General features: G+C 37.5%; 4 protein-coding genes across 6 annotated transcripts; 1 reads left to right on the top strand and 3 right to left on the bottom strand.

Annotated features, from left to right (window-relative positions):
- Window positions 1-5,705, bottom strand: LOC129574468 (uncharacterized). Of its 2 annotated transcripts, XM_055456533.1 has the most exons (8): window positions 4,404-5,703; window positions 4,179-4,246; window positions 3,524-4,099; window positions 3,000-3,088; window positions 2,558-2,696; window positions 2,084-2,451; window positions 1,431-1,644; window positions 1-1,304 (listed from the first exon to the last, which is right to left on the bottom strand). In XM_055456533.1, exons 1-8 carry the CDS (start codon window positions 4,972-4,974, stop codon window positions 144-146), a joined length of 3,186 nt encoding a protein of 1,061 aa, XP_055312508.1. In that variant the 5' UTR covers window positions 4,975-5,703; the 3' UTR covers window positions 1-143. The 2 variants fall into 2 exon arrangements, with proteins under 2 accessions (XP_055312508.1, XP_055312516.1); XM_055456541.1 differs by lacking the exons at window positions 2,084-2,451; window positions 2,558-2,696 and having other exon boundaries at window positions 4,404-5,705.
- Window positions 5,706-5,759: 54 nt separating this feature from the next.
- On the top strand, window positions 5,760-9,947 carry LOC129574479 (conserved oligomeric Golgi complex subunit 1). The gene is made up of 7 exons (XM_055456552.1): window positions 5,760-6,512; window positions 6,577-7,425; window positions 7,503-7,669; window positions 7,765-7,959; window positions 8,064-8,361; window positions 8,484-9,501; window positions 9,710-9,947. The coding sequence occupies exons 1-7, from the start codon at window positions 6,376-6,378 to the stop codon at window positions 9,839-9,841; spliced, it is 2,796 nt and encodes a 931-aa protein (XP_055312527.1). The 5' UTR covers window positions 5,760-6,375; the 3' UTR covers window positions 9,842-9,947.
- On the bottom strand, window positions 9,546-11,894 carry LOC129574485 (uncharacterized). Its single transcript, XM_055456566.1, has 5 exons — window positions 11,752-11,894; window positions 11,550-11,631; window positions 11,246-11,488; window positions 10,704-11,178; window positions 9,546-10,564 (listed from the first exon to the last, which is right to left on the bottom strand). The coding sequence occupies exons 1-5, from the start codon at window positions 11,760-11,762 to the stop codon at window positions 10,110-10,112; spliced, it is 1,266 nt and encodes a 421-aa protein (XP_055312541.1). The 5' UTR covers window positions 11,763-11,894; the 3' UTR covers window positions 9,546-10,109.
- Window positions 11,895-17,672: 5,778 nt separating this feature from the next.
- On the bottom strand, window positions 17,673-82,292 carry LOC129574455 (steroid receptor seven-up, isoforms B/C). 2 transcript variants are annotated; one of them, XM_055456519.1, is made up of 5 exons: window positions 80,135-82,292; window positions 70,484-70,633; window positions 54,029-54,586; window positions 20,459-20,616; window positions 17,673-20,304 (listed from the first exon to the last, which is right to left on the bottom strand). In XM_055456519.1, the coding sequence occupies exons 1-5, from the start codon at window positions 80,520-80,522 to the stop codon at window positions 20,188-20,190; spliced, it is 1,371 nt and encodes a 456-aa protein (XP_055312494.1). In that variant the 5' UTR covers window positions 80,523-82,292; the 3' UTR covers window positions 17,673-20,187. The 2 variants fall into 2 exon arrangements, with proteins under 2 accessions (XP_055312494.1, XP_055312485.1); XM_055456510.1 differs by lacking the exons at window positions 17,673-20,304; window positions 20,459-20,616 and having other exon boundaries at window positions 48,704-54,586; window positions 80,135-82,273.
- Between the last annotated feature and the right edge of the window lie 45,508 nt (window positions 82,293-127,800).

Below are 127,800 nucleotides of genomic sequence, written 5' to 3'. Positions count from 1 at the left end.
CTCAAAAATATGTCCGATTTTACTTCGTGTGATTACATATGAATTATTTATGTACATTTTCCAATGAGCAGAATCGCGATCGCCGAATTCATCTTGGCGTATCGTGTAGTAGGGCGCCTGATTGTACACCGTAACCTCGCAATCTATGAAGTTTCGCTTATTGTTTGTCGCCATGTGGCCGTAAACGGTACCTTTTGAATCTTCAGATTGAGTTTCGGAATGTTGGTGCGAATGATTTTGTCCACTTGGCTCAGCGGCAGAATTTCAACGAGCTGTGTACTTGCTTCGCCGGATGTGTTGATCTTTGGTGATTCCCGCATCATTGGCACCGGCTTGATGATTGGTATTTTGTCTTCGTTCGGTTTACGCGGCTGTCCTTCGTGACACTCGTCCGTGTATAAATCAGTGACACGAATCAATTCCTGTGTTACGACCCATGTGACTGACTGTAGCGTATCACCAAGATGAGCAATGCTCGACAGTACAAGATTGTTTGTGGTTGCCGACTGTGAAATGTATGTCGGAATAATTAATAGGCGTTTCAAGCGCCTGCATTGAGCGATGCGTGTGTCGAAGCCGGGTTTTATGTCAAAGTTAACTAGTTCCAATTGAACCAGTTTGGGAAGCTTTTCAATCGCTTCAAGAATATCAAATGTGGCACATCCTTTGCCATCCTCCAGACGTAAACGCTCCAAATTCCGTAGTTTTATTAGAATATTCTTTGCAAAACCACCGGCCAAATTATTACATTTGCCTAGCTCAAGGGACTCAAGTGCGGTCAACGATGCCAATGGCTCCAATTGATTAGCGTCCAGTGACTCGAATGATGTTAGCGAAAGGTGACGCAAACTGTCTAACTGAAGCAATGCTCGCAAATTCTCAATACTCATCGATGAACCTGATGATTTTGTACCTGACGATAAGCGTAGCTCTCTCAAAGCAGGCATATTACACGATGTCGGAAAAGAAAATGAATTTCCGGTTATGGATAGAGCGTTCAAGGCTTGTAGATTTGTATTTGTCTCAAGCAAAGCGGTTACAACTTCAGATGGGCATCGACACAAGTGCAATGTTTCAAGATCCGGCACTCGGCTTATGTGCGTTATGAAATCATTCCAGTCCAAAGATGATGAAATCAAAATTTTCCGCAAGTCCAAGTGACGCGTTCCATGTCGTCGGAGTGCTGCCATCAAACCAGTCCAATCGTTTGCTTGTGAGTTCTTCATTCGTACCGTTTGCCATAAGATACTGTTGTTTGCAACATGATTCCACATACGGCACACACTTGATGCGCGAAGAAGTTCCTATGGTCGAAACAAAATATATTTGATAAACGGTTGAAAATCGTGTGATTCACTTAGAATGAGCTGATGAATGATATGGATAATAATCATCGTGAATAATTGACGCGATTAAAGCCTTTGACATACCTGAACTTTCAAGTATTGGAAAATATTGAACAGTATATCATAGCCCCTTGATACGTTGTTGAAAAATTCGGAAGCAAAAACCGAATGAACTGATGCTGGTGCTGAAGCATAAACGTTGTTTGCCGCCGGAAGTGACGGCGATGTTCGGTTAGCAGTTGAACTGCTACGTGACGAAGTTGACTTTGAACCAGCAACTGGAGTGTGCGGCCTCGATCTGAAACACAAACAAAGAGTTCTCCATTTATACATCGACCAAAACTGTGTAGAAGAACAAATTTGTGTAACGAAAGAGTCTTAAACCAGAAGGGGAAAATTAGAGAAAGGGTGTGATGCCAAGCAATTTTAACGAAGAATACACGCGTACTAAACGTACAAATGTTCAAACAACAAATCGGTAAACACAAGTGCATCTACAGCCAATGAGGCATGCCACTGTGCAACTAACTATAACTACAGAAAAAAAACATTGCACAAGTGCATGGTCATACAAAAACCTGAAATGGGGATAAGAAAAGAAAACAAAAATTGTATATATAACACGGAAGCAAATAAAAAAAAATTGTCAAAAAAATTGAATTGAGGTTAAGCTACAGGTGCAAAATCTACGAATTTGAAAAAGTGAAGTGAAAAAAATGCAAATGCAATTCACTTACGAACTCTTAGTGGTTTGATTTCCGTTGACTGAATCGGGTGTAGTGGCGATCTTAGCTGTTTTCGGAACCATAATATACTTTCGGCCAGCAACGATGGCAATCGATTGTGGTGCCGATAAATCGTGTTCGGTTGGTGCAGCTGTGTCATCTTTTGCTGATTTTGCATTTGTCGGTGTGGATGTTGCTGATTTAGTCAATGAATTTGGCAATGGAGCTTTCTTCATCGGTCGGATCGGTGTCGTTAATTGTTCCGTTGAATTTGCATTTACCATCTTATTCTCGATTTGTTGATCCTTATTAGCTGCTGCTGCTGCCGCCGCTGCTGCTTGTGCACTCTGAGCGGCTTCGCTCTTCTCACGTTTGCAATGCTATACACATCAATAACAAACAATATCAAAAGAGTATTAGATTAAAATGGTTCGACTCACACGCAATAAATGAGCAGCGAATAAGAATCAAGTGGTTTTTTTATACTTCACAAACAAAGGTGGTGATATGACGTGATCCATCCTTGCCAACGCATTCATGATGATACATAAACTGACACTTCTTGCACTGCAGCTGCGGTATGATTCCCATGGCCAAGACGCAATTTATTGTGCACGGTTCCCTACTGTGTGTGATTTACGCAGAAAAACCAACCATGTATTTTACGATAGAAGTGATAGAGATAGAGAGAGATACAGATAGAAAGAGAGAGAGAGAGAGAGACAGATTGTAATGATCGAGCAGAAGCGACAAAATGAACGGACATGGTTTTTCCCAGTTTTTTTTTCTATAGAGATAGGCATCACTTGATGTGTTTAAGGGGACTAAATAGAACAATTCTAGCTTTTGAGGCTCAGAAAATCGAACACAGATTTAACAGCTCCTACTTAAGACTTAGAATTCAACTGCTAAACAGCACGGTACTTACTTTGATTTTGAATTTATTTTAGCTGCTTTCGGTTGAATCACTTCGATTATTTCACGCTCGGGCTGTCGTTTATTGCTTGTGGCTGGGGTCTGAAATTGCAATGAAAAAACCACAAAATTAATCGTTAAATAAAATTGAAACCAACTGATTTGTGTAAAATGAGAGAAATAACAATATTTTTGATTTTTTTCGTACAAAATTCGCATTTTCACGACAGATGTTTCGGTTAGCCATGTTTTATTTTTACCATCAATCATGAATGTGTCAAAATATTCAGTGGCTGCTTGTTTGGAACCGGTCTAAACCGCTAACACTTAGTGTAATCAAATAATCTCAAGTCTGATACAAATTTCGAATGGAATTAATTATTAAAGTCTATTGAATTAGTGATACGAGAATAGTTTGCGAAGATGTTTTCAACAACGATATGTTGGTAGGTAATGTGTTGAATTATTCATTGTTAATGTAATTAAAATGATACCGTATCATTGATACGTTCCAAGAGATTTCAATTTGTGTCTTACCCGTGATTTATTGCCTATTGAAGATGGTGGTGGTGGGCTAGCACCTTTTGGCATTTTCGGCTTTGGAATACGCTTGCCAAGTACTTCTGGTGTTGGTATTGCTTCGGGTAGTGAGGCTTGCGGTCGTTTCTGTGACGGTGTTTGAACCTTGGCACTGCGTACAATTTCTTGTTCGACTGGCATTCCAATGCTTTCTTTAGCAAACGAAAAATCGCCAATATCTAAACTTTGATCCTTGAGTGCACGCAATTCGGTCGATATTTCATTTTTGGTTCGCAATTTTCTGCCACTCGGCGAATGATAATACACTTCACCTCTGTTGTCACTTTTTGTTGTGCTCGATAAATTGGCACGGAACACGACTTCACGTCGCCATCCAAATTTGAAGGGATTGCGATATCGTGGATCGGTTTTGATGATGTGAGCCGGTGAGTCGGTGGCCGTTGTCACTGTCGGTGGCTTTGGTGGTGTGGTTGACTGTGGTGGCGGCGGCACCGGCACTGGCACCGGCGTTGGTTCAACGGTTGGTTTTATGTCATTCATTTTCACTTTCGGTGTTTTTTGTTCAACTTTGTCCTGCAGGCGAAAAAAAATCAATCAAATGTAGTCAACTCAGTGTCAAACGGGTCAGATCCCAGAGAAGAACAAAACTTACTTCGATTAAATTGGTTGCTGTTGAGTTTGGAGAATCGGTTTTTATTCGCTTTAGCAATACTGACGGTGCTGCAAGAAATGAAAAGAAAACAAACAATCAAACACAACGTTACCATTACCATATCCATTCACTTCACTGAACTGGTGCAATTATGCACCGTACACAAGCAACGCAGAAAAGAGAAAAAAAAACAACAACAGTGTGAAAAACAAATAACAAATTTACCCCAACTTGTGCATTTACTAATATCTTCAACGGTGAAACCCATAAATTTTTCATCGTCATCACTAAATTCGCTGGCATCGCCGAAATTCACATCGTCGTTAATGTCGTTTTTGTTGTGCTGTTGTTTATTATTTATCTTTGCGGTTGATTTACGTTTTGCCGACTTTTTTAGCGAAGCTGTGCCACCATTTTCTTTTATTGTTGTTGTTGCGAGTGTAGACGCCGCCGTATCGTTGTCCGTTGTTTCATTTTCACTTTGTATAACTAAACGTGACTCGGATTCGGATTCCGATTCACTTTTTACACCAGCTCCACTACCACCGCCATCCGATTCCGGTTCGATAGCAGCATTTGTCTCGACGTTTCGGCCAGACGTGTGCAATTGATTTTTAACACAAATGCTATTCGCACCATTCGACGATGGAGCACAGTCTACAGGCGATTGTTTGTGTTCTGTGATTGTGGTTGTTAATTCATTGTCGCTGATTGACGTTTCAGATGATGGCACCACTTCATTTTGTTGTTCGTCGTCACCATACTCTATGCTTGAATCAGGGTCATTGAAATCCATTTTTTTTCCTCTTGAATTTTAGCCTTTTTTCAGTTGATTTATGCAAAATGTATGGATTTATGCGGAAAAACACGCACAATTTTCTCTTTTTCTACACTTGAATCTAGCCTGTATATCAGACCACTCGATATGATTCACTTGACTTGCAGGAACAAAATTGTATATCAAATCACATTGGAAGAGTGTTCAGAAGAACTCATACAAATTTAATTGCGGTAAAACAAAATGTATATCAGTGTATTCAGCCAATCCACATAATATAGTTTCCACGATGGAACACAGATAACAATTCCGTTTTTAACAATTTGTTTGCACAAATACTTTCGAGGTTATCCCGGTTTTCTCAATCTATTCTCACACACAATTCACTGTACGAATATGTTCCGAATCTCTCGTTTGTTCGTTTCTTCTGTTTTTTTTGTTCTCTCTCTCGTCAATTGAATGCCATCATTGATTTCGCCCGTTCAGGTTTGGTTACGCGATCACACAAAGGTCTTGGTGGCTCACAAAATGTCTCATTTATTTTTCTGCCTTTATTTTTATATGTATATCGGATCTTCTGGTGTGAGTGTTTTGATTGTAGGAATAATATTGGCTGCCGCGCGGAAGGAATATACGTTCGTGTGATAAAATGCGAGTATCTCAGTATAAAAACATCAAGCGACTCTTTTCAACAAGAGAGCGAAACGCGCTTCGGTTTTTCGGCACTCACATTTATATATACATACACAAATAAACACTAACACCAGCAAAATGCATTACATTTTTTTCTAACTCACAACTTCGGCACAGCATTTTGTTGGCGCTAGCATTCACTCAGGGCATTTGCTGCATGTGACAGATCGAATGGAGGACTTTTGTTTATATTTGATGAATGTTTGCTTTGACGCGATCAAAATACATGTCGTTTTGGGTTTAATACTTCTTATTTCTTCACTTAATATCTCATTCCACATAGGAGAAAAAAAATGAAATTTATAATAACAAAAGTTCAAACCTTTTAGTTTTTGAAAAACATTTGACATTTGCCCGACTTGAAATACACCAATGAATCGATAAACAATCTGTCAAATCCCTCCCGTTCTTGTTATTGTTTTGATTTTTGGAAAAGAATCCTTGTTTATTCTTCACTTTTCATCGCCAAAATATTTCTCTTCACGCTGCCTTCAATCCCACTTTCCATTGAATCCATAATCATAAACACACACTGCCCAATCAGCCAATAGCCACTTGACGCTATTTTGTTTTGAAAATTCTTCTGCGAACGATGACGTTGACATTTCAGTCGGTGTTGACAACTCATTTTAAATAGAACAAATTTTTTCTGTCTACGACCAAGATTTTTAATAAACAAAACATCAAACCATTCCCATAGAAAATTCCATAAATAGGAAGAACAAGATGACAACATCGAGTTTATTGGATATCGATGTTGACTCATTGTTCGAGCAATGTAACATCAGTGAAATTGACCTCGTTCACAAAAAGCTCCAGCAGAGCATAGAGGCAAAGAAGGAAGAGTTGCGAATAATGGTTGGGTAAGTTTTGCTCAACTTGTCTGCTTCTGCCGTTCATTTTAGCACATTTTTCGATTATTCGTAGTGAGCGTTATCGTGATCTCTTACAAGCGGCCGATACGATTGGTGAGATGCGTAAAACATCATCAAATGTCATTGAGCATATACAAGGAATCATCGGAAGTTGCCGGAATCTCAATGAGCATCAATTGATTGGTTTCAAAATCGAAACGAATGCCGAACGTGGTTTGTTGCCATCGGATGGAGTGCAAAGAAATTACTATGGCTGCATGACACAGATTCACCTCTTGACCAAATTGCCTGAATTAATATGGAGTCGTCTAGATGAATCGGACTATTTCATTGCAACGCAGATGTTTATCTTCGCAAGACACATCATCACCGGATTGCAGTTGGATGCAAATATCGATATCATGCGGAAGTTCCCAGTGGCCAAACGACAGTGGAATCATTTGAATCAATTCTTTTTCATGATCAAGCAAATGTGCCTCGAGCAATTGGAACGGCCGGAACTTTCAACAGAAACGGCTGTCAAGTGCCTCACTAGTTTGGTTTTACTGGAAAATTGCCAACTTGATAAATTGCTTGCGATGTTCATTCAACTGAGAGCTCGTGCATTCCGTAGAATGTTGACGACAATCAACGATGAGCACAATATTGCGGGAAAACCGCATCAATCGGTTAAAAATCGAATTATCGACAGCTTGCAATTGCTGAACGAAACAATTCTGCAGGTTTTCAAATGCTTTATCGATAATAATGATTCTAGTGAATCGACTGCAGGGAAAAAATGCCTATTGGCTCGAGAACTGGAGTTGATCACTGGACCAAATGCCAAACCTGTCATTCAAATGATTAAGTTGGACGAGTCGCTGATGAACGACACTTTGCCATCGCTTATATCGAAATTCAAGTAAATTCACTCCATTTGGATCTTCCAACTTGGATGAAGATTGTTTCTAATGTTTGACTTTTAAATTTTTCTCCCAGGCCACAGATCCAAATCCAACCAATTGATTCGGATGCAGTGCGGCGAGCTCTTGATACATGGCTACAAACTACGGAAAGCGACTCGAAACAACTGCTTAAAGTTGTCATTAATAATATCAGCTCGGTTCGAACTATTCACAATGTGAACAAAGCGGTTTCGGAATTGGGTAATTTTCAACAATTGAGATGGATTAGAATTGTTTATGATTTTATCAAAGATACATTTGTTAAAATATTCAAATTCATCCTTTCGTTCCTGTAGAAACACCAGCAAATTGGAAGCAAATCTTGCAAAGTTTGCATCTGAGCAGCAACATTGACTTTTATCACAAGTTCTATCAGCCATTAATGCAAGACCGCATTAAAACCATCATCACAACATCGTGGCAAACGGCCATCGAGCAAACTGAGAAGAATATTTCAGAAGTATTCGAATCAAATGTCCTGTCCATGAATGGTAATATTCTTTCTCTGCCTTCTTTCTTTGCATCTAGCTCTTGAGTTAAAAATGCTCTTTTTCCCCATGAAACACTTTTATTGAAAATTTCAATCTATTTTCAGATGAAAAACCATTTTGGGACGAGGAACCTGAGGATAGTCCAAAGAGTTTGAAGCAAGCATTGGATCAAAATCGCCAAAATCATCGTCTTCTAATGAAAATCAAAGGCTATTCGACGGAGCTGTGCACAATTTGCAATGAATTAGATAAAAGTGTTGAGTCGATTTACAATGATTTGAGTTTATACGTTAGTTCATCGTCTACGGAAAGAATTGAATTGAGAGACGATCCAAATGTTCGTAAGGAACAAACGCATCTGGTCGAGTTTTTGCGAAGTTGTAGTCAAAATGGAATTTCTGAGTAAGCAAAATTCACATTTTTCTTCTCTTTTTCCTTTTTCCGTATTTAATTCTAACCTAAAAATTCTCCTTTTTTATGAAATAAAATCAAATAAAATGAATATTTCGTTCAACACATTTCAGTTTGATATCAAAGGCTAAATCATTGGGAGCTGCAAACAATGATCGAGCCCATTCGATAGCATTTCTAGCTAAATTGCTGAAGGCTGTGACGGAGATTTGTCCGAATGTGAAGCAATGTTTAATGCCAACATCTTTGCTCCTATCGAACACATGGAATGAATCCTCAAACGTGTCACATATTGAACACTGGGAACGGATATGCCGCTTGTTAAACGAAGAATCGGTGAATCTTTGGAAGCAATGGATTGACTTATTTATTGGTGAACTTTTGCGGAATCAGAATGGTCTGTGCTTTAGCATTAAAATCGATTTAATGACATTGCTCAATGTGTTTCTAAACTGGGAAACTTATGTAATCGAAGAGAAAGACGAAACAAATGCATCGATTCAGTCAACCATTCGTGTTCCGGCCCATCCAAGTATTCCACTACAAAAGTGTCTCTTCGACTCGTGTACCAAATTGAATGAGAAAATAGCCGAAACATTACCGAAATCCGTAACTACACTGTTGACCGACCGTTTATTGGATCGGATTGTAAACACTTACACGGAGCTCAGCGATAAGAATGAGTTTATTTTCACCAATCAAAATGCGTGCTTGCAACTCTATTTCGATTTAAAGTTTTTGACACTTTTATTTTTGAATGGAAAACGAAATGATCAACTTCAAGCGCTGGCCAATAAATTCAAAGCCGGCATCGATCCATTTGACTTTGAACTACTTCACAAGTATATAAATGTCAATGTAAAGTTGGCCGCACAGCGTAAGCAACATCAATACGGTTTGCTCATATCCAGCACAACAGCAAATCAATCGCTATTGGCTGCAATGTCCAAAACTGGTGCCACAAATTTAGCCCAAGAAAAAGATCCAAACTTATTGCCGCTGGCAAACAATGGTGTTGCACACAGCAATTGGTTCACATTGCTACCAATTGTCGTTTCAACAAAGACAGCCGTTGCGTTGAGTGAACCGGTTGAAAACAAAGTGCCGGTTGTCTTAGCAAAATCCGATAAGGTAAACAAATTGCACATCATCAACAATAAACACATTCATCGAACTCATATATTAACGAAATTTATTGAATTCTTTGATTTGTTTAACAATCTCTTATGTGTGGCTTAACCGTTTTTGTTTATTTCGATTGTTGTTTTTCTTGACATGATAATATTTGGTTAACGCTTATAAATAACTTTGATATTTTTGCCATTTCATATTTTTACAGAGAAAATCGCCATCGAAAACTAGCGGAACGTCGTCGTCGTCCACACAATCGATTACGCAGCAAAATTTAGCCAATGTCAAATCGAATGCAGCTGCGTTCTTTGGCGCTATGTCACAGGACTGGTTCCGATAGGTTTTCAACTAACATTATTCTCGGCGAAGATTCACAGCCACTGCTTTGTTATGTCTCTTTGTGTTTAACATAAAAAAAAAATACATAAATATATTTGAACGAAAAACAGTGTGTATGAATGTGCGATTGGAAAATGACAAAATTAACGAGCTTAACCTAACATTTTTTTTTGCAATTAACTAATGTAAGTATATGCGATTTCACCGTTGTATACGTTGAATACGCGATGAATAATACTGAATTTTCGAGGTCATGCGATTAGGCAATTTTATAGAATTTCACCAAAACCCTTGTCGTCAGTTGTTCTGGCGATGAGTGGTCTTTGAACGATACCCATTTGAAATAAATTATCTGACTGTATTTCGGGTGGCATTATTGCTTTCGGCTGTGGCGTCATCATTAACGACAATCGCTTTCCTTTGTCAGCTCGGACATTGCGCACCACCGATGGACATTTTTCAGCACTGTTTGGCATCGTTTCATTCAATTTGTACTGTATCTCTTTTCTGGTGACAATATTTTTGGAGCCCGATGGTGTGAGAATCACCTCAATGCATGAACCTTGAGCGGTGAATGAACTCGATGTTGATGGTGTATTGGGAGCTCGAGTTTTCCGACGGCCTGGTGTATTGAATCCGTCATAGTCATTTTCATCATAATCTGGCATCGGTTCATCAGATGTTCGCTTCTTTTTCGTTGATTTTGGCTGTTTGGCCAAATTTGCTGTCGGACAAAAGTGACGTGTAGAGTAAATATGGGTTAGAGAATTGTATGGATTGAAAAATATTGTGATTTTCATGAATTATTGGGGATGTCAAAAGGCGTCAATTTCTAATACACAAAATATAACGCATGTTTTTACCTTTCTTTGGCGTACCAATATCGCCTTGTTCACCTGCATTCTGCTGTACGATGGTAGTTATTTCTTCTTTCGTGGTTGTGATCGTAGTTGTGGTTAAGATGGTCGTTTTTCTAAGAAATTGAACGTTCCCCTTTTTGAACACCTCACATGCCGTTGCTTCATCCACTGCCGAAACCGCATTGGAAGATGGTTCATCACCACCCACGCGCGACATCGTTGGCTTCACTAACTCCATACTATTTGCATTGGTATTCATGCTTGAATTGGTCGAATTATTCATACTTTTTATTGCGTTTGACAGTGCCATTGGCGAGTCAATTGCCATTGTGACCATATTACCCGTTGTGGCCTCTGCCGTTTTTTCGGTGGTATATTTTGAATGACGATGGCTTTCGATCCTGCCCTTTGTCTTGATATCATTTCTGGTGTGCTCTTCGTATGTCTTTTCCATAATCTTGATCTTGTTTTGTGCCAGCTAATAAAACAAAAATAGACCATAATGAATGTCAGTCTAAATTGCATTTAACCAGTGTGAAGTATACCTCTTTATACGTCTTTACAAAAGTAGAAATGGCGTCATCATCGTCGCTAACTTCGATGCAGCTATTCGCATCTGATACATTACCTTCGTCTGGTACATTATTCGATTCGGACAGACGGTCATCATCTTCAAAATCATTAACTTCGACTTCATCTCCTGAATTACTCTCACCGGACGTTAACTCACTTTCCGAATATTCTGACAATGCTTCATCCTCAATGACTTTGTCCATACCCTTATATTTCTATAATTGAATTTTCAACGAATTAGAAACTACAACTATTTGAGCGTTTAGCTTGACTTACATCAAAGAATTTGTCCCATTTCTCTTCACGTTGTACAACCAAGTCCTGTTTGACTTGTTGCCAATCGACTTCTTTGTCTTGTCTGTAAAAATGTTGAAAATGTGATTTAATTTTGAAAACATGACCAAATTTATTATAAATTTTCTATTTTTTCAAGTCGCTCCAATGATGTTTTGTTTGTAAATTTATGCACTTTACTCACCCTTTACTCATTTTCAACGAAATGTCTTTCTGAACGCAGTAACTTTAATACATTGCAGTCAGTTCTAACCGAATAGCGCTTGTTGTTCTGTCATTCGAATTGAAAAAAATATTCGCATAATCTCTTCTGTGCATTATAGTGCCCTCTGTGTTTCTGTCCAATGCAAACCAAAAGAATATGAAGTCCCTATTGAAGAAAAACGAGTGTTAACAGTTGACTTTGCAAACAAATTATAAGAAATTGCACTATTTTTGGAAACACGCGATTATTTTCAATATTTGAAGTAATGATTTATTGATGAAATTGAATTTTTTTTACCTATATTCATGAGAAATATGAATATTTTTGCAGTTAATTTACTTCATTTGCCACAACTCACAATTTTTTTCTTCATTCTTTCATTGCTTTACTCAACAGTGATGTCGATTTCTGCAGAAATTCATAAAGATTGATGTGTGAATCATAAATGCCCGTTTTTCTAATGAATATTCACAAACTGTTCTGTTGAATGTTTGTTTTTTTCTACATCAAAATGCTCAGTGCGACGAAAACAAGTCTAAAAAATCTCGCTAAAAAAACATTACAGTTCGAAGTAGTAAAGCGTATACGTTGATAACAATAACAAGGACAACACATATACTTTGGTTTGTGTTGTTCGACTTTTTGTTCAATCGCTGGCAGAATAAAGAATTTATTCGATCTGAATGATTTGTGTGCTAGTGGTTTGTTCTCTCTGGATAATGTTGTCAATACATGTAAAACAGACTGCGGCTTGTGATAACCTCAAACATTCAATTTGTGACCTCTCCTCAGAAATAATTATAGGACGCACAGCGAACACAAGATAACATTCACAACAGATTTATGCAATACGAATATGGCTTGAGAAATATCTTCAATGAAACAAACAGTTGGAAATTATACGATCGTCATCAACTGAACAATTTTAAATCATTTCATCAACTTTTCTTATATGCCTTTTTTGCTTCAGCTTACGATTAAGAAATATAATTGACTTTTTTTCGTATAGATTAAATCGAGAGAAAAAATGCTTGGAAAAAAATGCTAGACGAGATTTCTTGAATGTTTCCTTAGAAGATCTGAATGTTCCGACGATTCACAGTTTGGATGGAAATTGGATTTGTAACTTTAAACATACATTTATAGGAAAAAAATACACAAAATAGCTCGATTTTGAAAATTACGCAGTTATTATTTTGAGAATAGATAGCTATCTTTTCGTTATAGATTAATAGTGTCTATAGACACTATAGTGTCTTTCCATTGATATTAGTACAATTGAGTACGAGTCAGAATGCATATAGAAATTTATGATCATCGGTTTTCCATTAATAGAAAACAATTTACTTCAAAATTTCCATATCATGCAGTATTCTTGTGACAAGCGCTTCATGTGATGTGATACCATGTCATAATCCATGTGTAAATAAAAGACATAATTATGTCAGTAATTAGCGAATATTTGATGCGATTGCAAATTGCGTGAATGTTTTTTCCCGGCGGCGGCGTTACAGATGTCAGTAATCAGCATCCTTTGATTTGTTATCTTTATATGCATGTTTTCAATATGCCACTATATTTCTAAATTTGCACAATTCAATTTTTATTGAGGATTTCATGAATCGCACAAATGTGCAACGCTGATCGTCTACATTTGATATGGGCCACTCAGATCAGTATCATAACATGATGATTCAGTCGTTGATTTTTTTCTTCTTGAATCAGAGTGAAAAAAATTCTTGTGTGTGTAATAGGAGAAGAATCGTTTTGCATCTACTGTGTAGATTCTACGCACAGAATTGGTTGGACTGAACAAATTTTTTTTATGAAATTCACTTTAACTGTTTTGTCGATCATTTCTCCCGAATTGCGATTACGCATCGAAGCGGATACGGTAAAATTTGAATATGTTTGCATTTCTACAATATCATTTGTCTTGATGTCCATTTGTCAAACTGGAAACTAAACGAAACGAAGCTATTATTGATGAATAACCGAAAACAAACCATTTAAACCCGGTCCCTCGAACACTTTCAATACGCATGGCTCGAACATTTCATTTTGAATGCAACAACAATGCATTTATTTACACGTTTATCCAATACAATAGAGACAAATTTCTCGTAGATCACCTTCAAACATTAGGCAATGCATTCTTGCCACATCAGAGACCAAGAAACGAGTGTCGAAGAAGAAAGAAAAAAGCCTGCAGGAAAAATGGTTACGTGTTATTATCTTAATTCATTTCATAAGCAATGATCATTAATCTTGTACTAATCAAATAAACAAACAACGAGATGCATACACTTTCTATTGGTGAAAAAGATCGAATTGTTGCATCAGAGTCAATGAAGAGCGTTATTTCAATGGCAAAACGGCGTAGAAAGCGCAGATTTCAAACATTTTCGAACATTCAGTAAGAACGATGAATTGCGCGTGGAAAGAATAATTGTGCATCGTCCCCTTACTTTACAAAAATGAGGGCTGAAATTGGAATTGTTTGAATCAAACTGGAAATACTTAAAAATAGAATCATTTTTTAAGCTAGTTATTAGTTTGTTTTTGACGAAGAATAAAAAACTCATCTGATGTCATGTGCGAAATGGGTTCAAGGAGTGTGTGTCTATCAAATAAATGGGTCGGTCGAATGATTAATAAAAAATGACATAAGAATTAAAGAGAAAAAAAGTTGGCCCACAAGAATGGTCAAAATAAAACCGAAAAGAAGTGGAGAAAAAAATTGAAAAACTATCTCGAAGACCATTTCTCTTCCATTATTGACCTTTTTCATGCACCTCATCAATAATCATCTCGGTGTGTGTCGTGTTCGATTTTTTTATTTCAATCCTCTCCACTACGGGCGTAAAAATAGAAAAAGAACCATTTGCCTCGTATTTTTAGCTGGACCAGGTCTATCGAGTATATGCGATCATCAAACACCGATTCATCATAAAGTGACTGTGGAGAAATTTATGAACATTCATATCGAAATTCTACTGAACGGGAGTGTGTGCGCAATGCGACTGCTTTTTTTTATGAATGTCGATAAAGACACTTGCTTCTTTTTCTAGTGTGAACGTGTAAATAGCTCATCTAAATCGATAAAGTTTGAGCATTTTTTTTTCCACTACTCTCTAGTGAGTTTGTCCTGATTCTCATCCTCACTTCTTATTTGCTCCGGTACAATTTGGTGTGACTCATGCGCCAAATGAATATACCACACTTTAATAGTCGAGGAGGATAAAAGACGTCAATTGCCATTTTGACTTTTTTATCGGCCCATACTGACTTTTTATGAACGGTCAAACATCACACTTTGATTATATGTTCGGACACAATAGTTTGCCATCAAAATTGTTATGATTAATGTTTGTGCCAAAAAAAATACGTCATGTGATTAATATCTTTGCACATTGTTTTATCGGGGAACACACGTTTTGTCTCAGTGGGAAAATAAAATCGAAGGATATTCAGCTTTGCTTCCTTCAGTGAAACGTGTTTTTCTTTGACTGCTGATAAAAGTAACCATATTTTCATCATACGATGAGTTAATCGCTTTTTACTGGGTATCATTGTGTTTTTCTTCTTCGGAAAATCGGGTTTTGTTGGAAATTCATGAAAAAAATAGAAATCAAAGTCAATGAATAATCCAATTGGTTCCAAAATTAAATATGAATATTTTATGCTCAAATTCTCAGGCCTGAGATTTCTTCTCAAGACTCACAAAATTCCAAACCGATTTAATCGATAATTTGACGCCTTTAAATGGCCATTAAATCTTTACTCAAACAAAAATCGAACCCATCACATGAAAAATACATCATTTATCACAGCAAACATACTGACAAATTCAAATCTATTTTCAGATCTAGCTTGAACCGAATGAAAGGAAAATGTCTGGTGGACATCTATTCGAAGGGTTCGTTGTGTTTTGTTCTTTGAAACATAATCGTTCGATGGAGAAATTGCATGAAACAACAAAGAAGTGAAAGCATTTTCAATGGTTATTCTTTGAATAAAATCGAGACAATTGCTTTCAGTCGACGATAAATGATGAACGCTTCTCCTTTGGCGGAATCGGAGTCATGGCATAACAAAACGATGCATTATCATTGGTGGAATTGGTCAATGTGAACACGATTCGATTAATCAAAATCGACATGGACAATTAATTAATTAAAATTGGTGTCTGTGAAATATATTCGCATTTGTGTACGAAATGTTACACATTGTCGACAAACAGGAAAACAGACAGTCAAATATTGTATTTTGTAACCGAATTTGAATTTCGTCTATGCTACAATTGTTAATCGTTATCCTAATGATAGTTTTTCCCGAGACAAATGGCAAAATGACCCAAATTATCTAATTGTATCTGCCGTCCAAAGCTGACAAATGATGTTTTCGCTCGCCAATCCGATGAATTCGCTTTTGTTTGCAATTATTATTATTCGAATAGTTCTGCCCCGGTCGGAAAATTTAGGATTTGCATAGATGAGGAAGCTGCTTTTTGTCAATGGCCACATAATTTCGGATGTGTTTTTGTTTTATCCAGCAGTTTAACTAAACTACTGACGACAATATTTATATTTATTGCCATGTGCAACGTGACCTCACCTCGAATAAATAACTGAATATTGGTTAGACATACGCTTTGTACCGTTATACCGAATTTCTACATGGAAATTGGCTATCGGAAACGTGTTTTACCTATCATTTGTAGCTGATTGTCACATGGAATTCAATGCACTGATTTATGCAGTTGACACCCGTTGAAACTTGGGCAATGCGACAGCAGTCAAGGGAATGCATTCGTGGGATACAATAAAAATGATTTATGTGTTGCGAATTCAATAAGAAAATTGCATTGGGCTAAGATATGAATTCCATCGATTTTACCGGGCAAATTTTTCATCAATTTTATTTTACTCGGTCGAATGACATGATCGAAGAAATTGGAGCTGATTTGCATAGGTCGTCGAATGTTTGCATATTTAGTGGTTGACCTTTAACTCCACTGCAAAAGCCGTCCCATTTATTCTCCAAACCAAATTGATTGTGCGTTTTCGCTAGTCGTCACACATAAATTTCGATTATTTCCACAGTATAATTATTTTGTCAACTGTTTTATTTATGCACTCATTGTTTGGATCACGATTACCCAGAGCGCATCGCCACCACACATTGCAGTTATGATGATGATGATGATGCAGTCGGGGAGGCACTGTGAATGGGGATTTTATTCGGTGAACGTACTATGTAAACGGCATTCGAAATCGATGCAATAAATAAAATGCACGGCAGAAAGAAGGCAGAAAAAAACCCGCAAAGTATGCAGACCAATTCATCATCGTTTACACTCGAACACCGTTTCGATTTCAATTTGCAGTTGCAACATTTTATTGCAAAACGGTGCTATTTTTAAAGAGCACAATTGTTTTTTTTTCTGCTGCAACCCTACAAAAACCATTTAAACGGCAATCGGAATCGGTGTCTTCGGCATTTTCATGATAATTATTCAGCGATTTAAGACGCGAGCACATGTTGGAACAGAGCAATTAAGAGTGATTTAGTGGTGACGAAGAAAATTTATGAGTTGTGAAGAAAATCAAGAGGCGCACCAAATTGGCAGAAGATGTTCTTGATGGCTTTCGCTGCTTGGTGCTTGCAATTTCATACGAAATTAATTGGGCCGAAAACGTGAATTATTATTTGATTACTAAAATTCGCACTGCTGCACACCGCACACTGCACATTAATGACATTTTTTTCGGTCTCTACTCCGACTTACCTTCATAAATTCATGCTCCTAATAATCACTCACCGAACGACGTACGACCGCCTCATTCATCACGCCTAGAACAATTAAATGTGCAATCAAAACCACAGTCACAGCTCTCTTTTTTTCAAATCCATTAATCGTTTTATTTGTTTATTTTTAGTGAAATTTGTCGACAGAAAATCGGGTTGCAATTAATTTTTTGCTTTGTTTTAAATATATCGTAATCTTTTATCATCATCATTAAATAGCAATTTAAATTGTTTTTATCAATAATAATAATTCTCTACAGTGTAATCCATGTATAATTTATTGCTGCATAAAATTGTGTGGGTGTCTGTCTGTTTGTGTCAGTTCATAGATCGTACATTCGTTGAACGTGTGTCTTCTTCTTCTTTTTTCTAACGAACACTTATCGAATTTGGTTGGGTTTTGGCATGAGATTCTGCGCATTTGTGCAAAATCGCATTCTTTGAGGCAAGAAAAAAAAAACGCCGACAATCTATTACAATAAGTAAACTGTGCCAATCGGAATTTTTCGCCACTCGTTTCCTCATTTCCTTTAGCTTATACAATTTCGTCTCTCACTTAACCATGCGAACACAATCAATATTTGTGTTCTTTTTCTTCTGGTTTCACCTTAAATACGCCAAAAATGTTCATATAGAGTATAATAGTTAAAACGCTCATTTTGCGCATGATATACAATGAATTTTATTCCATATTGCAATTGTTTTTTTTTTTACATTTTATTCACTAACAATATTGGATACTTCCAAACTGGGCTTGCTATTACTTGAAATTGTTGGGTTTTTCTTCTTCGTTTTGCTCATTTGGCGATATATGACAAATCAGCGATATCAATTTAAATAAGTTTCTTATCATTTATAGTTAATTTAGTCAGAGAGAGAGAGAGATAGTGATATTGGGTCTATTTTGTACAAAAACAAGGAAATGGAGACATTGAAATGAGGCTAACCGAATTATTTCTCGGTTTGTATGTGTGCTTTTTTCGCTGCTTTGTTCAACAAATTTGTGATCCTCGCTACAGTTTCACATTTACGTTACATAAATATTGCCATCGGTCAAAATTGGGTCCAAGCAAATAAATATCTTCAAAATTTCTCCTCTCCTTAATCGCTACATCTTTGAACAATACTAAACTTGTCTACGCACACTGCTCTCCCACTTTTGCTTCCTTTTCTGCTGCGGGTGCTGCGCTGCATTTGCAGCTGCTACATGATCATTTTTTTTGTGTCGATATTCCTAACATTCTCTTATTTGTAGCTAAAACTTTATGCTAATGTGTTTGATTTAATCATGTCTAGATTTTTTGTTTAACGTATAGAATTTCGTTTGATTTTTTTTCTCTTTTTACTTTGATTAAATTACTATTTGGTATAACAAACATTTAAAATTACACAATTTTTTTGTTGATTTTCTTTTTTCATTTTCTAGGTTTAGGAATAGTTGATAGTTTTTGAGCGAGCATGGGATTTTCTTCGGAGTGTGTTTGAATCCAACTCAAATTCGGCAATGGAAGTGCATTATGATGTAATGTCGGTTGCTTAACTCAAATTAAAATTGGTTCAGTCCAAATTTTCAACTTGGATCAAACGTCAACCAAGATGAATGGTCAAAATGATAGAAATTTGAGAATTACATTTGCATATAATCAGAAAATGTGATTTCTTCAATACCAAATGAATTGAAATTTTACGTCAACTTTTGAAATGAATTTCTCGAGTTGTGGAAAATCGTATATGAAATTGTCGATGTGTATCGATTTGAGTGCCCCACCTCATTGAACAAAGCAATGTTACACCCTCCTCACAATCCGGAAAAAAGTCACACGCCCGCTCAAAACCTCAACTGATTTCATTTCTTTTCATTTTTTTTAAGACTGATAATGTTAAACTTTAAATATGTAATGCATAGAATATATTAAAAGTTCCTATAATATGAATCAATATTCTGCGTATATATATAATAGATGTGTGTGTTTTTTTCTTTCTTGTAGGTGAACCCTTAATTTATCTAAATTTAATGGATTAAATTACAATCAAATAGAAAAATTCGACGAGCAGAGCAAAAGAAAAATATAAAAAAGAAAACAATTTTGATTTGAAAGGAGAAAATATTGCAAATGACCAGCGTGATAAAGTCGCTGGAGCGCAATCACATCGGTTTTCGTGTGTGTTCAACACATACATATTTGCCGATCGAATGGCTCCAGACGAAATAAGATTCTACTTTATTTAGACACCAGAAGCCATTGTGTGATTTTATGTTTGCATCGAAACAAAAAAATATTATTTACAAAAGAAAAAAATAACGAATAATCGTGCAAATCGAAGTGAATCACCTCATCGAGTTTAGATGATTGTGTGCGCCGCTGTGGTTGATGTTTCAGTGCTTACGCTGCTGCTGTTGCTCTCGTGCGTTCTGTCGTGTGCGAGTGGAATATGATCTTGAGTTGTATAATTCGGTGTAGAGATGTGATGCGATGCAGATGACATAGAGAATGTTGACGATTGATCCAATGAATTAGCCGCGGTTGAGTAGTATGTCGGGAATGGAGCCAACGATGGCCCCATTGATGATCAAGTTGTAGTCAATGATCGCCACATCGTATGTCACATCGATGATAAATATGGCCATGAAAAACTGTTTCCAGATAACAACATGTCACGGATCAGCGTTTCAATCGGCGTTTTACCCACCAAACGAACAAAGAATAGCTGCTCGATAACCTAAACCGAGAATCGAATGATAGAATGAATGCAAATGATTTAATGCGTTTGAATTGTAACCAAAAATTGACATTGAAAATACTTGTGGAACGAACAACAATCAACTGTTTTACATTGGAAAAAAGGAAAGGAAAAGAAACGAAGCGAGACTTACTTGTGATGAGACGGTTCGCAGTGACGGCAACCGCAACAAGAGCTTCCCAAAGCGGGTCGGCTGATTTGGATATTGAGTACGGCAGTATTCTTCCAGAGCGCACTGTGATTTCTCTTGCAGTGATTCGATATGTGCAATATCCGACAGACCACACGCATCTAAGGGTGAAACAAAGCAACAAAAAACACTCTCCTTTAGATTTTATTGAAAATTGTGATGATTTTATAATCAATAAAAAATTCGGTTATGTCAATGATGTTAGTTTATGATTTTTCCAGAGAAAAGTAACTCTTTTTTATCCGTTTTTCCATCTCCATCCCAAAGTATGTTAATCAAATATATGAATTTATGAGTGGTTGAAATGATTTTAATGCATTTGTCGCGACATTCATTGAAAGCATTCACGATGTGACTTGATAAAAAAAAGTGCCTAATGTAATTGGGTAACATTTTTCACGGTCCACATTAATTGTTCGTTCGGATTGCATCGTTGGCATTTATGTGCGCGTTATTTTTGTTATGACGACGCGGAACATGAGTGAATTAAAACGCAACTGTTGTTTTATTGGTCATTTCCGTTTTGCGCGTGCGATTGAAGTGGATTTTCATCAGACTGCGGAATTAATTGATGCTACGGCATTATGTGGAATTATGGAAAGCAATGTAAATTACATTGCGTAGTTATTAGATTGTGTTTCCTTTTTTTGTGTGCTCGTCGTTGCGACGGGAATTAATGACATGAGATTAACGACTCGTGGCTGAGATTTTCCATATTCTCTCTCTATCATTTCTGGTGTTGTCAATGTTTGACTCACACTGATTACCTTAAGCTAGGTTTTTTTTCGTTTTGTACAGTCTTTTTTTTCTGTCATTTTAAAACGGAAATGAGCCAACGCAACCGTCTGAATAGGACACAGAGTCGTACACAGATATGATGTGAGTGACAATGAATGCAAACAGTCAAACACACGTCATTTTTGTACAATCATTCAAAAACGTAACAAAAATGTCTGATGTAATCTCCATCCATGGGCTGTACAGTGTACACAAAAGTGTGCTATCTCCTCTTTCTTCCCTTGACACTATTGTTTTCTTCGACATTCAGTTATATTTTAATTTTCGAAAAATGTCAATCGAATGAGCCGGAGAGAGAGAGAGAGAATGAGGAGAAAAAATGTGTCATCTGTTTCGTTGGGAACGTGTGTACGGTGACAATTTTGAGTGATGTGTTGACGGAATACAAACGAGAAAAGCCAGATGTAATACTTTTACACTTTCCCTCTCTCGCTCAGAAGTTCATGGCCAAAAAATGCGCGGAGAAGTTTTTCCATGCGACGAATAGATTTTGCACTTTGAATTTTGGCATATCTTGAAGGCTCGAACCGAACATACACTGTGTATTTGTAACCCTTGACGCGTAGCAAATGTATATTCAAATGAATAAAAAAAATACAATAGCAACAGCACCCTTTGTATATTCAGGCCATAGCATTCGACCACAATTGGAGCAACTTAGAATGCCACATTCGACTGAACTACATAGTTTCCATTTCGGCCAGCCGAGCCACAATTGAAATTCAATATTTGTTTAACATGTGTTATCTCTTCCGATAAAATTTAAATTCACTTATTTTAAAAGTGAATCTACTGTGAAGTGCCTCTCAATAATAAATTTGATTTTATTCATATTTCTTTTGTCAACCCGTAAGAAGTCAAGATAGCACACTCGAAAAAGTGTCAATCATATCAGAAAATGTGGCTCGACTTATTCATCGAGTCACACGATCGACTTTGGCAAAAGGATTTCCTGTTTATTATCGAATTTATTGTATTTCCATTTTGACAGGCTTATTGATTGAATATAGAATATTTTCGCAAAAATGTTATCGTACATATACTTCGGCATAATTTTTGGATGTACTCATTTCAGGCGCTGTGAGCTGAGATGATTGAGAAGGAGATAGATATGTGGGAACTACATACAAAGGGTTGTGAATATTCTAACTAAATTTTAGTATAAAATTTATTTTGATAGAAGTTTGATGGACACTTTTCGAATCAAAACCACTCCGCGCTGCAAATGTTAACCGCTTTTAGCTGCTTTTCGGTGAATATGTTGCCAAATATGGGTGGAAAAATTTCCGTATTTTAGACATGGGTCGAAAAACTTGTGACCAGACAAGCAAGTGTCGATTTCCATATTTAAATGTCACCAAATTAAATGGAAGTGATATCCGTCGAATATGGTTTGGCCGGAGGATGGAAAATTAAATTATAAACAATTGTGATGAACATGGAAAGGGAGACAAGTTCTTTAAATTGATGTCAATACATATGTAAATTTTAATTTCCGTCCTGTTTGCAACGTTGTACGGTCGACTTTCTGCCAGTTTAATATTGCAGCAGAGTCAGTATTTGGACAATATACAAGAAGAGTCAAAATGGTTTTCAAGTCTCGATTTGAGTGAACCGAGACGAAATTCCAAATGCATGATGCTGGGGATTGCTTGAAATTCGCCAATTTGTTAAATGAGCTATTTCCAGTCGATGCACTTCGTTTGCAAAACGATAGTCGCTGTAAATCCAGCCAATTTATGTGAAAGGGCGTAAGAAGCCACATTCAAATTCTCCGATCTGATTACAAGAAATTTTATAGCTTGGTTTGTGTGTTTTTTCTTTCGTTCTTTCTTCTATGCTGCAGCTTGGTGTGTTTCATTTCGGTGATGTGATTTCGAAAATGTTAACCCCTTTTTCCATTCGTTGCCACAAAAATTTACCGCCGGTATTAGGTGTCGGCACTTTGTGTATCCAAAATGACTTCGATATGTCATTCTTAAGTTCTTTTCGCGTTATCTTGAAGTCATTATCATTAGACGGATGCATAAAATGTTCGGTGACGCGCGCTCGCTCGCTCGCTCACAACCCAGAACGAAGATGCGACCGAGAGAAGGAACAAAAAAAAACAAACGACAGCAATTGAACCGAAGAACTGATTTGTGTACACAAAAGGATTTGCAATTGAATGGAGAGTAAAGTGAAGTATAAGCACAATCGTAAATGACTTATTTTTCCTCTAAACCGAATTCAAGCTCTTTATTATGACTATCGCATGGCACAATCATCACTACAAATCTATCTCTTGTCTTTTTGGGGAGTGTGTGCTCGTTTTTTCCTCTCGCTCTCTCTTTCTCTCTCCTTGTCGACGTCACCATCGCTGCCGCCTCAACATCGTCGACGTTCGACTTATTTGTGGCGTGTGCGATTGTAAAAATTTAAGAGTTTTTTGTCGGTGGCGAAAAATACGCTTTTTCGCATATATTTACCAAATCGACGATGTTATTATTCTTATTATTATCAGTGTTTTAGCACAAAATTTACGTACTCAATGTTATCGCTGGAGCCAAGTCTCATGTAAATTTTATTTCATTTGTTTTCCGTTTGCTTTTTACGCTTTTATTTTTCTCTCACACTCCCTGGCTCCGCTTATTTTATTTTCACAGCCATTTTTGGGCGATGGTGACAAAAAAAAAACAACAAACAGCTCAACACATCGGAGCGTCGAGAGACAACAATAAAACCAAAGCCGAGCACACGACCAAAATGATAGTCGAAGATTCGCTCGCTGCCTGTGTACACACAAACACACAATTTATTCTTCGGGGATGAAATGAGCAACGAACCAACCGTATTTTTCGGTCTTGATCTCTTTCGACTGGATGCGAAATAAATTCAAAGAATGAATCCACACTGATAAAGAATTCGGGGAATGCGTTGAAAAGTTTATAAGAACCGTAATATTTTTACTCTGGAGTCGGGGCAATTTTGCATGTTACAAATTGTAACTTAAAATTTATTTGCTTTAATTTCACTTGTCATATCATTGGCCCATTTTGATGTGGAATTTTCAATCATTTGTTGGAATTAATAATTTAATTAAAGGGAAGAATCCACCATCCATGGTCAAATATCAGTCGAAACAAAAGAGGTGACCATCCGAAACGATGTTTCTGGTCTAATTGCCGTGCACAAAATGCGGATTTGTGTCCGTTTTAATGTCACCCTTTTTACAACTGTGAAGCCTGATAATTTATCCAAAGTCGGTTCGAGCACAAATCTATGGTCAACCACAAATACACACCGCAAGCCATTCGCTCATTTATTCGCCCCCTTCGATGTTGATGTGAATGAAGAGAGTCGCACCCTCGTTTTTTCGAAATGGCAGCCGAAGTGGTGGCTTATGCGATGAATAAACAAGCAACGATATGCAAGAGATCTCGTTAACGGGATAAGCGCAAAAGTCATCGCACCACAAATATAGGGTTTGATTTGTGCAAATTTGACACGATACTTTTCCAACATGATGTGGATATGGTTTGTGTTTTTGTTCCCCGTCTCTTTTCCAAACAACATGCTTCTTTATCAGTTTGGCATTTCGAGAGATTGGAAAACATCGAATGCAAATCAAGCGGCTACACAAAATGCAAATGCCAAAGTTTTCGATTTTTTTCCCTTCGTCTTTTGCGTCTGTCGGTGTTTTTTTTCCTTCTTCCAACGAAATGTATTTCATTTGTGTGACACTTGTCAAGTCATCACTTGCATTTGTTATTGCGTAATGTGTGTACTACAGACACACAGATGAAATGCAATGCAAACCGTTGTTGCTGTTTTGTACTCAATGAATGTACCGCAGCAACAACAACCAAACGGTAGCATCTGTTTGGTTAATATACATGATGGGCGAAAATATTCAATAAACATGCACCATTCATGCTGTTTGACTTTGTCTCGTGCGCATTGTACATGGTTTTTTTTTTACAAATTCATACAGTTTTTGTGTGTGTTTTTTGTTGTCATCATCGAAGATTGCATTCTTCATCGCTTTTTTGTCTGTCTTACTCGTTGAGGTCTTAAACAATTGGTACACACACAATCAATAGCGACTTTGAACAGTGACACAGAAAATAATTGCTGACACACAAACAGAACAAGTCACAATTTTTCTGTTTCTCCTTCAAAAGCAACCACAAGCAACAAGAAGAGGGAATAAAACAAAGCGAAAACTGAATTGAAAAAAAAGGGGATTTTAAATGGCAGGCATTTTTTTATGAATTTCTAAGTGCACAAAAAATATGTCTTAATATTCGTGATTGCTTTGGTTTCCCCTGGCATTGGGCTGTTGTGTTCGCATTGATGCTGATATATTCGGTCGATGAATATGCACGATTCAACAAAATTATTATGAGATCAAAAGGTTGAGCACGGTTAATGTCGAATTAGTAATCACTTTGTAGGTTCATCAAAGCTCGATAACAATCAATTCGACTCTTTACCCAAAATATAACACACAATTTTTTTTCGTACTCTGAAAAGAACAGACATTATAACAAAATTTTCGAAAAAAAAATGTGCACAAATAATTCTTCCGAACCAGACAAACGAAAAAGATGAAGAAAGAACACAACACTCCAAAGGGGAGCCCTCCATTGTAATAAAAGTTAATTGTCTTTATTTAAAGGAATTATTTCTCGTTTTTTTTCCTTCGTTCATCGTTCAAAAGTTAATTGTGTTTGAACACATTTGTATTTATTCAAACCAGAGCAATTTCGAATGAGGGTCGTGACCGATAATCTGCTGTGACTTTGTTTTTATTCAACAATGAAGTGAGGCTGGATGAAGCGAAAAAAAAACGAATATTATTTATACAAAACAATGACAAGCGAGAGAGAGAGAGAGAGAACGAAAAAAATATCTCAGTCTCAATTGTTATTATATAAACAAGTGAAAAGTGACAATGCATTAAATCGATGCGAAGAATCAAAACAAAGGCGAGTATCGTAGAAGAAGTGGTCGCGCGCAATGCATCAAGAATACAACGTGGAGATAGAGAGAGAAAGAGTCATCAGTGTTATCTACGATTTTGATCACCCCAATTTTTCGTCGCACAAAATGTATATATATATGGGCTGAGAAGTAGTTAATTGTCTCCATTTTGGTTGTGTTATCGTGTGTCGAAAGCATATCACTGAATTTATACCAGCAATTCGATGAAATGTGTTTCAGTTGACAGTTTTCCGTTCCGCTTTGTTCGCGAAAATAACGAGACGACGTGTTTTTTCTCACTCTCTTTCGCGTTTTTTGCGCTTCGAAGTGGCTTTTTTCACACTAAAAAGCGGCACAAATGTGAAATTGGCATTTCAGCACATTATCCTCCGTTTCAATCTTCATTGTTTCAACTTAATTAGATAGCATTCAGTAGGCAGGATTGCGATTCGCTTTGGCAACTCAAGGAAAGTCCGGGTAGGCAATTTGTGTGCGGTTCATTTTTGAAATGCCACTGATTTCTCTCTCGTCATTTCGCAAAATCCGATTTGCGTTTTTCAAACGACAAAGTTTTCCGCAGAATTTCACAGAGATTTGCTTGCCACCGCCGTCGGTGGTGGCACATTACATTTCTTCGCTGTTTTTTTTCGCCCAATCCGGCGTTTCATTGCTAAAGTTTCGATTTATAGTAGGAAAAGAGCTAATTGCTGGAAATCCAGAAAATCCATTTTCTGAACGTTGTTAATGCACAAAAGAAGTGATTGTGTCATCAGTTTTATTGATTTCCTCAAACGGATTTGCGGTGATTTTTGTCAAAGCGAACATCACACACAAAAAAAAACTTTCTCAAACGACACAGCACATTTTGATCCAAAAAAACTTCTGAATCGAGATAATGCGATGTGAAGAGCCTTTCTATCGCTAAGTCGATTTAAATGTTGGTTGTTTGATTGTCGCATAGCGCACGTTGTCGAAATGAACGAAATTATATCAGTGAACGCAACAGTGAATTTGTCAATTGAAGCGCCCGGATCATCACAAAAATATTTTTATATTTCATTATTAATTTATTGGCCGCCGGGAAAATTGATGTATGCTCCAAAATTCCAACTCTAGCTAAGTTGTCACTCTTCTATTTGAAATCGATCAAATGCTCTTACGAATGTTAGAATGTCAACAAATGATACTTATATTACACTCTATCTCTATCTCGCTGGAACAAATTAGAACAACATGAACCGACCGCTATTTGATTTAATCAAAAAAAAATGCGAAGAAGAAAAAGGGTTCGTTGCTCGCTCGGTCCCCATAAAATAAAACTTTGCTCATCGCTTTGCTCGGCAGCGCATTCCCATTTAATAAATAATAATACATTAATTAAAGCGGCCTGGAATTGAGTTTCGAGCCATATTCTATTGTTGCTCAGTCGCTCTATTCGACACAGAATTTTTAATTTCGCTCTATTTGGTCCAGCATTTCAGCGGGCTCTATGCTTTCTCAGGCGCTCGCTCTTTCGTTCGGGTTTCATGCGTCTTTTTTTCTCTCGTTGGACTACCAAAGTCACTTGGTGTAAAGTGATAAAGTGAAAAATGTGTAATGCACACGCATTCGAAATGAAAACAAACATGAAATTAAAACCAGCCCGGCCAAGAGAAAGAGAGCCGCATTCTTTCGACAATTAAATTTTCTATTATTTTCATCTTTCTTTTCCTCTCCTTCTCTCTCTCTTCATCTCTCTCCGTGCATCGGTTGTGATCGTGGCGTTTTTAAATGATTTATGACTTTCGGGAATTATTTACTGGCCAAACGCGATAGCTGCTCGCTCCGTCGATTTGTTACAAGTCGACGCATGAATTGATTACATAATCATTTGGTTGCTGGTTGAAAATTGATGTGCACTTTTCTTATGTAACGCCGTTGGATGGACGAAAGCAGAAGATTCATCAACGCACTTGAAATTCGCTTAATTTTCTTCCATTGTACCAAAGTTGTACTACAACTTGCTAAATCAATTACAAACTTGTCTATTTTTATTTCTCTATTTTTACGTTTGTTTGTTTTTTCTGTGGAGATCGAATTTCAATAAGGCGGAAAATTTCACGTGGATAAAAAAACGAAAAGGAAAAGGAAAACGAAGACTCATTGTTCCATCAAAATCGACACTGTCTTCCAAAAAACTGTCAACTCATCAAAATGTGCGCCCATGAGTTTCTCCCGATTCTTTGAATTCAATTTACGGCATACATTGCGTTTGATACCAGATTGATGGAGTCTAGGTCAAACTATCGATTCAATGGCTTGGACCAATGAATAAGTATCAGTGTTTGCCCTATGGTGCACTGTGTGCTGTGCCCGATGCCCTAATGAACTGTTTTGTAGCCACATTATTCAATCAACCAATAACTCACGGACGCACACTCCTCGAACATTCAAACAACACAGAGCACCACAGGCAGATTCGTAATTAAAAGACAAACATATCAATAAACAAATAATTGAGCGGCGATTTTTATTCTCTTTCATTCGGCGAACTTATGTATGCACACAATGCGAAAGCAAAATAAAAGGCTTTACATGACAATAAATTGGCCGTTCGTTCGGTAATTAAATAACAACAGTGAATTCAAAACAACGATGGATTAATACGACTTTGATTCCGTGTGTAGCGCTTACACATCATATGAACGGTTCTAGAAAGATACAATCACGAGGTGATTTTTTCTCTTCTTCTTTTTCTGCTCTTCACTTCATTTGAAATGATTTTATGATTGAAAAAAAAATGGAATTTTGATGTTTGTTGAATGATTAAGTGATCGTAAAAAGATGTGAATAGATGGACGTCAGTCATAAAAAATCGATAATGCGCCGCAATAGTCCAACCGAATTCTGGCCGAATGGCATTTTGTCACTTCATTCATATGATTTTTGTTTTGCGTATTTCGAAACGAAATACAATTGCCAGTAATCAAATGCATTGAAAATGGCGAGGCTAATTTTTTTCGAAGCACGACTACTTTGCGAAGTTGCTACGTTGTGTTGTTTCATCACACAACCGTACGATTTCCAGTGTGCGATTGAAGTAATTGTTTTGTGATACTTGGGCATCGTGTTGATGCGCTTAATCAAGGCTTGCCAGTAGAGAAAATGACGAACGCCTCGACAACCATTATTTCTCAAATTGTCGACTATTTAAAAGGCCCGAACAACAGAATGAATGAAAAGAAGAAGAAAAACGCAATACAAGCAACGAACAACGACGGTTTCTTCGAACAGCTAAATGCAAAGCAGCCACACACAAATGTGTATGGATGGCTACATATAAGAAACGGCAACTTTTATTATTAGATTGTTTTTATTAAAATATTTACGACTGTTGTTATAAATTGGTTTCAATTATTAATTATTTTATTTATCATTCTCAATTACTTCAATTATTTTTTTTTCTTGAGGTTTTGCCATTCGCCGATTGTGTGTGTGTGTGTGCGTGCTTTAAAATGACTTTGTTGTATATGAACGTGAATGAGTTTCTTTTCGTTTCATTCTTTTCAACTGTGTGCGCGTTTGTTCACTTAATAAATCGAACAGCATTCTTTTGCTACGTTCCTTGAGCATCGCGTACGGCTATAAAAAAAATACACATACACTCAGATTGTGTGACATGAGTGAGCTTGAGTTTATTTGTTGCTGTTCGTCTTTAATCAAATCAAAAATACATTTATAGCGTTCCTTTGTCTCAGTTGTGACGTCAAATCACTCAAAGTTGTCTCATAATTCGTCCGAAAATGAGATTTCAGTATTTTTCCATCTACGAAGGGAAGATTACCCTTTTTTGTTATCTTTACGCAAATTTCACCATTTGTGTCACAAGAAATAATATAAAATTGTTTTCAATTTGCGATGGCTTTTCACCTTAGCATTCTATTGCCGGCGCAACAAATGTTCAAACCATTTCGCCACGGTTGGCATATAATCAAATGACATGCGTGCCAAAGAACAACGCGCATAATTTCCTTTCGTTCACCTTCACAAAGAAAGTCTTTACCCTTTTCGATGAAATTCGCCATCATTTTGGAATTCAATAAATTATGGAAATTTTCAACAGCGGTCTCATTTCGCTACGAAAAAGGGGTGAAAACACAGATTTTTCGTCAATTTCCCGCATAAAATTATCTTTGATTCAATTATCATCAAGACGCGCCTTGATGGGGACAAGGTGAAGGTTGGATTTTCCTTTCGAAACAAACACAAACCACCGTATCGATTGCATCACAACGGTAAATGTCATTAACCACGAGCCAAGCATGCAAATCATATTGTGTAATAATCGCGTGCGGTTTTTTCTTTCTACTAGAAATGATCTCTTGATTCGCGGCACATTCAGAAGGAATTTGTTCAAGATAATGATATGTACACGGTGTATTTCAACGGTATTTTGAAGTGTGAACTACCCGAAACGTGTCACAAACCCATATTGTCCATCCAATAGAAAATTGTTGAAGCAACGCGGTCGAGTGTGTGTGTGTGTATGAGCGCCACAACAAACGAACAAGCCACAATTTTGCCACTGAGTGTGACTGTTAAAACCAACTAATTAGCTACGACTAATGCAATTAGTGTCAACGCTAAGAATATGACCAAGTCATTGTGCGATTGCAAAATACACAGGCACCGCATATTGTACGTATATTTGTCTAGTTGACGGGGCGCACTAATTAGCGACACAAAATGCAATTTATTGTTTACAGATTAATTCAATTGAAAATTAAGTCAATTTGAAAATGTTTGGATAAGAAATTTTAACGCGCACGGAATGAAAGATGGGTAAGTGCGGTGAGTGTTTTCTTGGTTATGAATGAATTTAAATGGAAAATTCTATCAAAATGAATTTTGTTCACGATGACGAGGTTACTTAGTGTATTTTATTGAATCATCAGAACGTTCGAATTTCTACTCAGTCAGGGAACGATCGAGTGGTTTTTTCTTCTAGCAATAAATCACATTAGCTATTGATTGATTTTATTTGGCCGGTATTTTATACAACCATTAATCGACACATTGAACTATTTATGGCAGTGAAGGAGGTATTCACCCGAAAATCCAATGCGGACTAAATGCCAGTCGAAACAATATTCAGTGGTGTGGTGGGTCTGCCCAAATAAATCACCATCAACAATAAACAACGTTAATACACATTTTGACACAATTTCCGCTAAAAGCAGCTAGCAAAAGAGCAAGAAAAAGGCCAAAATGCGGGGAGAGAGAGTTATGAACTTCGAACTAAAACAACGACCAATTTTCTAACAGGCCATTGACTTTTAGCGCATTTCTGTGTAAATGCCAAGAATCTTTTCCCCGTTTTTTTTTTCTTTGCTTATATGAGTCATTTTAAGGCCACTAAGAAAAATCACGATTCGTTTCAATTTCATTTTCCTTCGACCGTGTCCACTTCATCATTTTGAGGTTTTTTCTTCCTTCGTCTCTCCTCCACGCAAGTCGTGACATTCAATAATATCGACCCAACAGAAAAAAAGTGCCGAATCTAATAAAAAAACGTATTAAATGAAAAAAATCCCACTGAAAAAAAACAATGCAATACATCACCAACGTCGTTTGCTCTTATCAAATATGCACCCTATATATTGGGTGCGAAAAGTGCACAACCAAAGTAATATCCAAAGCGTCTAACATTCGACTTTTCTCCGTAAATTATTGCTCAATGTTTAGTAATTTAGATGATTTGGTCATGGTTTCGGCCATTTTCTCCCTCCATTTGCACGGAAATGTGCATTTGGCACACGATACACCATGATTTCAGTGCGTTTTTTACTCATTGATTTATGTTCAACCATAAAATTGAATCCAACAACGAGGATAGCAAGAGAGATGTGAATGACTTTCGTTTGCGGTTTTTAATGTGTTCCAATTGGATTCTTGGGTAGATTCAATTTCTAATCACACTGTAACAGGAACAAAAATAAAACAGTAGTGAAGATTTAATTTCAAAGTGATGACCGGAAAAATCGTCGCCGTATTCGGGATAAAATCGATAGGATTGCTAAGCAATCATTGATTCGATCGAAATGAAAACCATTCAAAGAATTGAATAAAAGATTTTTTTCCACCGTCGCCGCATAAAAAGTGAGTGGTCCTTCAGAAAAAAAAGGCGATGAGAATGTGTTTTTTACGGCTGTGTTCACATTAACTGTGGATGGCTCCAAACAGTCAAAGAGCTGTACATATGTAAAAGTAAATCTTTGTCATTGTTTTATGTAGCAACAGAAAAAAAATCCGACTAACAGTATTCCATGTCGTTTTTTCTTCACTCTCTTCGCCTCTCCGCGCTCATGTTCGGTTCGGTTTCAATGCAAACAGTGTTCATCTCCATTAGGTCGTAGTGCGTTTGCGTTTTGTGGCGCTTTGTATTGTCTCCCGCTCTCTCGCTCTGTGTATATGTGAATATATATGGATGGGTTGGCAACCGCCTTCTCTATGTTCTGACAACGTCTATTAAATCCACCCATTTGATGTTTCGAATGAATTCCAATGGTTTATTTCGTGCGCCGCACCAAATGCTTTCGTTACATGGCTCGTGTGTTGCTCTCATGTCAAACGCAATTTACGGATGCGAAAACCGTTTCGAATGCGAACCAAATTAATAAAATGAATTGCAAAAGCCCGTAGTCAACGCATCGAGAGAAGAAAAAAATGAACAACTCTGGCTGAAATCGATAGATTGGATGGAATGCGGTTCAAAGTCGGAACTAATATCGAAAAATGTGACAATGGAAAATGTCGAGTGATTCTCGATTTTCGGGGTTAATGTTTGTAACAGCATTTAAGTGCATCAAAATGAAACAAATCGCATGACCTAATGATCAAACAAATTTTCAAACGAATGAAAACATGGTGTTTTTAAAACGCAGCACGCATCCACATTGCAAAACGACTCTCTCTCTCCCTCGCTGCTCTTTGTGTCTCTTGCTCACCACCCGCTGTTCCAATGTTGTGACCACTCAAAACAGTCCACTTTAAGTGAACGCTGTTTTTCAGGTAAATTCGTTACCATTCCGTTTGTTTTGCGCATTGCTTTTGTTCGTGGTCTCCTTTTTGATCGGAGCGTCTGCACTCACTTCTTCAATGTGCATAAACACATTTTTATCATCTGTTTTTGTGTTGTCGCATTCTCTGTTGGTCTTCGATGACCATGCAAGAGAGAGGTAGAGAATACGCGCACACGCCGTCACCATCACCACCACCACCGCTGCCGACGTCGCTGTTGTGTTGTCATCGAGTTTTTTTGTACACAAGAGATCGTTGTTCTTGGTTTCTCAGTGCGCCTTTTATTTTGATTTGTTGTACACGCAACATGAAACAATCACAATGGCCCCGGCTAAACAGGCCGCAATCACAACAATGCACAACAAATGAGAACGAACAATGTCCAAATCAATAATTTATTATGTGAACTCATTCGACAGACACAGAAGAAAAAAACTCGCTCGGCTTATAGCGCATTGAACTGCACTAGTCCAAGTGACAATCGATAACATCTATAGAATGTAGACAATTTTGTTTGTTTGTTTATTTCATTGTTGTCGTTGTTGAACGGAAAACTCGTGATCTTTTCGCAAATATTTCAGCTAATGCACGCGCGCTGACCATGAGTTCCTTTGGCTTACAACACATTTAATCGTGCCCATTTTCAATCGATATGGCTCAAGAATTATGGAGAAAAACAAATATGATGAAATTATTATACGTATATGAAGCCACCATATGGCTTTTGAAGCAATGGAAACAATCCGTATTTTAGTCATTGTTGTGTGCATTCGTTTCGTTTTATGGTTTAATTAACGAATTCAATTTGGTTGGTTTAATTGCTTGCGAAATATGTTGATTTCTCCTAGTTGCCTCCTAGTCGAATTGACACGTTTATGATCAAAAAACTCACGCATTTAATTGTTATTTAACTGAAATTTGCGGTTTATTTGATAGATTTGTTGAGTAGTTTGAGTTGGCTCCTTCTACTTCGGCTTCAATTGAACTTGCGCGCTTCGAAGGCGGTCAACATAATTACATTCAATTGAACAACTCAACATGATTTTTCCACGCTGCATGCGCCACAAACCATTTTTGTCATCAAGCAGGCACTCATTGGCGCTCCATGCATTGGTGCATTTGAATTGACGTTAACTAAATCGAAATGAAAGTACTTTTCAGTTTGAATCATGGGAATTATCAAAAACGCCGGCGTTTAATTGAAGAAACATTTGAGTTGATCGGTTAAATTGGCCGGCCTGCGAAAAACCGAAAGATTCTAAATTAGGTTAAATAGATGTGATTCATCGATTTATCGCATTCAATTCAATCAGGAAGTTCGCATCAAAGTCAATCCGAGTGATTCATTCCATAAATTCAGTGGCAATATATTCAAATGTTCCGAATTCCAGTGAATTTGATGAGATTTATTGACTAAACACAGTGTGACTTTAATTGCACGAAGACAAACACACACACACACACACAACCATTCATTAAACGATCGCATTCGTTAAATGGTTGTTTCTTTTTTCTGCGTTCAAGTCAGCCGTTCAGTGATAAACGTTAATTATTCACATTTAAAAGTTGGAAGCGAAGATGTCGAACATCGTGTAACATATGCTAATTGCTTACGAGTATGCTCAATAACTCGACAGTTTTGGTTTCCCCCTCTCAACGAGATAGGATGACAATTGAATTTTCAAGACTCCAAAAATGCTTCCAAAAATACTCAACCGAAAAAGAGACATAATTTACAGACAGACACACACAGAGAGGAACATTACAAATGGAACGAATGCAAAGTTAAAAGGCAAATAAAAGTGCAATGAATCTGAAATGGGAAAAGGCAACACCCAAAAATGCTATCTACAGCAACAACAACGTATAAAAAAACGTAATTATTAGAAAATCAGACGAGGCTGTAGCTAACGCACGACAAGCAAGAGCAAAAGCAAATACAAAGCGAAGCGAGGGAACAGAGAGAGATGAGAGCAAGAAATGATTTTGTGAGTGTGTGACAGGTGGATTTAATGCATTTAAAAGCATTTTAAGCGCATCAATGGCTCATTTGGAACTCCAGATTAAGTGTTTTGCATTGGAATTGTGTTGAATGAATCGGAATACGGTTTTCGTTTCGTTTTTTTCCTTTTGGAACAATTTATGTCAAGTCTATTTTATGCTAATGAAATTGCGTTGAACGCTGTGTGCTGTGTGTCGGCACGAGAAAGTCATCAAATGTGCACGACCATACCGCCTTTTTTCTCTCTTTCGGAATCATCTGCAAGAAAGTCTTGACATTGGAACATGCATTGGCAAGTACATGAACATTCCGGTTCATTCTTCAGCCGCGTGATTTATTTGCTTGTTATTTTCCCCGATTTGAGGCACTTCTAACTGTTTGTTATCTTGTTATGACTGTGTCTCCCTTACATGACAATATACGCGATTTGGCGTCTATCAGCGTCACATGAACTTCGTCTGGCTCGTACGGTCGAGCTCTCTTTTTCAATGACAATTGCCAAAAATGGAAAATTTGATTATAAGCCACCACGTTTTGACAATCGCGATGTCTTGAATAAACCGACAGTAAATAGCCACCGAATGTCTAAGGGGATTTCGTTTGAATCGATGGACGCAATGACAGAAGTGGCTATTTTACTAGAAATTAACTGAAATCGTATTCGATGCAAATAGGCCATAAATTACATATTGCTTGTTCAATTGTTCATTACTGGCATTCAGCGGCAAAAATCTCGCGTGTTGCCCCAACCAACAAACCGAACAAATCTATTTTTATTATTCTAATAAGTGCCATGTGCATCGCAATCGTGTTTGGCCTTTTCTTCTTTCTCGTCTTCTTTTTTTTCATTTCGTTCATCATTGCATCGTTCAGCGTGTGTTTTTTTCCTGTTTATTCGTTCATCGACAAGAAAAGATGAAAAAAATCCATTTGAATACGATATTTATTGCATTGAGTCGAAGCATCGGCGTTAATCTTTTTTTGGTGGTTGGGTCGCGTGTGTTGGTTTCCCATATGCAGGCGCTATTGGCATTGCATTTTCGACTAAACGATTTTATATCACTCTTTTTATCTTCGGCTACAAAATGCAGTTTGCTGTGTGCGCTCGCGCGCGCAAATGACAAGAAACAGAGAAAAAAATTAAGTAAATGTTGTCGTTTGCATTGCTACCGTCAAACGGCAGCCAATCAACCAGCCTCTATACCCAGAAAAGTGAACATGATTATGATGCCTCGATAATTTGTAGCGACTTTCTACGTCATTTCGTCGATCGTAAATAAGCACGCGACAGTTTGTGTGTGCGTTGTTTTTTCTTCTTCTGTTTTGTGTATCTCTTTGCAATTGTCGATGCACACTGTGTCGTCTTTTTCGTCAACGAACACATTTGACGTTTAGCTTCTTTTTTATTCGCCGCTATTCGTCTTTGTCGCGCTTGCATTTGCTCCCGTTTAATTTATGAACGATTTTGTGAAATTGGAATTTGTGTACGCACACACTGCAACACGCACTCGATTACGAATATCAAATCGACGATGAATTCAAATCGAATAAAAAGAGCCAACACACTCGCCACCGATTATAAAACTCAAATTTATGATAAATAATAAAACAAAAACACGAGTGCATAGCTCTAGCATAGAAAAATTGTTGGGAAAAAATTGTTTAATAGTAATATTTCTTAATTGATCATAATTACAGTTGATGATGATGGCACAATGAACGACTGGTGAAATTTCCATTTTCTTCAATTCATCAACACCGATTAAGGCTTTTAAAATTGTTTTATTAAACTGAATAAATGCACTGCTTCTTTCCTTGGCGTTGGTTTCAAATTTTTGTTACTCAATCGATGGGACAAAATTCGACAAGTTTAGGAGCCTTTGAATTGTTTCCATCGTTTAATTGCTTTGCTTTTAAAACCTTTCGAATTGGTTTGTCATGTGAAGACTATGACTAAGAATCGAGTTGATTCATCATTTATTAGCCGAGAGTAAAAAGAGAAACAATCATAAACGTCACTTGCACAACATTCAATTAAATATAGTATATCAAGCGATGCTCATTGCACCCAATTATGTGGCATTTGCGTGTCGTGTATGTGGTCGATCTTCGAACAACGACTAATTGACGTGTAGCTCACGCAGTAAATTGCGAAATTAAAAAAGTAACTTAACTAACGAGAGCTCACAATTGGAAAGAAAGCAGCATGACCATAGAAAGTTCAAATTATGTGCGCATATGTGACGCACAGGCCAAAATAAATCAAATAAATCGTGCGGTGGAATTGACAAAAAAACGCACAAACCACGACAAAAAAACGCACATAGTCAATTTTTTCGCTCATTTCGAAGGGTCTATGCGACATGGTGGAAGCAGAAAAAAAAACGACCGAACGAGAAAAAAAATAAATCGCTCAAAAGAAACGGAATAAATTTACGTTATGAATTCATTCACATATTGAATTGTTATTGCTTCGATCACACTTTGAAAGATAAATGACTGGAATGCCTGCTTGTGAATGATTTCCTTTGCGTTCGTTCGTTTAGAACTCTCGGCTAAATATCGCACAACGAAAAGGCTGCAATATTCCGTTTTGATCAAATATCATAACGCCGAATGAATGAATGAACGAAACAATTACATTCACACAATGAGAATAATAAAAAAAAATATTGTGTCCATTTGTAATAATGTGCCCGAGTATAGAGCCCAGATACACACCGGTGGCTGAACGAGACGGAAAGAGAGAAAAAAGCGCTTCAAATGCGAATTTATTATTTGAGTGTGCTGTGTGTATGCTACGCCAGTGTGAGTGTATTAAATATATGCGCGCTGACTTCTGACCTTTTTATGGCACAATTTCGACATGGCTTTGCGTCTCGTTTTCACACTCGCTCCGCGCCAATCGGACCATTGAACAGAGAAACAAGAGAAAAAAAAACATCCGACGACCGAGAGAAGAGAAACTTAATTGAATTCCGTCGATTTTTACCGATACGTCGTGCATACACATACACACACAGCACAGTCCTGAAGCCCAAAGCGTGTAAAATATGCTACAAATGGTACATTTCATCAACCGAACGTGGATTCGTATCGGTGTTCGATGTGGGCACCGTTTTTTTTGCTTCTTCTTCTCTTTTTGCTCGGTGTGATCGTTTGGGTTTTTGCGTTCGAATGAGTCTCTCTCTCGCACTCCCGGTGTGTGTAAATTTACTCACGTTGTCTCTCCGTTCTTTTTGAGCAGCAAATGAGCCAGAGCCGTACGTAATTTATTTATTATTTATTATCAAACATTTAATAATACGTATTCGCAACAATACGTTTCACGTCGATCGTCATCGTCGTCGTGGTCGAGAACAATAAATCGCCGTTGCTTGTCGGTGATGTCCCTATTTTTTTTTCTTGTTTCATGTTCGATTTCCATTCCCGTAATGGGCACATCATTTGCTAATGTGCATTTATAATTTTTAACACCATTTTTATATACAATCCAGATTGCGCATTTTTCTGCGAATCAAAAATAGGACAAATGATTCAATCAACACGTCACCGAGTTTTTGCTGATTCGATACACCGAGAAAAAGCGTTAGATTTGCAATATGTGTTTGTTTTAGGGAAGAAAGTTGCCATTCAATTCTTGCTCAGTTGCATCAAATGGATTCTTTGATTTGAAGCAAAAAATGTCCATTCGGTAAATCTCAATGGAATCGTTGTATTTGCAACCGTCAATTCTAGATTCAACACGAGCACTGTTGACCATAACGGTAAATTTGAAGGATTTTCTTTGTACTGGAGCGACAACTATGGCCGCATGATAGAAATCTCGATGAACAGAGTTCTTCTAATTGAAATTCGATTCTTGAAACGTGTGTCAAAAACAATTACCAACCACACAGAGAACCGTGTTGTGCGCAAATGCCGCTACTCATTTCGTGATATTCATATGAAGTTAGCTTATTCGGTGAAGATGAAGATGGAAAGAATGGAAAAATTCACTCGAAAATTTCGTATGCAACGAAAGTATAACAAACAGCGCACGTTGTTTTCGTTGCTGGAATGGTGAATTGATATTTGCGCCGAGTGGAAGAGCGGCCGAATTTGTGTTAGTGCAATCGATAGAAGTGCGGTGATCGTAAGCGAGTCAGAGCACGATTCATCCATTTCAACCGCATTTTGTGGATGGAGGAAGTGAAGCGGTTGTTTTGGTTGCACAAGCACGAGTCTTGGTGTTGCAGCCGCTGCTTCTTTTTATTCTTGCATTTTGTCAGATTTTAAACTCAAGAGATAGAGGAAAAAACGCGCTGCTGCTGCAATGGATGATTTGGATAAGTGCTGAAACACTGAGCACATGGAGAATACGATGCGAATAAGGTTGTGTGACAGAGATGCGGAAAACCATGTGAATTATAGTATTTGACCTGGATAAACAGCTCGACGCGCGAGCAGGACAGCCACTATTGCCGTTGTGGATTGCGCAAAAGGGATACCAACTCCGATCAACGAAAAATTCACATAGCACAAACACTCTCGAACATCGAATCGAGATTTTCAACTTTTTCTTACTTTCGAATGCACAACAGGAACACCGAAACCATCTCATACACGACAAAAGACACAAGCTGAAGAGAAGACGAGAGAAAACCAGCCGAATAACGCTGACACTGCATATTTCGTGTGTCTCTGTGGCTGGTTGGTTGGTGAGTAGTGGCTGTTTTGAAAGCCCGTTGTTCATCAGGCTGAACGCGCTCATTGTAGTATCACTTTTCGATTGCAGCGCGCTTTCAGGTCGTCATGAGTACATGATTAAATGGTTATCTTGGCTGTTGTTGTACATTGTAATGTATTTCATTTATCGTTTATCGTGGCTGTTCCATGTTCCGTCTCTCCGATCTGTATGGGATTTTTTTTTCTTCATACGTCCGTTGAGTCGAGTCTTGAGCGAGATGTGCGGCTCGTTGTTTTTCTCTCTTTCAAACCGTAATTTAAACCGATTAATATAGTCGAAGATTATACATTTTTGCATTGTCTGCTTGCATTATCCGCATTACGTGTATATGTTCCACTGACTATACGGCTCTTATGACTGCGGCCGCAGCACTTGAGGTGAATACGAAAAATATTTTTTGACATGGATTATGGAATTTCATTCGGATAGACGATAGACGTTTCCGATATATGTGCCACACAACATGTCTCGTTTCGATTGAAAAGCTCTTGTATTGCAAATAATTAACGCCGAACATTCTAATTCCGAAGCAATTATTCTAATTTTACAATATCTTATGGCGAAAAAAACGGAAAGTGAACAAAGTCTCGGATTTCATGTGAAAATTTTGCAACATGATTTTCACTCATTTGACCTATTGCAAAGCGCATTTGAATATCTCTCGGCACGTATCAAATGTTGCAACCGCTCTGTACGATGTGTATCTATTTGATAGCACGACCCTAATTTTATAATAACAAACGCAATTATGGCCCCAACAAAACTTTTCTAATGAATGTGTAACGATTATTTGTATCACATAATATGCACACCACAGTCCCGCATAAAGTACTATTTAAAGCGTTTATGGTTTATGTGTGAGTGAGTGTGTGTGCGTGATGTTCATATCTCTGTTTGCAACACTCGAATTATTATTATAACACATCAACCATATTCAGCCTAATGACCGCTATTCAATGCGATATTACTCGCTTTATTGCCATAAAAATTAAAGTTATTTAATTAGTACATTTTTAGGGTTTTTATTGCTGAGCAACGAGAGCATGTGAAATGATAAGGAATGAATTCAATGCCGCTCTTGTGTGGTTTTCCCCATCATTCGGTGTCAATCACAATTTTCGACATTTGGTCATAACGGAATTTGCGTCGCAAATCTTTGCCGATTTTTTTGAATAGCCTTCAAATTTCGAACAAAAATTTAAATGCTCGTCAAAGTTTGAATGACACAGACGCGCGTCTTGTCAATCGAAAACATCTTGAATGCGCACTTTCTTTTTACCTTTTTACTTCAATTCATTTGCAGATGTTTCTTCGTTGCTGTTTGTCTTCAATTTCAATGTCTTTTGTTTGCCGTTTTGTATTTATGTAAAAATGAAAACAGTTTCATACGTTTATTATCGCATTGATCATGATCGATAGACAAGAATTCGCCACTGTCTCTTTCTATGTCTGTGTTTCTGCTTATGCTTCTGTTTCTGTCTCTATGCCTCTGTTTGTATGTATGTTTCAGTGAGCTGCCGAAATTCAATCTCAAGCGAAAGCCGATAAGTATATTGAGAAAACAATGACCACTCAAAGATCACCTTTGAACGCAATCCATATAATATACATAGGAAGACAAGCAAATTGACGACATTGTATCGGGATAATCGAAAACGCCACCGATTCAATGGAATGGTACATCTCAAACAGATGAAGGCTGCGCACAGATGCTTTAGATGACTGACTGACGACGAAGATGACGACACGAAAAGAAATGGATTTTCAATAAACTCGACCAATAATAATTGAAATCGGTTGTCATATTTTGCCTTTTCTGATGAGATTTACGTCTTTCAATAACTTCAAGGAAGAAAATTGAAGGAAAAAAAACTGGATGTTTTGAAAAAGGAGGCGAAAGCAAAGGAAAAACCAAAAATTTAATCATATTACGATGGGCCAAAGCCTAAACATACACAAAAATAGAATTATCTCGAGACAAAACCATATAAGCATCGTCTTTTGCATCACGTGTACCGTTGTTGTCGTTTCGATCATGCACTCTAAGCCGTAAGATTCTTGAATGGTCAAAAGAACGTTACCGGGCTCGATAAACGAATGAAAAAAAAAACTCGAAAAATAGAGAATGGGACGAACAAAATGTGAAGAATAGAAAATGAATTATTCAACTGTTTAGGAAAATAACAATCGGGTCGTTGCAAAAGGAAACACAAAATAGACAGAATTACCGAATTGTGCCAGATGTTGCATGTTACATAATCAACTGGTTGGGTGCGAAGAGAGAAGGAGAAAAAATAAGGAAGAAAACTAAAAGCGAAACGACACAATTGGAATTTCAGATATTTTGTCAACGAAAATGAGATTTCTTAAATTCACTGCTGAATTTATGATATGCACAAAAACTTTCAAATGACATAAGAAACCGTTGAAAATCAACAGAAGCTGATGTTATCAGAATGAAACAGTGTAGCTGTATATATATTTCGCACCAACGCAATAATTTTGCATCAGTTGTTGTTGTTTTTGTGTGCCGACAACCGTAATTGGGCTCATGCAGCGTTGTGTGTGTCTTTTCATTTGGCAGCCACTTACATCAAAATAAATGAGCCACAAATTGGCACAAACATCAAACACCAAATTGGAAGAAAAAAGAGCGCAATATTTCTCGTTTCTGCTATCGAACAATTCCTGTTACACATGGAGCGTGTGTGTGTCTTTTTACTTTTTGTCCATTTATTAGGCGCAAACAGCCCAGTTGCCTAGTGTATCAATGTCTTTTGATCTGTTTACACACGTTCGCATTGTTTTTTTTTTCATTGTGCCGTAGTACTCAAACAAAAGTGTGAGTCCTAAGAATTTCATTTACGATGATTTGATTGCCGATTTAGATAAATTATGAACTCTCTTAGCCATTATGGAGCGTGTTTGTTGTTGTTTGGGCCACTGAAAAGGTGCGAGACTTATAACGTCCATTTTCTAGTATGTGTTGTCGTTCGCTCTTTTCGGATACAGTGTTTGTTGCGCCAACATATTGAACAAGCCATTGTTTATGTTATCGATTCTTTAAGCCGTTGTTGCTTATTGAGCCCAGAGACAGAGAGTGAGCGAGCGAGAAAAAACGACGAATAAGATTTAATAAACCGATACAAATTTTCTATATGAAATTGACACAAAAACACTGTGAAAATAAGTGATTTTGTTGTTTTTGTTGGATTTTTTACTGGCAACGCGATAAACATTATTTTAAACCGAAATTTTTCGAAAGATAATATTGAAAATGTATCAATTGCATAAAAAACTGCAAAAAAAGAAGAAAAAAAGAAGTATTCTTTGTGTGTGAAAAAGCGGTGCGCACAAGGAAGGTGAACAAGGAAACACATTTAGTTGAATTTCGAAATGTATCGCACTCGCACATACTCGATTGAAATCAGTAATCGAGACTTTGTTGGTCTGCTCGGCTCGGCTCGGCTGTGCTCTACTCTCTTGAATAATAACAATCATTTTCCATTTTTCCATTCCACTTCGATGCTTTCCTAAGGTTTTCATATCTCTGTGAATATGAAATATTTGGTCCGTTTTCAAAACAACAAAAAATATTCCATTGTTGCCTGTTTGTTCGTTTCTTTTTTGCCCACTACCAGCTATCCAGTATCGGGTTTTCGTCGTTGTCGTCGGTGTGTTGTTGTTACTGTTGAAAAGTTGCTTTCATTTCGACTACACTCGCACACACCAATTGACACTCGATATTAACAATTGTACTTCATTCGTACGGAATGCCGTTTATGTGATTTACTGATGCCGATAATAAACTGCTTCACACATGAATTCGTATTCAGCAACTGCTATCTTAATGCTAGAACAAAACAAAAAAGCATTGAACGGCGCGAGAAATACGAACAAACTGGGAGAAAAAAAGAGTAAGTGTGAACGACGAAGGAAAAAAAAGAACGTGTGCTTGACACGTCGCGATTTCACATAATTCACAGCGAAATTATGAGCTTTTGAAAATAAAATTTATACCGTAGGGCCAATCAGATAATTCGGCATCAGCATCTTTCACTGGCACATTTGATTGTTGGCTGTGTATGTGTGTGTGTGTGTGTGTTCGTTGGTGTAAATGAAAGCCAAATTCACACGATCAGCTTCAGAAATTGATGCCGTTAACTTTTCAATGACCGAATCGTCATGCAAAACGAATTTTAACGTTATTTATTTCAATAAAGTCCATCTCCGCATCGATTGATTGATTTCCAGTTCGAAATGAAGAAGAGAAAAAATAGTTTTAAATCAATTTTCCGCTTTTCAATTCACAAAATCATTGCCGATTCTGCTGATGAATACAAATATTTTACACGCTTCATCAATGCTCCGATTTTCGACTTTCAAAGTCATGGGTTATTTGTTGATTTTTCATTTGATGCCAATACGAGATCATCGACATAATTGAAATCCTATGTTTGAAAAAAAAAAAACAAATTGATGCGGTCGCCAAAATGAATATTCCACTGAAGTATGTATGTGCCTATGTATGAGCCTATGTATGACGATGTGTGTCTAACCAATGGAAAAAAGAGATAAAAACCACCAAAGCCCAAGTGTGAGCAATGTCGCCCGGAAATATTTTTAATTTAGTGAGAATGAGTGTTTAGCTCTCTTTCGATGGCGGCAGACGATGATTGTCGGTGTGACGCAAGATAACGATACATTCGTCGTATGTGAGTCCCCCACATACACACACACACATTCATTGAATCCAATTTCCACTCTCAATCTGCATATATGAAATTGTTTCATTTGATTGTTTGGCGATGCGGCAACCCTCTTCGTCATCACCCAACTCCACATTCGTAAATTGAATCGAATTAAAATCAACCGCAAAAATAAACAGCAACCCAACCGAATTCGAATCAAAATAGAAAGAGTGAATGAAAGAAAAGCGGTGGTACGTAATTTGCACTTGAACCTCGTCGTGCACACAAAACAGTGAAAGAATTTTTAAATGGAAACTAAAATAAACAACGCGAATATATGGAATACAATAAAAAGTTTGTTGTTGATTTTTTTGGCGGTTTATTTTTGGGATGGGTTGTTTGTCGCGACACTTCGATCGACCGACTGGCTAAGGGCATGTGGTTGCGTCACATACAAACACTCACACTTTAGTGACATTTGTTTATTATGAATCACACATCGGTCGCATCGCTTCGGTTGGTTTGTTAAAGCAATGTGCGTAGCGTGTTGTTTTCATTCTGGTATTTTATCGAGGGTAAAAAGGGCAGCCACTTATTCGACTCATATGTGTGCCACACTCACTCACTCATTTGATTTAATCCGCAACCTTTTGCTCGGCTGCAGATAAGGTTTCAATTTCGTAAATTATGATAACGAATTTCACACCCGACCATTTTCACTCTTCATTCGGCCAATTTATGGAAATTGTTCACAGTCGAAGCAAAAACATTGATATGACCGTTTCTCATTTACAATCGAAGTAGATCGCTGCTCTTTTGGAAGATTTCAATTTGGGATTTTTTCGGTGAGGCAAGATGAAAAGTGAAAAGTCAGTGTGAAATCAATGTGGTTCGGACAAGTCATAATAATTAAAAAGCCACCTTGAAATAATAAAGCTTATGAACCAATTTAAAGAGCTCGAGTGATGGTTGTTCGTGGTTGATTTTCGGTTGTATTTCGGATAAGCTGGCAATCCGCAAAGAAGACATAAGCCCTTGTGATAATCATGTAATTTTGAGTGCGGTTTTCCGTTTTATCTTTTAGTTTGGGTGTACGTTTTGTTTTAAATGGGCATTTAATCTTTCGTTGTGTTTGTTGAAAGTTCCAAACACAATGGCTCTGTTCTTATTACCGCATTATTTGGTCCTGTTGCCATTTGCATAATACCAGTTATTGTCTGTAGCTAAAATCAACACATATAAAATCAACGCTTTGAAACATTCGCACACCGCAAAATACAAAAGTAAACAACAGAAAATACGTTTGGCATTTTCAAGAGGAGCAACGACTCATCCAATGTGTACGGTGTGCGGTGTGTATGTGTATTTCTGCATGTCAACAGCGTGTGCAGCCGGTTAGTAAAATGTACGAGTTTCGGAACATAAACACACGCTTGAACACTCACTCGCGCGCTGCACATCAACACACTAATTTCGAAAGTGGAAACTAGCATTGTAAATGTGTTCAAGTGAAAAGGTTATCTTTATCTCGGAGTCGAGTTGACTTGTCTCGTACTCTGCGTTTGTTGCCGCAGATCCATTGGCCGCATTATTGCTCTACAAATTTACTTTATTCATTAGATGTGATTATTATTATTTTACATGGGCTTTGTCAAAATCCAAAATGGATGGATAATAGTTGAGGCTTTATGCGAACCAACACACAAACATACAGGATACATGCAATATTTTCACCTTTGCCTCTTTGCTTTCAATGGCTTTTGGGATAATTTCTCGCTCTCTCTCTCCCGTATCTCTCTACCCATTTAAGCGAATAAATAATTTACTATTGCTAAATTAGCGTTAGCGTGGAAAATATACGGAAAAAGTAGCTCCAAACGGTTCATGGAACGAGTAAGGCAGAGCGAAAGAGATGGCAAATGTTTTTGTTTAATCAAAAATCTTGTTATGGAATACTTGTTTGCTTTTTTATAGTATATCTCGCTTGATAATTCCTGATTTTATTATTATTTAAAAGTAATTCCCACAGAAAATTTTGCGAACCTTTTAATTGACACACATCGTTGAGAATTTTAAATTGCTTCTCGTGTGTGTTTATTGCCAATCGAATTCTCATTTCCCTTTTTTTCTGCGCTTTGCGAATGTGTTTGTGTATGTTTGGTTAACAGAAATGAACTCTGACATCAAGATATGCGCTTCGCTCTCTCGCTCACACCAAACGAATGTGTTTACAATGCGAAACCGAAAGGCCTCAATTTTAAACGACCGCTCATTAAGCACACTACAAAATTTTATGAGTGACGCGCACAAACTATCTGCCACAATATCAATACCGAAACCCATTTTACCCGGGCACGTTATCTTAACGCACACAGAGCAAATGCAACGATCGAAACGACCGAACGGAAAAATCACATATCACCGCCTCTCCCGCTTTACGGAAATGTACGGTAATGATTGTGTGCAATGTGCATTTATGTGTATAAATGTCACTCGACTGTTATATGAAATATTTTTCAGACACCTGAACATAAAATTTTATTTCACCGATAAATTTGCATAAATGCTTTTTGTTGCAGTTGTTGTTGTGGTGCTTGTCCGCTTGGTTTGCGCGTAATTCGATTGCGACCATTCGACTGAACAGTTTTCGAAGAGTGAATGCATTTTTGCACTTGGCTCAAAAAGATAGCAGAGCATTTAAGCAAAACAACCGAAAAAAACAAGGAAAACACAAAAAAAACTAAAAAAAACTCGCTATTGGCAAATAGTTTTTTCCGTTTACGCACGAAACATCATTCAACACATTGCGTTTCGTTCTTTTTTTTCTCTCTTCCTTGCGAATGGCAATGAACTTGTGTGCACTATCAGAAAATTGTTCGTATTTCAATGTGACGCACCGATTTTTTATGGGAACGCTAATGGCAAATTCGATACTAATTCTATACGGATTTATTTTTGCCGCATTTGAACAGTCGAGAGACGTGCAACACATAAAAATTCTTTGGTGGAAGAAAAAAATTCGAATCGTCTAATTAATTGGCATCGAAGTGACTTGGGTATCGCAATGCAATTGCAAATTAATACTAAAAATAATGCGTCGAAAGAGCAGTGGAATGCATTTCCGATGGACAAGAATTCGCGCCATATCAGATCCATTAGTGACAAACTGAACAGATTAGACAACCGATGCACGAAACATCATAAACATTCGACTCAAGACCATTCAATGATTAAATATGAACACTTGGCCATCCGGTGGTGGTGGTGGTCAATTTTTTTCTTCTGTCGACGGCGATAAGTCCAAATGGCTGAAATCAGATACAACAGCACCGAGTCAATTTTTATTGAATGTGTGTCTGTGCATCTTCGGGGCCAAACGAACGAAACGGTACTCCAAGTGCATGAAAAATATTGTGTCATTTTCAAACCAAAAAAATAATAAGATAAAACGAGTTCTACAATTTCTTGACTTGTTTCTTCTGGTTTGTGTTTAATCTAAGCCGGCCTTTGGGCGCGCGACATCTGATGAATGTAGCATTTGAAACGATCACGATGCACTATTCCGTGCATGGTGTGTGGCCAAAAAGGCATCGTTTAACACTTAAATTTCGATACTTAAGTATTAAATTAGCGTTTGTCTTCGCCACCTGATCCGCAGCGTGTGCTGCTTAAATGAATCAGTTTCAGCGGCGGTGACAAACGACAAAAGCATCGTGTGATGCCACACAAACATTTGTGAGTGTCTTTTTTTATTCATGTCAACCACACCATTTTATCGAATTATTAATTGTTACATCGTTTTAAGTAATAAAAAATCGTTGGTTTTGAATAGTTGATGACAAAAGAAAAATTTGTTGCCGTTTCATAGAGTCTTAATTCGATTATTCTATCTCTCATAATAGATTACTTCAGCCCTTCCATGCTAAGAGAACGATATGCTTATATTTTTTTTTGAATGGTCAAAGACATTTCAACATTCGATTTAGGCTGCATTCATCCGGACGACACTGAGAAATGAGCGAGAAAAAAACCCATTCGATCGGATCGGAGTCGCGAAAGAGGAAAAAAATGTGTACAACGAACCGAGTAACGCGATAGAACTCAAGTATTTACACATTCCAATCGAATGTAATGTACTGGCTAATAGAGACGATAAAGAAGTCTTGCTTTTTCCTTTTCCTTTCTCGTATTTCGCGGCCATTGTTCATAAATGGAATGGGCATTTGATGCGATTAGTTTGAAAATGGATAAGGAAAAAACTTTATGTTTGTGTCCGAGCTCAGAGCTATGGGTATGAAGTGCATTTGGCATTAATTTCCTTGTAGCCATAAAAAATAAGCGATTTGATTTCGCAGAGAGAGAGAGAGAGAGACAGAGAGGCAAGTCGCACGGTGTGGCAAGGGCAGTCTACTGAAATTGAATGGAATCAGCTAGATGTTCATTGTGTGTCAAATGGTTGAAAATTGTCGCATCGTGTCGCGATTTGGTTGCGCTCGCTGTGTCCAAATCGTGAGATACACTTTTTGCGCTTCGAAGGCACTCTCTGCTGTGCAGTACTACACGGGGCCACGTTCCCGAAACGGTTATGTTCGCGCTGAACCTTTTGACTTTGACCGAAACCACATATCAGCCAGCATCGATGAGAATCAAACGCGATTCGCGCAACCGAAAAACAAAAAACCAAAACGGTTTCCCATTTCCAAACGGATCGAATATGAATCGGGCGAGAGTATTTCTGGGTCAAAAATTAAAGCGATTTTCATAAATACATCAGGTAAATTCTCTAATAAACTCGTTTACGGTAATTCTATTTCTTCTCGGGCGAACGGTCAATGAATCTCATTAAAATGTCGTTTCGATGCATCTTACAAGCAATCCAAATTTGGTCGAGCCGATCGATTCAGTAATTTTTTTTCCATTGCTGCAACTTGAAGAGAAGAAGAAGAAGAAGAAAAAACAGCATCACAAATGGGAAGCATTTAACGTGCACGATGACAGTCAAAAGAAGCCCAAACGGCCGCACGTTCTCATCACAAATCGCAGAGGCGCGGGCGCGCACATACTATAAAACATCGAAACGGTAAAATATTGACTGTGACTTCATGCAAACTCAATTGTCACGACCTTTTCTCTCTCTCTCTCCTCGCCTTTTAATTTCGATTTGCCTCCATTCGACGCTGTGCTCTCTCTCGCAATGCAGCCTAGCCATTTTTATGGGCATTTTCATCTCCCTACAGCTATTATAGTGTGTTGTGTTGTTTTTTTTCGCGTTCATTTTCGACTTTTTCGCATCGATTATGTTTCGTGTGTCTATTTCATTTCATTGCTCGATTCGACTTCTATTACAATCTTTGTCTCGTCATCGCTTGGTGCTCTCTTGTGCATTTCTTCACTTATTTACACGCCGCCGTGGCCACGCTGCAATTACATATCTTGTGGACGAATTAAGCGCGACGATCGGTTTCTGTGCGATGCATTGCGCTTGTTATGATAAACAACATAAGCTTACAAGAGAAAATCACAAATAATTACAACAATCGATGAGCGACGACGAGATGTTCGGTGCTCTATGGCAGCCAAAACATGAAGAAACAATGAATCGCGCTTTTTTCTGCTTCCTCCTCCTCCTCCTCCTCTTCTTCTTCTTCGTGGTTTTCGGGTCGGTTCTTTGTAATTTGCATCGATTTTATCTAATTAAATAAAATAAATCGCGGAATTGGGATCGTTGCGCCACGACTCCTGAGCCACTTCTCAGTAAAACGATCAGTCAATGTTCATTACGCTAATTAATCATTTGAATCTGAAATGCACGAAAGAGCGCACCAACCACCAAACATCAACTACATTATTAAATCGATATCGTTTTGCTAATAGTTTTCCAGTTGTAGACTACGCGACGTGATCTGATACATTTCGTGAATCTCTGGCAGAGAACAGTGTAATTTTGGCAAAGTTTATCGAGGCTTTCCATTTTTTTTTCTGTTTCGTCGTGTCGTAGTTTGTCTCATGTGAAAAATGGAAATTTGTTCGCCCAAAACCACAATAAAATTCGAGTTTTGAGAGAGAGAGAGAGAGAGAGAGAGAGGTGGAGGAGAAAAACGTTCACTACATCGTAAATATCTTCGAAGCGTATAAATAAATTGTCGATTGACAATAATATGGCAAATTTAATCAAATGAACTGACACATTCATTTTACGCTACATTCATTAGGTGTGAACGCATGCGCGTTAAAGCCGAACACTGCATAAGCCACTGAAGCGATTCGAGAGTAATCGGGCTATAAATAAGCCTGCATTCCATTGAAAATCAATTCGAACATTTATTTATTTATTGAACAATCGCCGTGCGCGCGCGATCGCAAGTACAGAGCCGAATGGACAGGCGAATACCGAAACACAAGAAGAGAAGAAGATGTATAAGCGTCTAAATGATCATTAATATCTTTCATCTGTGCGAAGACGATTTACCGCAATGCAACAGAGAGTAAAACCAAGTGCCGAAGAAATATGCGCTCGCGTTCAATGGAAGTGTGAAAATGGATGTATCGTGTGTGTACAAATGCAATCTGAACGAACAAGCAAATCGATGTTTTCATTCTTGTTGTTGGCTTTAACTGTTTTTTTTTACTTCTTTGTATTAATCCACTCAATTCAACTCGAACTCGACTCACAGACATAAACCTTGTCATGTCAAAATGGTACTTTATCAATGTCTAATTGGATAATTTCATGTTATTTGAGAGTGTTTGTTCGTCGGTTAGTTTTCTTCGTGCACCACCGGGCCAATTTATGTTCAATTCATTGGATTCAAAATGACTATGCACTATTCGGCCCGATGTGCATCATCGAGATATGGTGTCAATATCTAGACATTTCCACCAAACTCTGAGAAAGAATGGGAAAAACACCGTTAGCTGGGTTATTTGTGTGTGTGAAAAATTTCGTCGGTGAAATCCATTAATGAAACAACATTTCATTGAATCGACAGTTTATCAAACAGGCATTTGAAAAGTGTACAATACGATTTGCATTGAATAGCCCTTACCTTTTACACATTATTATTATTCTACAGTGTGTGGGCAACCTATGTCACCATGCACTGTGTCTCACCGCGTGTGTATCAAGATCGAAACTGATTTCGATTGACGAAATTCGGATCACATTGATTTTATCGATTCTTCGAACCTTGTCACACATTCTTTTAAGGCACTTAATAGCCACCGTTTCCATTATTTATACAGACAATAGATTTAAAAAAACCTCACAGCAAAATAAAAGTTCTTACTCAGGGATTAAGGTGTGAATTTTGATGGAAAAAATAACTAAAGTGAAAAATAAAAATTAGTTAAAGGAAATTGTTGTGCAAAAAGAAATGAAAAATAAAAATAAAAGGTGCAGGTTAGTAGCGGGTGAATGAGAAAATGAAAATCACACATTTTCTGACTGCGAACACATCAACTGATTCAAGTTGTGTCAGACAAAAAACGATAATATTCATTTCCTGGAAAGAGAAAAATAAAAGCGAATAAAATGGAAAGAAACTGAAACGAAAAATGGGTAAAAATTGGTTAATCTTGAAAAAATGAAATGAAAATTTGTGAAATTGATTGGATGAGAAGGAAAAAGAAATAAAGCAACTAAAAAACTAAAAAGCCAAACCAAAGAGCGCCCTTACAAAGCTTAATAAATGCACACTACAACACAATTTTAAAGAAAAGCGAATAAAAAATAAAAGGCAAACAAAAATAAAACGTTTTGAGCAAATAAAAATGATTGTTGAAAAGCAAAGCCAAAATTCTACAAAAAGCAAAGCAAAATAAAATTATAAAAAGCATTGTTTTCAAAATGATAAAAAGCATCAAAATAAAAATCAGCAAAATAAAATTAAAAAGCGTAAAAAGTATTAGCAAAAAAAGCAGCAAATTATAAAACAAAAGTAATAAAACCTCAAAGAAGCCCCAAAAAGCGATTTTTCGATAGACAGAAGCGATATAGATAAAAAAGAAAGCAAGAAGACTAAAGAATTTGTTGATTTCATAAAAAAAAGTATCCCTTTATTTCGATTCTTTTCGATAAACTTTTTGAAAGTGTTGCCTAACACCTTTAACAGTTTGAAGCCTAAACCTAATCCTAAATGTCTTTCAGCTAAAAAAAAATCTTAAATGAAAAATAAATTACTACAACTGATTGTCTATGGTCTAGAAAACATATGAGCTATGCGTAACAGAAATTAGACTAAAATTTAACTAAGACTTGATTACAAGTAACTAGAGAAAATTCAACGTGAGTCATTGAACGTAACGATATCGTTTGATTTGAGTGTGATTGAATTTGAAGTAACGGTAAAGAGAGCAATTTCGGCGAAAATGGGATTGAAAATGGAAAGGAATTGTTCTGGTTTACCGTTACATCAGATCAAATGAGTGGAAATGATTCAATGTCATCATTATCATCATAAGATGCAGTGATAAGAGCAAATTGAAAGTTCCAAAGGCAAAAGGGCGTGTTTGATGGTACCAAATAGCAGCGCGCAATCTTGTTTCTTTCTCATTTCAGAAAGTCAGGTAACATGGTCCATTTCGAATGAGAGAAATATCAGCACAAAATTTACAGAATAAAGCAACTGAACAGAGAACACAATCAAAACTAGACTACCGTCTACCAAAGCTATACGGTGAAAAGCGAAAATCTGGACTAGTAAATGCACTACTATGACCTGGTCCCACGCTACTGAATGCGGAACAGGTCGGCGAATACCCATCCAATGACGTGTATAGACGTGATGTTTGTGGCGTTTGATGATAGAACAGACTGCTGCTTGCGGCACTAACAGTTGGTGTTACTAGACTTGCAGCCGATACACTTGGCATAAACGGGGTGGGCGAATTGACCGTTCCAATGCTGCCAGTGCTGTTGTTACTTTTCGGCGATGCAAACGATTTGTTTGTGAGATTCGAAGTGTTCAGGCTATTATTATTCGTATGGTAGCCGGACGATGAAAATGAGGTGTTATTTTGATCGCAAATGCTACTGTTATTATTATTATTATGATTGTTCAGTATGGAACTGGCGCTGGTGTTGAATAAATGCGATGCCGTCGATGTGATAACATTTGCGCTCGATGTACTAACCGAATCAACATACATATTGCTTAAATGGTCTTTGACCGCGTGTACCATATCCGTTTCGGTGGTTAATTGCTTATGAATGCTTGTGATTTTGGTTAGTAGTGCCGTCACATCTGTAAAGAGAATATCCAACAGCTTACCTGTTGTGAACAATACGATTGCCTTGAGACATGAGTATTCGGCGGTGTCGACATGCAATGCCTTCAATTTTTCCACTTGTTCCTGGAATATTCGGATGTGATCCATGAACGCAACAACACGATCCGCTGCCAATGGGGATGCATGCAAACCGGCTGCCGCCAACAATGGTGCCACATGCAATGGCATCGAACACTGTGACGCATTCAGCACAAATAATTCAGACCACACGAGACGCAATAGCGCCACTTGATCGGTAACTTGTAGATCGGGAAACAGTGGTATATTTTTAGCCCATTCAACGGCCGAAAAGAGGAGGCGGGCGGCCAATTCGCAGATATTATCGATGCCCATCATATTGTTTGGTTGCATCGTTTGACCATAACGTGACACCGGGTAGGGTTCGGCGCGCAACAACAACGATATATAGGAACTGAGATATTGATGACTACTGTTGTATCCAACGACGGACATTGGATCGCCATTCGCTAAAGAATACTGGCCGTGCATTCCGGGCAAACCAGTTGGCTGTGACGGTGGTACTCGACCTCTTTGAACAGCTAAAACGAGAGAGAGACAGACGAAAAAAAAACAGAACAAATGAGATACAAATTAGGTATTAAAAAATCATTTACGGTTATTTACATATTAATATGGAAATTTGCTTACAATGATTTGGAATAAAGTGATTAATGGACCTGGCTTTTGATTGGAATTCATCAAACATAAGAGGGAAACAACGAGAGAAAAACAGTCGCTTTAAAACAATTTGTATGGCCTTGTAAAATGGCAGTCATCATTATTATTATGGAATCGTAGAAAAAGTTCGATTTTAAAGAGCATTAAAAATATTGACCTTCCGTTCACTTTTCCACTCATTCACTTCGAATCATTTTAATTTATTTGAAGAATGAATAAAAAACCGAATTACCAACACACACACACAGTGTACCGGTGTATCACGGTGCATATATGCGAATGCGCGCGCGATGCAAGTGGATTAAATTGCAGCGTTGCCCGGTCTATTTGTAATTCTATATTATTACAACCGACCGTACGATAATGATGATGACACATATCACGCTACAACTGTGAGAGATCTGAGAAAAGACCTTAACCGGTTAGCATCGGCGGTAATCTCATAGCCTGCACCGCGTACATTTTTATTGATTATTATACTTATGGATAATGAAGATTTCTCAAAGGTGTTTTTGCATGTGTACGTTACTTTAACATGGGCAAAAAATATCCATAATTATCTTTTGATTCGGAGTGCACACATATGCAGTTAGCTGCTGGGTGTTTTTTTTTGCTGTTGTTGCTATTGTTGCGGTGAGAATCCAGGAATCAGACGAAGAATTACTCGTTTTCTTCAAAGTATTGAACAAAGTTCCGATAACTAATCAATCTTTAGAAATATACAATTCCAGAAATGAAAACATTAAACTGGCCAGAGAGTGAGAACTGAAAAAACAGACATTTGCGATGAATATTACTTATTCCATTAAGAAAAATATTTAACTGATTACATCAAAGAGTCATTTGTGTGTCTGTTTTGTGTAAATCAGTTTTTTTTTTGCAATAATCATTTGCATTTAATCAAAGTTCAACATGACGCTACAGAAAAAAATTACAACAGCAACATCAATCGCCTCGAGAACAAAATCCAATCAGAGGGAGACGGAAAAAAATGCTGCAACAATAACAACAACAATCAATTGCTGTTGTCTCTGCGAATTGAGTCGCATAAGCAACAGCCACATAGGCTATATTTGTTTATGAATAATTCATGACGTGTTAAAATCCAGATATAGAAAGACGATTAGATTAATAAAACCAATCATAATGCACACAATACGTTATGAGGCTGAAATAAGGTGTTACTATTCATTTCACAGCTTTTCGTAATGAAAACTGCCCATTTATTTGTTGCAAAATTGAATTTGATTATCTCGACTCGTTCGCTGGTTTTAATAGCTTTGATGACCACGATGTTTTTTTTTACTCGTATCGCTCGCAAGCTGAGAGAACACAACCACAGAGTCTGTGGCACAGACATTGTGATTTATGCCATATCTCAAATTTCTAAGCTGAACGAATCAAATCAAGAAAAAAAACTCTCGTCAATTATACTTTAAAGTCGACATTTCATTATTATTGCCTCAAGTCGACTGTGTGTGTGTGTGTGTATGTGAGTTGCCATTTTCCCCCCTTGCTCAATGCTTATTTACAGGCGAGGCAACCGATCGCAATCGCACGAAATAAAATTCGAGTGCAGAAATTTTAACAGCGAAAAATTATCGCACAAAATAATAATAATTGTTGAGGCAGCCTCAATTAGCTGCTTGTTGTCGATGTAGTGCTAATAATGAACGAACAACAACCAAACAAAGTCCCAACCAAAACGACTCCGGTCGAGAGAGAGAGAGAGAGAGAGAGATATCGTGACAAGGCGTTTTATTCCCGTTCTCGGTGTGTCCGCATGTGCGCAGGCGATCTTTTCTCGTCGTCTTCTTCGTTTTCAGCAACAAAGCCTTTTATACCCATAATTCACGAATTTACTGAGGCATCGCTATGCCGTGCACAGTTCGCGTTCCTTTTTGCATCTCGAGCATTGTCTTTGCGATAACGAAAGCGTCGGTCGTGTTTTTATTGGCTTTTTACATATCATTGCAATAAATTAACATTAACAACGACACTCGAAGGAAAAGTGCTTCGTTTTCATAATGAAAATTGGTGCATGCGAAATCAAGTGAGCGTTTGATTCGACGCGACCGAAGCACCATTATCTGAACTCGATTTCTGGTCGTTTTGTTTTCTCTTCTGATTTCGGGGCAAATCGACACGAAATTAATTGCGCTCCAATTTCTGTAACGATATTTCTTAACCGTGTTCTTTGTTGTTGTGGTTTCAATTTCCTCATCCGTTAGCTTGCTGTTGGCATGGTTCTGAAGATGCAGGCGATCGATTAAAGTCGTGAGCATCTGTTACCAAGTCCAACTCCCAGGAAGGAGAAATTATATTTATTCTTATTGGACTTTATTTTCATCAAGAGGTTTGCGTCACTCAAACTCCCAAGCTTCGATTGACTTGCATTTCTATGAAAATCACACAACTTATAAATTTAATCAAACAATTGTGAATGAATTATTGCATAGCGATAAAACAAAACTGATTGTCACATTGGCTAGCGCTCAAACGCTTGGTGCACGTACGTTTTTTTTGCCGATTTGACATGGAATTTGTAATTCTTGAATTTTTACGTAATTTTCTTCGTCTTTTTATTAGGCTAACTTAAGTTTTCTATTGTTTGAATATTTGGCGTGTGCAGTATCATTTCTCGGTCGATATGCCGGAGATTTCTTTAATTAAAATGGCATATTTTGTCATTTTGCCAGGGAAAAGAAAAAAAAATTTGAAGCCAACGAGGAAAAAAAACGCAAAAAATTGCGACGAAAATGCCAAAACAAAGGTGCTAAAACATGTAAATAAATCATATATATTCACCATAAATTTTCAGTATTGTCATCGTCACATTTGTATGTTAATTACGATCAAATACAATAATCCGTTGCCTGAAGTTAATTTGTTTATGTTGTTGAATGTGGCACGCATCGGAATGCATTTGATTGAAACATTCATTTCAACATTACTAGCTTTTTACGTCGCTGTTGCTGTTGTTGTTGTTTGCCGCTCATTTCGTTGAATAATTGTTCCGTGAATCGATTACGATGGAAATGAATTTGTGGCGGTGATTAAGTAATTAACTTGGCAATTGTTGGGTCGGTTGAGAGGTCAACGATTTTACAATATTTAAACTAATTTTCAAATTTGCTTCATTGCACAAACAAAAAATCGAAATGCAAGACTTCGTTTTTTTCTCACTGTATGCAGTGTAATACAGAGAAAAAGTGCTCGCAATTAATTTGCAATGTCTGTTGCATTCAACGTCCAATAAAAATTGACACAATTTCTTCGGATAAAATAAGCGGAAAACTGAGCGAACAATTCGACGACGTGGAATTTGCATTTTTGCGCTTTATTGCTTTATTATACACACACACACACACACACCTACCGAACGAAACGGCTTGCATAACGAAAACCAGCAAAATTGTTGCGCCTGTGTCGCTTAGGTGTTGTTAGACCCCTGTCGTATAACCCATAATTCACTCAATTGAATTTGATTTCCTTGTCCATTTGCTCTCTGTTCGACAACCTGAACAATTTCTTTTATACGCCACAGCGCTATAGATGGAAAAATGAGCCATAACTGTATACACAGCATGGCAAATGCTGACCGACATCTTTTCGTACACGCGTTCGCAAACATAAGAAATGTGTGCGAATTGTCGTTGTTGTCGCGCGCATCTCGTAACTCTGTGTCAACTCATTAAACAAACCCGCCGCTGAACGGCCCAGACAATTTGTCTCGCGCGCTCACACATTTAAATATGAGGTGGTTTTTTCTTCTTGCCTGAGTGAAAAAATAGCCAGCCAATACACAATTTTTCATGCTATTCTGTATCGATTACATTCGCACACGTAAAAGCCATGCGCACACAAGAAATTCTCATCAAATGCGAGTAACCGAGAGAAAGAGGAGGAAAAAATGCATCGGAATCTTTCGTACGTGTTATCAACGCATTTGGCCAACGATGGCCATGGTGAAAAAAATGCACACTGGAAGACAGAGCGAGACAAAGAACACGAATGTTGTTGAATATCGTCATCGGAATGCTGTGCCAAATATCGTATACGTTGCAGCGTACATAACGTGTACAACAACAGCACATAATTCACTTCAAATATCGAAGTGTTAACCGAACAGCGCGAGACAGAGAGAGCCGGTTCCGATAAATTCTCTTGTTTCTTTCTGCTGCAAAATTGTGCATTTTTTTGTCTACATCTTTTGAAGTGTTTGGATGTAAAATGGTTTTATTTGCGCCAAAAACATGCGGATTCAATGTCCGCGCGCTCGCGCGAAAAGGAGACGGGCGAAAAAAGTGTTGAAGGAATTTGCCACGCTGTGGTTCATTTAAAAATTTACGTTAAACAAAAAGAGTACTAACATACAGTGAAATAATTCTATTTTATGTTGTAGGTGCGAGAACCCAGATGGAGAGAGAGAGAGAGAGAAAGAGAAAGAGTGGAAGAGCCAATGGCAACAGCTTACGGGAAACGAGCTCATATAAATCAGAAAAACCAAGGCATCCGACAATCATAAATGTGAACGAGAAAATGCGGTGTTTGTTAAACATGAATTTACTAGTGCCTTTTTTCTCTCATTTCGTTTGGAGATTTTTCGTGCTGCTTTGTCGTTTCAACTCTATCCGTACACGTGATACGATGTGCCTTGCAGCATTGAACAGCAAATTGAAATCGAATCCTCGCGAAAGCATGTCAAAACACCAAAACAGCAACAACAACAAGAGAAGAGAGCGAATGAGAAGGGAAAATAGCGGAGAAACGATTGTAAATTGAATAATTTGTTCACAGTTCGAAGTGACAGAAACAAATTAATTGGAATTAGGTGAGGAAAATGGTCGGTGCGAATGGCAAGAGGTGTAAGCAAGAAAGAGCCAACAATGTGTTCAACTCTTCCTCTGTTATTTTTTTTTATCGTCTTCAAATTAATGCCGTACATAATGAGGCACACGCTGATAACGTTTCAACCCATTTGAAAATCCATCGACCACACACCGACAACAATAATCGATTGTATTTTTTCATGTTCTTCTTTGGGCTGCTCGTGGATCAAATGAAAAATGGCCTCAATTTGTCACCTTGCGTTCGTATTCAATTTATCGATAAGATAAAGTCGCATAACAAATAACCATGCTAATATTTGGTATTGATGCTTTTATGGATTTTTATGAAAAAATAACCTACGGCTAATGATGTTTTGGGCATTAGGTAAAATATTACAATATTTGGACAGTGCGGTCAGATTGACCGTGAGAATATCCGATCGATTCAAAAAAAATTGAATGTTTCACTACCTTAAACTGCCGGCTAAATAAATTAAGCCTTTCCCATTCAACAGTCAACTAAATATGGTAAATACACAAAATATCATTGAATAATAGGCCTACGTTTTTCTCTCAAAAATTTTTCCCCAGCCTTTATTCCATTCAAACTGACAAAAAACAGCACCTTTTGTGTGTACACGTGAGAATGTCGCATGGAAAGTGTTTTTTTGACAAAGAAAAAAGCAACCGATGTAACAGAGCTACAAATCGTGGTGTAACACACAATGGTTACGCACCGTTGGCTGTCAATGCGGTGCGATATCATTGCACTTGACTATTTATTTAATGGATTTCCCGCAAACCGTATTATTTTCGGTCGTTTCCATTGAAAAAGGTTAAGAGGACGCGTGCCGTTACGCACCATTTCATTCATTTACCACAAATTGTCGTGTCTCCACACACTCTTTTGAAGAATGAGAGACGGAAAAATGCGGAATGGGACTGAGCCGAAAATCGAATTTAAAATCAATTCCATCGAAATTGGTTGGATTCCTTGGGTGTGTGTGTGTGTGTGTGAAAGGAGCTATTAATCAGATTTTCGATGGTATTTTTTTCACTTTGCTCAAAAATGTGTGGTTTTCGATTCAATTTCGATTGTGCGAAAGGCTTTATCATTGGAAAAATGTTAAATACATTGACCGTTTGACCATTGAGCATTAAAATCAGCGGCAATTGCAAACCTTTTAACACATTCGCCGCATCAAGGTATTGCCATCTCTTTTGCTCGACCAACCAATTCACAGACGAAGGCCTAATGCATTTATGATGTAGTATTTGTGGCCGATAACATCGGTACTCATACGAGATGAAATGTGCGATAATTTTCTTGTGTTTATTGTTTTTGCGAGCAAGAGACGCATCAAACGAATAAAATCGCAATTCTATTAGCGCGCAAGCAGAGAGAAACAGCGCCGGTATACCACGAGCAACGTGATGCTTGTATCAAACAGCAAAACTTGACTATTGCACCAAAACGAGAAAACTTCTTCATCTCAACACACACCAAATGCAATTCTATTCAAAAATGCTACACGAATGAAATAAAATTGCGATTTATTTTCGTTGTGCGCGCAAGTGAATGCAATAAGTTTTGGATTTTTGCTATTGAGTATCAGGTGTATCAACAGAAAAAGAAACCAAACCAGAAAACTTTTTGAGTGTTTGGCGAATTTCGCGCAATTTTGATTTTGGTGTGGAGCAGAAAAAAAAGCAACCGAATCGAATTTTCTGGTTTTGAACGTGGAACACCTGACGCTTTTAGCGCTGATGCTTAGCATAGCAAAGCAGATAGAGAGAGCGAGAGAGCACAAGGATAGAGTGTGGTCACACCATGAGCAAAACCGTACCTCGGTTCATGTAAAACCATTAAAGACGAACGTATCTCGCTTGAATCATAAAATGTGCGCGCTATTCACTCCATCGAAACGAAAAAAATGAAGACGGACGAATGAAAGAAAAAAAAACGAGTACAATATCGAGTTAACAACAATGAACTAAAGCTTAAGCATATATTGTTGAGTGTGTGCGCATAGAAAGTATCCCATCGCGGTAGATCGACGTTCAAAATGAAATTCGTGATCTGCAGAATATTTCGCTGCTCGTTGCTGCTATCTATTTTTTTCTCCTCTTCTGCTCTTCTTGTTTCCCCTGTCTTTGTGCACAATACACACTCTTTCTCTATCCGTACGGCTAGAGAAATATTTTGCAGAACGTTACCGTTGCAAAAACAATTCACATCGTATATACATACTCTATCGATGTATAGACAAGCATTTTTTGTCATGGCCCGAACCGAACCGACACCGGTGTGTATGCGAGAATCGCAATCTCCAAAAGACCAACAAAAGAACGTTCGCCAAAATGTGTGTAGAACATTTTTTCCGTTTCGTGTACACTATTTGAGCATAGCCAGTTGTCGTTGAGCTGTTTTTCTTTCATTTCGATTCAAGTTTCATTGGGTTTCGTGGTCTCATCCATTTGCGTGTGCATTATGTGTTTCGAGGATTATTTGGCATGGCGCATTTCAGCCGGAGTGGTGTGTATGTGTATCGCTGCCCGTTTCTTTTCTCTTTTTCATTCTCTTCATCATATTCACATTCATTTGGTTCACATATATATATTCAATGGGTCGAGCGAGAACAATGCGCCGAAGATGGATTGCGCAATATGTTTCTTGTCTTCTTGTTCGGTTGTGTGTTTTTTTTGTAGGTTATTACATTCGAAAGGTAGAGAGCGAGAAAAAAACTTGTTCAATGCAGCCCAGTTCGACAGTGTGTGTGTGTGTGTGTGAGTGCAGGAAAAAAAGAGAACAACACAGTGCAAGAAATATCGCGATGAATTTTATTTTTCTGTTAGTTTACGCAGCAAATTCACGTATTGAAAACTTGAATTGAAACCAGCAGAAATGAACCAAAAGTTGAAGTAAAAACAAACTATTGCAAAAAAAAATTACGAATTTGTCAAGAATGCGCAAATTCCCACCGAGTCTCAATTCAATCGTATATCAAACGAGAGAGAAAAAAACAACTCGGTACATAACTTTTGTCATACGGTAATGAGCATTGTTTGTATCATGTCTCATCTTGGCACCGCGTGTCGATCTTTCTCGCGAGATCATGTTGTCAAAGTGATCGCAAACGATCAACAACTATAAAAACATGTGTTCATAAATTATGTGCATGTGCAGGCGAACGCGCAGCACTGCGACTGTCTACCATGTGTCTGTCGGCCCATTGAGCAAATAAATGCATGGAAGCAAGAGGTACACACGGTGACGAAGAACAATGATGACATGTGAATCGATGATGAAGCTGTCGCATCATGTTGTTTTTTTCCTTCTTCTTCTCTTGCATCTAGGCATACCACACCGTTGACGTTGAACATGATTCACCGCACACACATAACAGCAACAACAACAACAATTCTCGTTGTTTTATTACCATTTCAATTTATTACTTTATTTTCTGTTCGATTTGTTGGTGTGTTTTCGTTTTTTTTTCTCTTCTGTTTTGCCGACTCTGCATCGAAATGCGATAACAACATTTTGCTTGTTCTCCACTCTATCGGACTTTTGTTCTGCGTAAAATAAGCAATTTATTCTGTAATCAGTATCGTTGTGCTGCTTTTTTCTCTTCGTGTTCGTCTTCAGCGAGAGATAAAACAGTTTTGAATTGCTGCAGAAAACGGGACGAAATATGAGTGCAATCCACCAAAATGAAGATACGCTGTCGCTTTCTCGGTACATGGAACATTTTACTCCTTTTATTGAAATCGAGTTTTATGTAAACGCACGAATGGCATAAACAATGAAGCGCAGCCGTCGCAAGATTTCGATCTTCTGATACGAGAGAGCCTCTACTTTTTTGTTTCAACGTAAAATGCAACAAACATTTTTATAGTGAGATGATAAAACACTGATAAAGTAAATGCAAATCCAAGAAAAACAACACAACCGATACGGAATACAAACGAAGATCGGCGCAATATTCTGTTTGAATTAATTCGTTTAAGCATTTAATTCGTCGGGCTTTTTTTTCTTCTTCTTCTTCTCGATCTGTAGCGAGATGCAATTCGAGTGCAGATGTGTTTATGATTTTTCGGAATTTATTTTCATAGGGTCGAAATCTGTTTGGGTTCCAATTTTTGATAGACGCCGTTTGTGTTCTTGAAAGTGGTTTTATCACTCTGAGCGACAAAAAACGGTTCTCTTGACCGTTAGAAAAATGCAACCCAAAGGACCGTGGCTAAAGGATGCATCAGAGAGGATGCAGTTCATCTCATTAGTGACTTTAATTGATTTTCGGTTTAACGTTGGCATTTTTCATCACATTCTGAACGCTTGATGCCTGCGGTCATGTTCGTCCGATTATCAAATTCGGATGCGTCAAATCATTTAATATGCTTAGTGTTTATCGTAATTTGTATGAAACAAACAATTGTTGGTCGAACGGCAGATCTAGCTTGACCCTTTTAATTCGCGTTTCATATAAATTTTGGGTTTCAAAGAAAATATTGTGTTATGTTTATGTGTTCTCAAGACTAGACAATGCTATCAAAAATCTAGTTTGACCACTGGTCATTTGTTTGTGTAAGTGAAAAAGGAACAAAGCGAAGGAAACCCAAAAGATGTTGAAGAAATATGTCAGCGTTTGTGTATGGCAGGGTGCTTCAATCACGATGAGAAAAGGTAGATTTTAATTCCGGTTTGCTGTGGTCAGTATGTGAATTCAATTTGTTTCGTTTGATTTCGGTGCAAAGTTCCACAGTGAAATCATTAATTTAATGCCTAGGCTTCCTAATTTTTCTTCTCTACTGTTGCATCGACCGTCAATGTGCTGCCAAACTCTTGATCCCTTCTTCAATTATGCCTCCGTTTTTTTCCCTTCATTGTCTGCACCGTGGCTTCTTCACTTAAATACAACGACGTCGATGGAAAACCTATTACGTCATCGTCTATCGAACGATTACCCAAAACAATCAAACCAACAGGAGGTATATAGGTAAAAAGCCATAAATCGCTGATCGGATTCGAATCGAATGCCTGTATGCGAAGACAATGCGAATAGTTTGACAATGAAAAATCTCTGCCATAAAATGGGAATGTACAGTTCGCTAATCTTTTGGGATAATAAATGATTTGCATCTTTATTGTATTACATGCCAAAATACCTAGTTCATCATTGTGCTCGGTTGTTGCTTGCAATTTTTCGTTTCATTCTTTCAATTAGATTTTCTCCGTTTTCTTGGTGAGCCGAGCGCGCTTAGATTTAACGTTTGGTGTGCAGCAGAAAAACGACGTGCCGAATAAGTCGAAAGCCGACATAATTGTTGCCGTGTAGAAAAACGATGTGATGGATAAAAAGAGAGAGAGAGAGAGAGAGAGAGAGAGAGAGAGAGAGAGACAGAGAAAGGGAAAAAAGAAGGTGCCACGTTGATTTAATGCATTTTAGCGAACGAGAACTATGCAGACGTCTTTGATTTTGAAGTGTACATATGTTTTCTGTTGTTGTTGTTGTCTGCGCTCTCACTCTTACTCCTTCGGCCACAGAATGTTGTACGTTTGCTGCTTATCGGATCGCTGTTGTTTTCGCATGGATGTATACTCTTTTTTCATCTTTCGTACATAATTTTTACCTCAACGTTCATCATAATTTAATTTTTGTGCCGTCGCACAGAAAAGAACCGAAAACGAAAATTTCTCATGCTCAATTTGAATGGAATCTACAAGCGGAATGTGAACCGTGCAAACTCAAATGCCGTGTGCTGTGCTGTGTGCATGTGTACGTACGCGCGAGCGCGATTGGTGATGATTCGTAATTATATGTGATATGTGTCTGGTACCAGATTCAAACATATCGATCGAATGATTAACGATTCGAATCGGTGTTGCCACGATGTCGATAATATTTACAGCGACCAATTTACCTTTTTAACATAATACATATTCATTTTCTAATGAAGCGTAATTTGTGCATGCAATAAAATTAGAAATCACTCGCTTGGATTTTGATTTGAAATCAGCGATTTTATTCTCTCGTTCCGTTCGTCTCGAGTGTAGTACTGCGTTTAGGACGTTTCTTTTATTCAATTGGGTCGCGCACACTCTGTGTCATATACATTGCGAATCGATTCGAAATAGGAAATTTGTCTTTAGGCACATGATTCGCCTCATAAAAACGAATTGTGCACGATTCAAGATCATCATGTTTTATTGGAGAGCCTAAGCGGTTCCGATTAGAGAGACATAGTCATATTAATATTTTCGGCCGTAACCTCCACTATCTAGGAAGAAAAACACATGAACGAAATGCAAAAAAAAATCTCATTGTTAAAACCAGCAATGGCTAATGCAGTGATTAAAAGGCATTTCACCTTTTTCGTAGATGCGAAAAAAACCGAGAGCCAGACTGCGTTGTTCGTTCTTCGATTCTAATTAGAAATTCGTTTCTGCTGCACGTTTGGCAGCATCGTGGCACACACAAAGCAAATAAATATCAAGTTGAAAAATTAATTATATGGATTGAAAATAAGATTTTACTCTCTTTCCATCCCGTTCGTCCTCATGCACGTCCGCATATGTTAGGCGTGTTAGTTGCTTTTTTTCATTTTCCTGTACATGATACGCGCGGGCGCGTTCGCGCACTTTGTGCATTATTTGATTTTTATAACGTTTAAAGTTAAATGGCTTTCTGAACACAAAACATTTCATGTGCGCGCCAGAGCTGAATCTGTGCGCGCTCGCGGAGCGCGAAACTGAGATTTCCGTTGATTTCTCATATGGTTGAACTAATAAAGCGAAGTGCAACACCGGCGCGAGTAAATTGAGCCACAAAGAAATGCGGAAAAATCCCACGATGGTCGCGATCTTTTGTGCTTGAAAATGTGCACGGGCTGGTTTGGCAGTGTGTGTGTGTATTTGTGCGCGCATTTGTACTAGGAGCTGATGTAACATACGTTGCTCGACGTGTCTATATTTGGGGAATATATGTGCGCTTACGACGAAAAGGCAGCAGGGAACTGTAACATCGACACGAAGATACGAGAAAAAACACAATGTTTAGTTCGCTGCAGCGACTTCAATAGATTATCATAATCTTATGAAATTTCATGTTTCGCTACATTTACTTTTTTTTTTCGCTTGACTTTTTCTCACCGAAATTCGGATTGGGTTTTGGTTTTTCTTTTGGTGTGCAAAAAAGAAACAATTTTCAAATGTGTTTTATTGCGGAGAATTTCGAGTGTTTACGGAAGAGAGCAAAGCGTTTGTCAAGCTGCGCAAGCCTTTGAATATTCATGCGATTGGAAGCGTGCAACATTGTTACGCAAATGTGCATTACTTTTATTTGCAACGAATAATCTCGATTTCTCATTGTCAGTACATAAATTTCTCGAAAAAGGAAGAGAGCGAGCGAAACGAAACGAAAAAAAATATGCAAGAACTAGGCCTGTGAGATAGGAAAAGAAATCTACCTCATCATCATCGTTGAGATAGCCTTTGTTTGGTTTTTTATTATTGAATGAGCAGCAGCAGAAGAAAAAAACAACTCAACAACAACAACATGAATGTTCACGATAGTTCCGAAAACAATACCGCTGCGGGTAGTCGATATATGCGTTTCTGCATTTAAAATTCATGTATTCATCGGCCGAGGCCCCGTTCAGCATGTGTGTTCGCGCAACTAACCGAATAGCCACGCTGCTTTTCCTTTCCTTTTTTTTATTATTATTGTTGCTGTTTTTTATTCATTCGTTTTTAAGACGGCAGTAATGCTCACGTTCTCTAGGATCATTTTTTCCCTTTTTTTCTCTATCTATTTTTTTTCTCTTCATTTTTCATTCAATTCACTTAATTTTAATGGCCATTGAAAACATTTTATTATTGAGTATGAACTCAAGACGCCAAAATTGTACTAGCATCCAATTTTGTGATGTGTGTGTGTGTGCTGTTGTGTGCATTCTCAGGCACAAAATCTACATTTGGACTTGGCTAACTTTGAGAAATCGAATTTGTGCAGCGTATGCGCGGCGATGCAGCGGTGCTGAAGAAGAGCGCCAAGCGCAAATCAAACTGTCTTTACTGTTTTTGCCCCGGTAATGCATAGTGAATTGTGCTTTTATGTGAGAAAACGACAGAGAAAACTGTAAACATAGCACAATTTGCGTTACAGGTTTACATTTTATATTGCTCATCATCCGTTACACGCCGATTGCCGGGCAGCCAGAGTGCGCGCAGCACTGCACACACATTCACTTAACGTTATTGCAAGTTAAACATGAAACGCAATCACCATAGAACGGGCACATATAACCATATCATAATCAACATTAATCGTTTATCGAAACGATAAACGCTCTTTCTCTCTGCCTGCAAAATCACATGCATCAGTATGAAAATATTTGCTCGGCACACCGAGAGCGAGCGAGCGAAAGCAAGATGGACACATGCAAACAACGGCTACAAAGTTTTATAAACACATGTCGCTCCAAAAGACAATGTGTGTAATTTTGGATTTTATCCTTCTTGTGTCGACCAAAACACAATGCAACTTTTAAAGAAGACATCATGCAGCATGCAGCATACAACGTTGCTAAAGCAATAAAGCCCATGATAACATAAATTCCATTTTAATATCATTTTGCATGACAAAGAACATGAATCAAGATGCGATTATTTTGTTTGACATCCACGAAATTTTATGGCACAGAAAGAAAAAGAACCGAAAGAGATTTTGATTAATAATTTTCATTCATATTACAATCGTACGCTCTTGATCTGATGTTCTTGCATAGTGGAAGCGAAATTTATTAAACGGTTCAAAGCATTTTGCATTCAAACACATTGTGGACTCATGGAATTTTTCATTTAAAATTCGTCTACGGGTTTAAGCCTTTGCCAAGTCAAAGGATTCGCTTTCATAGAAGAAAAAGTAGTTGAAAAATGGTACCATCATCGTTGTTCAGTGTCATAGAGTTTAATTGGCATATCACGAAAGTTAATCGAATTGAAATGAAATTGATTAATTACGGAAAAATGCATACGGCTCAAAATTGGGATGCATAATGACAAGGATATCGGATGAATGCAGTCTTGGGCAAATAAATGCAGTCTTGAGCCATTTTTCATCCAGCGACCAAGCCACTTTCTCAGCAAAATAAGATGCGTCAAACGATTTTTTCTTCATTTTGGGTTCTAGAAAAATTACCTCTATAAAGGTGCTCGAACATGGATTTTGGTATACCAAAGTCATGTTCATGCGTTTAATGCCATCACGAGACAGTGAGAGTTAAAAAAACGGATCTCATTGACATTCAACCCTATTCAGAGAATGATCATTAGCATTACGCGCTCATCATTATAGTACACCCTTAGCCAAGCGTCAATCGCGACTATTTTATACCTATCAATTCGTGTCCTTTATTCAAAGACGAAGACAGAAAATAACGAACATCAACGACGTTCAAATATTGCACGCAGAAGATTGAGTAACTGATCATTTCGTTTCCAAGGACTGGAAACATAAAAAAATTCCCAAACTGAAATTGCAATTAATTCGAAGCTTTTTAAAATGACCGCCGCCTTTTTTCTATTAATTTCTTCGTTCCAAAAATTGGTCAAGCGCAAAAAATGTTATAGAAATGATTTGTTCGGTTTAATCACAGCGTGCAAAGGTCGCGGGTAAATTACATTTACATGTTATTTGATTTTTCTTTGTTAGCCACAGTCGAAAATTATTAATAGAGGTGATGTTTGGTCAAGCGATTAAAATTTCGGAACGCAAAGCGAAAATTCACATGATCTGTTTTCGGATTGACCAACGGTCAGAGCGCGAACCCAAGAGTTCAACCGGCGCACAACAATGGAAATTGTTTTGACCGAAAGTGTTAGACGATTTTATTATTTTCAACGAGCGAAATGGTTCCAATGATGATCCTAATGATGACGAGGCAATAACAATGAATCCATGTCATTAATGAATGGATGGCATTTGCATAATTTTGTTGTGATTTTTCCGTTGTTCATTGTTGACACGGCGCATCAAACGTTTGTTGGTGAAGGGAAATGGGGTGCCGATGTGCCGACGGAATTCCGAAGAAAGGGATATTAGGTATGTTTGAAAACAATGGCATTTGGTTTTAAGTCTCAAGAGGAAGACCGAAGAACAAAAAAAAATGTGAGCTACGACAATGCCAAAAGGATATGGCCATCGAAAGGGTCTTCACTCAGCTGGACATTGGTCATTGAGTATCTTAGGTATGCAAAAAATGATTTCAAGGTGGTTTTCCGTTTTCCCTTTTCGTTACGTGTAGAACACAAAAAGCGTGTGATTTCCAATCCTTTTCCTCGCTGTCTTTTCATTCGATCGGCTCTCTTCGTCGCATCTGCAGTGCGATTTGTTTTGAGTACATTTAGAACAGCGCATAGGGATAGAAATGCTTGACCATTTGATCAAATTAAAATAAATAAAACCGAATCCTTGCTGCTCCTTATGATGGACAAAATAATTAAAATGAGAAAATTGAATAGGGACTGTTTTTCGCTTCACTTCTTTTATCATAAATTTGATTTTAGTAGAAATAATATTTCTCTTGGTTTTCGATGACCGAAATCGGTTCTCGTCGAGAACTTCTCGGTAGAAAAAGTGCTCGCATAGAAAGACGCGATGATATTTCGAACCGGTTTAAGGACTTTACGACTCGATAGACACGCTACATAAAGCGATGTGATTGAAAGGAGGCGCCGTTACCAAAAACTGTAATTATTAAAGTCGTAAATAATATTTCTTTCTGAAAAACCGTAATAAAATTTAAAACCGATGCGACGTTTTTCTTCGATGAATTCATTTAAGATCAAGATTCGTTTTTTCACATGTCCATTTAAAATCTCTTATGATGAAATAGTAGAAATAGAAACGGATTTCAACTTACCCTCTCGTCGCATTCCCATTTTTAGGCACTTTCTTAGACGACAGTATTGACATTGGTTCCTATGATGTTGATCGATCGGACAGTTGCGATTCCCTCGGCATGTGTACGAGAGATTCCTTCGAACTGATCGCTTGAAAAAGGATTTGCAACCTGGATAGAAAACGAGAGAAAAAAATTGGAAGTTGAAAAAAAATTGAAAAAGTCATGAAAAAATAATAATTCTGGTTTCACCAAAAGCAGACAGCAAACGATATTTTACTGTAAATAAAAAAAAACATTTGTAAATGCAATCTTTTAGCGGTCAAGTGTGAAAAATTGCAGACAATGCATCAAACACACGTCACACAGCATCAATGCTACGTTTGGACGATGGGAGAATGGAGAATCCAATTAGAATCAGTTGGTGAATGATTTGTTTCATTTCGACCCCGTCAATTTGCCAATTTACTAACAACAAAAATTGCCTACATTTATTTGGCTAGTTTGAAGGCATCTCACTTCTCCTCGATTTGCCGCTGGAATAAATCAATGTCATTGCATTGAGTTTGAGTGCTGGTTCCGAATTAACAGTACACCATACACACACACACACCAAATGGTTAACGGAGAAATTTCATTGAATGGAATTGAAAAAGATAATTAGTTTTTCTTCGTGATTTTTTTCTTTCATTTGTTTTTTCCGTTGTTCTGGACTGAAGAAGTCCAGTCGTTTTCGCACCGTAGTGTGAATCATCATCGTTCGCATATTGCACTGTGTTGCCCTTTTCGTTCGTTTTGTACAATGCATTTATCCGTTGTTGGCTGGGCTTTCACATTAAGAATTGCTAATGCCGATTAATATTACTTAAAGCGTATCGAGGGAAACCATATATATATTCTTCCACCTCAGCCTCAGTTATAGTCGTATTCCACACTGATTGGAGTCGATGCAATCGGCTCTTTTATTTGATTTGTGTGAACAGTCGGAGTCTTCTCATGCATTCACGGCGATTCAAGTGCGCGCCTCGCCGCTGTGTGGTTACGGTAAAAAGTAAAAACAAAGAGAAGAACACTACACAAATATACATTCGAATTGTATTCATTGTGCGGTGCGATGGATAGGCCGTTAGTTGGGCTTTGTGCACTGAGAATCGGTTATATTTTGATTGATTTGCAGTGAGATTTATCGCTTGATGTGCAAAATAGAAAGAAATTTTTTGCTTGCTCGAAGTATTTGAAATTAAAATGAGAACGACAAGCACTCGGTATATTAAATAAAATTCAAAGAATAAACAAAAGTTGGCATCGGGGATATAAAGTCAAAAACAGGTTAGAGGTGACAATCGTTGTAAAGGATTGTTCTATATTGAGGCTGCATTTAATTCGGTCTCTCATGAAGCTGCCTCGAGTTCCCTTTGCTTGCGGTCCCGCAGCAGCAGCAGCAGCATCGTTTATACTTTAAACTTTTAACCCCTTAATAACCGATTATGATTCACTTCTCTTCTTGTTGCAACAATTGTTATTATTATATTCCTTTTGCCATTCGTCTCATTTCATAAAAATTGAGATAATCTGTTTTGTTGCATTCTGTGTTTACCCTAATGTTTTTTTTTACTCTTCTCTTCTCTTCGTGTTCTGTGCTGTGTGTCTGACATTGTGGTACATCAGTTATTTTGCTCCGGTTGTAACATTACGTTTGGCGTGCGTGTTTCTTTTTTCATCGTCTTTGGTTGATGCCATTGTTTGGGCACACGTGATAAATTGAAATATTTGTTGATACGAAAATTCATCGTAATAATGTGCTTTCGTTTGGCCGTTGCCCCGTTGGCCGACCTCGATTAGTCTACCTGCATCCACCGAATTTCGATGGCTCGAAACCAGTACCCGAAATCGGTTAGAAGAGTTTTATAGGCTATTAAAAGTTCGGTTAAATACAATATAGCAGCGGTTTATATGATTTTTTCTTCCCCATCTCATGTGCAATACCAAATTTTTTTCGCTTCTTCTCTTGGTCGCGCCATGATCTTAGACGCCCGGGAAGAGAATTCCAAACGATGTAACGCAAGGATGAGATGGAAATAAACAAACAGATAAATGAGGCAAATTAATTATGCATCGAAGAAAATTATGATCACGGCACGGCGCGAGGATTGCTTGCATTGAGTTTTTTTTGGAGCCATTGTTCGATGAGAGCCATTACACTGTTAATGGCTTAATTGACTTGGAAAAATTTGCTGCATTGACGTTGCGGAAAAGATGTAATGAAAATTAATTTCGTGTGACGAAACTAGTCGTTCCCATCCGAATGGACATGAGAAAATCGCCTCGATTTCCCATTTACGGCTTTGAGAATATATCGGTAACATACGCGGAAGAAAAAGCGCATTTCAAAAGATGCGATTCAAACGGAGTAAAAAAATGCACACGGGAAAAAGAAGAAGAAGAAGGAGAAACAAAATCAAAGTTATGCAATGTTCAAGTACCGATTTTCATATTGCATGGTGCTATACCTAGTGTTCACCTCAGTGACCATAATCAGGTATGCTGGCGGTATGGTTTCGTGGAACATTTATTACAATAATTTACACCGTCGGTCAAGTGCAAAAACAAGCCGCAACACTCATTCACTCACTCACTCACTCACACGAAAGATCGCAAGCGTGCGCGGTCGCGCGAGCGCAAAGTTGCAGAAAGAAACGAACGCAGAAGGAATGAACAAATTCCCGCAGTAAAATTATGATGAGTGTGCAACGAGCTGAAATGCGCATTTCTGACTTATTTAATATAGTTCCGTTTGTAGACGAACGGCACCCATCATTTGTGTTTTGTTGTGCTTGTTGCAACTATAGCCACTACAAATAGAACCAAAACAGCTAAACAGCACTCTTTCTGCCATTCTCTCGCTCTTGCTCGCTTACAATGCGAGATTCACGTCATCTTAATGTGAAGTTCACGTTCACTTCGAATGGAACTTGTTGCATCAGTCAATTGAACAAAATGCATGAAGCCGCGTGCGCTTCGCGGCTACACACATCACAAATACACTTAATAGCTGCATCGGCGTCAGTACAATTTAACATCACGATTTGCACGATGCGAAATATGATTTAGATCATTTTCGATTGAAAGAGCGGCGCGCGAATGAGTGCTGTCGAATTGACGTACATGTGTGTGTTCGTGTGTAGATGCGATGGCATACGAAAGTGTCTTGCAATGTTGACCACACTCTACTTCTTCGACCATTTCGATACATTTGCAACTGCACACCGATGTCGATTCTCCCATTCTTACGCTCGGTTCATCATCGTTTGCCACTTTATGTTCACAATTAATTATTTATTAAATCGAATAACAAGCATCGAGAGCACAACCGTCCGCACATCATGTTTCAAATGGTTAACTGCTTTAATTGTAAATTAGTTAATTAGAAATGAAATGAGAAAAAAGAAGCAGCAGCAGCAACACCGCTGCAAAAATTACTAAGAATCATCAACGGACGTGTGCACACTCATAAATACCTTAAGTTATTTTTTTCGCATTTTTTTTCTTCTTCTTCTAAGCGTGTTCTTTAGCTGGTGGTGACTAGCAAGTTCGAAATGTGCGGTATTTTAACACGGTCGGATATGCACTTTGGACCGCAGCGCAATGCAAATAAAATTACATTTGATCACCATAAATAGCACGGATCGAAGCCTCAAGCTTCAAAATCCATAACAAACTCTCTAGGCGTTCTTGGGCTAGGCCTCAAATGAAATTATGTTGAGTGTTGTTTACTTTATTTTCTTTATGTTGATTGCGGAACTTATTTCCGCTACTTGAGCTCGCTCAATTTATGATTCGTATTTAATTCGTCAGTTTTTCCATTGAAATCGTATTGGCTCACCATGATTATCGGTGATAAAATCACACGTTTCAAGATGAGAGGCTTATGAAAACTTGTTTGAATCCATAGGAAAAATCAATAGGAATATTGGCTGTTATGTGGTACTTTTGATCATCTAATTATCGAATTTATTGCAATCACACAAAGCCAATCGATTTGGTGTTTATTTGGTGTCGTCGAGCGTATTTAAACTCTGGCCCGACTTCCAAAAAAGGGGTTCGACGGTTCGGCTCCTTTCCGTTTCATTTTTTATCTGTATTTGTTTTTGTCTCGCGGAAAAAAAGAAGGTAACCGAAGAAAATCGGGGCAAAAGGCGAGATGCATGCACCACAGCGTACAAAGATGATGAATGAAGGGAAGAAATGTTTGAGAGCGAGACAGCGGAGAAAAAAAGAGTTTCATTGTTCGATATGCTGGCAAGCGAGTGTTGTCAACATCTTGTGTGTGCATCAGTTCCATGTTTGTAATTCGCTTTGTTGTAAAAAAAATCAAACTTAAACGCAATAATAACAATGATTGCGTGACAAATGGAATCAAAACTTGGCCTTTTTGTCTTTGTTGCCCATTGTTGTCTGTCTATTCTATTTGAACATCATTTGAACGCAGAATGAAGAAGGATTCGGTTTTGTGTTCCGGTGTCTAATGTTTTCGCCTTGGTTTTGTTGACAGTTCCAGACAAATTTATCGCAATCTAACAATTCGAAAATCTTGTGCCGAAAACCATGTCGTCGAAAAGAAGCGATACTCGTTCTCAGTGTCGAAGCAAAAGAAAGAATTGATAACATATATTTTCTGTGTGTGTGTATATTGGCAACCGGGTTTACCATTGATGCTCAAGTCAAAGTAATTAGTAAAAAAAGAATTTCGAGTGCGCCGCTGTTTCAGTGTACACGTTTATTCTTTCAAGTGTTTGCGGCACGCAAGCATTTTAATCAAGTGACACTCTCTCAACATCTAAACACCGATGTCTTTCTCGGTTATTGCTTTTGCTATTCAGTTCGCAGTTTTATCTGATCGTGCTCGAGCCCAGCTCAGGAACATACACAGAGAGAAAATCGAAAAAAAAAAGTGGTAAAGTGATATTGTGTGTTGTGGGCTTGAGCACGTTGTGGCTTGGCTGTTCTTTTTTCGCCATTCATTCAGTTCCTTTGCACCGTTTATTCTCTCTCTCTTTCCCGGTCTCTCGCAGTATATGTCGATGGCAAGCAGCCGCCGTGCTTCGGGTAATTGAAATAATGACAGACTTTATGGAGTTGATGCAATTGTTTTCATGAATATGAGCCTCAACATTAACTCAACCATTCGCCGTTTGCAATTGCGGAACAAGAAAGCGACGAGAGAAAAAAACGCACACCGAGAGAGAGACGGACAATGATATGTGGAAAAAAGGTGTCGGAGTAATAATTTGTAAACGTATCAGTGTGTCGTTATTTTTATGTTTTTTTCTTTCCACGTTCGATGCAGGTTTGGATTTTGATACTTTGTCGCGCGAGCACATTGTCATTTGCCTCCCTGCTAAGAAAATTACGATAATTATTAGATTCACGTACTGAATACGCAGCGAAAGACAGCAAAAAAAACGGCTGAATGAAGAAACGCATATCGAAATCACAATAAAGAGCAATTTCTATCCGCCGAGTGTGAATGAGAACAAACAGAAATGTCACATTTGTGTTGCCATCGATGGCGTGTGAGTTTTTGCTTGGTGTTGGAATGTTTCGAATTTCATTTTTATTTTCTGTTCAAAGATTTTATTTTGTCATTCGCACTAAATAAATTGGCCGTAAATGATTGAAGGCAAGCAGGGACAGAGAGAAAGAGAGTAAGTCGATTGCTCCACGTTGCACTGTTATTAAATACAATTAAATTCTCACATTTGAAAAAAAAAATGTATTGTCGCATGAGCTTATGATTTCATTTACCACTTTGCAGGCAAAACACCGTTAGACTAGCGCCGATCTTATCTATTTGATACGCTTTCTAGTATGATTGTCCCTTTTGAATAACAATCAATTGCGCGCCAGCTTTAATTCGTCTGACATAATTTTAACGAATGAAACGCAATTCATGCACCATTTCGAATGCAAAATTGATGAGACGCTTTGTTTTTCTACGAAACAAAATTGATTCCGAAGGTTTCGATGAAGCGTCATATTTAGCTCAATCGACAAAAAATTACAAGACGAAAAAAAAACGGAATCAATTTCAACATGACAGTCAGATTGACATTGAGTGTGTTGTGCACGACTTCAAAAAGCTATTTCTGTCGTAATTTTATGCAATGGATGTTTCTAGTGGACTAACTGACTTGATTCGCACTGATAAGTGTTGTCAACAAAACACTTGAAACAAATCGTTTCTCTTTTTTATTTGCTAATTAACTTATAAAATAATAGAGGAATCCATTGGGCGACCAAGGGGTGGGAGAGAGAGAGGAGGGAAGAAAAAGCTGCCAATAATGTCAATATTTACTCGATGATAGCAATGCAAATGGAATCAAAACATGCAATATTGAAATTAGTGTGGCTCTTGAAAATCAACTGGAAAAAAAACAAGATTGTTTTCAACGATTTGAAGTGGAAAAAAAGCGGGCGGTTTTCCGTCAACAAATTGTAAAATTACGTTTCGAAATCTAAAAAGTGCAGAAAAGCACTTTCAATTGGTTAACGCTTCGCTGGTCAAATTGGTTTTTCTCTCTCTCTTCCTCTCGGTAAGGAAATACGAACGGGTCACATAAAAAATGCCTTCATTGATCCAGTGGCAGGAGTTAAAGGAAAAAGTGTTGAAAATGACTTTTTCAAATGGCTCAACAAAGCAGGTCGATATCACCTTTAATCTTTCAGTTTGAATTTTACTCACGGATTATAGTGATTCAGTGAATTGAAAACCGTGGACAACAAAGAAAAGGAGCAAAAAATAGAAATGCGAGAAATGTCTCAATCGGAACTTAAAAGTATTCTTTGTTCCTATATATTCTCATCGATTTCATGTTTGGTCAAACCAAGCAGCTTGTTGTAAACTGACAACCGACATTTTTTTTACACACGCGGTAATTTAATTACGTTCAGCCTATTCGAATAAGCATGATGTAATATCCAATCTAATTCCGTGGCTTTTCGTGTTTTAACACAAAATGGGTTTTCGGCCTCTCGCCCGCCTTTCTCTCTCTCTCTCTCTCTTTCTCTCTCTCTCTCTCTCTCTCTCTCTCTCTCTCTCTCTTTCTCTCTGGCCCGGTGTTCGTGTGCAAAAGTGACAAACGAAACGAAAGGAAAAACATGCGAAACAAATCCAATCGACACAGCAAAATGTTATGACACATGAGGTGAAATACGACGCTAAACTAATATCCTACATACACCCATATCACTTCTGACCGCAATGGCGACACCGACTTATATATTCATACCATCACTTTTTTCCGCGTTCAGTTTGCTTCTCGTCTCATCTCCAACGCGAAAATTTATACGTTTGCTACTTAGCACTGCTTGAACTATTTGATTTTTGGTTCGCAAATAATCGTATATTTTCTGTGTTCAAAATATTAGGGGCAGTGGATTTGCGTTTGTTCATTTTTTTTCCTTCTTCGCTAAAAGTTTACGTGTGATTCCGTTTTTTTCGCACTTATTTATCAAAAAAAATTAATCTCATCATTTGGTTCATATTTTTTAGAAAGAAAAAAAATTGAAAAAAGAATCGCCCAAAGACACATTTTCTAATCAGTGCATTCTCTTCTGTAGCCACGGAAGCATTTTTTTTGTTTGTCGTCATTCACTTTTGAACTGTCTCCACAGATGAACGAAATCATAACGAGAATAAGCGTAAAAAACAATTTCCGTATAAAAAATCGTTTTCATTTAGGAAGTAAGGGTCGACTTAACATGATTATCGTGACTCGAACGAGACTGGTTTGCATTACCACTGATAAATAAAAAACCGTCTCAATCCACTAGATTTACTAGAGCAGACGTATGGAAAATGTTGAAGAACGAAAAAAAAAATATTATAAAGAGATGCAGAGAAAGACGGAGAACGACAACATTTCGATGTATGCCCAATTTTATTCGTTTAAATATTGTCTTAAATCATATTTTATGGGCTCGATTACATAGTTGAGACAATGCACAAGCTCATACACCAGAAGTAATCTTTCAAACCGCACAGATGACGAAACATTTTTTTTTTGGCCTGTTTGTTGTTGCTGCTGTTACAAATGTACGGCGACATACAAAGTGCAACCAAAAAATGAGAAATATGACAACATAAAGAAACAAGCATCCCCTCGACGATTATTACATCGTCGAAGCAAATGCAGAGCAGAAAAAAAGGAGAAAGAATGAAAGACGTCGGCAGGACGAGCAGCGGCATTACGTTTACAACTAGATTCCTTTATAGCATCTGATCTGTCTGTTGGTTGCGTCTTTTGCTCAAAAAGACTTTTCTGCTCGGTGCTGTGTTAGCTTTGACATTAGGCTTTTGTTCCGTTGGCATTTTGCTTTTGAATCTCTCGAACGACACTAAATTTTATGATTAATTATTTCGAAAAGACAATGTGACAGTTTTCATAGTTGTTTTTGAATTTTAACTTTTTTTTCGTTTCGTGTTTTGTTTTTCGTCGAAATTTGTAAATGTGAATTTCATTCTAGTTGATATTCAGGAAATGTTTCTGAAAAAACTTTTCAAATGTTTTTGTTTTCTCTCAATGAATTTGGGTCGAATGTGATTGAGTTGCTGGTCGAAAATAAATGATTGCAATTTATGGTCGATAAAAATTCATTCACAAGTGCAAAAGAACAAAAGAACGTCAATTTCTATCGCGAATTTTGATTAAAAACCGCATAAAAAAGCGATAAATTTACATTTTGGCGATGTCACATGCTATGGCGAAAAGTCAAAGTCTGAGCGGGGAAAAGACACAGAGAGAGGAAAAAAGAACTAGAAAAACTTTAGCAAATCATTTGTCATTCGAATTCCGACGACAAACCATATTGAGTGTTTTCAAATCAGAAGCAATAACACCCAACGTTTGTCGTCCCTTTCAAAAAACCATTTCCGTGTAACTGGTGTACTTTTTCCAGCATTTGTCGGTTCTTTTTTTTCCATTCGTTCGCCTCCCATTGGAAGGAATACTTGAGTACAATTTGATACGATTCCCAAACGCACGATTTACCAAATTATGGATATTAAATTGATGCGAATGCGACTGGGACACAACATCAGAGAGAGAGAAAAAAAGCGAACAAGACAAACCGACCGAATGGAGCATAAGTTTATGTTTTACGATTATTTTATGATTTTTATGGACCGGATATTATGTGATCGGAATTTATTCATTTTTTTTTCTTTTACTCTGCTCTCTCTCTCTCTCTCTCTCTCTCTCTCTCTCTCTCTCTTCGTCTGTGGTGCTCTGAATGCGTTTAGCCACTGTTTTGGCGTCGAAGTGTATTTCCCAGGCAATTTATTATATCGATATCATGTTGTCGTTGGCATTGCCGTGGCACACGTTCAGGAAATGTGAGACCGATTATGTTTTTATTGTACCGAAGCATTGTTGACCGAAAATCGAACGGAATTCGGTTACAAAAAGCACTCAGTCAAGTTGTCTGTGGATTATTCACTTTTCATGTTATTGGCTTGTCCATTTATCACTTTTCACACAAACACACGCACACACACGGGCAATAAGAAGGAAAAAAAATAAATTTGTATGCACTTAACATTGACCACAATTCGATTGTGACGCTGAAAATGGGAATAAAAACGAAGCGAATTGATGAATTTTTCGAACTTACCTTCGCACGTGAATTGGCCATAGTGTTTGCCGGATGATTTGTCACCGCACACCACGCATTCGATGTTTTGTTGATTCTTTTGATCGGATTGTGAACCACCGCTTTGTGAGCTGTTGGCCTGTGAGCTGGGCGTTGTACTTTGTTGCACTAAATCTCGGCTATTCAAACCCGAACTAATGACCGCATTTGCGCTGCCATTCGGTGTGATCGAGGTCGGTGTAACGGCGGTACCATTGTTTGCACTGGTTGTGACATTATTTGATAGGCCACTAAGGCCGGATGACAATTGCGTGAGTTCCTCCACTTTGGGCGTTAAAACCGATGACAGATGTGAGCTCATTGGTTCGCGCCATGCGCTGGTCGCCGGCTGTGAAACGGCAAGGGCCATCGAACGTGGAAAGCCCAGCTCGAGTGCGCCCAAATCCGATGGGCCGCATGGATTAAAGAATCCGGATGGCGCTGACGGTGAGTGGCACACAACGCCACTTCCGTAAACGCTCAACGGATTGTGGGTAATAATATTGCTGGTTTGCACCCCAGTATTGGGGTTCACGGTTGCACTAAATTCTCTTGATTGAACTATTTTGGCAGTTTTACGGTCACCGTCTTCCAACGGCAACGACTTCAATTCTTTTTGTGTGACAAAACAAATTTATGCTGCGGAATTTTAGGATCAGCGACGCGACAAAATTTCCTTGCTTTTCTTTCGTTTGCCGCAGCAAAAATAGTTTGTGTACTTTTTTTTGAACCGATTTAAAATCTTCAGATGATTCTTTTGTTCAAACAGAAAAACAGTTTCGATATCTCACTTGAAAATCCTTATCATTGTCAATTTTACAAATGATGCATTAACAACTGTCGTTTTATTCCGTTGTCATTTATAATTGCCTAGTTTTCAGAATTATTCGCTCGTTTCTTATTGGAAATAAAAATGAGCAATCAGCTTTCGTTTGTGCAAATGGATTTCAAGCAAAAATAAATAACAAAACACACTAGATAAGCGTACATTCAACACGGATAATTGTAATTGTCTTCATTTATCTTGTCTTTGTGTATTGGATTTTTGTATTATTCTTGATATTTCCCATTTGCTTCGATCGATGGAAAAATTCAGTGTTTTTTTTCTACAATTTTTCTTTCGTTCCTATTTTCCACAGATTAAAATGCGCACAATTCTCCAATTGACACAGATTAATTCGTTATCAGGCGGTTATATCAAGACTTTGAGTGGTATGCAAAATGAGCCACATAATCGCTGTGATGTTTTGAAACGTGTTGAATTATGTTAAAACTTTGCACTGATAAAATAAATCGAGCCCGTCTTTTTAAATCAAAGTGTTTGTCAGAATTTTTCTTTATTTTTGTTATAATTTAAATTTTCTCTTCTCATTAACAAACGTTTTTCAATTAATTTTTCTTTTCAGATCTTGCAATTACGATCAATTCAATTAATGGTGATATTCGATTCGATAATCTAAAGAAAAAATTGTTCCTTGAAAAAGATGCGATAAATTTCCATACGTAATCGGCGCGAATTTTATTTTTTGATTTTTCGGAATTAAAAAAAAATTCAAATAATTCACACTCAAAAGAACGCACGAAACACGAAAAATCAATTCTCGTAATCAGAGTAAACACAATAACAAAAAAATCGCTTTTTATTCTCAAGTCTAAATAATTTTTTTCTCTCAATATATTCACGTCGCTTTGTCTCTCAGTACAGAGAAAACGATCGATGCATCGATGAACGAATTTCTCGGATGGAAAAAAAAACAACGAAGAAACACACCAAACGAAAAAATCAGAGCAAAATCGTGTAGTTTACACAGTTACAGAGAGCACAGCCTGTTCAAAAGGCCTTCTACTGCTTAACTGGCTTCACAGAGTCATTGCAAAAGGTACGCGACCCGACATGACCGATACGACCTGTTACAAAGTGAACGTATATGCATAGCAGAGAGCCGCAGCACACCGAGATCACCCCACCACATCAAATCTATTTTCGTATGGTTGTTGCTGTTGTTACTGCTGCTATTTGCTTCTTCTTCTGTCGTTCGTTTTGCTTTCCACGGATTTTCTATGCGATTCATTCGTCTACAGCCCAGTGAGAGCGACCGAATAACGAACAACGAACGACGAATGAACGCAAACCAATACTAACGGAGTGCGGTGCCAGCGTAGTTGTTTTTGCCTCAAATCAAATGTTATATACTAAAACGAACCCATACAAATGCACAACGCTTAAGTACGCGCGCGGTGCTGTTGCTGCCGCCGCTAGCCTGCAAAGTACGAGAGAGCGTCGAATGCGTGTGAAATATATAAGCGGTTAAGTATCAAATGAAAAAGAATGAGAGTCGTGGCTCATATATTAACCCATACGTAATGATTAAAAGCCAACGGCTACAGAACTGCACTTTTTTTCGGAGAAAGAGAAGAATTCAGCTTTTGAAATGTGTCCCGTCATATTTTTATGATGGACATTGGTTTACTCATTCCACTTTTTTTTCTCCGTTTCTCTTCTCGTGACTTTTGCAGCCCGATTTTCTATGGTAACTGAATAAATGGAAGAAATTCGCTGGAAAAGAAGCTTTGTTCTTTCACTTCTCCGACTTTTGCGACGAAAATTGGATCGAACGGGGTTGAATCATATTCACCTAGAAGCTTCGATGTTAAGCTACGATAAACACATACGGAGGGAAAAGAATCATTTTTGGCAAATGGAACCCTTTGCGGCGATCGGTCCAAAATCAATACAGATTTGCATTTTTGCTTTCAACTAAAATGTGCCATCAGTTATTAAATAAGCTGTTACAAATGACATCATTTTTTTCATACAATCTCTACCATTTTCCAGTTCCAATTCGCATGTCAATGAAAATGAATAACAAAATAGAAAAAAAGCGGTGAAATGTTCTGGGTTTTATTTCTCTCTCTCGCTGTTCAAAGTCAGAAACAGAGAGATCGTATCCTTTGTAGCAGACATTCATCAGTGGGTCCATGTCCATGTTTTTTTGCGTATGCCCATTTTTCGTCAGCTCGAAGCGAATTGCAAAGAGCGTGAAGGGAAAAAAAATTGTAGCTCATTTCGTTTAACAATATTGAGGATGACAAGTGATAGGAGCGTATCTATTATGAAGAACAATATGTGCAGCGTACGAATTGTGTGGCATTATCAGTGAGCTGCGGCATGAAAGCAAAAAAGCGCCACACTCACATGAACAGAGCAAGCACATTATAACATTATCAACTCATTCATTTATACGCGGTTCAGTTTCTACAACAACTAACGGTATGTGCCGTGCCATGCCATGCCACACAGTGCACTATCTCGTCTGTGCGTATATAACACCCGAACACGCTCCCTTTCCCCGAACCAAACGAACGAAATACCGAACTCAAACATTTATCTCTCGCTCTCTATATATAGTACGCTATAGAGTGTTCGTTGTGTACGTATACACACATTACGTTTGAATGCTATTAAAAACGATTCGTGACACATAACCGAGAGCGAAAGAACGGCAACAACAATAACAACGACGTCGACGACGATGCGAGAAAAAAAAACTCTTTTTGTAGCTCCGCCTGTTTTAAAGGTCGAACCTTTGTTGGCTTTTCGAGCTTCGACTCCGACCGATACACATCGTTAACGGTATATTTTGATTGCGTTGCCGCTTTTTTTGTATACTTTTGAGGTTGCTTCTATTTAACACTGTGTGCGCCTTGCCATTGCCACTTACGAACGGAGAGAGCACTGACAATATTATATATACATCATCGTGTCATGAACATGCCTTGTCTGTATACTTAACCAATTCTGGCGCACACATACCATCGTCGCCGTAACGACACATTCTCGCTCTTTCACTCACTTCGTACTCCGGCTCAGTCTCTCCGTCTCTATGTGAGTATATGTCTGTGTGTCGCACTCATGCAATCACTCTGATTTTCATTTAGCACTCTCGAAAAAAATTTCTTGTTGCCTTCTCATTCGCTCACTCAGCCCGACGAACTGAATGTGCTCGGCTTTCCAAAAGTGACACCAACAAACATATCTATTCGGTTGTTGTTTTGCGTGTGACATCGTGAATATGTGTATAGTTATTTGAATTTAACTAACTGTCGCATTTCAATGCGGTCGCTATTTTCGAGTTCGTCAACGAACGATACGCCAGTTCATATAAGAACTTTTCGCTTGTCACTCTTTTTTCTCCGATTTTTTACATCGCTCATTCGTTTTTCTTTTCGCTTGCTTCGGATCGATTTTCTTGCGAATATTTCAGTTTTGTTTACTTTGATTTGTTTCGCACCATTTTCGCCTCAGCAGCTATTCCGATTTTTGATAATTATACGCAGTGTGCGCGCGCGCGTTCCCCCCCCCAAAAAAATTCAGGCAAACGAAAAAAAGGCGAGCGAGGAAAATTTGATTTGCTTCGAATTTAAATGTAAATGAATGAATAAGGTCGAGAACTGAGGCAATTTATTAATTTTGGGTGACCATTGAGCATGAATAAACTAAAGCACTGGCCTTTACCACAACACAGGCCGTTTCGCTGTCGGAAAATTCATTTATGAACTCCCATGTAATCAAATGGTCGATGAACTGCTGTTTGTTTGTTTTTTCGCCAACCATTTTGCCTAGAATCGATTCTAAGCGTTTCCAATAGAATGACTCTTCTTTTGCGTATGGTTCTTCGCCTTTTTTCGGTATTCGGTTGCAGGCGAACGACTTCCTACCAGTCACATCAGAATGAATTCCAATTTCCATTTGTTGAAAGAGAATTGGAAAAGTTGTCGGATGTTAAAAGCAGGCCATTTTTTTTTGCTGCGTTTTAACAAAAGATGGAAAAGTCAATATCAAACATGGCATTCTAGATGCTCTATTTTCTTTTCTTGTGCACAGAGAAAAAAACTCTTTTTGGCGCTGAATCTGTGGAAAATTTGCAACGATTTTTTCTCGGCTCTAGATAAATCTGGGATTTTTTCCTCGAATGTCATTTCAGTTCTCACACTTGAAAGAACAAACAGCGATTGAAATATGTGGCAAAATTTTTTAACGAAGCACATAAATATGTGTGTGCAGAAGAAAATACCCCAAAAAGCACAACACCGAACAACACCAACTCCGACGTGTTTTTTTTTGCTCCAGCAACGGCGATGGGATACGGTGTGCTGTGTGTGAGGTTTCTGTGATGAGCGTGTGCAAGTAGCGCGCATGTCAAAAGGTCACAACCGTAGTAATGCCATCCGCCCGTGTGGTTAATTCCAACCAATAATAAGACATTTTGCCACGACTGACGGCATTTCACCACGTCTCATTTGTGCGATTCTGCAGCACCCACACACGAAACCGTCGCCCCCCGATAATGATTTCGAAGGATGGCTCGTCAATCATGTTGGAGCAACGGCGGCACAGTGCACAGTGCACGGTATATATACACCATAGAAGAGACCTGAACTTTGCTACTCGCTCTCGCTCTCTCTCTCTCTCTCGCTCGGCTTGGAAAAGATTTTTCGTGTCAGAAGAAAAAAAACATAATCATTTACTCTGCGACGCTTGAGCAAGAAAATGTCGTCCGTTCCAAATGAACTACACAAAATAATGGACAAATTATTTTCAGTGCCAGCATTTTGTTTTTATAACAAGTTCACTGCAAGTTTGTGAAAAAGTTTTTTTCCTTCTTCTTGTGATGGAAACTTTGGACTTTTGTAACCTGCAAATGGACGACGACGACGATGAAAACGACGTCTATCCATTTTCACTATTGATTTTCTGCTTTTTTGCGTTGCAAATTCTTCACTCGTCCTGGAAGAGTGGAGCATGCCGTTGAGTTACCATGCCAAAAGCAGTTGTCGATTCCACGAAATCACGAAAAAAGTGGCGCCAATTTGTTAGCAGTTTTCATCACCAGGCCAGAGAACAATGCTAAATAATTCACGTTTGCATCAGATGTCCATCAAAACACGGCAACTCCAAGAATCATATCGCGTATATTTTTTTGGTGTGTGTAGTGTGCATGTTCTCCTCTTTTGTTGTTCCAAATGCGAACGAGTGAGTGAATTCAATGAAAGAGAAAATTGTCGCTGATGCTCAGATAAAAATATGGAAACGAAATAAATGCAAATAATTCATTTGTTACGTTGTTGGCTCTTCGTTTCTGTGTTTTTCTTCTTATTTTTCTTCTTTTGTGCACCGGGAGATGTGAGTGGCGAACGCACGCAAACAGTAGCCTCGAGAAGAGAAATGTAAATGAAACATAAGATTGATCAATTATATAAACAACACCATCGGCTTTTTGCATTGTTATCTTTTCAACATCGACAGAAGAAGAAGCGAACACACACCGAATAAAAAAAACTGGTTGCATTACCAAGAAGGTTCATTTCAAAAGCGAACCGCAACGCGAATATCGCACACTGAGTTGACGACGGCATGTGATTATCTTATTAGACGAATCGTTTTTTTTTTCTTTCATAAAAATTCTGCACCGCATGCACTTATCCATAGGTAGTAATTTTTTACCGATTAAGTGATAAAATGTGCCCAAAGCCATTGAAATTAACATGCATTTGATGGTGTTACGCTTCATGAAATTTATTTGAGAACGAACAAGGAGTCAACAATACAGAAGCAACATCCAATTGTTACTTTTTCTGTTGTCTCCTTGCACTATTGTTAGAATATGGAAATAAATGGCAAGTAGCATGGAAGTGATTCTGTAGAAACCAGTTGAATATTGGTTTTGAGTGTGAATCATGTGAGATCATTAGCATCTTGAGGGAAAAAACCGGGGAAAAAATCCAGTTTCAGCATCAAAAACAAAAAGCACCGACTGAAAAATGGGTTGAAACATGTTCATCTGCGACACAGATGAAGAGAAAGAGAGTTCAATCGATGAATGGCCAGCGTGTGCTTGTGTGATCTCTTGCAGCTCCTCGTGACAGAGTGCCAGCATCTCAACGAGTTGAAGAAAGTGACCAGAGGTCGTAATCTTCGGATGTTTTAGGTTAATTGTCATGATACTCTTCGATGCCCGGCTATATAAAGATGCTGTCGCTTTTATGCCAGAAAAATCATGTAAATTATTTATTATGCACACAATAGAAATGAAAAAACAAGTCCAAAAGTTAAATAATCAAAAGAGATAAAGACAGAGATAGAGGAAAAGAGATTCAGCCGAGGAGATGCTATTCAAATTTCACAGTTCAGCATTTTAGATTTTGCGCATCCGATAGAATTTTTATATATATTTTATTTCCAGCGTTAACATGTAAATATTACTATTTTTCTTCGGCATCCCTTCCAATTGCCCAGTTTACTTTGGTGCATCTGTGTGAAATTAAAAAAAGGTCAAGATTTTGTGTAACTGTCGCATTAAATTTAAAATTGGAGAAATCGTTTATCATTGCTTTTGGACAGTAAGAGACTGAGAGAGTAACTAACTGGATTGTTTCGGGCCGATTTTTAAGTTGAATATTAAAATTTTATGCAATTTATTTTCGAATTCGTATATAAAAGACAGTTGTGTTGATCTGTGGAGTCCATTTTTCATAAATCATTCGTCTTACCTGTGTGATGTGCATGTATACCCTGCCTTATGAATATCGTATGGTCAAATCGGGAAAAAAAGTCGCATAATTCACGTGTAAAAATCTTCATTTGACCAAACCAGAAATACACATTTGCGCCGCTTTTCGACGTCGTTTCTTATTATTCAATGTTCGCATTCATGCGCATGGTCATTGTAAAGGTCACCAATTCATGTGTGTATGCTTCAAATGTGCGTGCGTGTGTATTAAAAATTGTTTGAGTTTTCTTCGGCTCATTCTTCATTATCTTCTTTTTTGATGCAAAAATGGGAAAAGAGACGATTCAACTAGCACTGGCGATGGCTAAAAGCATTTTACATGTGGTCAACGAGAGAGAGAGAGAGGAAAAAAATACAGAAGAAGAATACCCGTTTCACTTTCTTGTATCGTCATTCGATCCCTTTGCAATGCAAACATACGCATACACACATACCCAGATGCTATTGTTCGGTCCGTTGGTTTTTGGTCAAGCACTTTATGTCGAGGGATAAACAATAAACGACGAAAATATTCTTTGGCATCGAAAAATCAAAGGTACACTTCGCATAAGAAGGGGACCGAAGAAAATGACCAAAACGAAACTGGTTGCATTACTAGAAGCGGAGCGACAGCCGAAATCGATTTATTTTGTTGATGAATCTCCGTTTTTTTTCCAACGATTTATTCAAAAACCGAAAATGCAAAAAATATGGAAATTTTTTCGGTGTGTAAATAGATTTGGCTATGCATGAGGCTTATGGCATTTTGTCAGGGGTTGCTTCTGCATTTTAAACGAACGAACCATCTTGGTCGAGGCATTGAAGCTGACAAAATCAATTTTATGCGAACAGCGACTCTAACGAATCTCGGCTCATTCAATTTCTTTTCCACGAAAAATTGTATGAAAAGTTCAGTCGCAGTTGCAATGTCTTTTGTGTCAAGTCAATTTTTTTCCGTAATAAAAATTTGAGTCCAAGAAACTTTTTATTAAAATTAAATTCGAAAGTTATTGCATGGGCAAATTTGAATGTCAAGTTCGACGTGCAAAAAACGACAACAACCAACCTAGACTGATTTTGAATATGGAAACTTTTCTCGCTGGCGACTGAATGTCGAACTACCATACAATGTCTCGTTATGTCAGTTCGTCAATAGTTTTATCAACTATTTGTCTATCGGAATAGGAAATTCGTCAAGGTTTGAAACAAAGTAGTAATGAAGTAAATAATAATCCCATACAATTTTTCAATCGCCAGCGAGAGAATCGAATAGACGTAATAAAGAGAACATTAATAATAAATACCGCTGTACACTTAATACAGCTTTTGATAAGAAATACCGGACAAAGCTGTAATAAGTGTACAGCGGTATTTATTATTAATGTTCTCTTTATTACGTCTATTCGGTTCTCTCAGGGGTAGCTTTTGTATTTTAAACGAACGAACCATCCTGGTCGAGGCATTGAAGCTGACATAATCAATTTTATGCGAACAGCGACTCTGCCGAATCACGGCTCATTCAATTTCTTTTCAACGAACAATTGTATGAAAAGTTCAGTCTCAATTGCGATGTCTTTTGTGTCAAGTCAATTTTTTTTTTGTACTTTTATTTGAGTCCAAGAAACTTTAAATTAAAATTAAATTCGCAAGTTATTGTATGGGCAAATTTGAATGTCAATTTCGACGTGCAAAAAACAACAGCAACCAACCTAGACTGATTTTGAATATGGAAACTTTTTCTTTACACACTCACTCGATACAGCTCATACCCAATATATCGTCAACAGGTTTAATTTATGCCGAATGGAAGCAAGCAAAAAAAGTCAAACGCGAACAGGAAAAATACATAATTAATGGGAAACGTAAATGGATGGCATGTATGCTTGGTCGTTGTGTTGTTTTTTTCGTTGGACGAACATTGACCATTTCGAAGCGACACTACACCACGGTGTTGAATAAATAATTCATTTCGAAGAAGACTGTTTGCATATTTTTACCTTTTGTTTTCTATTACCATTCGGTCAATCACGCTTAAAAGTTTTCAACACGCAGCGTCACCAATTTAAATTGTATTTTCGACAACGGCACACCGAGTGGAGAAAGAAAGAAGGGGAAAGGAAAAAGAAAAGGAGAAAGAAAGAAAGAGAAAAACTAAGCGTAGAGAGAAGTGTATCGGCCGGTAAAAACGGTTCCTTCACGTGAAAAACTTCACACACGTCTTATAGCCGTCACTTATTATATGCATTTCGGCCACCTAAAAATCACTTTCTTTCGCTCGGTAATTTATTGAAATGAAATGCAGAACCGAAACAGTAAACCATTTTCCGCTTTCATCGTAGGTAGACACCATTTTCGTACGACACAACCAAAAGAAAAGTAAATCCAGATAAATTATAATTGCCTATGGTGTGTGTGTGTGTGTTGCGTTGCATTACACTGTGTTGTTCCTGTTTTTCGGTTAATTGTTTTGTTGTAGATGTCGTGATGACCATTTGACCATTTCCGAGGCGAACACCGCCGAACCCATAATCGCATAACAACCGCTCAAGAGCTAGGAAATCGATATTACACCTTGAGAAAAATGCGTGAGAATAGAACGAAATCGGAATACATTAGGACAACTCATCGCCGCCGTCGTCATCGTCGTCGTCTTGGACGTAGATTTTGGCGATGGAAATCGGTCGATAAATAGACGAAGTGCCGGACAGCTTAAGGTAAACACATTTGATGAATGAATGCAGCCCACCGTATTCTATGGTCGACGAAAAGAAAGAGACCAAGACAATCGATGCATGTGAACAATGGGCAAAGGAAAAAGCGAAATCAGGATCAGCCGGAAAATAATAGACGAAATGGTAAAATCCGATTTTAATGAAGCGTATCGATTGTGGTTTGTTAAATAAATTTTACGTGGATGCCAACCATAAAACTCAATTTAGACACATCTATTGTTTAGTACGTTGCTCTAGATTTATTGCGCTGCAGAAGTTTATTTGTTCCGAAGAAGCGAATTTTTCGTTGTGCATTTTTCTTACAATTTCATTCGATGAAGCGAATTTTTCATGCGAATTTCAATAAATTCTGCAATGTCACCGAAGAATCTTCATCATTGTTTCATTTCACAACGACGCAAATGCATCTTTTTTACGCAACGTAAAAGAGAAAAATAATTTATTATTCAGTTTTATCGCCCAATCCCATTAAAAAAAGTACACGCAATTTCTCTGCTTGTTTTATGTGTGTAAACATCCGTTTCTTTGCACGATATATAAATAATAACATTCAATTGACGAGCACGAAATACTTTGGTTGACTTAATTTCTTCAAGAAAATTACGTTACATTGACTCCGGTGTGCAATGCCATGGAACGAATCCATGAGCCTGATTCTTGTAACAAATTGACGTGTACTTTGCCAAAACCTTAAGTAGTATGCTTGGAACATTGGTCGTCGCTGTGCTGCTGCAAATGAAAAGTGTAATTTAAGTTGTTGTAACCCGTGACAAAGATACCACTCAAGCGAAAGGAAACTGAGCGGAAAATTATATCGAGGAAGCAATGATTAAATACATTAAGACGCAGGAAGAAAAGAAATCAAAACAAAAGACAATCTGACCGTCAATTGATGAGACATTTTAAAATGGAGCAATCATTTGACAAGCCCGTTTGTTATATTTGTTTAAACGGTTGGCAGTGAAGCGCGAATGGCCGAAAATAAACTGTGCGGCAGCACACACATTCGAAGAAATGAAATACGTGATCATAAAATGACAAGCAATAAAAATGTTTTATCTGCAGCTGATGATCGGGATCAGAAAATCCATTCCAAAAGGATATCGGATTAATTAAAATGTAAATGTTCGACAATGCAATTCCAAGAATGAGATCGCGGATTGTTTCATTTCGTCGCATACACATTTTGCGAACACATTAACGGAGGTGATAACATATTTTGTTGAAGACAATGCGACAGAACACACGAAAAAAAATTCAATTGAGAGACTTGAGCTGATGAAATCATTAATATAAAAAAAAACGAACGGACAAACAAACATGACATGGACATAGAGAGAGAGGAGAAAAAAGGGAAAAACGAAAACAATTAAATTACGCATTTGGTCGGCACTCACAGCATATAATTACACAAATACATTCACTTGAATATGACAATACTTGGGCTGTTTTTCTGTGTCTCTAGTTGTTGAAAGTGGCGCAAAGACAACGTAACGTTATCGCGTCTCTCTCTCTCTCTCTCACTCTCGGTCGAGCTCTAACATTGAATACACCAAACCAAACCAAAAAAACGAATTCACTTACACTATGTATTTCAAGTACACACAGTGGAAATTATAAAGAATTTTATGCGCAAAAAGGGTTCGACCCAAGTGACCGTGAGAAACAAATACCTATATAGACGAAAAAAAAGAGCACGTAAAACAGAATTGAGCCGCGTCGAACCAACCATTCAGTCGGTATATTTATATTTGTCGTTTCCCTTTTGTTTTTTCTCGTCTTTTTTGTTGTTTGCCCGTTGTTATTGTCCACTTTTCGGTGCTATCAACATGATTTTATTATCGTTTTCCTTTTCAGGCACTCGGTCTACATTACTATTTTGGTGTGGATGTGCGTGTTTTTTTTCCTTTTGTTTTGGTGCTGTTTACAAAAAGTGACTTTTAATTAGAACAGGAACAAATCAACGCGGATTATTTGAATGAATGAATTCAAAGTATCGCTAATCGAGTCGAAAAATCCCAACAAACCATTCATACGTATGCGATATCGATATAGCGTAACTTCATTCAATTGTTTTAAATGCACTCCAAAACGGCAGCTCAGAACCGATGAAGCGTTAAAATCATTGATTCAAAGACTTCCCGCTTTATTGAGACTCGTTTTTTTTGGTTTCTGTTTTGTTCCGCTGTGGATTTAAGCACCTCATGTAGTACAAATCTCTCAACGGCGCTCGTTAATGAAGACGATAATCATCTTTTGGGTGCTTTAATGATGTTCATTTAATAATGGTATAGTTTTTTTTTTATTAAATTCATAATAAAATTGCGTTGTGTATTTTGTACCATTTTTATGTCCATACACACATTTTTAAAGGCAATCTTGTTTTTTTTCTTTGTTCAGCCACTGAGTTTTTGATTCAAACATATGCTCATAAAACACCAAACAATTATCATCACTATACGTGTAATTATTTTGTGTACGCTTTTTTTGTGGCGTTGGATTTTTCAGTCGTTTTCGGGTACTTAAAATTTTTAATCACTTTGTGCGCTTTTTTCTGACCGTGTGTTTTTTCTGTTTCGATTCTCGACCATGTTTCACTCATTTAAGGCTCCGCTTCTTCTTCTTTTTTCTACACATATAAAACAGATATATGAAATGAATGCTCGTTTTTATTACGTCGGAAGAAAAAAAAATAATAATGATGGATTTATGAGCAACTGAATTATACCAGTTTTGTGTTTTGGATGGAATGAAACGTGTCACAGAAACACCAACAACCAAGCCAAATTAATTTGATGAGATGAATTTGGTAAAATTTACGAACGAAGAAATCATCAAAACAAATACCATGGCTACTGTACATTTTTCATGCATTCGGTGTGGTGAATCGTTTTCGGAACTAATCAAACGTTTCATTGGCTTGTTTTGATACGAAAATTGCAAAACGATGGAATTTGAATCATTTGAAGGTCGCGTTTGAAGTGTGAATATTCAAAGAAAATTTTCTTCAGTGGCTTGGTGGAAAGAAATTTTTTCCCACAAAAACACTGATTCCACAAAAACAAACTTTGCTTGATATTTTAAAGCAATCAACGTATGTCAAAATAAGAAGTTTTTTGCTTTTCTTTCCATTTTCGATAAGTTTTCCTGGATTTTTTGCTTTGATCTGCTGAAAAATGTGTCCATTTCAGAAAAATATTCAAATAAAAATGGTCGAGATTGATATCAAACTATGCGATTCAAGAGTGACCAACATATTTGATTCAACCAATCTGCTTTTCTTTGTTTTGAAAATAAAGAATTCAAGAATTTCGTCACAAAAGTCTCATATTTCAAAAGATTTCTTTTGAAAAACCACCTCGATGCTTCAAGTTCCAAATCGCACAAGCCATATGTGCATGCGCTTATGAGCGCATTTCATTCCTCTGAAACAGTTTGCAAGTCATTTGCTAATCGCAACGAATCATGATAGCTTTTTTCGTGAATTATCATAAAGTATATTGTGCGACTAAAAATGACGAGTGTATAAATCACTTGTGCCAAGCGCCAAAATGTCTTTTCAAATATGCGGCAAAGCAAGCAAATTTTCAAAACGAATCAGCGTCGTCTTTTGTTTTGTGCCTCTTAAATCTTGTCTTTCCTGTCAACAAAAAAATGAAAACAAACAGAAAAACATTCGTTGTGCCGAAAGAATAATCTGCACGTCCTCGAGACGAATGTTGATACGTTGAAAATGCACTGCGATAAGGCGGAAAAAAAGAAGCAAACGAAGAGACACCAGGCGAAGGAAGATTAAAAAGGAGGCTGTAAAAACAGTGATAGAACCGAAATCGGAGTTAAAAACAACAACAACAAAGATTCACTTGGTTTTATGGATTCTGACGTTGTGTTTTCTTTTCGCTCATTGACACAAAGTACGCACACGCTCTAAATGACTAAGCCCACAGGAGCGATTTTTTCGTTTATTTCATTGTGCCAAATTGTTGGACGCAGTCGACGAAAGCAGATGATCGGACACCAAACAAACACTAAATTACACGCATTCTGACGCTAATTTATTGGGCTCTTTAATGTTTTATCGAATTTCGGGGCAGCAATAAAAATACGCGAACGCAAAGGCAACCAGCCAGACTGTGATCGAAAACACATCAAAAACATAACACAACATTTTCCGCGGCTCGTTCGCCTTTCATTCTTTTTTCTCAGTTTTATTTTTGGATCAGATCATTTTGTGCAGTTTAATGCACTTGTTTCGATGCGCCTTATTTTAGAATGCTATCGCGAGCGTGTGTATAGTTTTGAGCACAAAATTTGGTGTTGCGTGTGTGTGTGTGTGTGTTATTTTTCGATTGTGTCTCGTTCATCACACGACGATTAATCATAATGTTGTTTTTCACTGAAGCCAATTAAGGCAATTGACGCATACATGATTCTGAATCATACTTTCATATGACTTAATAAAGAAATCAGTTGAGTGTTCCTCCCGTTCTCTCTCTCTCTCTCTCTCTCTCTCTTGTCTTGTCGAAGGGAAAAAAATAAAATGTTGTATTCATATGGTTTATTTTTTGTGTGCGATAAAGTTTAAAAATCGATTAAAATCATTCATATTTGAACCACTTAAGGAGATTTCATCATTCATAATATGATCGGAGTTTGTTGCACGTAAAGGCAATCAGAGAAAAGCCCACATGAATGAAAATAGCATTAATCATTTGATGGAGACTATTCCAATTGGATGCACATGTTAGGAATAGAACACGAATCGAGCAACGGCCCAATCTCTCTGACTCTTTCACTTCACCGTTCTGAGTGTGGAATTATCACTTCTTGAAAACTAATAACACGGAGTTTATTACCACTTTTTTATTCTTTCACATAAACGGTGTGCTCACCGAGCGCAATGAACAATAATAATCGAGAAAAGAATGAAAATTCAATGCGGCGTCAATAATTTATGAGAGTCAATTAGAATTCATGTGAATGGCAGCGGTAGCGAAAAGCAACAGAACAACAAAAAATAAAAAGAGAACAGACAAACAACGTGCAAAGCTGGAGCCCTTCTCTCTCTCTCTCTTCAACATTTAATAACGCTTGTGTGATGGGTATAACGGGCGCACACAACAATCACCCAATATATCATGCATAAAAATTCAAAAACACTTGAGAATTTCCACACAATCAAAATGAAAACACTCAAGCTGTTCGCTTCGATACCTCTTCATATTAGCCTATGAACGACAGAGACCGTAAAAAAACACACCCGAAGAATCAATTCGACTGTCGAAAAGTAGAATATCGCCTCTTTAATATGTGTCGAACCATTCACAACAACTGTATTTTAATGTATTGAAAACGATACAATATCATCGAATTAAATTATATGATACTTTCGTGCGAAATCCCTAGGCGGCATTTTGCTACCGCACAAACGAATCGTCGACACACGCACTCACCGTCACTTTTATATCACCAGAAGAAGAGAGAAGAAAAATGCTTTAAACGCGATTATACGTTTTGTCAAACATGAAAAATGAATTTAGCATACAAAAGGAGAACGCAGTGGAACATGAAAAAAAGAAGAACACAACAGTCGGTAGTCAAAATCGGTTTATGGTTTACCCGAAAAAAAGAGGAAGCAACAGATTTGCGTTAAGTGTTTGAAAGAAGAAAATCGGAATTTATGCAGAGATTTTATGATTTTTTATAGCGATGCGCGCGATGGAAATGAAGACATTTGAGATACGGGGGTTCATTTTTTATGCGAAAGAGGCGTGAAAAGAAAAATATATATTATTTCTTCAGCAGAGAGACGATTTCTGTTTATTCATGATTTTGACAAGTTTGTTTAAGAGGTTCGAGTGGCTAATTTGTATTCATATTTTTTTTTTAACGATGGAACCAAAATCAATCGATGAGGAAAAAGAAGAAGATTTTTTTCGACGAATTCACAATATGATTTCCTCGTAAATCGGATGAAATCGAGCTCGATAGCAAAATAATAGGGTTCGTAATAGCCATAATCTGAATGGTCACATGGCCTGGGCATATGAAATTTGCAATAAAATAGCCAGCGGTGTGCTGAGCATTGTTTGGCTAAGATTATGAGGGGTAAATATTTGAAAATTTCAATTCAAATGCTTATCTCATATTTTCCGCTTGCATTTTTTTTTCTGCCTTCATTCCAGCAATGAGCTGGAAAAAAGAGACAATGAGTGAATGTTTCAAGTCCATGAAAATTGATTGATTACATCATCAACGATATTATTTTCAGCGCCGACATCATAATCAGCGACAGCTTCGGTTGCTACGGCACGTCGCAATACGTATGGGTGTGTATGTGTGTGTGTGTGTGGACTGTGGTGGATAGAAGGCTTTTTGCGGTGTGTGCAACACCTCCAGCATAATGTAAAATATTGTTGTAATATTCATATTGCCGGCGCATATAAATAATAAATTGCGTGTAATGTGAATATTTTAACAAGCGATTGCACAAGCGACCCATTCAATCCACAACGAGTGTGTACCGAGCACCGATGAGACGACCATACCGTAAGCAACACAATAGCATCCACTCGTTCTATTCTCCGATGTACCATCAGTCATTCAGTTTCACTACACCATGTCAAATATCGCAGCCAGACATTCTTTTTTCATTCGCTTCGATTACATTCCGTTCATCATTTTTATGCATGAAATTATCAACTTTTTCTCTCACTCTATCTCTTGCTCGCTGTTGCTTATTTGTTTGCACAATAACCACCATCGGCGGCAGCAGCGGTGCTCATTTTCTGTGCATAGCCAGCCAATTTACACTCTTCACTTTTATCTCGCAACGAGACGGTGCCCAACCAAAAATGAAAACATTATCCGGATTACACGAAATTTACGATAGACTTTTCAATTATTGACCAGGACAAAGGGAGTCTTTATTTATATTCAGAGAGTGGTAATTAATAAGTTTAAAATTTTGGCGTTCCATGGTTGGGTGAGGTGAAAGGAGAATTTTAAGTAATGAATTTGAACAACGTAAAAACTATTCCTTCAACATGAGTTGAAATAATTTATGACAAAGGCTGTTGATGGCCATGACTTTGTTATGACGCACTGCCCCAAGCACTGAACTATATGCTACCTCTGCGAAGGAAAAGTTCCAATTTTGATTATAAACGTACTCTTATAAAATTACGTCGTTTTAATGAGACAAAGTAACTTATTTTCATTGTTACTTTGACCATGGAATGGCCGTAAATATTCCAAGATCATTTCGGTATCGGTTTTAATTGATGAGTCAATGACTACAAATGATGTCAATGGCGGTTCCTGGCACATAAGGTTTGTCATAGTAATTAAATTATTCAAGCCAAAAAACCGATGTGTGGATCACGTCGGCCACATAAAATATAAACAAAATATTAAAACCACCAAATGATGTTACTGGAAAAAGTTGTGAAATGTTGTGTGAGCCCATTTGGATCCCTTTCAAAACATATCAATAGCACGCAAAATGTAAAGCGCAACACACAGGCAAAAGACCAGGTTGTCGTCCCTTTGACGACACAGCATCAATTTCGGGGTGCACATGTATCCATTCACTGTCATCCGATATGTTATTATCTATGCACAGAGAGAGAGAGAGAGAGAGAGAGAACGGATCAACCCTTTTTCCGCATCCATCCGATCTCACTCTGTCTCTTGTCGTGCACACAGCATTTTTGATTAGTATCAATTTCTTTAACTGTATCTAATATCCTAATGAAAATGCGGTCGGCATCGTCACACACAAACACACACACACACGTCCCATTTACACGGTTGACATCGAATGAGCGAGTGTGTGGATGTGGTTGCAGCGGTAAGTTTTAATTGAAACGATGATGTTGCTTATGATTTCCATAATAATTTTCAATTTTGTGGTCCGTCGACAACGACGTGGCGGTTCACTACTGCTGCTACTCGGTAATTTAACACTGTTGAAAGTTTTTAATCAAAACTCATGGAAAAAAGAGTCAAAAGCGATGGAAATACACCAAAGGTTCCCCCACCGTACGGTATGTAATTTAACAATGACACACACGTACACAAGTTTTTCGGTGGCACTGGTTGTTCGCAGATGCATTTCGAGATTTTCAATGTGATTAGGCAACACAATATTTTTGTGTGTATATATGGTTTGCTCAAATTATTCGCTTGAGCACCAGATGAACCAAAACCCAGCCCGAAACGCGCACAAAAGGTAATTTAATCTATTTGCTGAATGAATGATATGCACGTTCTCTGAGGATGCGTGTGTGTGTGTGTGTGTATGTTGATATTAATCAATTCGTGGACGAAATGTAATTGAAATTCATAATTGTGACAAGCGTCACCAATGCAGACCAACACACTATCGTCGATTTAAATGATGATTTTGTAAAGTGCAACCGAAGAACATGCTGAAATAAAGCCATTTTAGTCAATTTTAATCACATCAAAGAGAATATCACTTGCCGTTTTCCATTTAAAAGCACTTTTGTGCACTCGAATCTCATTCATGAAGTCATTTGCTTTTAGCGACTTCATTCAGAACAAGAGAAAAGTAGGTATTAGTTTCAAATGATATTTTAATAGTTACACGTTTTTCGGCCGTCTTTGCTCAAATGGAAAAAAGGCTTGAAACGACAAAAAAAAAATTGGGAATGATGAATATCGTGAAAATACGATTGAATCTAAAAACCAAACGTTAAAAGGCTGAATGTGGCATAGTTGGTCGGAGTATGGACGTATTACACATTGTTTTTAGATAAAATTAACTATCATAGTCGTTATCTTCACTCCCATTATTACATTGATTCCATCAACAAGCCCATATTCATTTAGATCTGATTTGAATGCGGCTTTTTCCACACACACACACACACACAGTCCATGTTCATGATTTAGTGCAACCCCTTTTCCAAACAATCTGCTTCAATTTGGAGTACAGCATTTCGAATGCAAACAATTACAATAAAACGACAATAACGTTTGTTTCGTTTTTTTTTCATTAAATAAAAACAGCTTAGAAAGTATTACAGACGGCGGCTAATATGGCACGACTCTATGATTGGCCGGCACATAAAACACACGGCGGTAAAAAAAACAACACATATGGAAAATAGCCATACAATAAATATAAAATATGTGCGTGCAACAATCCAAAATGACCGGTAGTGACACCAGGATGACCTTTAAAATGTGTGTGTGCTTCATATATTGCCGCTATTTTTTTTCTCTTCATTTCGAGTTATAGTGTTTTGCTTTTTCATCAAATGCCATTAAATCGAGTACACTCTACTTCGGCGCACGATGACAAAAACAACAACAACAACAAGCGAAAATAATGGATAACGAACATTGGATCTACCATATCCGATACCATGCACAAACGTTTAGCCAGTTTTCAAGCACACTCTCTTTTTTCGGTTTACTCCCAAATGTTCGAATTCTTCTTTCGTTCATTGTTTTTTCGAGTTTAAACGTGCCTTCGAAAAGCACTTCGATCGTACATTGACCAGTAACGATTGAGTTACGTTCCGACGTTTAACCGTCTTAAGAATATGCTATGTAGAATAGGAGATTTTTGGTAACGACTAATATTCTTAGTGGTTTGACAAGGCATGAGTGATCATTTATTTGCTATAAGCAATTCAATAGAGAATTGAATAGAATTTTAACAACTGGTTTAACGTTCGTTTTTCCAAGACGACGACGAAAAAAATCGGAATTGATTCTGTGGCATTGTTTAATTTTGATGCGCGGAACGTAATAAAAACCACTGATGAATTCTTCTTACTGAAGTACTGTTCTGACTGAGGAACTGATGTGCTAATTGCAACGGTTAAATCGTACAGATTCATGTACTACAGAATATTGAACGATACACGAAATGCCAATATATCGAGCAATTCGCATTGCCTGAATGAGTTTTATCGCTACATTACAGAACTGATACTTTTGAAGCGAGATTAAATTTTTATGTCTTTTTTATTGTCGTTTACAACCGTAATTAAACCATGGCGATAATAAAAACGGAACATCAGTTTTTCTTCATACCTTCCGATAGGTGAGCGTTTCAGTGGTGGAAATGCTCTAATTTGAAGAAGGTCACACATCTTTTTACGTAACAGTAAACAGCGTTACAAAATGCAACTTCGGTGCATGATGGCAACAATGGCCAATTGAATCTTGTGCACTAGATTAGTTCTCTTCTTTGAAGATCAAAATATCAATTTTTTTTCTTTCGATTCCAAAAATATCATCTTGACATTTCAATGTTTTGTGCACTTGAAGCACTATTTTCGTTGCCCTTTGATTTGAAAACGTCATTTCAAAGTGTAATATTGAAACTTGATACTTTTTCATTACAACGATAGAGTTTTTTCTATAGAAGAATGTCACACAAATAAAGGAGGAAGAAAGAGGAATAGAGAAATATTGACTTTTGAACGACACACGAAATTTTTCTGGATTGGAATTATTCATCCAATTTTGATGAAATTTTGTTGACTGTTCAATGTTCACTCGAACTGAATATGATTATATTAAATTATAATTTATGTCATGATTGCCATCGCTATCAATGAATGATGAAAAACTACCATATCAGTTGATATAACGTCAAATGTTTTGTTCAGAAACGTCCTATTTTGGATTCATGTATCAGTCAATATTTCTTCATATTCTATGCAGTAAAAATGGGATACTTTAAAAGTACTATGTTTCAATATTTTTATTTTTAGCCATTCCACGGTATTCCGTTTGGAAAGGTGAAAGTGATATTTTCGATGATCTTCGTCTGATTGCGTCACCTTTTTTAAATGCTCAAAATCCTAACATCATAAATATCTGACTGGAAGCCATCGGGTGCAGTAAGGCTACTACCAGAAGAGACCGTTTTTTGCTCATATAGCAACAAAAAAACAGCACGAATTGATATGTCACAAAAGAAGCGAAAATTGACACGTCAATGATATTTGAGTGAATTGACGCAGTCTGGTCTGTGTTTTTCATTATTATTTCCACCGTATGTCAATAACATACAATAGAAAGAGAATTGCCAAGAAGAAAAGAGAAAGTCAAAGTCTAATCATGAAAAGCAATCTTTAATAAAGATGTAGAGAGATGAACTTTTGCAATAAAATTCGTCGAACAAAAAAAGGTTCATCCGGTTCTTTACCTTCCTTTGATCGGTTAGCACAGAAAAAATGTAATCAACTTCCAAGTGCACACATAGTGAGAGCAAACAAAGGTAAAATTATTGCAATGTTCAAATATTTACATGTGACAAACAGATCGTGATGAATTATGCACATATCGTTTGAATCGCTCGCTGAGCTGGTTACTTTGATGGATTACCATTTATTATTATGATCTCACAAAGGCGGTGTATGCAGATCGGATTGCAATATGCTGTTTAAAATGACAAAGACATCGTTTAAATCCATCATAAGCGGCAAATGACAAAGCGTGTCCATGTTCACAAAAGTTCAATGAAAATCAACGGGATTTATGGATAGTTGAATGGAGCATGTGTTATTAGTTAATCCTGCCCCTGTAAACACTTTGTCAGCACCCACACACATAGCCGGTGGCAAGTTTATCGAAATGACGGTGCTCCAATTCGATAACAATTTAGTGCATATTGTTTGTGTGCATTGGTCAAACAATAGTGTGGCGGTTTATTGTAGCCGCCTTCGACTTCCATTAATTTATTATCAAATGTGTGCTCGTGTGTCCCCATTATTATTATCATATTGAGCAGCGTGTTCAATAAACCGAACAAGATTGGATCGCCTCTAAATACATCTGACATTCACTCCAATAAATAACGACATTTGAATAAACTCCATTATATTATCGGTCGGTGGCGACGACAACGATGACGGCGGTGGTGGTGGTTGGTGTACACAACAATCGACCACTCAAATCAATTATAAGCCAATTGATAACGATTTATTATTATTCACCACAGTTGTGTCAGCGGCGATTTGTTCTGCGCTGCAAGGACAATCATCGGTGGGGCCGGTGCAGTCCGGCAGTGTTTGCGCACAATTGATTTTTCCGCCATAAAATTAGATGTGTTGATTTGAATGAGTATCGCGCAATGACACACAATGCCTAATCACTGCTAAACAACCAGAGGGAGGGAGAGAAGGACAGGCGCGTTATTCACATTATTATTATCATTATCGAAACGTGTATCCACTTGACACTTACCACCATCAGCAATCGATCGCACGATGGAATTTATGCCGTGTACAATTCCAAAGGCTAATCAATGACATTTAATCACATGGAACAATTAGCGGTTACTTTTCATGCCACAAATCACATTAGAAACTAATTGGCTGAATTGAATGATTTTTCAATCTATACGTAGTGTTGTTCGAATGAACTTTTTTTGCATGCGACCAATTTAACATTGAGCAACTAACGCAATAATTTTCAACATACAGAAATTCTAAATTTTCCGAATTGTGTCAATGCAAAGATTGATTGGTTTCGGCATAAAATGAGATAATTTTCGGGAATTGCATCATTTTCAGCCATAACGATGACGATGTTGATGGGTAATTTATTGAACAGTGATTGAATTTAATGCAAAAGAGGTAAATACATGCGATGAGCGTATAATTAAATTCAAATATTGACCTTTTTGCCGTGTACATGAACGGTCGTCGATGGCTAAACCGAATTATTACTCTAATCATGATATTATCGCATTAGAAGCGTATCCTGTCCGAGCAAATGGAGGAGTTTGGGAGAGAAATAAGTGCATACAAACAATCGAAGTAGCAGCGGTGTTATTTGGTTTTTCATTGAAATATGTGTGTTGCCATTTGGGTTGATTTGTTGCATATTGTAAGCGGCGTTACGCTTCGATGACAATTGATTGTGATTGTTTGACTTGGTTGGAGGGGGAGCGAAGCATGTCTATTTTGAGAATGCCGTTCGCGTTTGCGGTGGCCGAACTTCGTTAAATAGAATTAAATGACGTTAGCATGGACTCAACAAATGGCAATAATCAATGATCGACCGACACGATTTATGTACCACCGGATTTTACCAATGTGCATTTCTATTCCAGCCAATGTGTGCAGAATGTCAACACAAGCGATAATAGTGCGACGGAGGCAATGTACAATGGGCGAGGAAAAATGTTCCGACCAGCGTACGAAAACAATAGCATCGGAACGTTGAACAGAGAGGGTGGGAAACGGAGCAACAACAATACCACACAACGAAATAAATAAAAATACTAAATGGGTAATAATATGGTTTTGGTCATTATGGATTGCAGCATTTGCGACGAGGTGATGGAAATAATAAATTTCACGTGATTGTGTTTTGGATGCAGCAGCATGGGAACCGAAATGGTAAAAATGCCGTATTTTTGTGGTTTGAATCATCAAGCTATCGGTCATACAATGGATGGCGAACTGCTTTCATTCACACTTGAAAAAAACCCAGCCGATTGTTCGGCTTTTACATGCGATTGCCACGGAATGACGGAGTTTGTATCATTCACGTTTGACAAAGACAAATACTGAGGCTCCGATGAGATTATCGAAATGAACGCGTACGCATAAGAGATAATTAAAAAAGAGCACCCGGAGATGGGTGCTTTGTGTCTGCTTCAGTTGCCAACCGCACACAATGGATGCCACAAACAAAAAGTCGATGGTGCGGTGAGGCGAGGGAGAGAATGTGCTGCATTTTGTGCTGTAGACATTTCAGATTAAGAGTGAAATTTCTTGAAATACACATGTAATCTAGCCCCCTTGTACTCAATGTTTACATTCTTTTGATGCTGTCGTTAAACGCCGGATCATGTCTTTTATTGACCAAAATCAATGGCAAACAATTTACTCCAATCGACTAATCAGTGAATAGATTGATGCTCTTACGTTCTATCTCTCTCTCTCTCTCTCTCTCTCTCTCTCTCTCTCTCGGATGTGTACCGTAAGAACACCCATAAAATGGATTTGCGGTGGCATTTCGATTTGCACTGTGACGAGCCGACTCCGTATAACTGGTACCTTTCATCGAATATCATGCGATTTTTTTGTTGCATTTCGTTCGCTCTCTTCAAATAAACCCATTTGCGAAATAACATTATTTACCCTTTTACCCATCGAATTTCATACTTTTCCTTCGTTATTACGAAATTATTTGGAATTGCTACCGAAACAAATGTTGCCGTTGATCGCACGCAGTTTCATCGAGACCACAAAACAACCGTTTCGCTTCCATATTATTGTAATTTTGCCATTTCGGGCACACACTGTGCATTCGCAATAATTTACTTTGTTGTGGAAAATTATATTGAGCTCTGTTATTATCTCCTGCTGCCGAATATAAATGTTTGTTGATTTTCGTTTTCGTGCATTACGAGAAGGCGAAAGCAATAAACACATACACACAGAGAGCGAACCGGTGATTTATTTGCGAATTTTGGTAGCGCGTGCTGAACGCATTTCAATCAAGTGTGCGCGCCGCGCAGCCGATTGTACTATCGCTGCTTAGGTGGTCTCGATATGATGATTTTTGATTGGGTCTTGAGTTTATTGACGACGAAAGGCAAATTCGGAGATACAAAAATCTTCTGACGATCAGAATTGGGGATAAATTTCAATACAATCCCCATTTCAACTTGAACGAGAAACTTTATCAGAAATCTACATTTTACCAATTAATTTAAGTGTTTATTTAGCTGCTCCGAAAACAACTCAATGCTCTATGAAGGCTGACTCGCAATTGGACATGACATCGAAAGTTTTCGATTCGAAACACCAGCCGCAAGATGTTTATATAATTTCGGGTGGAAACAAATTCCACACAACACGGAAGTGAAAATCAAAATCGACCAAACGCGTTCAATTACCGCATCGACAGATGTTTTCATTGTACCTCCTGTTTATGGACTCTGGTTTACGATGAACGAAAAGCGACCGTGAAATATGCGACGGTAAATATGATTCGATAATTGCATCTTAATCAATGAACAACAACGAAAAATTGTAAACCACAACACATTTTCGAAGGACTGTCATGCATATTTAATTACATTGTGGTGGCGTTTCCGATCGTAAATGCAGCGCATCCAAGCCTGACGCACATTTTCAGTGTGCGGTTTCCCGAAAAGTTGAAACAAATCAAAATGGTTACAGTTCAGTTCGTCGGAAATCAGGACCCATGAAAATGAAAAAAAAATGTAAGTGTCTTTTACGCGGTGGCAATAAAAATGAGTCATTACAATTTTTACGAAGGCAATGACGTTCGTTGTTCTCACTTTCGGTTGAACAAAAAAAAAGAAGCAATAATTTTTTTCGAATGGAAAATGCTCTTTTTTGGCTGAACTAAAACTTTGAAACGAGCAGAAAAAAAACTGTGGAATAAAACGTATAGTTGAAGTCTTTTCCATTTATTCGTTGAAACTATCAAAGGAAGTTCCCAACGGAAAATATTGCATTTGGGAAAAAAGTTCGTTGGCGACCTCCGACTGCAAAATGTGGCATCGTCATGGCAAACCTAATCTGATTAAGGGCAACAACTGAAAAAAATAGAGCAAAAGTTTTTTCCTTCTTCTCTAAAGCCGAGTGTATGAACATTGTCAACTGTCTACCGTCTACCGGTATCTGTCACATACTGTGGGATTGCAAAAAACCAAACACAATGGCTATTTCCGCGCGCAATGCTAATTTTCGATTTCTTTTGACTGACAAAGCCTATAAAAGCAAATTTAGCACGCAATCTCATAAATCCAATTTTTTTAGAATCGAAAAAAAGGAAAAAATTTCGAAAGAACCACGGTAAAAAAGCAGTCTCTCCGGAGCAACACCTGAAGATGGAATTAGTGCTGCAAACAGATGTCCAAGGTGCGATTGGTTGACATTTTCGCAACCACTTTAAATTCCGTTACAATTTTTTTCCTCGTCACAACGCATTACGTCCATTTGATGATTGAATGCACTCAAAAGGAAAACTAATTCAGTATCCAAATGCAAACGTATTGATCGCAGCGAAGAGGAAAATAATCACATCAGAAATTGTATTGAATATATCCAATTATCACGCATCATAAATATTTTTGTTGACAAAATCATCGGACAATACGAAAAGTAACAACAACAGAGAATGGCGCACACACAAAAAAACACATCTCGAAAACAATCGGCTATTGCAAAAAGTGTATTGTATGGAGATAGACCATAAATAAAATCCAATTATGCAAACTGTTTTACTTGTAAGAGCCCATTTTTTTCATTCTTGCTCTTGTTCTACTTAAAGGAAACGAGAGAAAAACAGCAGAAAAAAAATCGAGCAAAAAATGTGATTTAAATCACTTTCAGTTGCTTTTTTTCCTTCTTCTTTGGGTTTCTTGTTCTCCCTTCGATTTTTCGTTGAGACGCCTCATTGTGTGTCTTTTGTGTGTGTGTGAGAGTGTGTTAAAAGGGAAATATGGTTAAATGTCACATGCGAAAAGAAAGACGGACAGCTCGACACCAGGAAAAAAAACCGACGAGTGTGTACAAATAGAAAAAAAATTAGGTTTTGCATTAGCACTTATGTTCAAGTGATTTGAGGCGTTTTTCGTGGACGTTTTCTCTTTATTCAACGAGACCCAGATGTACTCTCGCCGCATTGTTCCGTCAAGATGACAGTCAACAAAAAGATGATAAAAATACGGTCTAGATACGCAAATAAATGACTGCGAATGGAAAAAAATCGTTGAATCTTTGATTTGAAGGTTAAAAAATGAGCCAAAGAAAAGCGAAAAAAATCGTGTGTTGTCGTGATGCAAAATTGGCCAAAGCATCATTTGAATGATGCTATTGGTTGTCCACTTTTCGAGGGTACCAATGATGAAATCTGGAGTAAGGGATCGATGAAAAGTACCGAAAAAAAGATAAAGTATATCAACGAATAGCAACAATACAAAATAATAAGGTAAATCTTGAGATGGGTTCTATTCACGCCTGAACCATTGCTAATTTTCATTGATTTTTTTTCGCTCGTTTTCGCCGATTTTTCATTTTTCTTTTCGTTAATTTATCGCTTTTTATGCAGAAAACTTTTCGCAGATAGAAAAAAAAACCGGATGAAACTTCTGGTACTAAAAATTAGAATGAACTACTATTCGAATGCACTTTGACCCGGACGAAATGAGACACATATTATTATGCAAGACGATTCCATTTCGTTATTGCACAGAAGGAAATTTATTTATGTGCTGTGCTTATTCACGCTTCACTTAACTTTTACTGCCACAACTGTTTGAAAACAATGATGTGAAATATTTGAAAATGCATATCGGTAACATTTGAACGCAACACACAGGGACATTACAGCATACGAAATATACATAAAGTTGAATATTGAAATTAAGGACGATCGTTGCATCGAACTGTGGAAGAACCAGAACGGTGACAAGATTGTGAACATGCATTGCATGGATAGAAATAACAATGCGAAGCTAATCAGCATAACTGAAACCGATTTTTTCTCCTTTTTCTTCGTCGTCGTCTTTGGCGCGAATATCAAATTTTTATGACCATTTCAATCTGTTGTGCTGTCAGCCTTTGTTCTATCAATGGAAATAAATTCATTTTTCTCGCCTCATTTATTTGAATAACGGAATTAATTTTTGAATACGACGCCTAAAATCGAACCAATTTCCATTTTTGCACATCCACCGAATTCAGAATGTTTGTGAGAAAATTTTTGTGATCACATCTCCCTCGAGAAAATTGGAGGAAGAACAAACTGTTGAGTAAGATCAAAAATGAATTAGTGGTTTGTAATCAAACAACCGCTTTCTTACGAAACATTCTTTATTCAAATCTCTCACTAAAAAACCATCTAAATTTGGTGGATTTAGAATTGATACTTGCCCAAACTTGTGATTTCCTATGTTCGAAGATAAGAATACAAGAGGATGTTTTCGGTGCAGGTTTTATGCTGGTGCTTTTATTAAATTTACTGTAGAGAAAACTTCACATAAACACTCATTACAGCATGCAATCAATTCGAATACATTTAATTTGAAAAAATAGTCAAAATTCTTTGCAACATTGGTTCTATATAGAGAAAATGAGAGAAGCAAAATTGGCATTGTTGTCCATTTAGTGGCGACGAATAGGAACTATGCGTCGGTTGCGGAATCGTTTGAATCTGTAAACTATGATTTCAATGAAAAAAGCCAAAAAGGAGGAACACAGCTCGCAGCTACAACATAACAATAAAGTCAGAATGTGACTCAGTTTCATGGGACCATATTTGTCCACTTTGGAACTTTTCGATCGGCGAATTTGCGTCAAAAATGACCCAAAAGACTCATAGAATGCATGCAGCCCATTTTCTTTCATTGAAATTGTTGCTTTATCTATTGCACTCACCATCCGGTCTGCAATGTATTGGTCGCTTGTCAGTTGATAGTATAAATTCAAGGAGCCTTAATCAAAAACGTAAAATTTAAAGGTCATAAAATCAGTTGAGAATATGATTGGTGCGGTCGTTTGGGGTCCAAAAAACAGAAGCTGGTTGAGTGATGTCAGTGGTGAACTATGGGATGGGATGTGAACAAATGGATTCAGTTTCGATGATAAGTTGATCATCGAATGTGCCCGGATAATGAAGAATGTGGCCAGTGCAAAAATTACCATCGATGAACAATTGGCAAATGAAAAGTGCCAAATTATAATAGTTTGGTATGTTCGGAGCCAAGGGATTTGACAGTGTCATCTTGAAGGTAGTTTTGAACAAACTAACTCCGTTTTTAGCTGACGTGTGCATATATTCGGTCGAAGCTTACGTGGCTGCTGGATAGTTCCATCAAGATACGCTTTCCATTATTTTTACGATTCCATTAGTTTCGATCCACTGAATGAAATCACAGGCAGTACAAACGCAATTAACGGGGTCACCGTCACGAGTTCGCTATGGTATCCCACGAAAGTTGCGCCTGGTCCCATAGATTTCATTGACACATAGTGCTGGCCTCCCATGTTGACCCAGTTTTAAGGGCAGATGTCAAAAGGTGAAAAAAGTACAAAAACCACCATTTTCTATACATTTATACGGATTTTTTGCGTTTTTTCGGTTTTTCTCCCATAACTCGTACCCAATATGCGATGTAGCAGATTCCTGTTCAGCAAAGTTTTAGATCTCGTTGAAATTTACAATTTTGCCGCAGACAGTCATCACTTATCTATTATCAGTAAGGAGATAATAGCCTTATCAATTATCACTGTTATCTCCTTACTGATTATAGATAAGTTACAACTGTCTGCGGCAAAATTGTAGATTTTAACGAGATCTAAAACTTTGCTGAACAGGAATCTGCTACATCGCATATTGGGTACGAGTTATGGGAGAAAAACCGAAAAAACGCAAAAAATCCGTATAAATGTATAGAAAAATATCAATTTTTCCTACTGCACATTCAGAGATGATTTGAGCCAAAATGAGAGGTTTTATCAAAAACTGATGTTCGGGAGGTATAGCTAATTTTCGACGAGGAATCCAAAAATGCAATTGATTTAGGGTTGAGGAGTGTGCCTTACCCACTTTGGGGTGGTTTTTTACTTTTTTCACTTCTTGACCTCTGCCCTTCAAACTGGGTCAACATGGGAGGTCAGCACTATGTGCCAATGAAATCTATGGGACCAGGCGCAACTTTTGTGGGATACCATAGCGAACTCGTGACAGTGACCCCGGTAATTGCGTTTGTACTGCCTGTGATTTCATTCAGTGGATCGAAACTAATGGAACCATAAAAATAATGGAAAGCGTATCTTGATGGAACTATCCAGCAGCCACGTAAGCTTTGACCGAATATATGCACACGTCAGCTAAAAACGGAGTTGGTTTGTTCAAAACTACCTTCAAGATGACACTGTCAAATCCCTTGGCTCCGAACATACCAAACTATTATAATGTGGCACTTTTCGTTTGCCAATTGTTCACCGATGGTAATTTTCGCACTGGCCACATTCTTCATTATCCCGACACATTGGACGATCAACTTATCATCGAAACTGAATCCATTTGTTCACATCCCATCCCATAGTTCACCACTGACATCACTCAACCAGCTTCTGTTTCTTGGACCCCAAACGACCGCACCGATCATATTCTCCAACTGATTTTCTTGAACTCCGACCAGTTGCCCGAAAACAGCGATGAATTCAAAGACTATCTCGCGTTTTATCATCTGTTCGTATTCCAATCCAGCGATGAAATGGATGTTGAGGCACAATTGGCTGCAATGAAAAACATCGAGACAGACAATTTTGGATCGATGGTACTACATCGAAACTTGCACGATAGTTCGATTCGCGTTCGTTGGATTCTGAATGATGACATCAAAATGCTTTATCCACAAGACCAATCAAATGAGAATTTATTTGATTCAACTTTCGGAAAATACGAACAAACTTGGTTGATAGCGATTAAAAACAGCAATGAGTATCCTTGTCAAGATGATGAAAATGTTGAAAAGATGCTCTATACAAAGGATGGTGATCCGTTCGCTGCAAACTACCTCCAACGACATTTGAACGGAGCGTTTACCAACGATTTCATGCCTTCTTGCAAAAATTCGAACCGTTCTTGGGTGAAACGAATTGTTCATCATAAACATCGCCGATTTTACAAAGAGCTCTTGCCCCAACATAAGGATGCTGAGAGTAAACAGTTGTAAGCAGGAATTTCTTATTTCGTTCTGGAGAGAAACTACAAATTCAGAGTGTATATTTCAGAATGTCCGAACAGAATAAAATAAATCTTCTGAACCTTGACTGGAGTTCACAAAAAATCGTGAAAAACAGAGACACCAAATCGCTGTCCGTATACCAATATCAATCAACAAAGTTATACGTCGTATTTTTCTATGGCAATGATATGAAAAGCGCAATTTTGGCAAAGATACAGGGAGGAACGAGCTATACAGGTTTGGCATGTGCCACGGTGGCCATAGGAGCACTATGTTTTCTATGCCGGAAACTGAAACTCAGACGCAATGGTCTTATATCTTCATTCATCGATATTCGTATTTCCACTATGGGAGGTGGAAATATCACCATTCATCATAAATTGGAACGCATTTTTTTCATTGGATTCTCCTTTTGGTGGGCAATTTACACAAGTACAATATTTTCTAACTATTTTTTGAACAACGAAAGCGTTACAACATTCGAAGAATTGGCACATATCAAGCCACCCATTTATATCAGTCCATCTTTGACAAAATATGAAGATATCATCGTTGAAATGCTAAGGTTTGTCACTTGGTTGCTTGTATTTGATTTAAATTCATTATCTTTTTGCTTTTTCTATTTAGAGATAAGAACGGATTGGATGTTCATTATGGGGGGATAGATTTATTAGAACCATCAAAAGATGCCGACATATCATTTGCTGTTGTGATCGAGGAACCTTTTGCTAAGAAGTTAGGTGCCTCTTTTCTCCACGAGTCCAGTGTACTGAAACCGACTCTTGGTAATTTGAAAACAAATTCTGGACAAATTCTGGACTGCTCATATGATCTTATAATTTCATGTTTCTGATTAAGGCTCCTTGAATTTATACTATCAACTGACAAGCGACCAATACATTTCAGACCGGATGGTGAGTGCAATAGATAAAGCAACAATTTCAATGAAAGAAAATGGGCTGCATGCATTCTATGAGTCTTTTGGGTCATTTTTGACGCAAATTCGCCGATCGAAAAGTTCCAAAGTGGACAAATATGGTCCCATGAAACTGAGTCACATTCTGACTTTATTGTTATGTTGTAGCTGCGAGCTGTGTTCCTCCTTTTTGGCTTTTTTCATTGAAATCATAGTTTACAGATTCAAACGATTCCGCAACCGACGCATAGTTCCTATTCGTCGCCACTAAATGGACAACAATGCCAATTTTGCTTCTCTCATTTTCTCTATATAGAACCAATCTTGCAAAGAATTTTGACTATTTTTCCAAATTATATGTTCTCGAATTGATTGCATGCTGTAATGAGTGTTTATGTGAAGTTTTCTCTACAATAAATTTAATAAAAGCACCAGCACATAAAACCTGCACCGAAAACATCCTCTTGTATTCTTATCGTCGAACATAGGAAATTATACGAGAGCCTGCAATTCTATTTCTAATCTGAAAAGTCGGTACTGAAGACAAGTTTGGGTAAAGTATCAATTTACAAATCGAATGCCGCAAAACCGAAGGAATATTTCATAATTATTTAACGGTAAATTCTTGTGTTTTACCCATATGTGTGATAAAGTAACGATAAGAATGTGTTAAATTTTCGGATCAAAAAAGTCATAGCTATAAACTTTGAAAGCATTCGACCTTATTGAATGTTTTAGATATCAACTTTTCATTACTCGTTCCCCAAAGAATTCGATATCATTCGGTTCGATTATTATGTACGAAATCACAAATTACACCATAGTCTTAAAGTTAGAAAATTATTTGTGTGCAAAATGAAAACAATAGCATTCCAAGCGGCCAAGTCGGATAGTGTTCGTTTTATGCATATTTTCTAAAATTTACCATGAAACTTGAGACATTCAGGAGAATGAAAACTCTTCGACAAAAGAGAATAGTATACGATTTCAATTGTTAAAACCAATATTGAAATTGTGCAAAAACGATGCGATAAAATAATGGTTTGAGCCATAAGAAAACTGCTCTGCTCTTGACTATCCCGTTTCCATTCAGCATACGCGTGGACCGAACGATGTTCTTCATATTTTATTAAGGTAAAGGCCATTTGTCTGGCGACCATTGCATCGAAATGGGGTAGCATAACATCGACCTTTCTGTTTGTGTCACAGTTTACAGTTCCGATTAACAAAGGAACCCTTGATAGTTTTCAGCTTCAGTACAGAATAATGTGCGCGTTCATTTTAAAAGATATTTGTGTGTGTGTTTGTGCAAACCCGAAGAAATCATACAACAAACGCTGTTGTTTCATATCTTTCGCCTGGTCAGTTTGCCAACGCACACGAAGGATGAGCAAAAAGGGAAAAGAAAACTATTTTGATTAATGACTTCAATTCGGACGGACGTTGCATTGTTTGCACGAAGGGTTCCAGTGATATTGTCCTTAGCGATGAATAAATGCATAAATAAAATTGATTTTGTCTTTTGGCTTATGCTTTTTTCTCTCTTTCTTCTCGCTTGCATATGCCAACCGTTAGGTATTATCCCTTTTTTACTCGAGATATTTTCCACATTTTCTTTCGGGTTGAGACACAGTTTGAGCAACGTAATCGAGCTAACATTTCACTTGGTTTAAGCCAAAGCCAAAGAATTGATTTAGGAACTCTTTCATCGTTAATATTTTAGTAAATACAATGGATTGGTCATACTTTCTATGAATTTCAATGTGATTCCAATTTATTTGTTCATTCTAAATTTATCATTGAACTGATAATTTGTATGAATTCGCATAACAGACTCAGAAATATCTCTTAAACACCTTAAAAAATCATTAACGAATCGGATAAATGTGATTGGCTCTTCTGAACTGAATCCATTTATACTGTACACCATTCGAAGCCCATTTAATATCAAGAAATGTTTTTTCCGGTAAGAAAATCGTCAATTTCACTGCATCTGGCAAATTTCCTCGTTGTCTGTTCAATTCCACGATGTTAATATTCTTATCTAACCCTTTTTCACCAACTTCAATCGTTTTCAATTTTGGTAAACTTCGAATAAGCGGAACGGTTACATCAAAAGAATTGCATCCTAGATGAAGTGTTTCGAGATGCATCAAATGCTCTGATAAAATACTTGCTTGATCGCTTGTGATGGTGCAATGAAAGAAACGCAACTCTTTCAAATTCACCAACACTACAATGGCTGTGATAACTTGATCCATCTCGCAGCGATAACAGTCGATATACGCAATTTCCACCGTAGTCAATCCTTGCACATTCCGCACATGGTCGATATAATGCACGAATTCATTTCCCCAGTAGCAGAACATTTTGACTTCTTTTAAATAACCATCTCGATACATTTCATTGATCCGTTCACGAAGAACCGTCACTGTCATTTTGTCGATGCCGTTGAGAACAAAACAAAATTCATCCAGTTTTAGTCCAGCATTTTCAATGAGCCTCAATACCTGCGTGAGTTCAATTGATGTTGACAGTCTTTTTATTTGCTGATTTTGATGCAAAAACCGGACGAGACTTTCACATCTCCCAAGAAAAATATCATATTTGCCGAATAATTCCAGACTTTTGAGCGTTGGATACTTGCGCTGTGGCCATTCGTACTTGGTTATAGGCCAATTGTACATAGTTAAACAGTTCAAATTCCAACAGTGCTTGAGAATATGGTGAAACGATTGACCATCATCGAAACAGCGATAAAATGTCACAGTTTCAATGTTTTTGAGAAGATTTCGAATGCATTTGCTATGCGATGGTGAAAGTCGTCTTACGTCAAATTGAATTGATTTTAATTTTTTGCCCCCATTTGCTGCCGCGTAATGAAAGAAGTCGAAGTTGCCATTGAAAAAATCCAAATGTTTAGCGTAGAGAGCGAAATTCGTATCCAAACCATCGACTCTTTCGATGATACTACCATTGTTCGCTCGGAAAAAATAGACTGATCTTGATGAATATATACGGCTGAAGTACTCGCCAGCTATGTTACGCAGGCCCTTGCATGTTTGACCGAGTGAGCACAAATCTCTCAAGGAGAGGAAGTCGAAAATCACATCAAAACAATTGACATTCAATGAGAGGATTGAGGCTGTTGGCTTGAAATTATTCATAATTTCCGTGTATCCCTTGATCTCGATGACATCCATTCTGAAGTTGTTCTCTTTGCGTCCAACAAAAGAAGTAAAAAATATGCACTTGAAGTATGAAATTAATCTATTTTTGAAACTCCTGTTAATAGTCGATGACTTTCAGTTTTCAGCGTCGCTTTTTAATTATATAAACGAACGGTAAAACAAATGACATGATTTAAAAAACTATATAAATCCAGTTTTATTCCAAAGGTTGCTATGTTTTTCTGTTTACTTCATATTTCAAAAAAAAAAAATTTATGTTGAAAATTTATCAAAATCCTCTGACCGAATGTATTTACTTTAATTTGGGCAATAACGATAATTAAATTTTGGCTAGACGAATACAATCATAAATTCAAGTTGTTTCACTGTATGGTTCGCTGTATGGCATTCACCTACAAAATTAAATTTTTTCTCCTATTCAAATGCTGATATTTGCTCTTCTTTTGTGGTTTAAGTTAAACCGGCAAAAATGCTGTATTGTTATTCAAACATGCAAATATCCAAAGACAAACAAAAGTTATGTCGAACCCAGGGAAAAAAATCAACAGATGGCTATAATATATCACTTGAATATTGTGAATGTTATTCTTGAAAACAGAGAGAGAATATTGGCATTGTCTTTGGAATCGCTGTTCCACATTAGCCAAAATCACTAATTGAAATGGGTGTGCTTGTGTAGCACAGAGAGTAAGAGAAAAAAAGTATCTCTCCGGCAAAATGTATGGTCGTGCATTTGTAATCAAAACGAATGTTATTTGTTTTTCTCATATTGAGTGCGAGCAACGCTAACGACGGAGGCTAATTGATGTACAGATAAAAGTAATATCACAAAAATAAAAATGCAAACAGTGACAATGGCGTATTCATATTCATAATGAGAGAGAAAGAGAGAATGGGCAGAAAAACAGTCGCATAAAGCATCTAATCGCCATAAAACGCACTTGTTTCGCTCAACCACAAGCCCATTTATTTATGAATATTTCGGTTTTTATTGTTTTTTTTTTCGCTTCGTCCTCTATTTCATGTGCTGGCCATCGATTACCACATTTGAACCCATACAATGGCACTGCATCTGGTAGGTCGGCATTTGCTCATATTGAGATACCCTGGAGATATGATCCACTCGTCGTGATGACGTATGATTTGATTAAGTTGTAATTCGTACGTACGCATGCACACAGCGAATTCGTACACGAGGGGCTAATCTTCTGACAAGTGTGACTCGGTGTGGCCGCTTGATAAAAACGTAATCGAAGCGACAAGCGAACAGCGTAATTTTCATAAATTGCAATAATAATGGGGTGTTGTGAACGACGCACACGTTATAATTCATACATTACCACCACCACCATCATCATCATCGTTCGTCTCGAAGAGCACACCACCAGTCCAAATATGCATGTGATGCTAATTATTAAATTATATTCCTGTTTGCAGAGCTCTGGTTTCGTGGAGTCTTTCAACGCATGTCATCACTCCGAAAATTATACCGATTAATGGCATAAATATCGGTTTCGATTGTTACGCCTGAAATTCAATACTCCATTGATCCTATCGGCGGTTTATTTTTTCGTGCTATTCAAATTTTTTCACTCTCTGCATAATTCACTCAACGAACATTATAATATTGCTATTCATATTGGAATGGCATTCAAAAAGACCCGATTGAAATTGGTAACGAAGCCTCTGATTTTAAACAGTCCAAATTCCATTTCAAGGATCATCAAATGCGCCTTGAATGCAAATATTAGTGTCATTATCAAATAGAAAAAGGGTGCATTTAAACGAACCGTGGCCCGTGATTGAGTAACAAACATCATATTGAGAATATCAGTAATTCGATCAATTATTCGAAACATTGAGCAACTGTTACATTTTACAAAGAACTTGTTGAAATTGTGTGCCTCTGAGTTGCATTTCATTTTTGGCATCATTTGAATTTCAAACGCCTTTTGTCACATCGATTTTACGAAATGAAATTGAAACATTGTTAACAATGCTTTTTCTTCAAAAAAGAAATATTTTTTGAAGAGACCCCGAATGAAATAGTTTTTGGACGTTATTTTCTCCGTATTGTCAATGTGCAGCAAAATAAGGCTATGGCATCACATCGAGCTTAAGTTATGCTGCATAACAAATGGAAAATAATTGCATGTAAATTCATCTCGTTTACATTTCACTGACGAAAATGTGCTTCGATGACATTCTCATTTAAATTACAACAATCGAAAACGTGAGAACCGACACAACGATGCAAATGACAGTAGGTAAAATTTTATTGATTTGACCCCAGGCGTCGTCCAATCAATTGGAAAAACACACGGAAACGAAAACAACAATCACCAAGAAAATCGTCCCTACGTAAATGGCCTAAGAAAAATCCAAGGACAACATTCAACAGTTTGACCGTCGATAATTTACAATTTATGCATGCCTTTTCACGGGGTGCATAAATCTATGAATATTCTCGAACGCACCAAAGGAAATATGGTCACCGGCAATTTTATGCAATTTCAATTTCCATTGTCTGCTTTCGCCGTGTTCCCATGTCAATTCCTGTTTCGAACACATTTAAAATTTACAATTTAAATGGCTTTTCGATCGTCAGCAAGAGAACAAGAGCGAAGAATGATGCAAAACGGCACATTTGAATTGCAAATCTATTTTTACTTCCTGAAGTGTGCTCTTTACGATATACAGTATACACACAACGATGCACTTTTGTGACTTTGCACATTTTTGTAAATATCCTGATTGTTCTTCCGAAGTCAATGAAAAAAATAAACACGAAGAAAGTTAATGGATTTTTTTTAAAAAGGAGAATCAATTTGATTTCATTTTACGAGGTAAAAAATGATTTAAAGTGAAAAAAATAGACTTGATTTAAAATCTTTTGAAATTGAAATTGTAATAAAAGGAACAGCATGCATTGAATAAAGTTGTCAAGTCTTTTTTAAATTGTTAAGTCTTTTAAACAGACGGAGATACATTTGTTGATACTTGATGCGCACGTTTCCTTCGTCCGCTCGGCTATTGCCAACGGATCTGCATTCCTTTCATCAAATAGAAATGAAAATAGATTCTCGTACATTTTTGTTGAGCTCAAAGGCTTTGATCAAAACCTGTAAATGCAAACATTCGACATTAAAGGTGACACTTACAAATTTCGTTTTTGATTTGTTTTCGCGACATGCATCCAAATGAAGGGAAAAGGAGTCGAAATACGCAATGAGGTGCCAACTGATACATATTAATGTGACTCAGAAAAGCGAACAGACATTCTGATAAAAGTCATACGATTGAGACGGGCCTAAAAATAAGTGAATAATGTGTCTAGATATTCGAAGTGGTAATCAATGGCTATAAATATACACAACCAATGCTGTACTTTGATTCATGATCGAAATCGCACACACACACACACACATACACACACCCGTATATTGATACATCATTGCGAAATTCCTGTCTAAACGCGATTTTCCGTGGCGTAAACTAGGCTTATTCGAGTGCGATGTGATTTTGTGTTGCGGAAAATATACATGTAAAAAAGTGATAAAATCAAATTGATTATAAATTGACAATGAAAATAATTCTTTAGTGTAATTATTGAATTTCTGGGTGTTGAGTCATTTTTTTGTATGAACAACACCTTAGTGTTGAATCAACGGTGTTGATTCTGAAACCTCCTTGATTTGAATGAATGTTCAGCCTTCAAAATAAAATATAGTGTTTGCTCATAGGATGCCAAAGCGACAAATAAATCTAAAACGGAAGCAGAAAAAAATTGCTGATGGAGTTGTTGCAATTGTTTGCGCTCTGCGAACGTCGATAAATGTGGTCGATGTGTGAGAATCGCGTAGCCTACTACTACTGCTGCTGCTTGTGCACTGATTAAATCTCAACATTCGAAAGTTCATTATAAAACACGGGCCACGCGATACATCGAAGCGCATCCAATTACAATAAATTATGCTTACTTATTCACATTTGGGCTGGGGCGGAAGAGGTAGAAGAGAGAGAGAAGGAGACCGCGTGCACAATTGGGAGCCAGTGTACGACGGTAGCTGCGTGTATATGCAAATCGAGTTCGCACCACCGTTCGTCTAATTGGATGTGAACCTGAACCTGTGATGTGTGGTCGCTGACTTAATTGATTGTGTTAAAATGTTGCATATATTCTTTATTTCTGTGCTGTTATCAGCGGCTCTTCCTCGGTGTCTTGGCTGTGACTTGTTTATTGGCGTTGACACCATAGCATCGTAAGCCCTAAAGATCAATTATACATTGCATTGCTATACGAGTGGTTTTTTTTCGTCCATCTCTGGCTCTCGCGTTTATGTGCTAACTTACGTTATGTAAATGATATTCACTTCATTTACACTCAAGGTAAATTGCGCGCTCATGTGCAGCGCACGCCTGCACACGAACATGAAAATTAAATTATCTCGTAAAGTGCGACATGAATCCGAAGCAATCAGCGAATGAAAAAAAAAGGCGAACGGAAAACGAAAAAGAAGCAGAGGAATTGAATCGTCAATCGAAGCAACGACAATCGAATGATTGGCGCCAATAATAACACATGCACACACCAACTACACCTCTTGCGGTTTTTTCGCTCTCGCTCTCGCTCTCTCTCCATTCTCATTTTCTCGTGCACAATTTCCTTTATTGAGTTTTATCGGATGCGCGTGTGTGGCTCTGATTTACATTTTACAATCGAACCATTGATATCGAATTCGTGTGTTGGCTTTGCCAAACGCATCGATGGCGTTCTCTGCAATTTTAAACTGTTTTGCGAATATGCCTCACAAGTAAACGGACTCTTTCTCTCTCTCCTTCTCTGTTGCTTCTCAATTCGAGTTGATTTGGTTTATTCATTTGATTTTCTCCGCACACAATACTTTCTTCCCTCAATTTGTGTGCGGTCGAAAGAGCGGTATCAAGCATCTTGCACAACGTTCAGCTAACAAACTAAACACTTTCAAATGGCGCCAATCGATTTCGAATCGAAGAAGATTTTGCTTTGCACAGGGAGCTGTACTTCACTTGAACAAATCAAAACTCTGAAATCTGCCTTTTATTTTAACGATTTGTAACATTCTTTGAACAGAAAATCTTACCACACTGACAAAGCAGCAACTTCGTTGACATGCACGGTGTCGAGGAGCTGGAAAAAAGGCAGCATTGTCTGCACCAAAGTGAAGAAAATCAAATTTAAACTACTCAAATCGGGATATCCGCAAATACAGAGGACGCTAAGCAGATTTCAAGAGAGAGAGAGAGAGAGAGAGAGAGAGAGAGAGAGAAACAGCGAAATGTACATACACAAGAATAGGGATTACATTTGGTGTGCTCTTTATACGGTATCCCTTAAACGAAATTTCAGTTTTTATTGTTGCTGTATTTACATGGGGATTTAGCATTCGTTGCTATCGTGATCATGGCATTGTTTGAACGGATTTTTCGGTTGGCCGAAAATCACAATTGCAGGGATTGAAGCGAAAGAGAGAAAGAGACCAAGAGATGCAAATACGTACGACGAACTCTCCAAACGGATGTCTGAATTTATCAAGCAACAACCGACATTGAATCCAATGATTCTTCGCCGCATCTTGGCTCATAAAACACACGAATAAAATGGAACATAAATAGTAATAACATCATCTTTCTTTTTTCTATGCAAGACTTTTTCTTCCACTCGTTTCTTCCCCTACGTCAAACCGTGTTTCTTGGCGATATTTTGCGATTATTACAGTCATATGATGACCATCGCATGAATACGAGATGATTTAGCTCAATTTTTATTAGATTAAAATATGAATCCAATGTAAAGCGGAGCATGTACTCTTGCCCGCAGAGAGTGCAGTCAGTTACGGTTGAGCGCCATTTATTTCTATTGTCATTGAACTCGATACGCTCACGCCGTTCCGAAAAACCATCATCCAACCGACAAACTGCAGGAAAAAAAACGGATTTATTCATTCAAAGGTGGTTTCATATTCTACCAACCGAAAGCAAATCCTTTTTATTTTCAGCATATGTTTGCATACGCGATATGGTTGGTCTTGATTTAATTTTATGTTTTTAACACTCGCCATCACCACTGTGATTTCTTGGCGAAAATGTCTTTTTTTGCTTGCATCGACACAAAGTCACAACGGATAACCCGAAAACCATTCGAAGCACCCCATATGGCTATGCTAAATAGCACGATTTTCAAATATCACATACCACTATACAATGATTCCTCGCGATGTACACGACAGTGCATGCATTTATCTAATGCCAAATATGTCCTGCGGCGTTTTTCTTCGAAAATAGTATAATTTGAACCTTGTGATATTTACATTTACATTGGTTGATGGGTGACATAAACCATGAAAAATGTTGTTATCTAGGTTATCATCGAAAATCTGTGAAATTCAAACAAAAATAGAAAAATAATGGGAACTTCGAGAGGAATTATGAATTTTCACCATGAAAAACATAGAAAACGTTCCAAAAGAAACTGAAACTAGAAGAGAATCCATAAATTTGTATATGGGATGAACAGAAGCGGGTCTTAAACCAAATTGTAATAAAATATTATTTAAAAAAACGATCAACGAATCGAAACTAGAATGTTTTTTTTCGCTCTCTTACAGGCTTCTCTAAATCTTGAAATGTCATACTTTCGAATCGAGAAAATATGCTCCAATCTGTGACGTCAAAGTGAACGAATCACGAACAATGGTTGTTATTATTGTTGGTTGTGTTGCAAAATTTATTCGAGTATTGTTTTTCACAAAAGACATTTTAACACCACGTGCGCGCTTACAGAATCATTTTCGGAACCATTGTTGGTTGTGATTCGTATTACACACCTTCAGCTGCTGTTGAAAGTTTCTGTTGGCGAGATAACATTCAGCTCCCTTGAGCGGTTGCGAGGGATGAGAGAAAATGCGCGAAAAACAACGTTTTTTTCTTATCAATTGTGGTTTTGTTGTTTCAGCAGCATCCAAAGATTTATCTGCGTTCGTTTTTTCTCCTCTCGTCTCTATCTCTCTCTCTCTGTGTGTCTCTTGCCCTCGTTTGCATTGAATAACCGGATGGTTTCTTTTTCGCGTGATGGAGCCGTTTCGAATTTCTGGTCCGAGATTCCATTTCTACGGTATCGCATTAACGCCTGATTCCTATCAAAGTTCGTGCTTTCTGTGTGCCAAGCTGTTGGCTCTTGCTTATGCTGATGCAGTGAATTATGTACTGAAAGTTTTGACTTTTGTTTGTCTTCGCATTTCTCAACTCAGCTCATTGTTGGCAATCTCGATATGGCTTTGAGTTATTCTATCTTTTTATCACTTTCATTACTGAAAATATTCTTGCCACTTCATCTTTGGACTCGAGTGCGCTCTCTCTCTCTCTCTCTCTTCTCTCTCTCTCTCTACCTCATTCTCTGCGCTTCAGATAATTATTTCAATTTTTAATTCGAAAGTGAACACAACATCTTCATCGTTTGCGCAAATGTGGTGGTGGTGGTCTGGCATCGTGTGCCGCTGTCAACTCCCACACAGTAACCGCGATGATCTTAATTTACTTTTTATTATTTTTTCATTTCTTAATTTTTCGGTAATAACAACGATGAGCGAGGCGACGCAATCCAAAATAAAAATGCTAATAAATTTATTGTTCGCTCACATTCATAATAATTATCAAAGCGAAGGAGAGAAAGAAGTAGAGAGCAACCGTCGAGTAAATATAAACACGAAAATACCCCAAACATTTTGGCAACATTTTTAATTGCTTTTTTTCACCGTGGCAAACGTAGTTTTTCACTGGAGCCCCTTTATTTCGCATCCATTTTGTTTGCCATTGTTTATTTATGGACTAGATTGCATTCAGCTAATGAGCTCTTCACGTCGCTGTTGACAATCTTGAATGATAACATTTTCCATTTGGAATGAATTACACGAGATTTATTTTCTGGTTTAACATATTTTCGAATGACTTTTTTTTGGTTAATTTTCATTAACTGTTTTTTCTTGTTCCAGTAGAAAATGTTTGTGGAAAATTAAAATTCATTCAATCTTTGAATACGTGATCACGTTTTTCCATGGGCCGTGATTAATGAATATTTCGACCAATTGATAATAATTTGCAGAATTGGAACAAAATAGCCAGAACTTCTGGCCTTGATTACCGCAGAATGTATGCGTTTCAACTTTTTTTTCATTGCACTCATAGAATGAGTAGCACGCTACCAAACCTCCCTTTATACTGCATATACACTTTGTCGAGGGGTTTCAGTTGTGGGTCGATGAGTTTGAGTGTTTTTCAACATGCGCATTTGTTGTTCGGCTTTCCGTTCGAAACTTTTTTATTATTTGAAATTTTACATAGGAAAAAAACAGCAACGACTTTGGGAAACTCGTCGCTGACGCGAAAACAACAAACCAAATCGTTGTTTGAAATTGTGAGATAACAGTTGTAAGCGTATCTGACGTGGAATTTCCTATGGTTTTTTTTCTGTGATTTCCTCAACACAGACTCTGTCAATTCTCCTTCTGAAGCGTACACTAATGATTTTGCCGTCGCCCAAATGATTTGTGCTGTTTTCGCAAGGAACGAGACATGCCGACGGCATGCATTGCTTCGCATCAGTCGAATGAAGACACTGAAATGGTGGAAGCGAATTTTCCGTGAGCCGCTAATTATTCATTGAATTCACTTTGTGACTTGTTCGACAAATGGGGAAGAACTCATAGCCCTGGAATTCAGGGGGATTTTTGGTGAAAATGCTTAACTTAGCTTGAACTTCATCTATGAAAATATAGAGGAAAAAGCAATGATAACAAATTCTTTACATTCTCTTATCAACCTTATCATTAAGAGATGCTCAGCAGGAAATTAACAGAGTATTGACGAACAAATTTCTCTGGAATAAACTGAAAAATTCGAATCAAAAATTGAAAGAAAAAAAATGGGACAAAACGAACAAAAGCCTTTTTATTAAAATAAACAGATAAAAGACTAGAAAAAAAATGTCGTTCCAATTTAGAAGTGTTTTCAATAGAATGAAAGTTTGTTTTTTCAATTTACAAAATGGAAAAAAGTCGTAGTGTTCGAGCACATGCCGAATGTCATGATGTATCATGTGCATTGAAATTGTAAAAGGGCTAAACCCTTGGCTGCGCCAAGTGGTACAAACATTAATTTCCTGAACTTTTGTTCAAACTGTCAAGTGTTAACAGAAAAAAGTGCGAGTCGATTGGAAAAAAAGTCACATTTCGTTGCAGTATTTTTCATTGTGCCGCTCGCACATCGGAACAAGGAAATCAAATAAACACCAAAATTGACATGTGAATCGATGTTCGAGAAAAAATTTCCGCATTCTATTTTCAATTGAATTTGAGTGTAAAATTTTCGAATATTGTTTTGTTCAGTGTCATTTGAACAATTGACAGATCCATCAAAACGTTTCTGTCGACGGAGGAAAAGTTAAAAATAGAGCGGGCACGCGTGATGCGCGTAAATAAATTATCAAACAATATATCATTCAAGGTGATTGAGTCGAAGAAAATGACTAAAAATTCATCGAGGAAAAAAAACGGAGCATGAAACGGTGAAGAAATCTCCCATTCCGACGGCATGTACACGTAATTATCGCAACAAATGCGAACGCGCTCGCCATGTTTTGTTCAATATTTATGATGCAGAATATAAATAAATCGAAGCAAAACAGAAACAGAAGATACAAGCAGCTAATTTAAATGCAACATAAAATCATCATCGCCACGACGAAACATAAACGATGGAAACAACGCGCGCGTTTACACACGCACGCAGTGGATCTTTAAACGATGCAGTAATGAATTGCCATTGCCAATGGGTGGTCCAATTATCGTCAAATTAAAATGTCGTTAGGCAACGACTAAATCTTAATAACAACAAACATTGTCGACTCCTGTAGTTGGCTTTTCGCTTCTTTAACGGCCCAAATGAATCCTTTTTCTCTTGCATCGAACGTTGTTTCAGTAATTACTGTCGATAAATGCATTCGATATAAGCGACCACATTAATCCGATTATAAGATTTCGCCGGAATAACTTAAACATTATGCCCTGAACGGCTACGAGTGTTGAGAGCCAGAATGAGTCAAAGTGCAGCATATATGTTTTCATAACTGGTGCAATTTGCAACCCAACTACCAAGCCCATTTGCACAACATAAAATATTAATGACGCTAATGTGCCACAAGATCACACAAGATAAAAGGTCTCCATCACTTTAGTTCAAACCCATTCAATGTCTCACAAAGCACAATTCTTTTTTGCTTGCTGTAAAGTACTGCTGTAATCAAACAATAAAGTGTTAATGTGACTAATGGAAAAAACCAAAGTTAAAAGCTTTTATGATTTTGTTCGAAGAAAATATCACTGAGTTGACCTAATTTAAAAGAAAAATGTGCATTTGTTGTTTACAAATTAATCGGAAAATCAGTTTGGTTCCGAACAAGCTATCACAACTTTTCGATCTCAGGCGCCTTTTCCATTAGATTTTTAAAAAGGAAAATAATGGATTCATAAAATTGATGGAAATTCAATCTCGATAAAACATTCTCGAATATTCGATCGCCACATCATCCAAAGGAAAAGCGGAGATACGTCAGTGAAATAAATCAGTTCGTTCTAAACCACTTACAAGATGACTTTGTTCAACCTCATCGCAGCGAAATAGCGAATTTTTCAAATTTGGCCATTTTTATTTGCCATTTATTCGTCGATGGAAACTTCAAAGTCGGCCACATCCTTTACGATTCAAATACATTCAATAATCAGCTCATTTCCGGAATTGGCTCGGTTTGCTCGCATTCCATTCCATGGTTCAGGACTGACGTCATCGCACCACATTCATTGCCTTGGAAACCGGACCAAGACACTGATCATTCTCTCCAATTGATTTTCCTCGATCCAGAGCACTTACCCAAGAATATCGATGAACTCGACCAATTATTCACATTTTATCGACTATTCGTCATCACTTCAACCAATGAAGTGGACATTTACAAGCAAGTGAACTCTATGGGCAAATTAAAACTAGCTCAGAAATCGCTCGTTTTGTTTCAACGTTTGAACACTTATTCGATCTGTGTGTATATGATGCCGAGCGATGGAACATCTGAAAACTTTAAAGAGTGCCCAAATATCGCCACTCTGTTGATCTGTACACAGAATCTGAATAGTTCAAGAATGAAGATCTATTCCAATTGACCTTCGGGAAGCTTGAGCAAGACTGGATGATAACGATTGAGCAGGCGTTTCAAATCAAAACTATCCAAAACGATAAGAAACAAAAAATATTTTGGTATGGGAACACATTTTTGGCTAATTTCTTATTAACAAATTTGAAAGCGGCTTATATCAATATGACGTACGCAAATTGCGTTGGTATTACGTGTACAGATAGTTCTAAAAAAGGGTTCAGCACATATCTCGTAGATTTTATAAAGAACTCTCAGTTCATCATTTTAATTTTTTCATTGGAAAATTTAAATCATCAAATGCTCTTTACTCTTTTAATTGGTTTCTATTCGATTTCAGGGAACGGGCGAAGAGTTCTACAAATACTCTACATTTCCATGTGAATCCGCCTCTTGTTGTAAAAGACGCGAAAATAAAGAAAATGCTCTTGTATCCATACAATTCAATGGACTTGAATGTCATTTTCTTTTAATACAATAGTATGTATAATAGTATGTCTAATTAATTAGAAATTAAGAATGAAAAGTACAGATAAACCTTAGCACTAGCAATCTGTGCCATTTTTCATAAGGCGTCTCCACTCGCATTGAGTTTGTATTGTGAATGTTAAGGTGCGTGCAACGCCCTTCAATGTGAAAAACAATACAAGTGGAGATGATACACGGAATTTATCTGTACTTTTGTATTTTCTCAGTTTTACGAATCCTTTACAGAATTTTCGATGATTTTAATGACGAGAACGATGATGATATTAAAGCGATAACCGTCGAGTAGTTGGAGATTCCATTGATAATTCTTTTTTGTTTGCAGGGATTAGCTTTAATTGCCCTTGCAACTGATCTCATCGTTTATCTTGTTTACTGGATTCGCAATCGGCGAATCGCCAATCAACAGCAGTAAATGAAGCTAGCGAATCTTTTTTTTTCATATAGCAAGTGTATCAGCTATCAAATACATATGCTTGTTATGACAACACAGCACTACAAACTGTGCTCAGCAAAGAGATTCTGAAATCAGCGCCTTTTATGAAGAACATCTTTCATTCGATGTTATATTTTGAATAAAAAACAGACGTGTGCAAGGGGGGGTATTCCGGTTTAACCCCACCTCTAGGATTCCAAAATGTGGACCCCCCCAGCGATTTGGAAAATTTGACACTAGATATAATCGATTTTCAAAAGTGAGGACCTTTTTTTTTTTAGGTCTTCACTTGTTTTTTGACACCCATAGGCAAAATTTTAGACCCCCATTGTGGAATTGTGACTGTTTTACACTAGATAGAATC

This window comes from Sitodiplosis mosellana, unplaced genomic scaffold (assembly GCF_009176505.1).
Source record: "Sitodiplosis mosellana isolate CC-2019 unplaced genomic scaffold, AAFC_SMos_1.0 Smas_scaffold_1, whole genome shotgun sequence".
Lineage (NCBI taxonomy): Eukaryota > Metazoa > Arthropoda > Insecta > Diptera > Cecidomyiidae > Sitodiplosis > Sitodiplosis mosellana.
Note: the sequence above shows the minus strand (reverse complement) of the source record. Positions and strands in the feature narration are given on the sequence as shown.

Bases quoted from the DNA above. Each gene is read 5' to 3' on its own strand.
- LOC129574479 (XM_055456552.1), top strand. From the start codon at position 6,376: ATGACAACATCGAGTTTATTGGATATCGATGTTGACTCATTGTTCGAG. The intron at 7,426-7,502 runs GTAAATTCACTC...TTTTTCTCCCAG, and splicing joins TCGCTTATATCGAAATTCAA to GCCACAGATCCAAATCCAAC. The intron at 7,670-7,764 runs GTAATTTTCAAC...TCGTTCCTGTAG, and splicing joins CAAAGCGGTTTCGGAATTGG to AAACACCAGCAAATTGGAAG.
- LOC129574455 (XM_055456510.1), bottom strand. From the start codon at position 80,522: ATGGCCCTTGCCGTTTCACAGCCGGCGACCAGCGCATGGCGCGAACCA. The intron at 70,634-80,134 runs GTAAGTTCGAAA...TTTTCTATCCAG, and splicing joins TGGCCAATTCACGTGCGAAG to GTTGCAAATCCTTTTTCAAG. The intron at 54,587-70,483 runs GTAAGTTGAAAT...CTCTCGTTTTAG, and splicing joins AATGGGAATGCGACGAGAGG to CTGTTCAAAGAGGTCGAGTA.
- LOC129574468 (XM_055456533.1), bottom strand. From the start codon at position 4,974: ATGGATTTCAATGACCCTGATTCAAGCATAGAGTATGGTGACGACGAA. The intron at 2,697-2,999 runs GTAAGTACCGTG...AATCACACACAG, and splicing joins AAAATAAATTCAAAATCAAA to TAGGGAACCGTGCACAATAA. The intron at 1,645-2,083 runs GTAAGTGAATTG...TTTGTGTTTCAG, and splicing joins AATCAAACCACTAAGAGTTC to ATCGAGGCCGCACACTCCAG.
- LOC129574485 (XM_055456566.1), bottom strand. The intron at 11,489-11,549 runs GTAAGTCAAGCT...ATTCAATTATAG, and splicing joins AATGGGACAAATTCTTTGAT to AAATATAAGGGTATGGACAA. The intron at 10,565-10,703 runs GTAAAAACATGC...TTTGTCCGACAG, and splicing joins TATTGGTACGCCAAAGAAAG to CAAATTTGGCCAAACAGCCA.